Source organism: Lineus longissimus, chromosome 1 (genome assembly GCF_910592395.1).
Source record: "Lineus longissimus chromosome 1, tnLinLong1.2, whole genome shotgun sequence".
NCBI classification, from domain to species: Eukaryota; Metazoa; Nemertea; class Pilidiophora; order Heteronemertea; family Lineidae; genus Lineus; species Lineus longissimus.
Genome location: NC_088308.1, coordinates 27,010,321 through 27,132,216, shown reverse-complemented (window position 1 = coordinate 27,132,216; position 121,896 = coordinate 27,010,321). Strand labels below are relative to the sequence as shown.

General features: G+C 41.0%; 5 protein-coding genes across 6 annotated transcripts; 3 read left to right on the top strand and 2 right to left on the bottom strand.

The window, feature by feature from the left end:
- Window positions 1–22,018: 22,018 nt before the first annotated feature.
- Window positions 22,019–27,412, bottom strand: LOC135495125 (uncharacterized). 2 transcript variants are annotated; one of them, XM_064783566.1, is made up of 5 exons: window positions 26,959–27,412; window positions 26,172–26,704; window positions 23,596–23,721; window positions 23,253–23,390; window positions 22,019–22,907 (listed from the first exon to the last, which is right to left on the bottom strand). In XM_064783566.1, exons 2-5 carry the CDS (start codon window positions 26,485–26,487, stop codon window positions 22,660–22,662), a joined length of 828 nt encoding a protein of 275 aa, XP_064639636.1. In that variant the 5' UTR covers window positions 26,488–26,704; window positions 26,959–27,412; the 3' UTR covers window positions 22,019–22,659. The 2 variants fall into 2 exon arrangements, with proteins under 2 accessions (XP_064639636.1, XP_064639629.1); XM_064783559.1 differs by having other exon boundaries at window positions 26,172–27,412.
- Window positions 27,413–29,126: 1,714 nt separating this feature from the next.
- On the top strand, window positions 29,127–33,375 carry LOC135495112 (secretory phospholipase A2 receptor-like). The gene is made up of 6 exons (XM_064783537.1): window positions 29,127–29,311; window positions 30,744–30,906; window positions 31,301–31,632; window positions 31,804–31,966; window positions 32,429–32,661; window positions 32,982–33,375. Exons 1-6 carry the CDS (start codon window positions 29,182–29,184, stop codon window positions 33,038–33,040), a joined length of 1,080 nt encoding a protein of 359 aa, XP_064639607.1. The 5' UTR covers window positions 29,127–29,181; the 3' UTR covers window positions 33,041–33,375.
- A 369-nt stretch (window positions 33,376–33,744) lies between these two features.
- LOC135495097 (acyl-coenzyme A synthetase ACSM3, mitochondrial-like) lies at window positions 33,745–41,111 on the top strand. Its single transcript, XM_064783516.1, has 15 exons — window positions 33,745–34,370; window positions 34,711–34,811; window positions 35,065–35,177; window positions 35,416–35,534; window positions 36,114–36,178; window positions 36,278–36,332; window positions 36,553–36,671; window positions 36,819–36,978; window positions 37,288–37,416; window positions 37,831–37,905; window positions 38,167–38,247; window positions 38,467–38,568; window positions 38,942–39,169; window positions 39,418–39,537; window positions 39,711–41,111. The coding sequence occupies exons 1-15, from the start codon at window positions 34,020–34,022 to the stop codon at window positions 39,795–39,797; spliced, it is 1,905 nt and encodes a 634-aa protein (XP_064639586.1). The 5' UTR covers window positions 33,745–34,019; the 3' UTR covers window positions 39,798–41,111.
- Window positions 41,112–41,153: 42 nt separating this feature from the next.
- On the bottom strand, window positions 41,154–72,440 carry LOC135495103 (neuronal acetylcholine receptor subunit non-alpha-2-like). Its single transcript, XM_064783526.1, has 7 exons — window positions 72,076–72,440; window positions 54,691–54,830; window positions 47,390–47,434; window positions 43,464–43,573; window positions 42,693–43,246; window positions 41,778–42,320; window positions 41,154–41,231 (listed from the first exon to the last, which is right to left on the bottom strand). The coding sequence occupies exons 1-7, from the start codon at window positions 72,212–72,214 to the stop codon at window positions 41,212–41,214; spliced, it is 1,551 nt and encodes a 516-aa protein (XP_064639596.1). The 5' UTR covers window positions 72,215–72,440; the 3' UTR covers window positions 41,154–41,211.
- On the top strand, window positions 48,202–50,115 carry LOC135495120 (uncharacterized). Its single transcript, XM_064783546.1, has 3 exons — window positions 48,202–48,664; window positions 48,976–49,198; window positions 49,527–50,115. The coding sequence occupies exons 1-3, from the start codon at window positions 48,281–48,283 to the stop codon at window positions 49,775–49,777; spliced, it is 858 nt and encodes a 285-aa protein (XP_064639616.1). The 5' UTR covers window positions 48,202–48,280; the 3' UTR covers window positions 49,778–50,115.
- Window positions 72,441–121,896: the final 49,456 nt, after the last annotated feature.

The following is a 121,896-nucleotide window of genomic DNA, read 5'->3' as shown; positions in this document are numbered from 1 at the left end:
AATCTATTCCGCCACTCGATATGACGAAGGAGTATGAAAAGCCTGAATCGCAGGATGCCCTTTAACTAATTCTGATTGGAGAAGTCACGGCCAGACAGAAATACTTTTCCATCCCAATGTTGCCTCGAGAAATCTTGCTGCTGATACGAATTATCCTCGGAAGTACTCGAACGCCCGAAAAGTTTGGAAATGTTTGTTTCGGTGCTTTTCTTCAAGATATAATAGTGATAATGATGATAACGAAAATAATAACATGATTATGAATGAATAGATAACGAGATAATGAAGAAAAATGCAGAAAAAAAGTGGCAGATTCAACGGGAGTCGAACCCGTGACCAGCCGAACCACGGTCAAACACTCTAAGCGCTGTAGCGTCAAGGCTCTCATGTTCATGTCGGGATTTTATACCATACAACTTGTCGCCATATTGAAAACGCGCCGGAATTGTGACTAGGTCGCGCAGGTGGCAGAGTGATTGTCCGAAATAGATCCAAGTAATCTTATATTTCGATAGCTGTACAGATTTTTCTCAATATATCGCATTTATATACCACAGTGATATAAAAGATGATGCTTGCAGTTGATTTTACGTTTGAATGGCCTTTCGAAAAAGTTGTTAGAATCGAGGTCAACAGGGTCAAAAGAAATAGTTTTGGCGCCAATATGATGCGGGCAACGTGGCGGATTTGTTCTAAAGTTCGAGTCGATTCTCTTGGAATCCATTCTGCCGATGCTCACTGTGCCGGCTGTGATTTGAAGGGACAAATTAGGTTTGGGATCTAGGTAACCAAGATGACAATGTTCGTATTCCGTTCCGTGCACCTCCTCATCCTGCAACATACTTACTCTCGCTAATAATGATTTTGCAAGTTATCTGAGGTTTTTTGTATATGTCTTTCAAATCTAAGGCCAACGGTTACATTCTGTTTTGGTGAGATCTTTATTGCAGTTGGTGATTTTTTAAAGGCTCACAGCGTCTGCCCGTTTACAGTGGTCGTCGCTTGAATGAAAATTACACACGCCACCGCCGTAACGGTACTCCAGTAAATATATGTGAACGAACGGCGATCCCCTTTAAACATCCTGGCAGTAGTGGTTTTCAATCTACGCCGCCACTCGATATGACGAAGGAGTATGAAAAGCCTGAATCGCAGGATGCCCTTTAACTAATTCTGATTGGAGAAGTCACGGCCAGACAGAAATACTTTTCCATCCCAATGTTGCCTCGAGAAATCTTGCTGCTGATACAAATTATCCTCGGAAGTACTCGAACGCCCGAAAAGTTTGGAAATGTTTGTTTCGGTGCTTTTCTTCAAGATATAATAGTGATAATGATGATAACGAAAATAATAACATGATTATGAATGAATAGATAACGAGATAATGAAGAAAAATGCAGAAAAAAAGTGGCAGATTCAACGGGAGTCGAACCCGTGACCAGCCGAACCACGGTCAAACACTCTAGGCGCTGTAGCGTCAACGCTTTCACATTCACGTCGGGATTTTACACCATACAACTTGTCGCCATATTGAAAACGCGCCGGAATTGTGACTAGGTCGCGCAGGTGGCAGAGTGATTGTCCGAAATAGATCCAAGTAATCTTATATTTCGATAGCTGTACAGATTTTTCTCAATATATCGCATTTATATACCACAGTGATATAAAAGATGATGCTTGCAGTTGATTTTACGTTTGAATGGCCTTTCGAAAAAGTTGTTAGAATCGAGGTCAACAGGGTCAAAAGAAATAGTTTTGGCGCCAATATGATGCGGGCAACGTGGCGGATATGTTCTAAAGTTCGAGTCGATTCTCTTGGAATCCATTCTGCCGATGCTCACTGTGCCGGCTGTGATTTGAAGGGACAAATTAGGTTTGGGATCTAGGTAACCAAGATGACAATGTTCGTATTCCGTTCCGTGCACCTCCTCATCCTGCAACATACTTACTCTCGCTAATAATGATTTTGCAAGTTATCTGAGGTTTTTTGTATATGTCTTTCAAATCTAAGGCCAACGGTTACATTCTGTTTTGGTGAGATCTTTATTGGAGTTGGTGATTTTTTAAAGGCTCACAGCGTCTGCCCGTTTACAGTGGTCGTCGCTTGAATGAAAATTACACACGCCACCGCCGTAACGGTACTCCAGTAAATATATGTGAACGAACGGCGATCCCCTTTAAACATCCTGGCAGCAGTGGTTTTCAATCTATTCCGCCACTCGATATGACGAAGGAGTATGAAAAGCCTGAATCGCAGGATGCCCTTTAACTAATTCTGATTGGAGAAGTCACGGCCAGACAGAAATACTTTTCCATCCCAATGTTGCCTCGAGAAATCTTGCTGCTGATACGAATTATCCTCGGAAGTACTCGAACGCCCGAAAAGTTTGGAAATGTTTGTTTCGGTGCTTTTCTTCAAGATATAATAGTGATAATGATGATAACGAAAATAATAACATGATTATGAATGAATAGATAACGAGATAATGAAGAAAAATGCAGAAAAAAAGTGGCAGATTCAACGGGAGTCGAACCCGTGACCAGCCGAACCACGGTCAAACACTCTAAGCGCTGTAGCGTCAAGGCTCTCATGTTCATGTCGGGATTTTATACCATACAACTTGTCGCCATATTGAAAACGCGCCGGAATTGTGACTAGGTCGCGCAGGTGGCAGAGTGATTGTCCGAAATAGATCCAAGTAATCTTATATTTCGATAGCTGTACAGATTTTTCTCAATATAACGCATTTATATACCACAGTGATATAAAAGATGATGCTTGCAGTTGATTTTACGTTTGAATGGCCTTTCGAAAAAGTTGTTAGAATCGAGGTCAACAGGGTCAAAAGAAATAGTTTTGGCGCCAATATGATGCGGGCAACGTGGCGGATTTGTTCTAAAGTTCGAGTCGATTCTCTTGGAATCCATTCTGCCGATGCTCACTGTGCCGGCTGTGATTTGAAGGGACAAATTAGGTTTGGGATCTAGGTAACCAAGATGACAATGTTCGTATTCCGTTCCGTGCACCTCCTCATCCTGCAACATACTTACTCTCGCTAATAATGATTTTGCAAGTTATCTGAGGTTTTTTGTATATGTCTTTCAAATCTAAGGCCAACGGTTACATTCTGTTTTGGTGAGATCTTTATTGCAGTTGGTGATTTTTTAAAGGCTCACAGCGTCTGCCCGTTTACAGTGGTCGTCGCTTGAATGAAAATTACACACGCCACCGCCGTAACGGTACTCCAGTAAATATATGTGAACGAACGGCGATCCCCTTTAAACATCCTGGCAGCAGTGGTTTTCAATCTATTCCGCCACTCGATATGACGAAGGAGTATGAAAAGCCTGAATCGCAGGATGCCCTTTAACTAATTCTGATTGGAGAAGTCACGGTCAGACAGAAATACTTTTCCATCCCAATGTTGCCTCGAGAAATCTTGCTGCTGATACGAATTATCCTCGGAAGTATTCAAACGCCCGAAAAGTTTGGAAATGTTTGTTTCGGTGCTTTTCTTCAAGATATAATAGTGATAATGATGATAACGAAAATAATAACATGATTATGAATGAATAGATAACGAGATAATGAAGAAAAATGCAGAAAAAAAGTGGCAGATTCAACGGGAGTCGAACCCGTGACCAGCCGAACCACGGTCAAACACTCTAGGCGCTGTAGCGTCAACGCTTTCACATTCACGTCGGGATTTTACACCATACAACTTGTCGCCATATTGAAAACGCGCCGGAATTGTGACTAGGTCGCGCAGGTGGCAGAGTGATTGTCCGAAATAGATCCAAGTAATCTTATATTTCGATAGCTGTACAAATTTTTCTCAATATATCGCATTTATATACCACAGTGATATAAAAGATGATGCTTGCAGTTGATTTTACGTTTGACTGGCCTTTCGAAAAAGTTGTTAGAATCGAGGTCAACAGGGTCAAAAGAAATAGTTTTGGCGCCAATATGATGCGGGCAACGTGGCGGATATGTTCTAAAGTTCGTGTCGATTCTCTTGGAATCCATTCTGCCGATGCTCACTGTGCCGGCTGTGATTTGAAGGGACAAATTAGGTTTGGGATCTAGGTAACCAAGATGACAATGTTCGTATTCCGTTCCGTGCACCTCCTCATCCTGCAACATACTTACTCTCGCTAATAATGATTTTGCAAGTTATCTGAGGTTTTTTGTATATGTCTTTCAAATCTAAGGCCAACGGTTACATTCTGTTTTGGTGAGATCTTTATTGGAGTTGGTGATTTTTTAAAGGCTCACAGCGTCTGCCCGTTTACAGTGGTCGTCGCTTGAATGAAAATTACACACGCCACCGCCGTAACGGTACTCCAGTAAATATATGTGAACGAACGGCGATCCCCTTTAAACATCCTGGCAGCAGTGGTTTTCAATCTATTCCGCCACTCGATATGACGAAGGAGTATGAAAAGCCTGAATCGCAGGATGCCCTTTAACTAATTCTGATTGGAGAAGTCACGGCCAGACAGAAATACTTTTCCATCCCAATGTTGCCTCGAGAAATCTTGCTGCTGATACGAATTATCCTCGGAAGTACTCGAACGCCCGAAAAGTTTGGAAATGTTTGTTTCGGTGCTTTTCTTCAAGATATAATAGTGATAATGATGATAACGAAAATAATAACATGATTATGAATGAATAGATAACGAGATAATGAAGAAAAATGCAGAAAAAAAGTGGCAGATTCAACGGGAGTCGAACCCGTGACCAGCCGAACCACGGTCAAACACTCTAAGCGCTGTAGCGTCAAGGCTCTCATGTTCATGTCGGGATTTTATACCATACAACTTGTCGCCATATTGAAAACGCGCCGGAATTGTGACTAGGTCGCGCAGGTGGCAGAGTGATTGTCCGAAATAGATCCAAGTAATCTTATATTTCGATAGCTGTACAGATTTTTCTCAATATATCGCATTTATATACCACAGTGATATAAAAGATGATGCTTGCAGTTGATTTTACGTTTGAATGGCCTTTCGAAAAAGTTGTTAGAATCGAGGTCAACAGGGTCAAAAGAAATAGTTTTGGCGCCAATATGATGCGGGCAACGTGGCGGATTTGTTCTAAAGTTCGAGTCGATTCTCTTGGAATCCATTCTGCCGATGCTCACTGTGCCGGCTGTGATTTGAAGGGACAAATTAGGTTTGGGATCTAGGTAACCAAGATGACAATGTTCGTATTCCGTTCCGTGCACCTCCTCATCCTGCAACATACTTACTTACTCTCGCTAATAATGATTTTGCAAGTTATCTGAGGTTTTTTGTATATGTCTTTCAAATCTAAGGCCAACGGTTACATTCTGTTTTGGTGAGATCTTTATTGCAGTTGGTGATTTTTTAAAGGCTCACAGCGTCTGCCCGTTTACAGTGGTCGTCGCTTGAATGAAAATTACACACGCCACCGCCGTAACGGTACTCCAGTAAATATATGTGAACGAACGGCGATCCCCTTTAAACATCCTGGCAGCAGTGGTTTTCAATCTACGCCGCCACTCGATATGACGAAGGAGTATGAAAAGCCTGAATCGCAGGATGCCCTTTAACTAATTCTGATTGGAGAAGTCACGGCCAGACAGAAATACTTTTCCATCCCAATGTTGCCTCGAGAAATCTTGCTGCTGATACGAATTATCCTCGGAAGTACTCGAACGCCCGAAAAGTTTGGAAATGTTTGTTTCGGTGCTTTTCTTCAAGATATAATAGTGATAATGATGATAACGAAAATAATAACATGATTATGAATGAATAGATAACGAGATAATGAAGAAAAATGCAGAAAAAAAGTGGCAGATTCAACGGGAGTCGAACCCGTGACCAGCCGAACCACGGTCAAACACTCTAAGCGCTGTAGCGTCAAGGCTCTCATGTTCATGTCGGGATTTTATACCATACAACTTGTCGCCATATTGAAAACGCGCCGGAATTGTGACTAGGTCGCGCAGGTGGCAGAGTGATTGTCCGAAATAGATCCAAGTAATCTTATATTTCGATAGCTGTACAGATTTTTCTCAATATAACGCATTTATATACCACAGTGATATAAAAGATGATGCTTGCAGTTGATTTTACGTTTGAATGGCCTTTCGAAAAAGTTGTTAGAATCGAGGTCAACAGGGTCAAAAGAAATAGTTTTGGCGCCAATATGATGCGGGCAACGTGGCGGATTTGTTCTAAAGTTCGAGTCGATTCTCTTGGAATCCATTCTGCCGATGCTCACTGTGCCGGCTGTGATTTGAAGGGACAAATTAGGTTTGGGATCTAGGTAACCAAGATGACAATGTTCGTATTCCGTTCCGTGCACCTCCTCATCCTGCAACATACTTACTCTCGCTAATAATGATTTTGCAAGTTATCTGAGGTTTTTTGTATATGTCTTTCAAATCTAAGGCCAACGGTTACATTCTGTTTTGGTGAGATCTTTATTGCAGTTGGTGATTTTTTAAAGGCTCACAGCGTCTGCCCGTTTACAGTGGTCGTCGCTTGAATGAAAATTACACACGCCACCGCCGTAACGGTACTCCAGTAAATATATGTGAACGAACGGCGATCCCCTTTAAACATCCTGGCAGCAGTGGTTTTCAATCTATTCCGCCACTCGATATGACGAAGGAGTATGAAAAGCCTGAATCGCAGGATGCCCTTTAACTAATTCTGATTGGAGAAGTCACGGTCAGACAGAAATACTTTTCCATCCCAATGTTGCCTCGAGAAATCTTGCTGCTGATACGAATTATCCTCGGAAGTATTCGAACGCCCGAAAAGTTTGGAAATGTTTGTTTCGGTGCTTTTCTTCAAGATATAATAGTGATAATGATGATAACGAAAATAATAACATGATTATGAATGCATAGATAACGAGATAATGAAGAAAAATGCAGAAAAAAAGTGGCAGATTCAACGGGAGTCGAACCCGTGACCAGCCGAACCACGGTCAAACACTCTAGGCGCTGTAGCGTCAACGCTTTCACATTCACGTCGGGATTTTACACCATACAACTTGTCGCCATATTGAAAACGCGCCGGAATTGTGACTAGGTCGCGCAGGTGGCAGAGTGATTGTCCGAAATAGATCCAAGTAATCTTATATTTCGATAGCTGTACAGATTTTTCTCAATATATCGCATTTATATACCACAGTGATATAAAAGATGATGCTTGCAGTTGATTTTACGTTTGAATGGCCTTTCGAAAAAGTTGTTAGAATCGAGGTCAACAGGGTCAAAAGAAATAGTTTTGGCGCCAATATGATGCGGGCAACGTGGCGGATATGTTCTAAAGTTCGAGTCGATTCTCTTGGAATCCATTCTGCCGATGCTCACTGTGCCGGCTGTGATTTGAAGGGACAAATTAGGTTTGGGATCTAGGTAACCAAGATGACAATGTTCGTATTCCGTTCCGTGCACCTCCTCATCCTGCAACATACTTACTCTCGCTAATAATGATTTTGCAAGTTATCTGAGGTTTTTTGTATATGTCTTTCAAATCTAAGGCCAACGGTTACATTCTGTTTTGGTGAGATCTTTATTGCAGTTGGTGATTTTTTAAAGGCTCACAGCGTCTGCCCGTTTACAGTGGTCGTCGCTTGAATGAAAATTACACACGCCACCGCCGTAACGGTACTCCAGTAAATATATGTGAACGAACGGCGATCCCCTTTAAACATCCTGGCAGCAGTGGTTTTCAATCTATTCCGCCACTCGATATGACGAAGGAGTATGAAAAGCCTGAATCGCAGGATGCCCTTTAACTAATTCTGATTGGAGAAGTCACGGCCAGACAGAAATACTTTTCCATCCCAATGTTGCCTCGAGAAATCTTGCTGCTGATACGAATTATCCTCGGAAGTACTCGAACGCCCGAAAAGTTTGGAAATGTTTGTTTCGGTGCTTTTCTTCAAGATATAATAGTGATAATGATGATAACGAAAATAATAACATGATTATGAATGAATAGATAACGAGATAATGAAGAAAAATGCAGAAAAAAAGTGGCAGATTCAACGGGAGTCGAACCCGTGACCAGCCGAACCACGGTCAAACACTCTAGGCGCTGTAGCGTCAAGGCTCTCATGTTCATGTCGGGATTTTATACCATACAACTTGTCGCCATATTGAAAACGCGCCGGAATTGTGACTAGGTCGCGCAGGTGGCAGAGTGATTGTCCGAAATAGATCCAAGTAATCTTATATTTCGATAGCTGTACAGATTTTTCTCAATATATCGCATTTATATACCACAGTGATATAAAAGATGATGCTTGCAGTTGATTTTACGTTTGAATGGCCTTTCGAAAAAGTTGTTAGAATCGAGGTCAACAGGGTCAAAAGAAATAGTTTTGGCGCCAATATGATGCGGGCAACGTGGCGGATTTGTTCTAAAGTTCGAGTCGATTCTCTTGGAATCCATTCTGCCGATGCTCACTGTGCCGGCTGTGATTTGAAGGGACAAATTAGGTTTGGGATCTAGGTAACCAAGATGACAATGTTCGTATTCCGTTCCGTGCACCTCCTCATCCTGCAACATACTTACTCTCGCTAATAATGATTTTGCAAGTTATCTGAGATTTTTTGTATATGTCTTTCAAATCTAAGGCCAACGGTTACATTCTGTTTTGGTGAGATCTTTATTGCAGTTGGTGATTTTTTAAAGGCTCACAGCGTCTGCCCGTTTACAGTGGTCGTCGCTTGAATGAAAATTACACACGCCACCGCCGTAACGGTACTCCAGTAAATATATGTGAACGAACGGCGATCCCCTTTAAACATCCTGGCAGCAGTGGTTTGCAATCTATTCCGCCACTCGATATGACGAAGGAGTATGAAAAGCCTGAATCGCAGGATGCCCTTTAACTAATTCTGATTGGAGAAGTTACGGCCAGACAGAAATACTTTTCCATCCCAATGTTGCCTCGAGAAATCTTGCTGCTGATACGAATTATCCTCGGAAGTACTCGAACGCCCGAAAAGTTTGGAAATGTTTGTTTCGGTGCTTTTCTTCAAGATATAATAGTGATAATGATGATAACGAAAATAATAACATGATTATGAATGAATAGATAACGAGATAATGAAGAAAAATGCAGAAAAAAAGTGGCAGATTCAACGGGAGTCGAACCCGTGACCAGCCGAACCACGGTCAAACACTCTAAGCGCTGTAGCGTCAAGGCTCTCATGTTCATGTCGGATTTTATACCATACAACTTGTCGCCATATTGAAAACGCGCCGGAATTGTGACTAGGTCGCGCAGGTGGCAGAGTGATTGTCCGAAATAGATCCAAGTAATCTTATATTTCGATAGCTGTACAGATTTTTCTCAATATATCGCATTTATATACCACAGTGATATAAAAGATGATGCTTGCAGTTGATTTTACGTTTGAATGGCCTTTCGAAAAAGTTGTTAAAATCGAGGTCAACAGGGTCAAAAGAAATAGTTTTGGCGCCAATATGATGCGGGCAACGTGGCGGATTTGTTCTAAAGTTCGAGTCGATTCTCTTGGAATCCATTCTGCCGATGCTCACTGTGCCGGCTGTGATTTGAAGGGACAAATTAGGTTTGGGATCTAGGTAACCAAGATGACAATGTTCGTATTCCGTTCCGTGCACCTCCTCATCCTGCAACATACTTACTCTCGCTAATAATGATTTTGCAAGTTATCTGAGGTTTTTTGTATATGTCTTTCAAATCTAAGGCCAACGGTTACATTCTGTTTTGGTGAGATCTTTATTGCAGTTGGTGATTTTTTAAAGGCTCACAGCGTCTGCCCGTTTACAGTGGTCGTCGCTTGAATGAAAATTACACACGCCACCGCCGTAACGGTACTCCAGTAAATATATGTGAACGAACGGCGATCCCCTTTAAACATCCTGGCAGCAGTGGTTTTCAATCTATTCCGCCACTCGATATGACGAAGGAGTATGAAAAGCCTGAATCGCAGGATGCCCTTTAACTAATTCTGATTGGAGAAGTCACGGCCAGACAGAAATACTTTTCCATCCCAATGTTGCCTCGAGAAATCTTGCTGCTGATACGAATTATCCTCGGAAGTACTCGAACGCCCGAAAAGTTTGGAAATGTTTGTTTCGGTGCTTTTCTTCAAGATATAATAGTGATAATGATGATAACGAAAATAATAACATGATTATGAATGAATAGATAACGAGATAATGAAGAAAAATGCAGAAAAAAAGTGGCAGATTCAACGGGAGTCGAACCCGTGACCAGCCGAACCACGGTCAAACACTCTAGGCGCTGTAGCGTCAAGGCTCTCATGTTCATGTCGGGATTTTATACCATACAACTTGTCGCCATATTGAAAACGCGCCGGAATTGTGACTAGGTCGCGCAGGTGGCAGAGTGATTGTCCGAAATAGATCCAAGTAATCTTATATTTCGATAGCTGTACAGATTTTTCTCAATATATCGCATTTATATACCACAGTGATATAAAAGATGATGCTTGCAGTTGATTTTACGTTTGAATGGCCTTTCGAAAAAGTTGTTAGAATCGAGGTCAACAGGGCCAAAAGAAATAGTTTTGGCGCCAATATGATGCGGGCAACGTGGCGGATTTGTTCTAAAGTTCGAGTCGATTCTCTTGGAATCCATTCTGCCGATGCTCACTGTGCCGGCTGTGATTTGAAGGGACAAATTAGGTTTGGGATCTAGGTAACCAAGATGACAATGTTCGTATTCCGTTCCGTGCACCTCCTCATCCTGCAACATACTTACTCTCGCTAATAATGATTTTGCAAGTTATCTGAGGTTTTTTGTATATGTCTTTCAAATCTAAGGCCAACGGTTACATTCTGTTTTGGTGAGATCTTTATTGCAGTTGGTGATTTTTTAAAGGCTCACAGCGTCTGCCCGTTTACAGTGGTCGTCGCTTGAATGAAAATTACACACGCCACCGCCGTAACGGTACTCCAGTAAATATATGTGAACGAACGGCGATCCCCTTTAAACATCCTGGCAGCAGTGGTTTTCAATCTATTCCGCCACTCGATATGACGAAGGAGTATGAAAAGCCTGAATCGCAGGATGCCCTTTAACTAATTCTGATTGGAGAAGTCACGGCCAGACAGAAATACTTTTCCATCCCAATGTTGCCTCGAGAAATCTTGCTGCTGATACGAATTATCCTCGGAAGTACTCGAACGCCCGAAAAGTTTGGAAATGTTTGTTTCGGTGCTTTTCTTCAAGATATAATAGTGATAATGATGATAACGAAAATAATAACATGATTATGAATGAATAGATAACGAGATAATGAAGAAAAATGCAGAAAAAAAGTGGCAGATTCAACGGGAGTCGAACCCGTGACCAGCCGAACCACGGTCAAACACTCTAGGCGCTGTAGCGTCAAGGCTCTCATGTTCATGTCGGGATTTTATACCATACAACTTGTCGCCATATTGAAAACGCGCCGGAATTGTGACTAGGTCGCGCAGGTGGCAGAGTGATTGTCCGAAATAGATCCAAGTAATCTTATATTTCGATAGCTGTACAGATTTTTCTCAATATATCGCATTTATATACCACAGTGATATAAAAGATGATGCTTGCAGTTGATTTTACGTTTGAATGGCCTTTCGAAAAAGTTGTTAGAATCGAGGTCAACAGGGCCAAAAGAAATAGTTTTGGCGCCAATATGATGCGGGCAACGTGGCGGATTTGTTCTAAAGTTCGAGTCGATTCTCTTGGAATCCATTCTGCCGATGCTCACTGTGCCGGCTGTGATTTGAAGGGACAAATTAGGTTTGGGATCTAGGTAACCAAGATGACAATGTTCGTATTCCGTTCCGTGCACCTCCTCATCCTGCAACATACTTACTCTCGCTAATAATGATTTTGCAAGTTATCTGAGGTTTTTTGTATATGTCTTTCAAATCTAAGGCCAACGGTTACATTCTGTTTTGGTGAGATCTTTATTGCAGTTGGTGATTTTTTAAAGGCTCACAGCGTCTGCCCGTTTACAGTGGTCGTCGCTTGAATGAAAATTACACACGCCACCGCCGTAACGGTACTCCAGTAAATATATGTGAACGAACGGCGATCCCCTTTAAACATCCTGGCAGCAGTGGTTTTCAATCTATTCCGCCACTCGATATGACGAAGGAGTATGAAAAGCCTGAATCGCAGGATGCCCTTTAACTAATTCTGATTGGAGAAGTCACGGCCAGACAGAAATACTTTTCCATCCCAATGTTGCCTCGAGAAATCTTGCTGCTGATACGAATTATCCTCGGAAGTACTCGAACGCCCGAAAAGTTTGGAAATGTTTGTTTCGGTGCTTTTCTTCAAGATATAATAGTGATAATGATGATAACGAAAATAATAACATGATTATGAATGAATAGATAACGAGATAATGAAGAAAAATGCAGAAAAAAAGTGGCAGATTCAACGGGAGTCGAACCCGTGACCAGCCGAACCACGGTCAAACACTCTAGGCGCTGTAGCGTCAAGGCTCTCATGTTCATGTCGGGATTTTATACCATACAACTTGTTGCCATATTGAAAACGCGCCGGAATTGTGACTAGGTCGCGCAGGTGGCAGAGTGATTGTCCGAAATAGATCCAAGTAATCTTATATTTCGATAGCTGTACAGATTTTTCTCAATATATCGCATTTATATACCACAGTGATATAAAAGATGATGCTTGCAGTTGATTTTACGTTTGAATGGCCTTTCGAAAAAGTTGTTAGAATCGAGGTCAACAGGGTCAAAAGAAATAGTTTTGGCGCCAATATGATGCGGGCAACGTGGCGGATTTGTTCTAAAGTTCGAGTCGATTCTCTTGGAATCCATTCTGCCGATGCTCACTGTGCCGGCTGTGATTTGAAGGGACAAATTAGGTTTGGGATCTAGGTAACCAAGATGACAATGTTCGTATTCCGTTCCGTGCACCTCCTCATCCTGCAACATACTTACTCTCGCTAATAATGATTTTGCAAGTTATCTGAGGTTTTTTGTATATGTCTTTCAAATCTAAGGCCAACGGTTACATTCTGTTTTGGTGAGATCTTTATTGCAGTTGGTGATTTTTTAAAGGCTCACAGCGTCTGCCCGTTTACAGTGGTCGTCGCTTGAGTGAAAATTACACACGCCACCGCCGTACCGGTACTCCAGTAAATATATGTGAACGAACGGCGATCCCCTTTAAACATCCTGGCAGCAGTGGTTTTCAATCTATTCCGCCACTCGATATGACGAAGGAGTATGAAAAGCCTGAATCGCAGGATGCCCTTTAACTAATTCTGATTGGAGAAGTCACGGTCAGACAGAAATACTTTTCCATCCCAATGTTGCCTCGAGAAATCTTGCTGCTGATACGAATTATCCTCGGAAGTACTCGAACGCCCGAAAAGTTTGGAAATGTTTGTTTCGGTGCTTTTCTTCAAGATATAATAGTGATAATGATGATAACGAAAATAATAACATGATTATGAATGAATAGATAACGAGATAATGAAGAAAAATGCAGAAAAAAAGTGGCAGATTCAACGGGAGTCGAACCCGTGACCAGCCGAACCACGGTCAAACACTCTAGGCGCTGTAGCGTCAACGCTTTCACATTCACGTCGGGATTTTACACCATACAACTTGTCGCCATATTGAAAACGCACCGGAATTGTGACTAGGTCGCGCAGGTGGCAGAGTGATTGTCCGAAATAGATCCAAGTAATCTTATATTTCGATAGCTGTACAGATTTTTCTCAATATATCGCATTTATATACCACAGTGATATAAAAGATGATGCTTGCAGTTGATTTTACGTTTGAATGGCCTTTCAAAAAAGTTGTTAGAATCGAGGTCAACAGGGTCAAAAGAAATAGTTTTGGCGCCAATATGATGCGGGCAACGTGGCGGATATGTTCTAAAGTTCGAGTCGATTCTCTTGGAATCCATTCTGCCGATGCTCACTGTGCCGGCTGTGATTTGAAGGGACAAATTAGGTTTGGGATCTAGGTAACCAAGATGACAATGTTCGTATTCCGTTCCGTGCACCTCCTCATCCTGCAACATACTTACTCTCGCTAATAATGATTTTGCAAGTTATCTGAGGTTTTTTGTATATGTCTTTCAAATCTAAGGCCAACGGTTACATTCTGTTTTGGTGAGATCTTTATTGCAGTTGGTGATTTTTTAAAGGCTCACAGCGTCTGCCCGTTTACAGTGGTCGTCGCTTGAATGAAAATTACACACGCCACCGCCGTAACGGTACTCCAGTAAATATATGTGAACGAACGGCGATCCCCTTTAAACATCCTGGCAGCAGTGGTTTTCAATCTATTCCGCCACTCGATATGACGAAGGAGTATGAAAAGCCTGAATCGCAGGATGCCCTTTAACTAATTCTGATTGGAGAAGTCACGGCCAGACAGAAATACTTTTCCATCCCAATGTTGCCTCGAGAAATCTTGCTGCTGATACGAATTATCCTCGGAAGTACTCGAACGCCCGAAAAGTTTGGAAATGTTTGTTTCGGTGCTTTTCTTCAAGATATAATAGTGATAATGATGATAACGAAAATAATAACATGATGATGAATGAATAGATAACGAGATAATGAAGAAAAATGCAGAAAAAAAGTGGCAGATTCAACGGGAGTCGAACCCGTGACCAGCCGAACCACGGTCAAACACTCTAGGCGCTGTAGCGTCAACGTTTTCACATTCACGTCGGGATTTTACACCATACAACTTGTCGCCATATTGAAAACGCGCCGGAATTGTGACTAGGTCGCGCAGGTGGCAGAGTGATTGTCCGAAATAGATCCAAGTAATCTTATATTTCGATAGCTGTACAGATTTTTCTCAATATACATGTATCGCATTTATATACCACAGTGATATAAAAGATGATGCTTGCAGTTGATTTTACGTTTGAATGGCCTTTCGAAAAAGTTGTTAGAATCGAGGTCAACAGGGTCAAAAGAAATAGTTTTGGCGCCAATATGATGCGGGCAACGTGGCGGATATGTTCTAAAGTTCGAGTCGATTCTCTTGGAATCCATTCTGCCGATGCTCACTCTGCCGGCTGTGATTTGAAGGGACAAATTAGGTTTGGGATCTAGGTAACCAAGATGACAATGTTCGTATTCCGTTCCGTGCACCTCCTCATCCTGCAACATACTTACTCTCGCTAATAATGATTTTGCAAGTTATCTGAGGTTTTTTGTATATGTCTTTCAAATCTAAGGCCAACGGTTACATTCTGTTTTGGTGAGATCTTTATTGCAGTTGGTGATTTTTTAAAGGCTCACAGCGTCTGCCCGTTTACAGTGGTCGTCGCTTGAATGAAAATTACACACGCCACCGCCGTAACGGTACTCCAGTAAATATATGTGAACGAACGGCGATCCCCTTTAAACATCCTGGCAGCAGTGGTTTTCAATCTATTCCGCCACTCGATATGACGAAGGAGTATGAAAAGCCTGAATCGCAGGATGCCCTTTAACTAATTCTGATTGGAGAAGTCACGGCCAGACAGAAATACTTTTCCATCCCAATGTTGCCTCGAGAAATCTTGCTGCTGATACGAATTATCCTCGGAAGTACTCGAACGCCCGAAAAGTTTGGAAATGTTTGTTTCGGTGCTTTTCTTCAAGATATAATAGTGATAATGATGATAACGAAAATAATAACATGATTATGAATGAATAGATAACGAGATAATGAAGAAAAATGCAGAAAAAAAGTGGCAGATTCAACGGGAGTCGAACCCGTGACCAGCCGAACCACGGTCAAACACTCTAGGCGCTGTAGCATCAAGGCTCTCATGTCGGGATTTTATACCATACAACTTGTCGCCATATTGAAAACGCGCCGGAATTGTGACTAGGTCGCGCAGGTGGCAGAGTGATTGTCCGAAATAGATCCAAGTAATCTTATATTTCGATAGCTGTACAGATTTTTCTCAATATATCGCATTTATATACCACAGTGATATAAAAGATGATGCTTGCAGTTGATTTTACGTTTGACTGGCCTTTCGAAAAAGTTGTTAGAATCGAGGTCAACAGGGTCAAAAGAAATAGTTTTGGCGCCAATATGATGCGGGCAACGTGGCGGATTTGTTCTAAAGTTCGAGTCGATTCTCTTGGAATCCATTCTGCCGATGCTCACTGTGCCGGCTGTGATTTGAAGGGACAAATTAGGTTTGGGATCTAGGTAACCAAGATGACAATGTTCGTATTCCGTTCCGTGCACCTCCTCATCCTGCAACATACTTACTCTCGCTAATAATGATTTTGCAAGTTATCTGAGGTTTTTTGTATATGTCTTTCAAATCTAAGGCCAACGGTTACATTCTGTTTTGGTGAGATCTTTATTGCAGTTGGTGATTTTTTAAAGGCTCACAGCGTCTGCCCGTTTACAGTGGTCGTCGCTTGAATGAAAATTACACACGCCACCGCCGTAACGGTACTCCAGTAAATATATGTGAACGAACGGCGATCCCCTTTAAACATCCTGGCAGCAGTGGTTTTCAATCTATTCCGCCACTCGATATGACGAAGGAATATGAAAAGCCTGAATCGCAGGATGCCCTTTAACTAATTCTGATTGGAGAAGTCACGGCCAGACAGAAATACTTTTCCATCCCAATGTTGCCTCGAGAAATCTTGCTGCTGATACGAATTATCATCGGAAGTACTCGAACGCCCGAAAAGTTTGGAAATGTTTGTTTCGGTGCTTTTCTTCAAGATATAATAGTGATAATGATGATAACGAAAATAATAACATGATTATGAATGAATAGATAACGAGATAATGAAGAAAAATGCAGAAAAAAAGTGGCAGATTCAACGGGAGTCGAACCCGTGACCAGCCGAACCACGGTCAAACACTCTAGGCGCTGTAGCGTCAAGGCTCTCATGTTCATGTCGGGATTTTATACCATACAACTTGTCGCCATATTGAAAACGCGCCGGAATTGTGACTAGGTCGCGCAGGTGGCAGAGTGATTGTCCGAAATAGATCCAAGTAATCTTATATTTCGATAGCTGTACAGATTTTTCTCAATATATCGCATTTATATACCACAGTGATATAAAAGATGATGCTTGCAGTTGATTTTACGTTTGAATGGCCTTTCGAAAAAGTTGTTAGAATCGAGGTCAACAGGGTCAAAAGAAATAGTTTTGGCGCCAGTATGATGCGGGCAACGTGGCGGATTTGTTCTAAAGTTCAAGTCGATTCTTTTGGAATCCATTCTGCCGATGCTCACTGTGCCGGCTGTGATTTGAAGGGACAAATTAGGTTTGGGATCTAGGTAACCAAGATGACAATGTTCGTATTCCGTTCCGTGCACCTCCTCATCCTGCAACATACTTACTCTCGCTAATAATGATTTTGCAAGTTATCTGAGGTTTTTTGTATATGTCTTTCAAATCTAAGGCCAACGGTTACATTCTGTTTTGGTGAGATCTTTATTGCAGTTGGTGATTTTTTAAAGGCTCACAGCGTCTGCCCGTTTACAGTGGTCGTCGCTTGAGTGAAAATTACACACGCCACCGCCGTACCGGTACTCCAGTAAATATATGTGAACGAACGGCGATCCCCTTTAAACATCCTGGCAGCAGTGGTTTTCAATCTACTCCGCCACTCGATATGACGAAGGAGTATGAAAAGCCTGAATCGCAGGATGCCCTTTAACTAATTCTGATTGGAGAAGTCACGGTCAGACAGAAATACTTTTCCATCCCAATGTTGCCTCGAGAAATCTTGCTGCTGATACGAATCATCGTCGGAAGTACTCGAACGCCCGAAAAGTTTGGAAATGTTTGTTTCGGTGCTTTTCTTCAAGATATAATAGTGATAATGATGATAACGAAAATAATAACATGATTATGAATGAATAGATAACGAGATAATGAAGAAAAATGCAGAAAAAAAGTGGCAGATTCAACGGGAGTCGAACCCGTGACCAGCCGAACCACGGTCAAACACTCTAGGCGCTGTAGCGTCAACGCTTTCACATTCACGTCGGGATTTTACACCATACAACTTGTCGCCATATTGAAAACGCGCCGGAATTGTGACTAGGTCGCGCAGGTGGCAGAGTGATTGTCCGAAATAGATCCAAGTAATCTTATATTTCGATAGCTGTACAGATTTTTCTCAATATATCGCATTTATATACCACAGTGATATAAAAGATGATGCTTGCAGTTGATTTTACGTTTGAATGGCCTTTCGAAAAAGTTGTTAGAATCGAGGTCAACAGGGTCAAAAGAAATAGTTTTGGCACCAATATGATGCGGGCAACGTGGCGGATATGTTCTAAAGTTCGAGTCGATTCTCTTGGAATCCATTCTGCCGATGCTCACTGTGCCGGCTGTGATTTGAAGGGACAAATTAGGTTTGGGATCTAGGTAACCAAGATGACAATGTTCGTATTCCGTTCCGTGCACCTCCTCATCCTGCAACATACTTACTCTCGCTAATAATGATTTTGCAAGTTATCTGAGGTTTTTTGTATATGTCTTTCAAATCTAAGGCCAACGGTTACATTCTGTTTTGGTGAGATCTTTATTGCAGTTGGTGATTTTTTAAAGGCTCACAGCGTCTGCCCGTTTACAGTGGTCGTCGCTTGAATGAAAATTACACACGCCACCGCCGTAACGGTACTCCAGTAAATATATGTGAACGAACGGCGATCCCCTTTAAACATCCTGGCAGCAGTGGTTTTCAATCTATTCCGCCACTCGATATGACGAAGGAGTATGAAAAGCCTGAATCGCAGGATGCCCTTTAACTAATTCTGATTGGAGAAGTCACGGCCAGACAGAAATACTTTTCCATCCCAATGTTGCCTCGAGAAATCTTGCTGCTGATACGAATTATCCTCGGAAGTACTCGAACGCCCGAAAAGTTTGGAAATGTTTGTTTCGGTGCTTTTCTTCAAGATATAATAGTGATAATGATGATAACGAAAATAATAACATGATTATGAATGAATAGATAACGAGATAATGAAGAAAAATGCAGAAAAAAAGTGGCAGATTCAACGGGAGTCGAACCCGTGACCAGCCGAACCACGGTCAAACACTCTAGGCGCTGTAGCGTCAAGGCTCTCATGTTCATATCGGGATTTTATACCATACAACTTGTCGCCATATTGAAAACGCGCCGGAATTGTGACTAGGTCGCGCAGGTGGCAGAGTGATTGTCCGAAATAGATCCAAGTAATCTTATATTTCGATAGCTGTACAGATTTTTCTCAATATATCGCATTTATATACCACAGTGATATAAAAGATGATGCTTGCAGTTGATTTTACGTTTGACTGGCCTTTCGAAAAAGTTGTTAGAATCGAGGTCAACAGGGTCAAAAGAAATAGTTTTGGCGCCAATATGATGCGGGCAACGTGGCGGATTTGTTCTAAAGTTCGAGTCGATTCTCTTGGAATCCATTCTGCCGATGCTCACTGTGCCGGCTGTGATTTGAAGGGACAAATTAGGTTTGGGATCTAGGTAACCAAGATGACAATGTTCGTATTCCGTTCCGTGCACCTCCTCATCCTGCAACATACTTACTCTCGCTAATAATGATTTTGCAAGTTATCTGAGGTTTTTTGTATATGTCTTTCAAATCTAAGGCCAACGGTTACATTCTGTTTTGGTGAGATCTTTATTGCAGTTGGTGATTTTTTAAAGGCTCACAGCGTCTGCCCGTTTACAGTGGTCGTCGCTTGAATGAAAATTACACACGCCACCGCCGTAACGGTACTCCAGTAAATATATGTGAACGAACGGCGATCCCCTTTAAACATCCTGGCAGCAGTGGTTTTCAATCTATTCCGCCACTCGATATGACGAAGGAATATGAAAAGCCTGAATCGCAGGATGCCCTTTAACTAATTCTGATTGGAGAAGTCACGGCCAGACAGAAATACTTTTCCATCCCAATGTTGCCTCGAGAAATCTTGCTGCTGATACGAATTATCATCGGAAGTACTCGAACGCCCGAAAAGTTTGGAAATGTTTGTTTCGGTGCTTTTCTTCAAGATATAATAGTGATAATGATGATAACGAAAATAATAACATGATTATGAATGAATAGATAACGAGATAATGAAGAAAAATGCAGAAAAAAAGTGGCAGATTCAACGGGAGTCGAACCCGTGACCAGCCGAACCACGGTCAAACACTCTAAGCGCTGTAGCGTCAAGGCTCTCATGTTCATGTCGGGATTTTATACCATACAACTTGTCGCCATATTGAAAACGCGCCGGAATTGTGACTAGGTCGCGCAGGTGGCAGAGTGATTGTCCGAAATAGATCCAAGTAATCTTATATTTCGATAGCTGTACAGATTTTTCTCAATATATCGCATTTATATACCACAGTGATATAAAAGATGATGCTTGCAGTTGATTTTACGTTTGAATGGCCTTTCGAAAAAGTTGTTAGAATCGAGGTCAACAGGGTCAAAAGAAATAGTTTTGGCGCCAGTATGATGCGGGCAACGTGGCGGATTTGTTCTAAAGTTCGAGTCGATTCTTTTGGAATCCATTCTGCCGATGCTCACTGTGCCGGCTGTGATTTGAAGGGACAAATTAGGTTTGGGATCTAGGTAACCAAGATGACAATGTTCGTATTCCGTTCCGTGCACCTCCTCATCCTGCAACATACTTACTCTCGCTAATAATGATTTTGCAAGTTATCTGAGGTTTTTTGTATATGTCTTTCAAATCTAAGGCCAACGGTTACATTCTGTTTTGGTGAGATCTTTATTGCAGTTGGTGATTTTTTAAAGGCTCACAGCGTCTGCCCGTTTACAGTGGTCGTCGCTTGAATGAAAATTACACACGCCACCGCCGTAACGGTACTCCAGTAAATATATGTGAACGAACGGCGATCCCCTTTAAACATCCTGGCAGCAGTGGTTTTCAATCTACGCCGCCACTCGATATGACGAAGGAGTATAAAAAGCCTGAATCTCAGGATGCCCTTAAACTAATTCTGATTGGAGAAGTCCCGGTCTGACAGAAATACTTTTCCATCCCAATGTTGCCTCGAGAAATCTTGCTGCTGATACGAATTATCCTCGGAAGTACTCGAACGCCCGAAAAGTTTGGAAATGTTTGTTTCGGTGCTTTTCTTCAAGATATAATAGTGATAATGATGATAACGAAAATAATAACATGATTATGAATGAATAGATAACGAGATAATGAAGAAAAATGCAGAAAAAAAGTGGCAGATTCAACGGGAGTCGAACCCGTGACCAGCCGAACCACGGTCAAACACTCTAGGCGCTGTAGCGTCAAGGCTTTCACGTTTACGTCGGGATTTTATACCATACAACTTGTCGCCATATTGAAAACGCGCCGGAATTGTGACTAGGTCGCGCAGGTGGCAGAGTGATTGTCCGAAATAGATCCAAGTAATCTTATATTTCGATAGCTGTACAGATTTTTCTCAATATATCGCATTTATATACCACAGTGATATAAAAGATGATGCTTGCAGTTGATTTTTCGTTTGACTGGCCTTTCGAAAAAGTTGTTAGAATCGAGGTCAACAGGGTCAAAAGTAATAGTTTTGGCGCCAGTGTGGCGGATTTGTTCTAAAGTTCGAGTCGATTCTCTTGGAATCCATTCTGCCGATGCTCACTGTGCCGGCTGTGATTTGAAGGGACAAATTAGGTTTTGGACCCAGTTAACCAAGATGCCTTTACCTCCCAACCTTTTAGATAACGTGTTAGATTACTAGCGCCGCACAATGTTTTTGAGGGAATTGCCAATGTCAATGTCAATGCCAATGCCGAGTTAACCGACCCATCACAACATCCCCGAAGATGGCGCGACGATCGAAACATCAGCTCGTCAAAAACCCAGCGTAGAACAGCCGCCTCATATCTCGCTTCATGCAGTCTCCAGGACCGGAACAGTTTGTGGTGAGGGCGGCGCTCCAGTCAGGCACCAGTCAACACTATGAGTTCTAAGAAATACAATACAAGAATAAAAGCTCTAGGAGACTTATAATGATATATATTTTCAGACTGCGTCTGTATCGTCAGCTTCACTACGAAAAGTATAAGGACGGTGGACCAAAAATACCTATGTACAATATATACAGGGGCTCGCAAATTGTAATAAGTCGATAAGATCATTGGTTTATATCAACACGAATACAACTGTATATTTAGTGCTCTACACTGTACATGTATATAGGCCTATGATACTATACCTACAACTTACATGTCACAGAAGCATTTGAATCATAAACCATCAGCTGTTTCCAATTTCGACTGTCAATGTAGCTCAGCCGGTCGTCAAAAGCAACCCGTTCAGTGCTGAAGTATACTATAATACTATAAAAAAATACGAAATTGAAAGCAGCAAATTCCATTACAGCACTGAAATATATTAATGTCTGAAAGTGTCTGTAGTCTCTCCATTACAACACATCGCCACCGCGGTCTCATCAGTTGTAGTCTTGTTTCAGTCTTTTTTTCGAAGTGGAAATGCGTTCGTGAGCAATCCATACAAGGTGCCATCCTCCATACGCATGACCGGAACGCTAATTAACCACAGAATGACCAGTCAGATGAAGTGAGACGCCGTGTTCTGATATCACCTTCTGTCCTCGTGCTATCTTATGCTATCATGCCGCAAAATGTTTTGAATTTTCCTGTCTCATCCATCTGCACAAGAAGGACCAGAAAAAGAACGAAAGGAGGAAGAATGACATGGCGACCCAACCAATCACAATCGACCATCCTTGCCAGACGACTTTCGATGGACAGATGAGTTTCGTGATTGGATCATGATAGACCAATGAATAACAATCCGGTTCCATCATGTAGCTATTTTTGGCGTGGATTATGCTGAGTCCAAACATACAGAAGACAGCTGAAAACGAAAAAAGGCAGAAATAATGGTTGTGTTTAACTAATACTCCTCCTACGGGTACATATCAAGAGTAAGGGCTGGTGTTTGAAATACGACAGACTTGTTCTTTAGCATCAAAACTTACAGTATGGTCATTTGATACCGGCGCTGGCTTACCATCGGATAACATATCTTTCATACTATGACACAAAGTGACGCTATACTCCCGGTTGGCATGGGTCTGAATGGCCACAGGACGTCTCACTACAGAGACCAAGGAAAGCATTGGTCGCATCAACGACTTTGCTTTGGAGCAAAAAAGCCATTAAAAATTGTTGTCCGAAGGACCTGTGCTATGGAACTCACCCGCTATAACATACATGGCCGAGGTTACCATACACACTGCTACTTGCTTGTGCCAGAGGCCATAGATGGTTGTCATCACCGAGCAGGCTATCAACAGATTGACCACTATAATACACGAGACAGCTGAGTTTTGCATCCCTAAAAAGGAAAAAATGGCTATAAGAGCACATTAGAGGGCATGAGAGCTACACAGCATGGACACGACGGATAGACGTCATCATCAGGAAAGGGCTAAGTTGTTCAAAACAAGTTACTAGTAGTCACTCATTTGACGTTATGTCTAAAGGACCTAACTGAATCAGACAACGCCGGGTTAATGTTCAATAGAAAGAATGACACTTACGAACAAGCCATTTTGCCTCATTTTTCAGACTGTTCATGAGTTCTTGATACTCCGTCAGATAATGGAAGCATTCGCCTTTAGAATGCCAGGAAGTTCTATTCTCGCGGAGGACAAGTCTTTGAGAAGCTGAAATGATATACATGTATATTACTGATGCTGATTAGCAGCAGAAGGTCGAACTGCATGCCATAAGACAATGAAAGGACCTTTGAGCTACCATAGAATATGATGAGATCATTGTAGATCGGCCTATGGTTGATATTCCTTTCTCCAGATAGAGTTCTCATCGGAATGGCTCATCGGCGCAATAACAACGATTACCTCATCAAATGCCCGGGGTGCGCGGACTACAGTCACGGAAGATTAAAATCGCTTCCTTAAAGAGCATTTTCCTCTTTTATCGGACGGATATTGATGCATTTAATCTGAAATATTTCTCCATGGATGTCTATAAAGGTCAATTTAATGCCAAAGGTAGACTAAAAAAACGTGAAATGATATTTTAAATTAACATTACTGCCGGAGGTATGAAATGTTTATGGTATTCATTCCTACACTGTTCGGCATCTGAGCAACTTGAAAACAAAAAATATCTATAATTGGGTTCATTAATAAAACAATAGTGGGAAGACTACTCTGAGCCTAGTTCAAAATCTTCTACTAGAAATTGGATACGTTACAATCCAGCAGTTACGATATTAATACTTTTGGTTACTACATTGAGATTATTGTGGCTTAGCCGCTCAGCAACTAGATATATATATACGTTATGAGACAACCACTTAAACATAAGAAATGCATTAACCAGTCAGGTCAGTAACATTACTAAAAATACTAAGTGGTAACCATAGCAGTAAATGTATTTGCAATATTCTATCTATCGATTGCTTTTGAGAATGGGAAAATCTATGATGCCAATCACAGGACACTGAGCAACGGATCTCCAAAGCATTTAGTTTCATGATAATGACATGGCCTATGGTCGAAGCCGTTCCGACAGTGAGGTAATGGCGGCCAATTCAAGCAGGGATCTGGTTCGATGGCATGTTCACTGCCTGTCATCGTAGTCGTGGAGGGAACAATTGATCATGAAATATGAATATCGATATTTGCATGGCACTGAATAGTCAATGCCGTTGAAGTTGGTAATGTCACTTGCACCTGTCATCCAGCAATATGAGAACCGGACAAGTCTATGATTCTGGTATTCAAACCAAACTGATAGGAATCTCGATTGATAAGGTAAATTTGTAAAGATAAGTGGTGGCTCCGGTTACATGTCCGCCTGTCTCCAATCTGATTCGTTTCGGCTGGCTATGCGTGTAAAAAAAGTTTGAAAAAGCATTGTACAGTGGGTGTACACGTTTAGTTAACTGGAACATAGATAATTATTCCACTTCGTATGATGGAATCCACTCATCCATAAATCCACCATTTGATATGAATATTGCAGACCATTTCCACATGCACTGGCAATAATCATTAACGAACATGTAAAGCCATAAAGATGACGAGGCTCATTTCATTTTTAAATGCCTCCCTTGAGTCTCATTCTCTCTCGTTAAATAGAGAGTAGGTGGGCGAAATTGACGAGGCAATGGCAGTGTTCCTAAGGTGATAAAACATACCTGGCGGTAATCTATATCCATTATCCATTACCCATTATCCATTACCCATTATCCAAACGGTTGTCAATAATTCTCGGAGTGCATAACATAACTGAGAGAAAAATGCTAATCACGGAGTTGTGTTCGCACAGAAGGACAAATGATTGAGCACTCTTAGTTTAGAAATAAAGGCTTTTGAAACATGAAATAGACAAAGTGGCAAAGTGTAAATTATTATGGACCAAGAATCCATTACATTGCATTTGATGTGGTGATGATTTATGGAGATCTCGTCTACGATAGAGAATCACAGATGCATGGTCTAGCCTAACACCGAATGTTATTTTTTACCACGATAATACAATTCTGTCTGATTAGTTCCTTGTAATCATGGTGAGCTATAATCAAGCTTATTGATCACTTGCCCCTGCTGTCACATAGAAAACAAGCATCAACATCATGAACATGCGAGAATAATAATTAATTCGATTGATCACAATCTTCTTATTTGTCCCTAGTTACATGTAGCTTGATTGAATTGGAACGTCATGTAATTAAAAGACAGTGGCGAAATCTACATGCATAGGCAGGCGGTCTACACATTGCGCTGAGAACGTATCATGTTGACATAGGCTCCTCCGTCAACCCAAATATGACATTTGGGGACATTTACACGGGAACAAACCGATCCAGATCGATCCGACTAAGACTGGTCTGCCGTGTAAACGCACACGAACCTGGTCTGGTTCGATGTACATACTAGGGCCGTTTACACGGGACCGAACCGATCTAGATCGAATCAGATTGATACACATAGGTATGCCGTGTAAACACGCGCCAATGTGATCATGTCTGGTCGTTACGATATTCTAAGGCTCTTTTTACCCAGCAGATGAATTCAATACAATTGATATTTCTAAATGTGTATCCTGCGATAAAATACAGAAGACATTTGGTAAAGGTACTCACCAGTCAAGTAATCACATGTCTTCCACATACCCCCATACGAATCAAAGGCATATTTGTATTCTATGCTAGTCAGGTTCCCAGCAGAATTGTACCTCGTGGTCTTAATTTCTGAGTAGCCCCTGCCCTCTTCGCCATAGTGTGAGAGGACGAAGACTTGGGTGGACTTGTTGGCGGCTGTGAGACTGTTCTGGAGGACACTCCGCCGGTAGGTCACCATGTCCCACCCGTCAGTCGTGATGCAGATAATCCAGAGAAGACTTCCCACGAGAGAGAAGAAGATGGCGTTGACAAGCACGAGCAGGGTCGGTGCCATCATTTGGACTGGTTAAGACTGCATAGCCTCACTATCACAGGAATACAATTTGGCCGCAGTATCTCCCCATCACTTTTCAATCAATGTTAAGTTAAAGGTAATCCAACGTTACGAGAGTGTATGACTTTTACGTCGCATTTGAAATATATGTTATATAACAGTGTCTTTCTAAGGCTATCACAGACTAACAGGTACACAGTAGATTTCCTCAAGTGCTTTTCTGAAAATCAATAAAAAAAGCAAACTAACTGACTCTTTGACCTTTGAGAGAAATACGCTATGGTATACTCGATATTGTTTTGTTTATCCTTTTGGCATATCACTCTAGCAGGTATTTCGGATTTATTTACAGAACCAAATTGATATGTCTTAAACCTTTACACTTGTTTACGACACAATGAGCACAGAAGATAAATGACTAAAGGAATTTGAAACATGACGGAACTACATTACATAAAGTAGCTGATAACATACTATCGATAGCTGTCACAACCACGGGTATGATCCACGGTATCATGCAGGCAATTTTGTCGCTGACTCCAGTAGATTTCATTACCGTTCGTATCAAGTCACCATGATGCTCAGGTGTGCTGCGGGTTATCCTTTTCGAATGAAGACAGAATCCTATTGATCACAGAATGGCTATCAAGTCACCATGATAAGCGCACCGTGTCAGTATATGCCAATCTCGCTGTTAGCGCGTTACCATGTCCACGAGAATTCGATCTGCAGCCAATCAGCTGTGAGGCACGTCGTAATAAATGGACCTCCCGCTAATGAACACGTCTGACTATTCTTGGAATTAGTGCATTAATTCCACTAGGTTTGCCTATCGATTGGGTGGAAATACGTTTCATTATATCAATTTAAGGTGCGTGTCAAAGTTTGTGTAATACATACCGAGATTCAGTTTCACCTTTATTGTTTACGTCATGTGAAGGGCACGAAGAGCGGAAATATTTATATTCATATACATGTATTGAAACCCCTGGTATGCGATGATGGGATTTCATTGGCAAAAGAAGAGAATTTATGATATATCTCGTTCGCTTCAAGTTGACGATCACTAAAGTGATCAGCACTGCAGTCTTTTAACAAGCCATTGCTGGAGATGAGGTGGTTCCCCGTACGATGTCGATAGTGAGCAACCTGATGTTCGAACTCTTAAATATGGTGCTAAATGTTGTTGCAAAACTACGGATCTCAGAAGATGAAAGGGCAAGCCTGAAAGCCTGAAAGCCCGCAAGCCCGCAAGCCCGCAAGCCCGCAAGGCATTAATGATCAATCGATTTCATCGAAACACGCGGTAAACTTTCGTACGCGGCACCCAAAGTAAGTTTTCATCGCATGTCTTGACACGAATAAGAAGACGCGCATCTATATCATCATGTGATTCTTTCTCTTCTTCTTCGACTTCCTCTCATCGTTGTGGCAGATTTCATGTCGATTTTTAATATTCCAAGCACCCAATCGGGAGGTTACTTCCAAATGCGACAATAGTTCTTGACTGCTTAGCACACCATACATTGGAGAACGAACGTGTGTATAAAACCTAGAGTTGGTCAACAAATCGATACAGCTTGTTTGATGGTAACTTAGCAACCAGTCAATCAGTAAAAGCAACAGTATAATTTTATGATCAAGTTGTGCGGCGATGGAGTGTCAATCCAAATGTATGATATGTTACCTTTATAGAACATTAGAAACACGGCATTTATTCTTTTTGACATTTAAAGAACTATCGACATTGTAAATGTCGGAAATAAACCTCAATTTCTACTGGCACACTAATTAAAGGGGTTCCAAAGGTATAGGAACCACACGAAGTCGCCAATGGGGGGGGGGGGGGGGGGGTCTCTCCCATCTGACAGCTCCATGAAACTGTTCTCGCTTGTACGAGGAATACATTCAATGCTGATAATACGGACTTGAGGAACGGAAAACTAGCCAAGGCCATTTACTGGTACATGAAGTAGCGCCATCTACCCACCCACTTCGAGTTTAATGTTCTGTATGACACGTTTTCTATCATCGTTCTTTAATAGCCGGAGTTTGATTGGACTTCTAGTATAAACATAGTTCTTAGAGCACTTTTTGGTTTTCTGTTTTGGCCCCCTGGTGGCCAAGTCGAGAATCAGATTAAACTGAACTTCAGTATCAGAGGTCAGATGACCTAGGGGGGGGGGGGGGGGAGGTCAATAGCACTAGCTGTTCATAAACAGCCAATTGAGGTTGGTAGTCATTGTCGTTAAAGGATGTACCACACCCTAACGACCAATTCATGCCTTTTAAATCAGATCAGAACAATTTTGGTGTCCCGGTTAAGAAACGCGACAACAGTCACATCTGAGGACGCTTACAGACGACGGACAGTGCGCTATTGTTTAGACTCGCTGTACCGGTGAGCAAAAAGCACAGATGAATTCATTTATGATCCGCAATTGCTTTTAGTGTGAAATATTAGTGTGAAGATAAGCTGTTGGATATAATGGACAGATCATCTTGCCACAGGCGTTTGAGATGTCCATAATCATTCATTATACCATATCATAATTGCCAAAAGGCCCAGAGGGTCCACTTGACAATCACAAGAAACACCAATTGGATAATTCAAATGGTCAGTTTGTTGATCTATCGACATTTACAAGTTCATCTGTGAGGTGAGATACCCGATCTGGTCACATCGAAAATTTCACCATGAAGGCAACGTGGTTGTTGGCGGTGCTCCTCGTACTGGCCTTGGTAGTCCAAGAATCTGAGTCACGATGGTGGAGGAAGAAATCAAAGCCAAGGAAAGCAAAGAAGGCAGCAAAGAAGACGACATTGTGTAACTATCTCGTTTTACTAGTTTCAGGGTGTGCAGCGCGTGTATAATGGATCCACTTGACAATGTCTTCTGTAAGACTGTGTAAAATCTGGACACTATCATGACTTTACTGAAACATTTGTCACTCTTGTGTGCGAAGACTTCATTTACATGCTGATCGTGAAGCTCATGCTCTGACATGACGTAATATGCATGCTGACGCGAACAAAGCACATCCCCTAAACTTAAACTGTATGTTGCCCGCCGACCTCAAAGTCCGCGCTCTGACGTGACCTAATTTGCAAGCTGGCATCAAAGCCCTCACGACACGCTGACGTGATCTAATTTCACAGGTAGCATGCAACTTCGGCCCGATATCGGCTGAATTATGGCTTAGTACAGCCAAGACGGCCGATGTTGGGCGGATATCAGGCCAATTTGGAATATGTTTGTCTGCCAGACTCCAGCCAAGGTTCAGGGTATGTTCTGGGCCAACGTTGGGCCAAGATCGGGCCGTTTGGCTGCTCTAATCAGAAAATATTAGAAGCATTAAAAAATAAGTATTTCTGAAATTTCAGAAATATCACCCTTTACCGAAATATAACAGAATATTGCAAAACTTGTAGCCCACTTTAATGTACGGGTTGCTAGCAGAAATGACCCACTGCATTACAAAAACCAATCGGATGAAAAAAACCTTTTTGACTACAATTTCAACGCGGTGAAACCCAGTCAGAATTGGCGCCCTTTGAAGACTACCAGCCACTTCACAAAGGTAGTGTAGACGATTTTGGGCTTTTTGACTATCCTTCACCATGTCCCATCATCTCCCAGGGTCTCACAGATAGACTTGCGGAGAAAAAAGAAAGGGTAACCTAACCGGATCATCAAAATGAAATAATGTTAGACGAAATTCCAGAGCGGCCCTATAATCCTCAGGCCCATCATATTCTTCGCAAAACTTGGCCGATATCGCACCGATATAGCAAGACGACATTGGGCCGATATCGGCTGCCATCATCGGCCCGATGCCATGGCCAACATTGGGCCGATATTGGCCCGACATGTTCTTGCTAGCTGGGTCGCATGTTGACATCAAAGCCCACACGCTGACGTGACCTAATTTGCATACCGACCTCTAAGTCCGTCCGCTGACGTGAACTAATTTACGTGCTGACCTCAAAGCTCACACGCTGACGTGTTCTAATTTGCATGTTGGCATCAGAGCCCACCTTCTGACGTGACCTAATTTGTTTTGTCATTCATTCTGTTTTCGTTAAACTCATAAGGGAAAACGTTGAACTCTTGAGAAATAACAAAAGTTCAATTTTTGGATGGGGGATCTATTCGAATATTAAAATCTTTTTGAGGTAAAGCATGCAAAATAGGTGATTCAATGCCTGTTAAGCCCAATCATGGCACAGATCGTTCTATTTTTCTTCTCTTCCATTAGCTTGCAAGAGTAAAGAATGGACCATGCGCGGAGCATACTGCTACAGGGTGTTCACGAAGCGGATGAACTTCATGGATGCGGAGGAGGTATGTAAGGATGAAGGAGGGCACCTGGCCAGTATCACCAGCGAAGAAGAGTTCAGAAGCGTTGGAAAAACGATGATGTAAGTCAAGCCTAAACCGATTTCAGCGGCTGAGTCTGTTATAAGTTACTGCTGATATAACCTATACACCCTTTTATTTAATTTTTCATTTCAAATCGAATCGTTTCTGGAAGAGATTTGCAATTTTTTGTCGGACCTCGCAATATCGGCTCAACAAAACGGCATTTCACAGCTGAGATGGTAATTTGAATATTTTCTGAATGATGGCTTCAGAGCTAAGGCCGCTATCCATAGCCATGAAAGTAAGGTTTTTACTTTCAGCCTTTTTTTCTCGATTAAGAACTTAAGGTCACTTCCCAGGTAAAAACATGCAGGTACCATGCTAGACAATTAATAAGCAAAAAAAAAAACGCTACCCGCAAATAAAAAGATGGCCACATTTTGTTATTTGCAGGCGAACCAGGCGGAAGGGATATTTCCGCGGAGTTACAAGGGCCTGGGTCGGGCTACTTTTGGACGAATCAGTAGATCCCCCGAAATATATCTGGACCGATCGAACGGTGACGAAATATCGTCCAAAAATCGCAGGCGCACTCGGGAAAAGCTTTGTGAAAGAGCTGGCAAAACTCGGAAGACATCTCAGCGGACAGAAAGGCAAACCAGGGGGAAAGACAGCAGCATCTAAAGTCGAAGCGGCGATATTGGGAAGGGTATATTTGATAAATAGAGTATGCCCTAAGAAAGCAAGCAAGAGATTTCCCTTTATCTGTAAAGCGGAAGCTTCGAGTACGTACATTATAAGTTAGTCATACACAATATATAGGGCCTAAACTAGTTGACATGACTGAACTTAAATCCGGTAGACCAGTTTCTTCAGTATATCAGGATTGACATGCCTTAGGCCATCAAAAAATACTAGTACATGTACTAAACAATTTTGACATAAATTGATTTTAGCGTGCCCGGAAGGATGGCGCCAGTGGAAGAAGCGATGTTACCGGTATTTCTCCAAGCCTGATTTGACCTTTGATGATGCCGAGAAGTACTGTAAGAAGGAAAGTGGACATCTTGCAAGTCTTCATAATGATGCTGAATACGAGATGCTGCTACATATGATGAAGTAAGCAAAGTATCTTCGCTGGTGCTGTTACCCCGAATCCTGAGAAACATGTCACTGTTGCTTTCCAGCGTACACCTAAACAGTGAGAGAGACAACAGTCCGAATGCGTAGTAACACCAGGTCCAGCTACCGAAATATCAAACCAGTGTAACGCTTTTGGTTGTTCCCAATATTCCAGTGCTTCAATACAATGGACAGCCAGACTAAAGACCATGACTTTTCAATAGGGGGAAAGAGAGAAAGACGAGTCTTTCATCGTTCCCAAACAATAAGGAGAAACACTACGAAACCGAACACTTGAAAGCGTTACACCGGGTCCCAGCAGTGAAACTCTGATCAGGGGGTTACTTGATCATCAGCTCCACTCCAAAGCGGAGAACAGGTCGCGATTTCGATTCCCCTGTTCTTAAATCAGTTGATTGTCTTTTACTGTCTAATTTCATCCCACATCACCTTTTCCAGGATCAAATCTGGCACCACCTACGGCTGGATAGGCGTCATCATCGACCACAAACAACAATCGTGGAAATGGACGGACGGATCTAGTCCGGGCTACCTGCCATCCAAGTCCAAGCTTGACGAGAAGCCCAAGGGAGCAAATGTAGCCAGGCTGATCTACCACGATGGGAAACCCGTTGGACTGTATGATACCATCAGGACGAAGAAATATGGCTTCTTTTGCAAAATGGATAAAGGTAGGGTATTTAACTGTTGCCTAAGATACACGTATACATGTACGTGAAACGATGACAAAGATAAAAAGAAACACTCAGCTTTCGTGATCAGGCATGCAACATCACTAAGAGAGGTCATGCTTAGTTAAAACATAAAGCTTATTTTGATAAGTATGCACCATTATAACCATGTCAAAAACTTGTTGTCCTTTCGGAGGCAATGGCGGCTAATAAAGTCACATTGAAATAGAGATCACCGATTAACACGACACTTAATCAACATTCCATTATTTTTCTAAATCGGTTGATTTTACGGATATTCCGCCTCCGGTTTCTTTCAGCTAACACAACCACAACAGCCAAGCCTAAATCCACCACAGCGAAGACATTTACAAAGTAATGATTGGCAAACAACTTGGAGGAATTTGTCCCTGTTGAGAGAACGGAAAGTCTACAAAACATATGGAACTGAGGGAAGTTTTACACTGAAGGCGATTTTGCGCGTTTGTGTATGAAATTCACAGTGTGCATGGGTGCGATTTTTGCAATATTTTGTTGCAGTGCGACGCGACAAAAGGCACTGTCGCATGCATTGAAATCGCAAGCGGTCTAAGCCTACCCTATCTTATTGTGAATGGTTAAATTAGGTACACGATGAATTGGTGCATTATTAAAATAATGTCGGATCTGTTTGTAGGCGTTCTCGGACATATTAAAGATGATCTGGAATAAAAACACAGTTGTTTTGGGTTTTTTTAAACGCTCTTCGGGCGAGATTTTGTCAATTCCCTCGAAACCAACGCAATAGGTGCAACTCTCGCGCCCGAAACATCGAGACCTCTGGCGCGAAAACGAGCCCCTGTGTGCAAAACATGCAGCATTAAATCATTCTGGACACCGGATATATCTATCTGTCCTTAAGGACACGATGAAACACAAATATGAATGACGAGCATGTCCTGGCCCAGATGTCGACAGTGACCCAGATAAGGGTAATATATTATTATAGATAAGTTAGCAATCTTTCTTGATAATAGAATGAAATATCGTTCCATTACAATGCATTTCGTTTTTATATGATATGTACACGGAGGCCTATTTACCGCGTATACTAGGCCTACATGACAGATAGATACGGACGACCGTAGATAATTCCATGTATCTGGGTCGTTTTGCACAAGTTACCCAGCAAGGCAGGGTCTTTATATCTGTTCTGGATTTTGAAGAGCCAACCAGGATCAGTCGTCTTGCCATCGGCGTTGCTGTGATGAGTGCTGAGACAACTCTAGCGTGATCCGAAGCGGGACGACAGTTTCAAAACTCCGACAACACGATATTTCCAGGTATCCCTGCTCACTTCCGGGGCTCGCCTGAACAAAATGCGGGAGTTGATGAAGTCGGATGTTTTCAGAGTGGTCAAACAGTTGCTGCCGAGAAGTTCGCCAAGATATCCTAAACGACAGCACTACCTGAGCAACCAAAGTCGACTGACAAGTCTATCAAAATGCCGCCACATTCAGAAATTTGACACCTTCAAAACCCAACCGACGTCAGCTGTGTTATCAAGACGATTTTATAGTTCTCTTACACCAGAACTGTCCAAGGAACTTCAGACTTCGGCACTTGGAATCACAAGCTATGAAGAGGAGATGAGGTCTTGGGACCCAGAGATCCCTGAATACTATAATTTCGCAAGGGATGTGGTTGACCACTGGGCTGAGCTGGCAAAGGTAAGTAAAACACAAATTCAGATATGATCATGATGATGTGATGATCTGACGTATTGGACTCAATCTTAATGAGCAAAATAGTTCTTAACAAATGTCCTCTTGCTGGTAGTGAAAAGAGTGAAATGCACATACTATTCTTTTACTGTCAACGCACGCAGGAAATCATCGTCATTTCACAGCGTATTGCACCAAAAGAAATCGTTTGTCGTACGCGTCGACAAAATGCGCGGACAAGAAACTTGCACACCTTATTGTCGCTCTCCAAATAGGGATAGAGTAATTTGCTTTCTCTGAGTCAGTCTCAAACAGCAAGTTTGATATCTTCTTTCTCCCTTTACAGACGGATCCATCAAAAGTGAACAAATACGCCCTTTGGTTGATTGATGATGTTGGAAACGATGTCAAATGGAATTTTCCACAGGTTTCTGAATATTCCAAGAAGTAAGTACGGTAGGGAGAAAACACAATCGACATTATTGCAGGATGGAGCTACATGTAGCTACGGACAGTTCTGATTGCAGTGAAATATCAGGTGTACACTTACATGTATTTTGGTCATCAGGTCAGTAATGCAACTATGCATTTTGGATTGGAATAGACCACGAAAAGATGTACCTTTTTAAACGATACTGTACGTAACAAGTTCTTAATCGAATGTCATCCTAATTGCTGACGATCTCCCCTGTCTTTTCAGAGTAGCTAATGTCCTTCAAAAAGAGTGTGGTATCAAACGAGGAGATGTCGTCACCACCATCATGTCTAAACAACCGGAGTGGTGGTTGATAAACTTAGCTTGCAACAGAATTGGTAAAGGAACAATGAAATGCTAGCTTTCGACGTACATTGTACTTTCTAATTCAATTTAACTATAGCTGGTTTCATATCGAATATGCACCTTTAGCACCCGTTTTGTCAACAGTAAATCTTTTAGTACATAACTTCCATGTCTGCCAGCTCGTCTCTCCTACGACGTAGAGTTACAGTTAGTGTTACTGTAACTGATATGAGCGATGTTAAAGACTATTCCTTTCCTCTCTTATTGAAGGTGCTATTCTCACTCCGGCAACCGTGCTGCTGACGGCAAAGGACATGAAATACAGATTCAACGCGTGCCAAGCCAAATGTGTGATAGCTCCAGACTATGTGGCCAAAACGGTCGATGAGGTAGGGACAGGTGTACTGAGTAATTCTTTATATAACACCATAACACTAGTCAGAATTGGCTAAGGTTTGTGTTGTATCACACTCGAACATGTATAATCCTAATGCTTCAAAGTTGAAATATTCGTAACAATGTAATTAATGAAATTTAAAGAAATTTTCATTGGCATGTGTCTCTTATGATCAACGACCCCATGGCTTCTCGTAAAAACCATTTTTTTGAATAGGCTGATATTCCTAAAGGTACCAAAGCGAGGGGATGTTCACCGCTGTGGTGTAGTGGCTTGGACTCTCGACCAGCGGTCAAGAGGTCCCGGGTTCGATCCCCACTGTAGGCTGGTCTCTCTGTCTTACTTGCCTCTCTGCACCCAGGTGTATCAATGGGTACCGGTCAAAAATGCACAGATTGTAGCGCTGGTTGAGCAGCTCATCTGTGGTCTACTGAAAGGTTTCAGGACAGACTGGGGTTAAAGTGTAAAGTCGGATGATAACCTATATCATAGTTGATATCAGACTATAAACTCTAAACTTTAAACTTTTTTTAAAACTTTTTTTTATTTCATTTCCCATTTCTTACGGCAGGTGATGGCTGATTCTCCAACGGTCAAAACGAGATTGCTAGTCGATACGGATAAAACTCTTCAGAGGTAAAAGTATATACAACACTATTTCTAATGTTGAATGTCAGCATCAGCCCAAGTTGCTCTTTAATACTTCACACTCAATTTCAATCTCTAACTTTCCAGACCTGGATGGCTGCATTACACAAGTTTGTTCGATGCGGCAAGCAATGATCACGAGGTAAGCATCCTATCTGCTGATTTCGGCCCGATCCGAATTCATTCATTGCGAAAAGTGACTATAGGCTACGGACCTGTGACTGGCAAGTTATGCCAACTGTTGCTCGAAGAGGCTAAATTGGTCTATGAGGAAGCTCCACATTGCATGTATACGTACAGGTATTGGGTAAATGATGCCTCGCCAACATACTATCAAAGAATTCCCTTTCTCTTCATTCCAGTGCGTCAATACGAAATCCACGGACAGATTACTGTATTTCTTTACGAGCGGCACGACGGGGCAGCCGAAGATCACCGTACACTTACAGACATATGCCATCGGACACAGGACTACAGCGCGGTAAGATATGTTTTGTGTTTTCCGCAAAATCTGTGTATTCTGGAATTTGGATATTTCGGAGAACAGACGAAGAAAAAAAGAAATAGAAAACATGTACCATATCATCGTGTAATGACCTTAACGTAACTAGAGCCTGCTTGCTTGTAGGTATTTTTATGACCTAGTCCCACAAGATGTCATATGGAGTATTGCAGACCCAGGCTGGGCCAAGGCAGCATATGCCAACTTATACAGTCCTTGGTTGCATGGCTGTTGCGTATTTATCGAAAACTCGACTGGGGCATTTAATGCGAAGAGGACACTTCAGGTAAATTACTAGGACCAGTGTCGAAGATTAATAATGTGGCTGGGCACAAATTTTGACAGAAAGGAGACTTATTTTTTGACCTCAAACTACACGCATGACACCCTAAGCTTCAGGGCCATTCACTCAGCACTTAGTGCGAGGGAAGGACCATACAACCGAGCCTGTCCTTTGAGGATGCATTATGCCTTGCAAGTCTATACGTCAGGTTCGAGTGAAGGAAGGACTGCTTCTACTATGCACTTCCCTAGGCAAACTCAGCTACTCTACAATTCTATCATTACTTTGTCTCCGTCTACTTGACCTTTCCAGATCTTTTCTGATTACCCCATCACAACGTTCTGTGCTCCACCGACCGTGTTCCGTCTTTTTGTCCATGAACACCTCACTCCTTCTACGTTCAAGTCCCTTCGTCACATCGTGAGCGCTGGAGAGCCATTGGTAAATTCCTTCATTTCATGTTTCATTTATTGAATAATCAAACAAGCAAGTTTTTATTCTCCGTTTTGTCAACGCATGTGACGAAAGCTCTGTTTGAGTGCAATGTAAGCAAAAGCTTTTGCTGCGTGCGTTGTCAAAACGGCAATACGATAACGCATTTGTCATTTATGCATTTTCGACTACTGAGTAACATAAACTCTTTCAAGTCTCCCATTTATTGATGATTTTATCGTATAACTGATGGTTATCTTAAAGATTGTTAACCTTCGAGAGCACCGGGAGCCAAATACTGCCGTGCATAGCTCTTTGTTCTCAGAACTATCAGTACAAATGAAAATCAACCAACTCATCATCATTTACCACCTTATCTGCGTTGTGTAATATATGTTGCCCCTGTTCTCTCTGTTCATCTAGAATCCAGAGGTGTCTGACCATTTTCGAGAAACGACTGGCCTGATCATCAGAGAAGGATACGGCCAAACGGAAACGGTAGGTGTCTGCGAAACACAATCGATAACATTTGGAAATGGAAGACTGCCGTCCTCTCTTTTGCAGTCCTGTTTAATACCAAGGTGGCAAAATAGTTTCTTCAAGGTGGTTATTTGCTCATCCATACCATTTTTCTGGTATTGCTCTTTCATCACTTAACCGACTGTTTTCGTGCGGAATGTCAACATGCTTATAACAGAAAAAGATAATACCTCTATACATGTAGTCTACTGTTGTGATGACGAGTCTTCTTATTTATAGACGCTGCTCAGCTCTTCTTTCCGTTTTATTCCTAACCGGTCTGCCTCAATTGGAAAGGCAGCACCGGGCGTGGACCTAAGGGTAAGTTGTTAAACATTATGCTGTAATCAACAACGAACCGATGCTGAATCTGTCTTCGTAGGAATTAAACGACAGTTGGTTGCCTTATATATTTTGTATTACAACCCGTACTAAGTCAGAATGTGATGTTGTGAATTTCGTTTTCTGTCAAGCTTTAGTACTTGCCTTTACCCTATCAATCAACGGAAATTCTGGATCCCATATTTGTTATCCTTCCAGATCATAGATGGAAATGGCAAGGAATGCGAACGTCGTGTCGAAGGAGACATAGCGGTGAAAGTGAAACCGAAGAGACCAGTCGGCCTGTTTGTTGAATATTTGGTGAGTTGGTAACTGGACCTAAGTTTTGCAAAACAATATTGCTTCTGCCTGTGTATACAAACTATAATCTGGCAAGCTGAAGCCACACATATGCATGATTTTATGATTCTGTCAACGTATTCCACACAGCCTTTTTTGCGCAACGTATGATAACGAGTAAAGATTTTGGCGGGTGCGTTGACAAAATGGATAATAAAACGTGCGGGTGCATCCGCCTTTTGTTCGGTCTCTGGAACAGGGCGAAAGACCGCAGCAGTTTTTAGTTTGTCCCGGTGGTAGTACATTTTGACCACCAGCCTTGAACAAAGCACGGTATGATGTACATGTACATGGATTAACATGGGACGTAACTAAGCCCTTCCTTTCTGTTCAGAACGAGCCTGAGAGAACAGCTGCTGCCCATCGCGGTGATTACTATCTGACGGGAGATCGTGGATACCAAGATGAAGATGGTTACTTCTTCTTTGTCAGCCGGTCTGATGACATCATTATATCAGCAGGCTATAGGATTGGTCCGTTCGAAGTTGAGAGTGCGCTGATTGAGCATCCTGCGGTCCTGGAGTCAGCGGTGGTCAGCAGTCCGGACCCAACGAGAGGGGAGGTAGGGAATTTCGCGATACATCGAAACATTAAGAAGACCCTGGAGATGACGCCAGGCTATAAACCAATCAATAAAAGCGGGATTCATATAGGCACAATTCCCTCTGAACCGGTTTGTCAACGCATGCAGTAAACCTATGTTTGGGTGCCGTCAAGTCTGCCCAAAAACGAACTGCAAGTAAATAAGCCAAATAAAGTATGCTGGCGACTGATATGTTTGTTTCACGTTTTGTGTAACTTTCATTGCAGGTGGTGAAAGCCTTCATTGTGAGGACGGAAGAGTACGCCGATGCCGATGAGGAGGCTTTGATTAAGGAGATACAGGAGCATACCAAACAAACTACAGCACCCTACAAGTATCCACGAAAGGTTAGTTCATATGACTCACGTTGGAAGTTTGGCAGTGAGGGTATTTTCTGGCTGACTGGCGACATACCTTTGTGATTATCCTGTATCTTGCCGAACTTGTTGAAAAGACGCTGTTGGCCACACAACTGAATCGTATCATTCTACCATGTAATTCATGATAAGTTTTTTTTCAGGTTGAATTCGTGAAAGAACTACCCAAAACAATCAGTGGTAAAATTCGACGAGTTGAGTTACGAAATAAGGAATGGACAAAGAAATAGAGAATCTTCCGCAGGGACAACATAAGGATGAATCTTACCACTGAACATGATTCTATTCTTTGCTCTCCAAATAACTAAAATGACGACTATTTGTAAATAGACGGAAAGACGTTTTATTTATATAATCACATCAGAATGAATCTTGGTCAACTAAGAACTTGTAAAGGCACAATAACAGTTTTGTCTACTTAACCTAGTGACAGTGGGCAGTGGTAATTACTGGTCGAAAAACCGTGGAACCCTTTAAGAAAAACGGTGCTACTTTATCAAGCGATATCTAGCTTCTGATAGTGCAATAGCTACATTGTATATCACCATTTTACCCTATCCTGCTCTTAGTAAGAAGAGTGGTACTCTAGATATATATGGCGATATTGAGCTTCTGTTAGTGCAAGCAGGTAGTTATATCATGGCCGTTACATTGTTGCGAGCATCTTTTCTTCTCCTGGATTGTCAGGCCGTAACATACGTCAGGACAAAAGGTGCCTCTGCTCAGGCGGGGCACATGCATAACGCACACAATAGTAACTTTGATTTGGTTGATTGCACTGGTTAAACAAAGCTTATGATGCGTGCGTTGGCAAAACGGATAACAAAGTATGCATGAAGCATGTGTACTAGACATGTTTGATAATTGTCTTGGATTAGTTCAACCTGAATAGATCGTTACATGTATGTTCTCGTATGTTTGGACTGGACAATGGGGTTCATGCTTGTGTAAGAAATACAACTACATGTATAATCATTCACTGTGTTCTATTCAATTAGATGAAAGTAAAATGAACCTTGTTTAGATATTAACAATGGAATGAGAATCTTGTTGATGACATGAAAGATTGAGTAATCTTAGGATAATTGATTGTTAGTGAATATCTAATGTAAGCATACATAGTTCCGAGTGTTACCACCATATCACCGTTGAGAAGCCGTTAACACGTCATTTTCCCAAACAATGTTGCATAATGGAAGGTGCCCAAAGTGATAATGTAGTCACATCGATTTGAAAAATCCAGTGACATTATTTGTTTTACATAAAACTACAAATGTTAAAATTTGAACACAAACAATCTTTGAGATCCACAAAATTACATGTAAACCCTAACAAGTGCGACACATGGACCATAGCCAAAAGGAAGCCTAGATTACAGAATCCGAAACAATATCTTTTAAAGCTGACGGATTGGCTCAACCGACTTTTTCGCACTTGTATTGGCATGACCTGTCTTCGCTATCTAAACTATAGTGCCTTATTTGATATTTGATATTCTGGTCCTGACTGAACAGAATCTTGTCGAACGATGAATTTTGGCTCAATGTGTTCTCCACTTTTTTATTCTACAGTCCACGCATCAGTCCCCTCCTGATATCACTCGGTACACATGCCGTCATGCATTTTAAGAAGGTGACGGCGACCTCATCTGAGATTATGGTAGTCTGGGGATAGAGAAAGAGAAGACAGTGAACAATGTTGTTAAATGTATTCACATGCATTTCTACAGCAAGGGGGACAGGGCAGTTAAGAAGTATTAATCGCACGGAGGAAGAGCTTTGCAAAAGGGTTCTAAAGCATGCATAGAGACAACCTCCACCAACGTATACTTGGCCGAGCATCTTTCTTTTCGAAATCAATAACTTGATTGCTTTACAAAGCCGTTAAGGTAAGGCACTTGGACGATTGTAGCCAATTTTGAAGCTGATATACCCCCACAAAACGTATAGGATAACCTGACATTATTTAAGGACGAGGTGTTCATTTCTTCCAAATTGTTATTTTTTGTGGACAAAGGCACAATCTTGTTGTTGGAGGAAGAGCATAGCAAGAAGGACAGATCATACGAGGCAGGAGTTATAGCCCTTATAGTTTAAATCTAAAAAAGCTTCAAGCATCTTAGCAGACACCAATGCTGGCTAATAGTGGAGAAAATCAAGGATTGTTTTAGAATAAATAAATGACACCCAGTCACAAAGGGTTGTTCTTACCAATTTCCGGTATAGGAGTATGTGCATTAATGGTGGGGGCAATAAGTAAACAGCATACAGTAAATGCTGTACTTCCAACGAGGAAGATCACAATAAAGAATCTGTCAATGACCCTTGCCGCCGCTCGCCATTCCCTCTTCACTCTCTCCATATGATCCCGCTCCTCCAACCGCCGGTAAAATTTACACATATCCCTGTACATGTTTTCAATTATATTTAATATTGCATCTAATGAAGTTGGCCGCGTCTCCTCCTGTTGTTGAGGAATATCAAATAGTCCACCGTTTTCTCCCCGGGTTTTAAGGGTATTTGTAAACCTGAAGACATGATGAGTCCGTTCATCATCGTGCTGCACGACCCTCTCCTCAGCAAACTCGGCGTACTCCGTCCGCCCGCAGAATATCCTGGCCAGGCCTTTGAAGACGAGTGTCCTGACCCAGGGCGGCAGTTGGACGTCACCGTCGGTGTGGTGAATGTTTAGGACTAACACTGCAAGGATTGTCGAGATGGTGGCGAGGGCCATTAGTGTACTGAGGTAGATGACTGAAATAAGATTGAAGCAGATTGATTAGGTAATTTGATTGCTTGGGCAGTTCCGCTCAACAAAAGTACCTGCATGATTCCGCCTCCGGACTAACCTTTTTACACAGAATCTGCTAAGAATCCTTGGTAAGATCGTATACGATTTTGGTCATGACAGTTCTGTTCGAAATCTTATAGAGGACCTCATGGATATCTGAATAGTATGATGATGATAATGATTGGACGCTCCTAGTACGGAGAACGAGTTACGAAAACCGATCGGATTCATGCGAGTCTTGGGAAAGCGGTTAATCCGCACGTGTTATTGCCATGAACAATGCGTTTGACTTAATTGGATAGTCTGAGCCTGAGAGTGGCCAACTGAATACTTACGAATGACTGGAGTAGTATTGAATGCTTTAGGCATAGTATCAGCCACGGCCAGCTGGAAGACGGAGAAGGCCAACAGTACCGTGATACCCAGGGATACCTTCTCACCAGAATCACAGGGAAGGTAAAACAGAGTCAGCACAAGAAAGGAGATGGAGATACATGGTAGGATCACGTTCATGATGTAAAACCCTGGCTTTCTTTTCATCTCCACATGCACGAAGAGATGTGAGAAGTAATAGTTTGGGTCCGATTCGTTCCCGTTGGTTGATATGATACTGCCATGGGCAGTCGTCCTTTCTAACTCCCACTGTCCGTTGGGCACGTATAAGGCGGTGACGGCCTCGTCAACCATGGATTTGAGCACTATTAACTTGGCGCTATGAAGCCAGAAAGAGAATGTCAGTTTGCAGCGGTGCCGGTCGAAAGGAAAATAAGTCATGTCCAATGAGCATCCGACCCTGTATATTCCTCCTGGTGACCATAACGTGTCGCCTGTACTCGTGATCTGTACGCGGCGAGAGTTGTCCCGAGAGAAGTCGAAGTCCCCGTCCACACTGGAAGAATCAATAGAGAGACACACACGAGGTGATGACCATACACAACTTAATCTGAAGACATTGCTTAATTTGTCTTCAGTCGAGATTGTCTCTTACTTCAGCCACTCTTTGGTCAAAGCCTGATTGGCGTATGTGATAAATTCGTTTCCTGGCGACTGATGATTCCAGCTTCACTGATGTCTTCAGTGAATTGAGCAAATTGATTTGTCCTTACCTGTTAATGAGGCCGAGGTCAGGCACCCAGACATCGATGGAAGGCACCACTAGTGTTGTGATGTCATCATATTCCTTGGGGTTCCACTGAATGTTCTCATCTCGCCAGAACTGCAAGTACAGAAGGGTCATTCAACAATAAATTTTAATGTGCTTTGCACGGATATGCATTCAAGTCATAGCCCTAATCATTGACCTCTTAGAAAGGATTTCAAGGTACCAATAGTCATGTGGGAGCTGCTGTTTGTCTCTCTGCATGGGCCTAGACTTCCTGTCGGGGAGATTGTGAGTGTAAATTTCAAAGATGTTTCAGCATGAGGGATTGTCGCGGCCAATTTCAACGATCACCATGTTTTCATCTGGCCAGGCTACACTATGGGGCTGATTAGCTCAGACACAGTAACTATTGTGGAGCTACATAGCTGAGAGCAACCTCAAACAACAGCCTTCACGAAAATACCGCCTTACTAAGGGGTCCGATATCAACCCCTAATTGGTAGACCTGTAGAGAAAGGATTTCCTGTACTGCAATTACTGATATCAATATCAAAACAACGACAGTCTGAAGTAGATGAAATGGGACCTATTAGAGCTCTCAGACCATTATCAGTAGGTCAGCTTTCCTACATTAGAGACCCGACGGGAAAAGCAAGTCAGCTTTGATCTTTTGTGCAGTGAGGTCAGAGAAGAGCCAGAAAAAATTATATATCTCTATCTTCCTAAGAAAAAAATGCTATACCTTTTCTTCAATTGATTTTTCTGTTGCTAGTGTCTCTCTGGTTTTCATTGTAGAGTGGTTATTAGACATCCTTATCGATCAAGGGTTATAATTTTCCATTAACGCTGACCTTTTTCAGAGGAGAGTAATCCGGCTGACAAACTGACTAAAAGCCTTGGTCCACAGGTATACATTTACATAAGGCAACACCGGCTCAGATGAACCGAGATGTTAATGTAACTCCTAGATGGGGCGCTATCATACGAAGAAGCTACCACAAGACTGGTCTATGCATCCCAAATATTATAAAATTAAGTGGTTGTAACTTGTTGGTAAAACTTACAGTGAGTAGTTCATGTAACCCAATTAGGGATTGTACTCATTGATGGAGCCAAACTCGCGTGCCGAACCCGAAATCGATATGTTCATCTCGCTTACTTAATAAGAAGTGCAAATTATTAATGGAGCCAAACCAAAATTGACCAGGTTCAGTGATACTGGGCACTGAGTCTCCCATGATGGAATGATATCTAGATCGTCTTGATATTGGCCATACGTAACTCAATTAGTTATTGTAATTTCTTAATGGAATCGGCACTGGAAATATGTTGCTCGTGTAGCCTGTTTCAACTCCGTGGAGAGAACCCCGGATCGAATCAAACTGGTCCATTAAGTGCATGTACTTAGTATTAGATGGAAACTGATAGTTACAAACAGTTCTTGTTTTGCAAGGTTAATGTTATATGATTAGTTTTCTTAGAGTTAATGTGACTGGAGTTCTTTTGCTATACGATAGAGACAGACTTTGAAAAAAGTATGCATATTCGTAGAGTTCTGGTAGAGAAAATAGCGGCATAGCGTTACAGCTGTTAACGCATTTCCTGTCAGAGTAAGCAGGAAGAAAGGAGATACGTCTCCCTCGAGATGGTGAATGGGTACACTTAATTGATTCCGTTTGCATAGCCCTATAAACTGGCTATGATCATACCCTGTCATGCAGAGTCTAGTTTGGCATGGAACACACGAAGCGATTTAAATCAAAAGACCATAACGATCACTATCTTCCTTAAGTGTCGTTACCATATTTTAGGATGTGACGCGTTTAACCGCCTTTTTACGCAGCACAACCGTGTCCAGAGCGTCAAATTGTCAATTAGACATAGTGTATATGACGGTCTTGGGGATAATAAACTTAATCGAACGTAAGATGGGTTGCTGATGTGGAATCACCGCCGAGATTGCGTTCGACTGCGTAAGGCACCGATTTCTCAGGCTGTTACGTAAAAACAAAGTTATACGTCGTTGTAGCTTACATTGGATTTTAACGTCATCAATGAAATCAATGCTTTTTCCATGGATTTGAAACGTATTTGGCAGCCGTGACAAATTTTCTCAGACAAAATTTGGGATAATACCATCTTTTTGCATCCATTTCAACAAACTTTTAGTAAGGTTGTAACGACGACCAATCTTTCATTCTCTTAAGGAATGCCCTTAGTAAGATATTTTTAAACTTAAGCTTTGCCCAACTACACTTAAGAGATGAAAACCTTGCTTCGCTCAGGCCACAAAAGCTGTCAAAAATGTGCTTTCTTTTCGTAAAGACGTTAGGAGCAAACAGCCCGCCAAACAATCACACTGATTTGGATTATGGTGCATGTGATTTGCTAGACGCTGGTGACAGGTGACCATGAGCGAATATTGATGATGGACTTTCCGCCGTAGGTAATTAACAATCGAGTCTTTCGGGAGCCTGTTCGGAAGCCATTTCCGCTAGGCTAAACACGGTAACAGCAATATGTAACCGGTCTGATGATTGTACCTTGACCAGGTTGTGTTATCACCTCGCTCTCGACCTGGGGCTAGAGCTCGAACTGATAGCAATGAGGCTGGACAGTAGCAATGGCGCGATCAGGTGTAAACGGCCAATAAATCAAATTTTACCTGGGAAGTAACGGCTTGGGCAAGAATCACTGGAGCGCACGAGACAATGACGTATCTTTGCTCTACGTCACTTCCAAAACCCAGTGACTTTCCGACAAACGTCTGCTGTGCAGGTCAGCTCATGTTTGTGTAATTCCCCCGATGCTTCGTTCGACCCAGTCGTCATAAAGACCCTGCGGGCCAAGATACCCCTATGATATTAAAGATGATAGTGTCAGACACTGTCTGAATCGGACTCATCAACTAAAATTTGTGGATGTTATGCCGCTAACTTTTAATTCTCTATGAAAGGTATATGGCTGCAGTGTTTTGCTATATTGCTGCTTGCAACTCTTCTGCTGTACCGATAACAAGCACACTCTTCGTCAGCTGAAAAAGCTGGCACACGATTCTGTTCCATTAGCCCTCTTAAAATGCTTTGGATTCAAGTAGCCTCCTCATGTTAGCAAAAGCTTTCCTATCTTAAGCCGGAGTGCTCGTCATAATAATATGCCCATTGATCGATGTCGACGATGACAACATCGCGATCTTGTCGTCACCACTATGGCCAAGATCCAGGTCCGAGAGAAAGCTGAGATCATAATCCCATCACAGTAGTAATTTAAAGGAGTACACTGGGACCGACGCATTTGTATTCATGAGAGGAATTCGATCTTGCAATAAATTGTTAAGTTTGTTTATCTGTAGCTGAACCGGTGCCCCGGTTCCAAGGTTGGATCAAATGGTATTTTGGAAATCTCTCTGACTGGAGCCTTGTCAACGTCTTGGAGTTAAGATGTTTCGTGACCTATTTATATCAACAACATACTCTTGTTCATGGCTACATACTCTCAAAGCTAGTAACGCTAGTTTCAAGGAGCTAGCATTCACCGCAGCTGTTGTTGATCCCTCGCGTGTTATCCCCTGACCTTCGTATAATTCAGTTATATAAATTGAATATAAACCTAACCTGATTCTGGATTCAGAAATTTCGTTGAGTCGACTTAAGAAATTAATGCAAGGAATCAGTATTCGGTAAAGCAATCCATCCTAGCAATTTGACAAACACTAAGGCCCCGGAGACCGCGGTTTCCTGCCATACAAGTGGTTTAGGAATTTACGACAGGAACTACGTAAACCTTAACATACCATGCCACGAGGATTTGATCTAGAGGCCATAGATTGTCAAGCTATCGAAGAGATATTAGGGATCAGGGGCTCGCCCGCTGTGACAGCAATTCCTGGTGACTCCGGGTAGCAAACAACTGATATTATTTTCAACCTACCACGTCCAAGTAACCAGCGACTGTGACTGTTTGACCGCGATCATCCTAAAAAACAAAATCATGAAACAATAAAAATACGAACATGTATACAGGCCAGAAGCGGGGATTGGGCTTCTACAAGCTCAGAATCGTGATGTCATTAAAGAGGTTTCAAAACTGAAACTGGATATTTTCACTTAGAGATCGTTGACTTTTCAGGTAGCCAGTTATCAATGAAGTCAAAATCGTCTCTGCCCAGTCACAGGCTTGATTCTCAAGCTAGAGGCATATTCCCGGCTCATGGTGTGATGCACCAGATTAGAGACAATGCTCGATAGAACGTGGAGGAAATTTGAGAATTATGAAGAAAGTCGGGTTTATAGAGGATTTGCTTGTGACATCAATTATATACAGAGATGCCAATGAAAGTTCTAGCATGTAGATATATTGCTAAAATACAAGTTGCTATTGATAGCAAAGTACATGACGATCGATTTCATACTTGATTTCCATAATGTTTAATAGCAATCTTGAATCAGTTGCCGTTAATGCACCGTACGTTTTCTCTAATGGACCCTTGGCCAAAACGCGTAATGAGGTAAGATCGTTTTCGTAACACTATCACTAATGAATGGCATCTTTTAATGAATCGAACACTTCGTTTAGCGCTTGACCGTACCGGTCGCGAAAAAGTAAAACTACCGAGAAAGTAAAATGGTTTGCACAGCAAGACAAGAGGTGGCCATAGTAACACTAATTGTCAATGAAAGTACAAATACGATTCGGCTGACCAAGATACTTTTCATGGGCATTAGATACGTGACCATCATCACCTCCAATCAGTTGGAGTGCAAGCATATGTGAGCAAACATTTTCTCCGGACTATCGCTGAGGAAGAAAATTTGTTAAGAGATGGAAACCCATAACAAGAAAATTATCATATATTTTGCCATTTTTTCAATCATTGTCGGACAAGTTGAACCAAATTTATGCAAGTACCGCAGATTTTTTGGCCAGACAAATGCGGAAATCGTGGAACTCGGAGATACAAATATTCACGGGCTTGACTCGTTGGTCGTATTGTGGGGCAGTGCCTTCACAATTGACAGCAGCGGATATCTGATCGGTTGGTATTACCACCAAACAAAGATTTCAAGTTTGTTCTTGGATGTTTGGGAAGTTACACCTGCGGCATCCAAATCTGGACTACCAGATACATTCATTCTCAAGCGAAAGCAAGGTTTCAATACGACTGTGCCTGGCGATAACACGCAGTATATCAGCTACAAAGTCAAGGTAACATACCTATTGAGAGTAGAGGTAACATGGTTATTTGACCAATTAACAGTTCCTTATAGATTGGCTCCTTCTAAAAACGCTACAACACATCTAACACTTTGTTCAGTTAGTTGTCAGGCTCAACGAATCCTCAACGATCAGTGAAAGGTAGGGCCTAGTAACAAAGGTTTTTATTGCACTTTCCTCTTGTACATGTACTTAATCGACCAATACCTTCTCGACATCATTTGTAGAAATGTGTTGCAAGAAGTATATCAGCTTTCAAACACAATACAACACTGATGCAGAACCACTTTCTTCTTTTTTAGGTTCATCCTGGGTATGTGCTTGGAGTCCACAATGCACCTGGCAAAAAGTTGTTCATTCCTGTAAGACATTTCATTCCCGATACAGATGTAGAATGCACGATCGTTGACGGTATAAACGACGCGAGTTTAGCTAGTCTAGGCAACAGCATCGCGAAGGTCCGGTGGGCTGAAGAAGGTCGAATTGAGGCCTTCGGAGCGCATGTTCTCGTTCACGACTTCTCAGGTACAGTTGATCTCTCTCCCTCGTGGCATGGACTGGTAGAAACAAACCGTGATCATTTTTGTCTTTTAACCTTTGTTCCATAAGTAGTTGGCAGTATCTTCACGATTTGCAGTCTTCGTCATGTACATATGTGATCAAAGTGAATATAAGTTTTATTGTGGCACCATAAAGTAGAAAATATATTGAAAAACCCCTCAGCTGTTCAGTAAATTGGGTAACACGTCACTATTATACGTCACAACAGGCTCTTCTCACGAATAGCAGCATGGCACTACTGGCCTGTTAAACTTAAGTGTGTAAAACTAATATGCTGACTTTATCTTTGCAGATGCATGCGTTCAGGCATTCGTCTTGTCCCCCATCACGACCTTCAATGCGTTTGAATACTCGAGATACTACGATGTGGATTCAGAGGACTGCAGTCTTTATTGTCTGCAGAAAAGCACTCGATGTATGAACTTTAGCTACAAGGAGCTGGGCGGCGAGTGTCGGCTCTTTTCCGTAATGCTGCCTGCTAATCATGGTCATTTAAAGATCACGATGGATGCATCTGAAGAGCTTTACATTGCCGAAGAGTGATCCAGCATCATGAAGAAAACGTCTTGGGGCGACATACCCGTCGGACAAAGTATCTGATCACTGTCAATGCGACGGAGGAACAAAAATCCCATCTGGTCATCGCAGCTGCCGAAGACAAGATTTAGCATCGCGCGCAACTAGCGATGATCGGCTTTGTTGCAGCTTTGCCCGCAGACAAGTGATCTTTTTATCGCCCACCGCCGTGGTAATATCGTCACACGTCGCTGCGATAAAAATCACCTGTCTGCGGTGCGTTAATAGTTAGTATCTCGGCGTGAAAGGTTAGTTACTGACTGTGTACCGTCCTAATGTCATGATATTGGCAACACTAAAAGCCTTCATTGGGTGATATGAATAAAGACTAGCAAATGCTTTTATCTAAAACTCCATGTACATTTACACTGGGCCTTTCTGTACAAAACTGAAGTAAAAGCAATTGCTAGACTTTATTCATATCACCCATTGTCTCAAGCTCCTTAGGGCTTCAGCTTATATCTCCCCAAAGATGGAAAACTGGACAGCATCTCACACTTATAAAGATCCCAGCTCTAAGAAATCCCGCATGAAACCTCCGAAGTTGAACAGTAGATGCTGCCATACAGAAAGGAGTTTAAAGAGAACGTCGAATGGACTTTGCAATTTCGTCATTTCGTCTTTTATACAATGTAGTAACCTGAAAGGGTTAATACTTTTTCGGACCTGTAGCCTCCCTTTCCCCGGATAAATGATATGTTAAAGTCTAATGAATACCATCAGTGAATTTGGTGGCAAGCCATTATTACTCTTCCTTATCATGATTTTGTAGATTTTCATGTTCCGCGTATTATTTCTCGAAGTTCCTTTCTGAAACGTTTACTCACCAAGATGTAAATGTAGGAATTGAGAGAGAAATTAAAATTCTCAAGAATGGTGCATAGGTCTAGGAAAAAGCGATCAATGGCCTTCCAAAAGGCAATGTCATAAACTGGCCTCCAAGTGGTGAATATTACAGCCTGGGCTCTTTGCGGGACAAGGCAGAATAAGTATGTGAATGAGACAATAAGCAAGGTTTGTGTGATGGATAACTCTTGTTCTTTGTCCCCCTTTTCAAGTTTGGCTCCGAACATCTTCGCCCTTTTTCTACCAGTTCGCTTAACTGTAATGATAATAGCCACATTAACAAGAAAAAGAAGACATGCTTGAATGTAGATATTGACGATTGAATGTATTGTTTGGTATAGGACATCATTGGAGAAATGATATGGACACAGCCATGTGGCATATTTCGGATGCCTGATCCTCCAGAAATTCGACAGATTGAAGATAAGGGCAACACCGTAAAGACACAACAGACTAAGCCTTGCCCGGAACATGGTGCACCATAGCTTTGCTTTGAGTGGAAACATTAGCGCAATGAGCCGATTTATTGACATTACCACCAACAGATAGGACGATGATGTGATACAGAAATTCGCCATAAATAGATACTGCCGACAGAATATACCCTGCACACCGGGGGCAGTCAGAATTTCAGGAATAATGACTAAAAGCCATCGTTGAAGAACCCGAGTAAGAATGTACAGGCTGTCAGATAGAGCAAGAAATCTCATGTAAAGACAATTGGTGGAGTTACGATACTGGGGTTGTGACATTAGTATCCATGAGAGCACATTGCCTAGCAAGCCTAACAGAATAATAAAGGGTGGCAGATAAGCGGTGAGAAAATGTTGGATGGCCTTTAACACGATGATTCTCTGATCCGTTGTGAGTGAAACCGGCTGGAAAGTTGGGAGGCGAGTTGGTGGTTCCGACATTGATATGTCTTTGAATCATTAGCACGTTGTGTGCGAAGTCGATTTGTCCGTCGGGAGATCCTCATTGAATATTCACGAATTTGTTAAACCCACCAATGGATGAGGATTTGAAGTCAGCTCTGAAAAATCTCACATGGTTGCAAATATTTTCATTGGATGTAATCAGCATTATTCCCACACCACTGCAAATTGTGAAGTTAATGCAGGAGCCGTTGAGCAGAATAATGACACAAGTTCCGTACATTTGATGCTTATAATACGGAGTAAGCTGTGACCCTTCCATTAGAAATTTCATCAGTATGACAAGACTTATAATTCGATACTCTTTTTATCATAGCCCGGTTCATAATACTTGGTTTGCTTTGAAATCGTTTATCATATACACATCATACGAGTGAGGTTGCACTAAGAGTTCATAATTCGTAATCGTATTTCTTGATCGATGTGGAACCTCACTATTATATATCACTTACAATAAAGTCCTTTGTTCTAATCAACAAATGATTCAAATGTAACACTAGTACATATATCATATATGATCCCTCCCTAAGACCGTGTAACTAATACCTTTTCATTTAGACTTTTTTGCCGTATGATATTACGGACACTAGAGATTCGGTAACTCCCTTTTTTATTATGGCGGGGTTCGAGAGACTCTGTTGACATTCGAGGAGTCATGTTACCACGTATTAGCAAATTATACATAGTGTTAATCAACAATAGGATAATAGAAGATTTCAATAGAATTTTAATTAGAAATCGTTTTCAAAAATTGGTAGATACATAAGTTGCTTTGCTCGAAACATGCTGCACCATTGTTGCTTTGAGATAGGGAAAAATCCTTACAAATAGCCAATATACATGAGATAGCTCCTCATCTATGCGAAATGTACGTTGTTGTAAATGTTATATCATGGCCCAATACTATTGGCCATTACACTGTGTACGACATTGTATGGTTAACATCATGCAAACCTTTTTGCTGCAATTAAAGTTATCTCTCCCGACATTCTGGTTGTGACTTTGTCTTCTACAGACCAATCAATATTTGGTCCACAGAGTACTCTTCCTGCAAAGGTCATTAGGATGATTTTATGTGCTTCCATTACAATAGAGGGTCACTTTGGGGTCACCTAGGTCAGATACTGAAGGAACAAGAAGGGTGGGGGTAAGTCAACCTACCAAAGGCAATATTATACACAGAAGTCATTGACTACACGGAGGCACATTTTCGAATGCATATCTTATTACTAACCGCTTTCAGGATTTCGAAATTGTTCACAAAATATAGATGAACATTTGGTAAGATGAGCTTAAAATTGGCCAATTATTTCAGGAGGTATTCTGAGGTTTTTAGGTTTCCGACTGTGATAAATAGCGTGATTAAGATTATTATCATATGTAAAAAAAGAGTCAAAGCAGAAGGCTATTAGTTTACCCTACGGTATATTTTGAGGATCGAATAACTGGAGTTCCAGTTGGTGATATCAAGCTCTTGCTAATGCAGGTTGTCCACCGTTCCTGTATTTATTCCCAACACATTCAAAAAAGAAAAAGATGCTAGAGGGTTAGCTACTTCCACTTAAGGTCACGTAGGGTTCCCGAACGTTCCCTGGCAGGTTTTTTCCTTTCCGTACATTTCCGATTACTGCTTTGTCGGGAACGAATCAGGAGAAGCACTGTCATCAACATCAGGTCATTTCCCAACACGTTCCAGTATCGTAGCCGTTAGTTAAACCGGGGCAATACAGGAAGTTGTTGCGAGGCCGGAGAAGCGCCCGCCTAGCAGGTGGAATGTGGATAATACGGTACCATCTTCTTTTTCACATGGTCAGCGGCCAGCATTGTACGTGATATTTTCGATGCGTTATTTCTTACATGAGTGTTTGATTTTACAAAGCCGAATACAAGTCCACGAGAAAGATTCGATGATAATACATGTATACAGATGACAAAAATGTCGACCGTACTCCCCACCATTGAGTTGAATCCGCCGACATCGGACCAAATAATCGTCGTTTTGAACTTCATAAGTCAGGTTCTTATAACTTATCTCCCACCGGTTATCATTCTGTTAGGCTTGCTAGGCAACGTGCTCTCATGGATACTAATGTCTCAACCCCAGTATCGTAACTCCACCAATTGTCTTTACATGAGATTTCTTGCTCTATCTGACAGCCTTTACCTTCTTACTCGCGTTGTTCAACGATGGCTTTTGGTCATTATTCCAGAGGTTCTGACCGCCCCTGGTGTGCAAGGACCATTCTGTCGTCAGTATCTATTCTTTGCAGATTTCAGTATCACGGTATCATCCTATCTGTTGGTGGTAATGTCAATAAATCGGCTCATTGCGCTAATATTTCCACTCAAAGCAAAGCTATGGTGCACCATGTTTCGGGCAAAGCTCAGTTTGTTTGTACTTGGGACTCTCGCTTTGATGTTTTATCTACCAGCATTCTGGAGGATCAGGCATCCAAAATATGCCACCTGGCTGTGCCCATATCATTTTCCCAACGATGTCCTCTACCAAGCAATACATTCTATCATCAACGTCTACACTCAAGCATGCGTTATATTTCTTGTCAATGTGGCTATCATCATTTCAGTTAAACGGAGTGGAAGAAAAAGGGCAATTATGTTGGGGGACAAACATGAGAAGGAAAAAGAACAAGACAGATTTATTACCAAAACTTTGCTTATTGTCTCATTCACATACCTGTTTTGCCTTGTCCCACAAAAAGCCCAAGTTCTTTTATTCGCAGCATGGAAGCCAGTTGAAGATGATTACCTTTGGAAGGCCATCGAACGCTTTGCTCTGGACCTTAGCATTATTCTAGAGAATTTCAATTTCTCTCTAAATTCTTATATTTATGTATTGGTGAGTACACGTTTCAGAAAAGAGCTTAGAGAAATTATATGCGCCAGACAAATCTAATATAAGCACGCAGCGATACGCAAATTCAGAAGAGCACTGGAGATACAACATTAAACCTCATAGCTCTTCCTTCCAATTCAACCATGTAGAAGGCCCTGAAACTCTCTAGGGTTTCGTTCTGGATCAAGAATATCCAGATGGTCGTTTGTATTGGGACATCCTATATATAACATTATTGTACCTACCACGTCGATGATCTGGAAGAGGCTGAATGTAACATTTAATTTCAATGGATGGGAAGCGTTGCGGACCGGTCTTGATCTGTTCTCATAGTGATTTTTACTCAGCAGTTTTTTGATGAGGCGACCCTCTGTGGACAGTCTCTCTGAAAATGAAACATCGTAGGACGGTGTCAAAAGTATTTAAGGCATTGCTAACTGCGTAGAACAAAGAAATAAAGTAAAGACAAATTGTTGGTGGGACCAGCAGTGTATTACTCTAAATCGACTTTGGTCACATTTCTCAGGGAAAGAATTGATAAAACTGCTTTGTTCCTCAGTTGTGAAGATGAGAGTTTACTTTTCTCCATGTGCAGGAGAAGGATTTACAAGCTTCGCGATTGGTTATTTGCGCTAAGGGAGCTGATTATTTGCTTCGTAAAGTCAACTTTTATCTCCGATATGAATAGCTTGGTAAAACATGCTTGGTGAAAATTTCGGTTTTGGACAGTACATCAGTTGGTCAATTTCAACCAATAGCCTTTCATAAAACATACTTGATATTTCTAATCGCCAACGTGGCAAATTCCTGATCGACCTCACTCAAGGCATGCATGTTGAAGCCACTTCAAAGTTATTATGTTGGAATGATAGGTCCAGCAGTCGAAAGGTCAAGCGCTAATTCAAAATATCCTACGGATCTGTGATGACTCAATATAAGAACGCCCACCTGTAGCACAACAGAGCCAGCATCAATAGATTATTAATCAACGGCATGTTCTGGTTCACAATACAGCAATTATAGCAATCATTGGATTACAATCAAATCTATAATTGATACAAGTTGCTTAAGAATCCTCTTTGGAAATGGAAATCTTCGATGCTTCGTCACAACAGGATTCTGTGGCTCCAGATGTCCTCCGTCATCGAGAGGCGACGACATGATAAGTGATAAAATAATGAGTTTGAAGGGGTCAACAACTCTTCCCCGTTTGTATAATTTTTGGAATGTGGCTTTGAAAGGAGCGCGTACCTTTTAACTGAGCAAAATATGACAACTAAGCTACGACAATCACGAGACAGTTCCTTGTCCAATTCTTCAACAAACATGGCTGTAATAGAATACCCATCTGCCAGAGGCATTGATAATAATATAACAAGCAATTTTCTTTTCCGACCATAACTTCACTCTTGCTGATATTTCGTGTTGTAACCGCAAAAGCACAATGAAATATAGAGCTTAGCCTTTGGCTATGGTTTTGCTCTAGGAATCTGACTAAGTTAGTTAGAAACCCGCCAATCAAAATTGTACACACTTCTAGTATTTGCGTTTGATTAGATATCTGATGGATGGGGTGTATGACCCTTGTATATGAGCATGTAAGGTCACTATACGAAAAATGTGTTGAACTACAGCTGAACATCAATTAGCAATAAATGAAATGTTGTCTATAACCAATCCTCGTGGTTAAGGATTTTTGCCATGTGAATGGAAGGTCGAAGGTTCGAGCCTTGTTGGTCGACATTTCTGATGCAGCCGGTAGATAGAAGATTGCTTGCTATGATGTTTCATGCAGATGCATAAGACGAACTAACTGACTTGTCTATTGGAATTGACCCAGCGCGGTAGTTCGCCCGAGACAACTCCCGAAGCTAACCACACCCGATGCAGCATGTCAGGATCATTTTCATCGCCAAGTCTGGGTATGTAATTCAACATATCAAGACGACAGAAAAGGTAACCCACAGTAATCAATGGTGGAAAATTGTATACGAGAGAGCAAGATTAGGTGTATCCCGAGCCGACTCGATGGCATGAGAATTTGTCATGTAGTATTTTACCGTCTGGATCATCGCAGAGCTACTCTTTCCTGAGGAGCTCCTTATTCCAGCGGTTGACACTATGCTAGATTACTACATGCAGAATAACGCCTCCAAGTGCAGGCTCCCAGTACACATGACAAGTAAGACTGGCGTACCAAACTGCCTGTCTATGAGATTGATCTCAAGAAATCTCCATGATTTTGAAAAGACAAAACATCATGACAGAAACATATTTATGACTTTTTGCCTGCCCTCACCTTTTCGTTTGAATGATATTGTAGAAATCACAAGCAACACCCACGTTCCCCATTACCAAGACACATCACACGCATTGTTTGAACCGCTGATTGCTTATTATCTTCAGTGTGAAATAATGCATCAAAATCCCGGCGACATCAAGCAAGAAAACAAGCAAGGTGCTGGATTCAATTAACGACTTGTATCACATGGAGGTTGAAAGTTTCAGATAATGCAGTCAAATGGGGGTGCAGAACAAAAGAAGAAAATCAATGGGAAAACACATGGCGCAGATTGCCGTTCTGATGGAAAAAGTGACGAGACTGTTTTATTCTGCAGGTTACCGCTGCCGAACGTCTGGTCCGTATACTGATTGTCTAACATCGCATGGGATGGTCCTCCGTGGTGAGGCAGAATCATTCTTAGTACATTTGAGTAGAGTAGAACCCTGTCATTATGGCGAATTGATTGAGCAGCACAAGACCGTCGACGGTTGATGGAGACCGTTGACATCACCGCAGAACATGTAACGAACCAATCATAGGTCAAGTATTAAAGTCAAAGCACGTCATATTGTCATTGCTGGCTTGGTGGCTGCTTTTTTCTCGAAATACGGCGGGCAACTATTTCATCATTCCATCACGTAAATCAACTAATACTAAGCTACTTAAAAATTCGATCAACTAATCAAGTTTAGGCATGTGAGGTGATTCAGATATTCAGGTATCTATCTAATACCTATTCACGAATAAGAATCTTACGGCTTTGCCTATATCTTTTAATCAAATTTAATTTACACTTTTTCATTACAGAGTACGAAGCGCCCACACTGACTTAGTGAATAGACCTATTAGAGAACTCGACTACGTATATGTACATAAAATCCGCCCCCAAAGGGTAGGGCGTACATAACCTGGGGGCAGTTTGATCCGACACCAAAGTGACAAGATCAAATTAGCTATCTGACAGCCCGCATCTAGAGTGGAGGTTCCTCTCTCACTGGCTGTAGACAGTGGATGTGTACAAGATACAAGATGACTGGGTGGTCCTTTGAATACAAACACGTATTGATTGTGCGTCTTGAGAGATGATGAAATGTTGGGGTTGATGACTTGTTTTTTCCAGACTGATGTATAAATTAAGCTGTTCTATCAGTCACTATTATGATAGTTAACCGTCTTCCAGTCAACAAGGCCTAGCGCAGTCATAACCACAGTAATAACGCTTTTATAAGCCTCCTTTTAACACACTTGTCCATTAAAGTTGTAAAGGAATGCTTAGTGATAGGCCAGACCCGGCTTGATATCGTCTTACCAAATTCAGATCACGCTATATTATCGAAAAACGCTAGCCGGTCGATAAAGCATTGCGTGCCTTTTGGTCTCTATTGAGATGTGGTGAGTTACAAAGCCCGCCAAGATCAAATCATGCTTTCACGGCAACGGATTTCGCACCTTTGGATGTCGTCAACTACACTCGGCAGTCTCGGAGGTGGGGCTAACCTGGCGTGATACCATCTCATTTAAGGCAACATGGAAACAGCGACGACGGGGATTTAAAACGGAATCATCAGATCAGTAAAACCTAGAAGTGATTTGGGTAGGGTAAGCATATAATTTTGTTGATTGGTCTGACCCTCGCAAACCAATTTTCATCGTGATTTGCGAGGGTAGACATCAATACAACACCCGAGGAAAGATATTGAACATTGAGAGCATTTAAAACTCTCATCTAGGACAGAAACAATGCAACGGGCATAATTGATGGGTGATTGGTTTTAGATTGGTTTCGATTTCCGAAACCTTTTCGACTTCTGACCTGTAATGCGGTCATGTTCCACAGACAAGCTATGTCATCCACGCACCGGACATGGTCATCGATCATCATGAAGAAGCCAGGTAGTTAGACTTCCCCAACTTAGCCAAGAAGCTGAGGGAGACTAGTGATTATACTCGACTATAAATATTTCTTCCCCTTCTCATTCCTCTTCTAGTTATCATTATGATAATTATCACGTCTGGCTATCAATAACTAGATATCTTTGTGTTTTTTATTCTGACCTTCAGTCTATGATGTCACAGGATTTCAGCACGTTCAATACATCATCAAGTTTTGTCCCTTTTGTTAAGATGAGAAGATCCTCGGCCACTTTTGTTGAGATGGAAAGGTCCTCTTTCTGTCTGGTATGAATAGATTAATGGTGGGTTCAGTGATTGACTATCACAAGATAACAACAGCGTGTTGTCTGCTTAACATTACCAATATAAGTTGCATTATTGATATTCCCTTGGCATGGCCAACTACCTAGGGAGAGGAGAACGTCTGTCAGCAAAGGCGATTGTGAGGCAGATATATTGATGTCATTGTCACCAAATATGAAGCAGCCTTAGATCTTGAAAGGGCAACGACGAAAATAGAATCGTGCACAGAAATGAACGAATGAAGCAAAAATAGAGTAACGTTTTAACGGACTTATATAAGTCCGTGGTTTTGCAATTTGTGTGTGCCGCTAATTCCCTTTTTCAATGATCGGTCACTTCTCGGCCTTCCCATCGTTATCTCAACACACACCCGCCCCTGGTGTGAGTCGGTGATTAGAGTGTCATCTACCCCTATTAATTCACAGTGGCTTCAATTCCGGAGGAATGTTGTCCGAGTATGAATCCATCGGGCGTTTCAGGAGCACGTCAAGTAAAATCTTCGTCAATCAAAGGCAACTGGTGTTACTGAGCGCCAGGTTGGTTCCAGCAAGTGGCAGATAACGAATTGGTGATCTGAAGCATGTGTGAAATAAAAATGTCGCTCTATTTCACACAAGGTTCATATTGCCATAGGCTGGTTATTACAGGCGAAGAAAATCACCACTCTAACATGAAAGCCTCTGTGGTTCAACGGTTAGAATGCTGGACTTTCGGTCTGGTGGTCACGGATTCGAATCCCCGTGTATCCACAACATTCTTTTTCTCTTCATTTACTTTTTTATTCATTCATGTACATATGGTATTATTACAGGCATTATGACAGGAAAGGACCGCCACTCTCGCTTCACAAACCTAAAAACAGAACCATTCCTTTTAAATCACAAGCGTAACCATCTCTGATGCCGGAAATTGAAAAAAAGTTTTTTGCCGCATCGCACTATCCCACAGGAAAAGAAATTAATAGAGCCACCGCATCAGTCATTAACTAAATTAGAATTAATAATAGTCTCGAGGGTATGATATCCTGTCAATCGCGAAATGATAACTATGCAAGCGTGAAGTTGAGACTTCGTATGAAAGCATTTTGTCGGCTAACATTTGTAGTAGATGCTGTGTCTGTTTTTATGTTCGCACTGGTCAGGTTTAGAAAACATATACATATATCTTGTCCTTGCTCTAACATCTCTCATCAAGTTGACAGTAGCATGAGAATTGATATTCTTGAAAAATCAGTTTAGTCTCTTAAGATGTTCCCAACATCCAATTGCAATTCAATCCGAGGCACCCAGATCAAAAAGCAATCCGGCAGATTGTAGAGGATAATTCAACGAGTGTTTCCATCAGTTTTACCATTGCTCAGACATAGTATCAATACAACAAGGCAATATCGGGATAACTAAATATATTTCTTGTTGATGGCATGTCACGTTGGGTCCTAAACAGTGTGTCCGACAGACAAGAAGCGGATGCATCAGACGCGGTGTGAAATTTCATTGATACAGGCAACTGCCTTATATCTGACAGCAAAAGAAGCAGAGAAGAAGAAATAAAGCAGAGGAAACCACTCAGAACTGATTGCTTGGAGTTGACATCCACTCCGGCCACCAACATTGAAAAAGGTAACCGCCGGTGAAACAAATTAACATGGTATTGTCATATTGTCAACGACGTACCTCATAACTTTTGGCTGTGATGATGGTAAGCAATAAAGGCTATATTACGCGATGGTCGTGACATCAGATGAGGACTTTGCATACACAATAAATAGCAGAAGCCTTCAACATATGTTAGTTTGATGGCCAACAGGCTTTACAGGCTTGACATTACAGGCTGATAGCACGTTTGCTCACAGCATTAAGAACGAAGGCACTTGATATCAAATGAAAGATTATTGGAAATGTTTGACAGGGAAGTTTGACACTTGAAATTGTATTGTAATGATGGATTGGATCGAAATAGATAACCTTTTACAGCTTATCCTTTGGTGATTTTTGACTGTTTTTTGTTTATCGCAGTATAGGTGTCGGCTTCTAGCGCTGCTGTCGTAGTCTGTTAAAGCTAATGCTAATTACTCCACATGTAAGAGTAAGTGTACAAGTGTTAGCATTGTTTGAAGTCTACAAAGAATATCACTTTGAAAATTACAATCTTTCTTTAGATTCCGAACATCAACAATGAAGAGAGTGGTATTCTTAAACCATCGTTTGCACTAAGTTTTAGAAGATTAAAAAAACAAAATTGACACTAAAATATTCATAGTTCGTCGTAGGCTTTCATTCTTAAAAGCTTGACGACGAAGAGTTGAATGAAACATAACTTCATTCGACAAATATGTCAAGGAGCCTATGAGGCTGAGCCCTTCCGCTGTTCTCATGCCCCGAGTTGTACCCAACTACCAATGACTTGCTGAATATATGACGAGACATATCGACAAGCTTGGTCTGCGTTCTCTGATCTTCCCTGACCTGGAATTAACTAACCGATCAGCAAGGTTAATGATAATCTCATCGCAGCCGAACCACCAGGCAGGTGAAGCCCTGAGGGGGTCTAAATGACAAGCTATTATCATCATCCTTCAAATCGTAGATCAGTCGATTTTCTCATTTGTATGTCAATTCAATTAGAAGATGAAATGAGTCTGCAAATCCGGTCAGGATGCGGTGAGGAATATCATTCCAGAATGGTTTCGGCGTATCGACCACAAATATCTGTATGATACGGGCGTATCCTTCGGCGCAATGCATCTAAGGATTCCTAAGTTTTCTTTCTTAGCAAAGCGCGTACCATGGTCCAACCATCCTCTTACAGAAATTAGTAATCCACACTCAGCAGTATTAGAACATTGACCAACCATGAATGGTAAATGGAGCAAAATAGGAAGTCACTCTACATCTGATTTACTGGAAATCGGATTGTGGCGTCTTATTTGCCCTACAACTTCTGTTTGGTGCTGAGGATACAGATACGATGAAAGGTGTGTACACGTAAAGCATGGGCAGTTCCCGTGTGTACGTTTTACACACAGTTCTTAAACACGCTGCGATTTACATCCGTGGTGTATTCAACAACGCATTGGTCTTGTTGTATGTATTAACCCATAAACGACTATGTATTGGTCTTCAGCCTCAGTTTCATCGTCAGCCTCAGTATCATCTGGCCATTGGCTTGTTTATTAGTTAGGCAACCGTCTCAAACGACGTTTGTCAATTCAAGTGTGATATCAAATGAGACGAAACGGTTTGCTGTGGGGAGGCAAGGTTATTATGTTCTAAAAGCCAACAGCTGGCATTTGCAACCAGTCGGTTAGACTCTGTAGAGAGGAGAATTATTTCTCCTGCTGCACGCAAAATACCCATCCATCCAACTTTCATGAATCCATTTAGTTAGAATTGTCAGCAATTTAACGAAGATTGCTGGGAAAAGTCGTGCTTTAGGTTATCATTTGAAAAATAAAAGCGTTACTTGTTCCTCAAATTAAGTGCTTGTCATATTTGATATCACTATAGAGAAATTAAGTTTGATGTACATGTAACTCAGTCCTTGTGATTTAAACTGATACTACTTCTTCAAGGGTAAGCTAAGCTAGCACCTTTGAAGAAGGTGATTTCGATAATTCTTCACGTTTTACAGACACGATTCTGTTTTCATCAGCTGCCAACATTCTTTTAAGGTTCGGATAACTTGTAATTGGTTGTAACGAACAGTTTAGTGCTCTGAGATACGAACGCTTCACAGCCTACTAAAATGAGATGTAAGGGATACGTCGCTCGCAAGGAACCTAGCCCTATCTGGTTTCTTAAATAATTTTCAGATATAATACTGTTTCGCCTTCTCCAATAACTCAGCAGGAACTCTGCAAAAAGAAATGTATATTTTAGTGTCCCCAGGCAGAAAGTCCCAGGACTCACCCTTTATCTAATTCAGTACAGGCTGGTTCGTTTCGTGCATAATGTATGCCACGTAAAAGGTAGATTCCTTTGGGATGGACTAATCTAATAAGCAATCAAACAGTAGTTGTACTCATAACAGTATTACTCTGATAATTCTTATTGTCATCAAGTATACATAAGAAAAGAATGAGTCAATCGTTCCATAGTATTGCACAGTCCTCAGTTGCAATTGACCTCTTACACGTAGCAATTCGCAAAGGTTTCTATTGAAGGTAGGGTGAATATGCTGCCTATTATAACCCAGCCACATAGCACTTTGTAAAAGGGAAAAAGATGCAAATACATGTACATACATTGTATACCATTATTGACCGTGAGGCTCAAAAACTTTTATTTCTAAGAGTGCGCTGTCATCGGCGCCGTAGAGGTGATGCAATAAACCATTCACTCGGCTAAAGAGGGAACCTTTTTCGATATATGCTCTTTGAAGTGCGTTTTTCATTTCACCTGTCAGCAAGTCACCAACCTAAGATTAACGTACCTTTCGTCTTGTCATATGTCAAGATACATCATTAGTGAAATCAATTCCTCTTATATTTATTTGGTGCCTCGAGCAACACCGAGTCTGGGTCGCCAATTAATCTACGCTAGTTAGATAAGATTGCAACTGAGAATCACCTGGGTCGTATTTGGTGAGGAGAAATGATTTACGGTGGCTGGGAAAGGACATCACATGAATTTTTTTTCGACATGACCAAAATTTTTCATGTTGAAAAAAAAATCATGTGATGTCCTTTCCCAGCCACCGCACTGATTAGCACCAGAGGATATCCTTTTAAATATCTATACGAATTGAGAAAGAAAAGCAGATATTTTGTAAAGTGTTTTCCCTCCATCGTAAAGCCTGGACGATATTTCATAAAAACAAAAATGCACCATTATGTTTTCGTTTTTTGGTTATTTGTGAAAATCAGTATGCAAGATGCAAGATGACATTAACTGACTGTGAAAGAATCTCCCTTCCTTTTCGTGACAAGAAATTGCCGAAAATCTTTCTCCATTCACGACCTTCTTTTAGACACGTTTGCATCTAAACGTTAGTTGAGAATTCAAAAGGCAATCAGCCGCTTATCTGAACTCTGACCAATTCGCGTCTTTCGAAATTCTAAGAGCTGCAGCTTATTCAATGGCGTCAATTAAGAATGATGATTGAGAACTGTGATGGGATTCTCAGCAAATAATGGAAACATGATTATTACCAATCCAAATGTTTTTTCCTCCGCTCCAGTGCAACAAGGAACCCAGTGTAACATCTGTGGTAGTTCCCCGTGTTACAGTTTTTCAATTTGATAGTAAGCTAGAGAAACCATGACTTTTCAGGGGGAAGCACCGAAAAACGTGTCAACACCGGAGCTCAGGTAATCACTCCTACAGACTGGAGCCCGAGGGCAAGGCGTGGCCGTGAAAGGAGGAGATTTTAGGATTGACATCCACTGCCGGTAAGTCGGCATGGGTGTGGCAATGTGCAGAGATCAGCTCATTCCAGCATTTAATAGAGCTACTACCTTACCCATCACACCGTATTCCTACATGACAAAGGTGATGAGTTCACTGAAGGATTCTGCAGAGAGAGGCAATAACACGGTTCAATATCAGCAGCATCGTTTATAGTATCTATGACCCACAGGAATGCCCGTGGGCTCGATAACGACCCGTGACTGCCTGATTTAAGATAAGTGTTTATCGCCTGCAAATCACCTTGTTGCAATCAAGACCATTTGATTGGTAATTTAGCCATCAAATAGCAACAGATCAATTCCTAGCAATATCTCTGCTGCTGCATGACTTCACCCTTAATAGCTTCAGGGCCACCAGCAATAGACTTCATGCGATCTTTCCCTATCAATCAGAGGAATTGATGGTCAATTTGTGTCGTCGATATAGCTTGGCAGAGACCATTCGAATCCTTTCCAAGCTCTTAAAATCTGCAGCTAAGCAGTTACCCACTGAACTTAACCAATTGCGTGATACGCACCATTTCCACAATATTAATAGGACTAATAAATATGGAAATGACTTGCTGCCCCCGCACGTTTTCGAATCCATAGTAAAGACCACGGGCTGCAACGGCGTGCTTAGGTGACATCACATACAAACTGAAGGTTCCGGAAATTGCGTTCAGATGAATCGTGCAATAGAGTAATAGCTAGTATCTTTATATCTGGTAGATACGAGTAACATCTTCTTTATATACTCTTGATCCAACAAGGCTTCTTATAATATCATCATCCTTGGAGCAGAGTTTGTTTGGCGGAAGCGTCTAGGTGAAATATGCACCAATAATCTCCCCGCAGCGTGTACCAACAATGCATCGACCAATGTCCAGATAGGACTGCATCCGAGTCATTTATAAGTTAACGATCCGACCGATTATTTGGCAGATTTGCCTTTAGGGGGTTGGTCGGGGTGACATGTTGACAGAGTTTCACCGATATCGGAATGATTAGAAAATAAAATTAACTGCATGGTATATCTTGAAGTGGTTTCGTCTGGTGTATTTGTCTTTCTCTACCGTCAACATCCCTGAGCCGTACATACTACCGGCAGCTCGGAGAGTAAACAATCCAAATTTTCCCCAAACAGCAATCATGTTTATGTTCGCGATCATTTGTAACAAAATTAAGCCTCACAGTCAAATCTCTGTTGTGCCTCCTCTTCGTTATATGTCAGCTCAGTATTTGAAGAGCCATTAAAATCTTGAATCAATGCTCAATATCAGACTCAAAGGTCATAAAGTGCCGCGTAATTTAACGATTTATCCGGCAATAACATTAGGATCAATTTTAGATAAAAATAATGAAGAAACTCTGCATACCGCCGAGAGATAGCGGCTTTGCGAATTTTATTTATTTTCACAAAGTACATGTACGTTTTGAGAAGACAGCAGTACAGGCTAATGGATCTATCCTACCCGTGACTGGCCCGATACCACACACAACATCATTGACTTTTTGCTAGAGTCAATGGCTGTGCATAGTCCCTTGTCTCCGCCACTTTTCATAACATGTTTCAAACACATCATCACCGCCAACTGATGTCACCGCCAAAGGTAGCGTTATCAAGCAAATCATCACCCTAGTAAAATAAATGTCTAAATCATTGGTAAATTGCCAAATTGATATTTTCGCCTAAGTCATCTCTTTCCCATTGTCTCATCTCCTGGTATGTAGAAAGGTCAATGGAATAGCTGCCTAATAACAGGATGCTGTTCAAAAAGTAATTTTTCTCGAACTGCTAACTGTTGCCACAATAAGAGCAATGAATAACAATGAAACGTATAAGGTGCTCTCGACCAATATGATCTCCTTCATGCATCTAAAAATCTCTTCCGATACCGAGAAAATATTTTTTCTCGATTAATGGATTACTTGTGTAGCTGGGATCATTATAAACTCCGTTCGAGGCTGGCAGGATGTAGTTGTGGGTTTATTACCATTTTGTCGACCACTGACACGGAGATCAGTTCCGGCACTTGACGGAAAAGCGCGAAAAAAACGCGGAGTAATCTATTGCTTCAAATCGCTTGCCAGCTGAGCTGAACCTCTGTGTTTCAAGCATAAATAACTTCTTCCGTTAAACTCAAATCCTGGGCTGCAGTAATTCTACTTCAAAGGGTGCAGTGATACCAATTATACTCGTAGTGAGTTTATGATCCTGAGTTTATGATATCCAGTCGATATCCTGTCGCTTTCACCGACTGCATCAAAAGCGCCATGCCATCATATTTCATTGGCGGCCAAGCCTGCCGAGGTATCGGAGGATAGGCGAGGGTATCAATGTAATCGTTTTTCTACTTGGCTCCCATAAAACTGGCCATCGGCTCTGCTAGATGAGCTATAAGAATTCAAAGCAGATTCTCCTCAGCATCTTGATTGACGTAACAGACATGGTGGATCCTTTGGTCGACGGGAAAAGCTCGCGTAGTAGTAGACCAACCCTGCAGACCACTGCAGATATTTAATTTCTCTACTCTCTCCCAGGCTGCATGCACACACCGTCTCGTCCATTAATCGGCCCCAAGCATGGGAAAAGAAGATTCCTTCGGATTATCTCACGGATCTACACCAAGCCGCTGGCCTATTCAGAGCATGGTGATTGATTTCACCTGTCTTAGATCGGCCTACGGCGGGGATTTTCTCCTCCGCCTGAAATCCCATCGGAAACATTTACCCAGGCTCCTCGTGCGTGGTGCACAAGATATTCAGGCTCCAGCAAGCTAAAAGAATGAATAACCACTTTTTTCTTGATAGGGAGATTTAAGCGAGAAATGCTCTGGCTACCGATGAAACGGGTCAGTTTGTATTGCAGAGACCAAAAATCCCTGCGACATGAAAAAATATGATACCGTAGTCAACTGCATTTATTTGCTTTGAAAAGGTATTGACAATCAACTTGATGATCTTGCCTGGACCATTGATGGATCCTTTATTGGAGTCGAGATTAGGAGCACATATTACCGGTATTCAGTGTATTAAGTGATGTCATGGAGATGATTATTGTGCCATATTAACAACCAAACTTTTGACTGGAATACATTTTGGTCCTATCCACGATATGAAAAACTATGGCACTCAGAGTTTAAAGCTACAGTTAAGGACAAGAATCAAAATCAATTTTGCACTTTTACATCCGGATATCACGACTATGAAGCAAGCTTCTGCTATACACTCGTCTCGGTGATATGAAGGTTTCAGTGCATCAGAATGTCTTCATTGTGTCGCCAAACATTGAACTAGTGTTACCAACGCCAACGATGCCATTCTTGCCTTGAAGAAATATACTTTATTATATCATAGCCACAAGATCCATGTCCGGCGCTTTCATAACGGCTATTACACTGCGGCCGCAACAAAGAGTAATCGGCCGAAAGTATTCACGTCAACGATAATGTCTTCGGTCGGTTGGTGCACAAGCCAGGAAAGGTTACTGGGCAGTCCTGACAGATCTGAGTTTGATCGAATGCAATTGTGGACCAATATCGATCTCTTCTCGGCTATGATCGACCCCCATTTGGAATTCTGATTGACTTTCTGTGTAATGAAATATAAAGGTGACGGTGGTAAGATTAGACCTTTTGAGCTGATGAACGTGTAATAAGGCTGCAGTAGTCCGGAAACTGAGAATGCCGTGAATATTTTTAGAAAAGGTTGCAGAGAGATTTTACCTCATATTCATATAAGGTTATCGATCTCACTGCGAGTAAATTCTCAACTATTGCCATTAAATTATATGCTAGACTGGCGACTGGTTTGCGACTGAATACTCATACTTCGATGATTCTTTTCTTTTCGAGCTCTTCTCGGGTCTGTGCCAGGGCCACTCGCTAGATCGGAGCGGGCGGACAGCCGCCGAGGAATCCCATTACCCAAGTTCAACAAGACACCCTAGCGGCCTGATAACCATACCCAACCACAACGACTACCCATCATAAAAACTTCCTTCTAATTGATCATTCAGTTGGTCAGGTTTCAGCCATTGGGAGTTCGATGGCATTGCAATTGTAGACCCTGACACTGAGGTGTATAAGTAATCGGCCTTCGGAGCCGATGCTAAATAATGTTCCGCTTCGTCAATTGATGCGTTGTGACCACACGTCCATTGTCTCGGTCTGCTTCAACGAAGATGGGGCTAAATACATCACTATTCAATGATTTCCTAAAGCAGAATTCCGAATGTCACAACATCTCAAATGAAGCATGCCGCGAAATGACTGGCTATCTTTTTTAACTTGTAATCACGACTGCAGCAGCTGATCCTAAGGCGGCAGATGCCCCAATAAAACTCCATCGAAGGCGCTGATGAAATGAAGCAGTTTCCCAATTATGGCTGACTGATCGAATCCTTTGAAGAGCTGATTATGAAATTGACGAGCACAAAGGAATACCGACGAACCATTACATTATTACCATGCTTAACTTTTCATAGGATATTCGAAAAAAAGCAACGAATGCTGACTTTAGCTTAGAAACGGCGACATGTCCTTCCACAGTCTTCGACGCAACAACTGTTCGGAGAGCCGATGCAGCGCAATTCGTATGAATCAAAAAGGAGAAAAGTTTAGAAAAGAAAACAATTTTAGTTAGCTGATGTGGCAGTAGGCCGAACAGTGACCAAACTTTGCTATTCATGTCAATTTTAGGGGATAGCCAAAGACTTGGGAAAGCCCGGTCGGTAAAAAATCCCGGCAGTCCTTGCAGCATGTTTGTAAAAACACGAAACCTAAAAAAAACAACATAATCTTTGGATTCTTATATTATCGTCAAGCAAATTCGAAATGATGTAATAGATATCTGTGTGGGGATAAAAATATTCTTCTATTTGCTTTTTGCTTGGAGAATGGGTCAACTCAAGTGGAGTCGAGACGTTCTGCAAACTCTCCAGTCCTCAACGATGGATCACTATGTCAACCAATGTATTTTGTAATGCATCTTTGATCCTCCAATCGATCATAATCTACCTTCGATAACAAACTTTCTCGGCCAGTTTAGTGACAGCCATTTCATCAAACACGGCTTAGATGGTAAGAATCTAATCAGAATCTTCATTGAGCGTTTGCCCACTCATCATGTTAAAAGTTGATCACACTAAATAAGAAAGGGTTTTATCACCATTTTCTACTTCTACAAACTCGATAATTAAAAAAACCTGGTCTAATCAGCAATTCCATTCTAAAGCCATCCATGATTTTTGGCTCATCTTCGGTAACTAATACTAGTCTAATAGCCTAAGACCTTGTGATTAGGAGGATGGTTTTCCCCCAGACCAGACGAGGAACTTTTCAGTTACACCAAGAAATGATTCCTAAATGTCAAACTATTAAAGATATAGGACTTGAAATATCAATGAGTATATGCTTTGCAAAACTTTTGCATTCACCCACGCCGTATTTTCTCTGCTTTCCTCAGCGCTTTTCAACAGGCACGGAACCAGCGATCGCCAAAAATAGAATGTTACATGTGATGTTTTTTACTCGCAAATCCTGCCAATTAGTGTTTTAAGCGTCAGTAAACACAATATGTTCTACTGTACCATCTACAAAACCAGCCTTTGTTGACAGCTTCAGAAATGTAGTTTCCCGTCAAAAATGTTTGTGACATATCTTACGTGGGAAGAAAGATGGTTGCATTTTTGAAGAATATGTCTCCACGAAAATGATATGTCCTCCGGCTAAGAATAACACCAGCTGAATCTTAAAGGACGCCCATAATTCAACTATCTGGCTTTGGGAGAATACCAGTATACCAAACACAAAAGCTTGGTATAAAGCTTCATCCAAAGCTCACATGACCTATTGGAATAACTATCATGACTATAAGGTATAAGTATGTTGAACTTTTCCGCTCACAATCAGCGCCTGTCCGATTATCAAGCATCCCGCGTGCTTGTCTTCTCGTCCCCGTCAACTCGTCATCTTGAACTTTTTTTCACATATCGTATTTCAAGACGTTTATATCTTTTATTCTTTTTTGGCTATTGGTGAATGATTTGGTCCCGACCACCGGTGGTTGATTACATGTCCGTCCGATGTCTTGACAGACGTATGGCACGGATTGAATATATCCTTGCGTGAAATTGCACCAAAAAAACAGATCCATTAATGCGCTTATAAGCAAGTCCGTTGCAGTTTATTGAATCTTTATCAAATATCATTATCAAAATATAGGATATTGGAGTTTATGCCGACAAAGTTATGGTAGTATTCCTGTGATTTTACCAGCACGTTTTTTAAGATTCCTAGCGTGAAAGGCGCCACTTCTTACAGTTCTGTGCGCAATTGTCGGTTTTTACTATATCAGCGAGGATAACTGTTGATTTTTTCATGCTATGATAAAGTGTTAATCGGATCAACTGCTGTGAAGCTGAACATCATAGTTGGTAAAACATGTTCCAGTCATATCTGAATAGTTCTCAAATTATTTCTCAAGTTTCACTCTTTAAAACCCCAAGCGTACAATCTGCACCACCCGATATGTTCTCATTGATAGTGCTAAATGGTAGGTAAGTAGCCTTGAGGATTCTATGAAGAAGAAGCTTTTGACCGCAGTTTAACATACCATTTCATCTTGAGTTTATTTTGATTGAGGCATAGGTACAGACAGATCAGCTAATTGCTTGGAGTACTTTGCGGTCTGGTTGCATTTCTGACAAGAGAAGCCCAAGCTATAGTTAGTAGTTATCAGAATAAGCTTTTGGCTCTCGGGGTTTTAAAGAGTTGAATACACCAAAGTGCATGGTGAGTTACCCCAATATGATTCCAGTATGGTATGCCTACGGCGAAATGGCTTCAGACAGCCGATATTGAGAGTAATCAGCTAATAGAGGGATTTCATCTGGCGCAATGTAGTGAACCCTGCTGCAAACGTTTGCAACGCTAACTCACCTATAAAAAAATATTTTGGTAGTCAATGTAGATAACTAGCATTTTGGTTACGAAAAATATACCGATATGTGCGCTTTAAGCGCGCTGCTTTGAGCAAAAGCAACTTTTCACTCAACTATCGGAATATGGAATTATACGGCGAAGATGGAATCGTTCGTTGCCGGTTCATCGTAAAAAACATGCTTTTACCGAAAGTTAGCGAACATTTCTACACTAATGTAATCGAATGTAAATGAATTCGTTCCTAACTTTGACGCAATATTTAATTAAATTTCTTGTTAAGATTTGATTATTGAATGGATTATACAGATGTAAGACCCCCGAAGGGCACTAATAGTTCCAAACAACACGATTTTCAATTTAGTTTGAATCACCTCGTTCAAATAATCTTTATGTTTTCACTAAGAGTAATTTTCAATTTTTGATCAGTTTGACTACTTTTCTAAAGCCGTTTGATATCTGCAGTGTTGATTCTGACCTTTTACTATATCTGAAAAAAGTTACCCAACTGTTTGTACCTTATTTAATTGTTGGTGAAAAGGTACTATTTTCTGATTAATGTCACTTTGCAATATACTATATTTCAACTTATGAGGATTTCCGCGCTGCACTGATTTCAATAAAAAAGTCGCCACGCGCAATCGCACTCAATTGAAACCTAGGCTACCCTTGGCATGATAGCCGATTAACAAGCACTACTGTATGTATCTATTTCAAGCCATCTATTTCTTGTCACCACCCATCAATCTATCTCAAAATTCGAATATCTTGCAGAAAAGCCCGATTTAAAAAAATATATAAAAAAGAAATTAGTACTCACCACTTGAGCCACGTTCGTTACAATCCGCCAAATATATAATCCGAAAAAGAACAAAACTCAACAAGTAAATATATTCCAGCACATAGTTTCTATAAAGCATCGTGAATAAACGAGTGGGGTGATCATCCACCATAAACATTGACAACTCGAACTTGCATTATCGATTCCGAGATGACCACACGGAGACAATTAGCTCCACTGAAGTGAGTCGATCTGAGATTCGCAAACACTACCCCTCCCCGTATAGTTTTAACCTGATTTTAACTTTCATAAACTCCTATTAAATCCAACTTATCTAAGTATAGAAGCGAATGCATAAACGTGCAAAATGTCGATTTAGAATCCTGCTCTCATATTCAGTAACACCTACATGTATTTCATGTTTGATTTCTGCTATCAGACGCGTCGCTTTTCTTTTGGTCCGCGATGTAGTTCTAGAAGTTGCCGTGTGGGGAGCTGCAGTGACGGACTTCTCCGACCGACTGAAAGAAGGCATTGATAGAGCTATTGTAAAGTGACTGCGTAATTAATCGATGACGCATTGTATCGTTGTCGTGTCGTTTTGAACGCATTGTGTGTTGTTCCCAACTTGGGTGATGATGTAATAACGTAATGCATGCATTCAATGTCAGTTCTTGGCGAGAGGGGAAGGTGTACACATGTTGGTGGTAGGCCAACACGTTACAGTTGTACATTGATGTCCGAATTTTGGTCAGATCTATGACCGATGATTACTGTGATAGTCTCAAAGCATGTTTGCTTCGCTCGTAAATCTTAGTGATATATTGAACATCTTGTATTGTCCTGGTGAATCATAGCAATACTATATAAAACATGTTGGATTAATCAGGTTGATTTCAGTGATATATTGGGCATGTTGTAATGCTCTTTGGTAGGTATGATTTATGATGTTAAAGGGCAAGTGAAGGTGTATACCCAACATCATTTTTGACAGTGCTATTGGGTAGATTTGTAGGATTTAAGTTATTCTGAGGTGATCCTTTGCCAAGCTTGGGTCTTTTCATATGGCATGGTTGGGCAAAGTGCATGCAGTGTACCCTAGTATGACAACTGAAGGTTCAGGGGATCGCTTACGGTTGGCACTGGGCGTTATTCAAGCACTGATTTCAGTTGTTGTAATGATGTATTATGGTGTGAATTGGTTGTTCTCTATATTGTGAGTTGAAGATTTTCTGGTTCGTGCTGAATAGCGCATTTAGGATACCTGGTCTGAAATAAGGTGCAACACACGCGAAATACGGGACAAGAATGATAAAGGTCGTTCAAACAGCATGGTCTTACATTCGGAATTCTTCACTTCGTTACTTAGTAACATCACCAACACGCGCCATGCTATCTATCGGTTTTACAACGCGTCACTGGACTCGCTTGTCTTTCTTCAGTAGGTTTTCAGCTCCGTTCAAACAAATTGATTGACGGCATGGGGTGAGGAGGTTGTAGAAGCGTTGAACCTTAGGCAGGTGGAGAGGTGTATGCGAGAATATCTATGGGTTTGCCAACAGCCAGGGTAGGGTGAGAGAGTGGCTCTTCACTGGCTTTTATATCATAACATTGCATAGCTGATTTGGTGGGGAGGACTTAAATTGAGAGGCCATTGCTAGGTTGGGAAATACCTTTGGATATCGAAATCTAAACCTTTCTCTGCCATCTATCTTTCAGAAAAATCGTTTGGTAGAGCGAACCATCTCTTTCCCACGACGGTGGTTTAAAATGACACATTGGTTGTCGCCACAATGTGTCAAAATACTTTTAAAGGGTCAAAGTCACATTCTCAGTTCCTTTCGCCCGCCAATTCCACCAGCAAAGGACTCTTACAAGCCTGTAGCCCGCAAATTCAAATCATCACGGTCGTGTTACCAATCAGTTGTGACGAACTGCTTCTGATTGCCACTGCTTTGCCATAGATGGAGCATCGCTATCGCGAAGCCAAAGAAAGATAGAAAGGAAGATTCTCTATTTTCTTTGACTCGATATGCCGTTATATACACGTGTAGTAATCAACACGTTACGGTATAGCATAACAGGGAGGGTTTTGGAGGTAACAAACCCTTGAAGACTTTGCATGTCATGACAATCACGGAACCATCATGCAATCACGCCAGATAATCAACAAAGCTTCAAAGATTAGAAGCAATAGATGCTTCCTTCGTTAAACGGTAAAGTAAAAGGCAGAACTAATGAGATTTCCCATTCAGTCGAAATTGACGTCTGATTTATTCTAGTCGTGTCGAGTGTGCAGCAAAATTAATTGGGACAATCAAGTCCTTCTTTATACTTCGTCGGTGCAATTCGGTTGTCATCTCGAAACTGTTCTAATTGCATTGGAATCTTTTTGGTCGGCCCCCACTGCCTTATTAAGTCCGTTCGAAACACAATAAACGTCAACGTTCAGAACAATTGGCGTATATTGTTTTCTGTTAGATCCGGTTAAATTCTTTGATCGGCTCCCACGAGCGGTTTGGCTCTGAAACAGCCAACAAAGCTGAATCGGAAGTTATAGAACCAGAAGACCGCCTTTTTGTGAAATAACTATCAGCCTTCACCAGAAAATTACTTCTTTTGCCTGTCAGGTTCCAATCTAGCAGATTCGATAAATCTGGTGATGATGGTCTGTTTTCTACCTATGCCGTTGCACCAGACGTCAGTGCGGGCACACCCAATGACCATCCGCGTTTCTTGAATATCACAGGGACTGCTTATGTCTAAATCAGCCTTTTTAAGCGTTTCCTTCCATTCCCTTCAATTCCGGCCAATCATGTGCTAGTCGCCAGCGCCACAACTAGCCCAATGCTACGTGGAATCGACGGTTGAATGATGGACGGACAGCTCACCTCAGTCGACTTTGAGGAAAGCCAACACCGAGACCACAGCCTCATTTTCCAGCTCAGATAATTACTCATGCACTAACCAATCACAGCCTCATTTGGTCATTGACAACTCGCTCGAAAATAGGGAAAATTTGAAAAATTGCGCCATAGCGAGAAGACGGTGGTGTTACCTGATATGAAATTACTAAACAACTCGAGCTGCACGTCAGTGTATTTTTTCGTTATCTCGACAGCAGGAAAGGTAGCTAGAAAGAAAGAAAAAACACCCAATAAGACAATTTTCTGCTCGGCATGGTACGGAAGGGATGATGACGAATAATTTGTTTCGGACTTGCAGGTACGGTACATCGGTGGATGGCATACTGTGAGATGAGGTGCTAAAGAATTCTATACTGAATATATTTATCAAAAATTGTCTCAGATTGTTTCGTTTGCACACATTTTGCACACAGTTTGCCATTGCTTGTTTCCGAAGACAGTTGAGCAGTGAGTTGGTGCGCAAGATAAGCAGGTCCCATTGAAGAGCGGGTAAACGGACAAACAATGCTCCTCGTAGCAAAAAATCATCGACTTTAAAGATTATAACGGAAAAGATCCCTCAAGAACACAATGACGTATATTCTGCTTTCCTTTTTTTAGTTTTTTTAGTCGAAGAATATCAAGAAGGCGATAGTGGACATAGTCTATCGTGTATTCATTTTTTTCTTCTTATCGCATTGAATAGTCTTCAATAAAGTATGACAATCCTGTCCACTTCATCATCACAACCCGATATATAAAAGTACACATTGAAACAAATTCGGCATGAACATTTATCATCACTGTCCACATCAATTTATCTTCTTAATGAATTGAGAGAGGGATATATCTGACAGTTCAGGCAAATCAATTACATTATATGTGATACCGCCTAATAAGTGGCCTGCCAAAATGATGCAAGTGGGCTAAGACAAATATGACATATATGACATATAAATCATACTCCGCGCAGGAATAGTGCAAAAAAATTTTTTTTGTTTAATCTGGCAGGAAAAAAAGTTTCCTGCAGCCATTTATGATTGGATATGAATGTAACGTTAGTCATGAAGAAGATGCCTATAATCAAATGACTAGATGCCGTTGTTCAATAAAAACCCAGACACATCATCCGATGAGATATTGATAACAACATTTTATCCTATAGACATGCCTTCTGAAACCGATAATAAAACGAAACTTGGAAGAAAATACTAAAAAAAACTCTTACCAACTTCATCATGGTCCTGATACGATCGCCCTCTCTTTGGTGACCCAACGACGAAGGTATTAGACAGATTTCGCAACCCCGACGAAGAGCTACAAACGACAAAGTACGTTATGTATGTTTACCTTATCAACAACGGTTTTAAACAGTTTTCTGATCCCTTGTGCTACATATGAATAAAGCGGATTTCTGGCAAGACTTCATTGCCAGACCTTCCTACTTCGTATATGTGCTTCAACGGGTGCGAAACATGACTATTGTAAGGTTAGATACGTTCGTGCGTAATCCACCAACCAAAAAACAGTTTTTTTCATTCGATTTTTTTCTTACTTGCTTCTTGTTTTTATAAGGAGGCAGCAGATATGACGAAGTAGACAACCGTCGCCATCTGAAGTACATCCATGGTGCCGTATCATGATGAAATGGGAAGACATAATTAATATATTCTTGCTATTATTTGATCACGCCATTAACAAATTTGATAGTGTCGAATCAAGGACATTTTGCTTCGCACCAGGCGGTGTTGATAATGGTTAAATTTCTTTGTTATAAGGGATATTGGCTTCCGTTTTCCATGTTCAATTTCCAAAAGATTAAACACGACCTTCTACAAAAAAATAGAAAAAATTACCAAAATATATTACTGCTTTTGTGCAGATGAACGATCATAAGGTACATTAGCTTCATGAAATAGACATGTAAAATCGATCCCACGAACTACATGGCGTAATGTACATGACAGGTACATGTGCGCACATTGTTATTTATATAGAGATGATATCAATTCACGCCATCCAAATCACACAAAGTTGATTAATTCCATACCTTATCTCTTAATTGGAAACCTTTAAAGCGGACATTCTGATGCTTCTTATGTCTAGTACAGCACACATAACATGAGTTATGGATTATTCTGTTTGTCATCCTAGCCAGAGAGGCGTGACATATAGCTCATTCCTCAGCACGTATGCAGTAGCAGGGGGATCATATGCGACTTAAAACAACCATTGCCATAAGAGTAACGCATAGTCTGCGACTACCAATATTCCAGTCTGAAGTGGAAAGATGAGTGTTTAAGAGGCTAGGCTGAGAGTCGTTGATGGTTTAACCCTTACTTGACAAAAAGAGGTTATATCTATGTGCTCAATCCACGCCAAATGCTCTACACCTCGTAAAGCCTTGGGAGACATGCCACATGGCATCCCGGCGGGGCGACATTCGGCATGTTACCCGACGTCTAGGGCAATATTTATATAAATGCCAGTCTTCGATCATTTTGTTTGCCTGAGCGGAATGTCTCGTACATCTCAATTGTTCATGCTCAGCTTGTCTGGTACGTCCATTTCAAAATTGCAATGCTATAAAAGTCAAAGCTAAAATGCCTCTTGTTTGGTATCCCATATCATCAAGTATGGATTAATCTATACTTGATATCATTCATAGTCATCATACGTTTGTGTGATCTATCTGCTAATCTGACAGAACATTCTCCTTTCCTTGTCTAATACTAAACACCAGTGGCACGACATGTCTAAAGAAGCATGCCGATCATTCTGATTAGGACTTTCCGATACATTCTAGATGGTGACACCAGCTGATGACAGCACTGGCCTTCGAACTTAGCACAGATTTCCAAATAGCTTTGATGTAGCATTTATATGAATAGGATTCTCTGCTTTGTCGGCGAGTCCTTCTCAACATTCTCATCATGTCTGCCAATAATTTGCCATTCTCTGTTCCTGACTACGATATTTCTTGAACAAACACATACGTTAGCCCTTTTGACGAACTATTCTGTTTGTGTGGACGACTTACGAGACGGTAAGAACAGTGTCAGGATGTTAGTGATGAGAATACCTATCAGTGAGAGTTTAGAGTCAGAGGTTCGAGAAAGTCGTGGACGCGGAGGTAGACCTTGCTTCGTGTAGAACGAATCTACAACAGTCATCTATCACAATTAGTGAATTACACCGAGGAAGCTTGCCAGCCTTGATCACAAGTTGTACATCCTGTTGGTTCCGATCCCAATCAGCATCATCAGAAAAAGGAGAAAACATCATTAATCATATATCATAGAAATCTACAGAGTACCTTATAAAGTGTAGATATTTGACGAAATTTTTCATCGGAGTCACAAGGTTGTTCGACTATACTTGCTGTTCAGTACTAACAATTCCAATTTAAGTCAACATGAAATAAAGTCTGACATATTTTCTTCAGGCGATTCTTGTACATCTTGTTGAATATTTCATGGCAAAATCCTTCGTTCAGCATGCAAAGACGACGTCTCAGAGGATCAAAGGCATCGACAATTTATTCACCAATGTAAGCGAAAAAGGCGAATGGGAGAATGTGCCAAATTTGCATTTCGATTGCAGTTAAGATTGGTGAGGTGTTTTACGTTTTACCTATCAGACATTGAGGCAGTAGTGTAATCAAACTAAAATCGAGATTCAAATTGACGGATAGAGTGCATTACAGCCATCGTATAAGGCTGTACGGGAATCGTTCACTGTATTAACAATGCATTGATTTGAGTAGATTCGGTTACTATTTGGTGAAAAGAGATGAACATGAATGGTAGTTGTCAGTTTACCTTTTGAGATTTCGAACTGATTAGCACGACCTGCTTTTCAGATTACTTTGGGAAGTTGAGAGATTTATAAATCGTGATTGTAACTGTATGTGGATTGTTCTTACAATGCAAAAGCCAATTGTCATGAAAACACGCATCATTAAAAAAACATAAATTGCAAAATCATACCCACGTCTATGGCTGCGGATGAGCGAGAAAAAAGGGACCGTGCAGTACAGTTTCATTCTGAGACGTTTTTATAGTAGGCGGTACATTATGGGCCACCATTGTATATCTAATGAACAAGGGATACTTATTGAACGAGCAATGAATAGGCTACAGACGGCGGCTAAGTAACATGATTGATAGGTTCTTTTGGAGCTGTGACTTGCCAGCCAGGAGGAACTCAGCACAACAAAAGGCTAGCTACTCGTATTCTGTCAACGAACCAAGAATATCTTCTGTGCTCTGTAAATGTTTTGTCAGACAAGACAGACAATCTGTAATGTTTACGGCGGCGCCGGCGTCCATTACGTGTTTGCTGCCCAGGGGCTGACACCGCAAGCAATCCATATTCTGGCATAAACCCTTGTTCAAGATAATGCCACGACGTGTCTGACATTTTCTGATGGGCTCAATTTGTATTGGCACTTATTCAATATTGCCAGCCGGATTTATAGATCTAATGAAGTCTATTCGTTGAGTTGCGAGTCGCATCCTGTCAAAATGTGTCGCAAGAGACGAAGACACATATCTCTGTTTGTCCAAACTAGTGCCAAAACCTATTATAAACGTAACTCTTGTATTTTGCCCTTGGGATTCCTATACGGGCTCCTATGTTGCTCCCAAATTCGTTTTTAATGGGCGTGTCGAAGCGGCGATTTGGATTTACTCGACTATCACATCAAGATGTTTTTTTGATGTGATAGTCGAGTAAAGTCTTCAATCCTTGGTATACGTAGTTTGGATAGTGCGAGATTTGTTGTATAACTCCAGAGGCTTGTGGCTAAACCGGATATCTTTCTTCAACGCCTCGCTTGAACCACCTACTAATCAATGACATCTTATTCCAGCTGACTTAGGAGCTGGACTGATTTGGAAATGTTGTGATCAAAGGTTTAAATCTCTTTGGAGCCGAATACATGCAAGCAGATTCACTGGTGACCCTGACTTGTCACTAACCTTTCTAAGCTATATTCCAATAAGACACCATTGGCATGCGACCCTACAAGTGAAATTCATTTAAATCACGTTTGATTTTAAGACGCCCTGCGATTTTCTGATGAAACTAGATTAAATCGGACTTTGATACTTGATTAACGCACATTGAATCAGATTTGAATAATTGAGGGAAACTGAGTCTACCTGTGGCTATCCCCTTTCATCAGTATATACACGTATGTATAATTCAAGCGAAATCAAATGTAATCATAGGCCGGAATAAATTATGATCAAACTGTCAAACTTCCGCCAAGGACACGAAACGCGAGGGCGTCCTCCCAATTCGTCAAAGCATTTAACGATATCCAACATATCGCCATTCCCTTTATCGTGTCGGCTATCATATTACATGTACTTACAATACAAAATCTAGATGGACTACAATAGCAACTTTCTTTTCGCCGAGCGAGGCTATTGGACCCTTATCTGCCACGTCATGGTGTACATCCTCAACAAATAGAAATATGATCCGGATCAACCCGCCAGTGGGGGGTTTTATTCCGTCAACACGTTGAATTGCCACTAAGATGGAACGTCGGCCTGGAGATTGAATTGTATTGTCTTTCACAGACGTTGACCAGCCCTATCGACAATCAGACATCAAAGAAATATATACTTTTCAGAAACCGTTGAATGCTTTGGTCCTCATCGAATTGTTACTCTAAGATCTGATATAGGCCTACCAACTCATTGTGCCAACTTATGGATTCACTGTGTCGACGATTTAGGCTGTTTTGCATGGGCCTTAACTACAATTTACACGTAAAGATAGGATAGGATTTTATACAGGTGTCATTCGCCGGGTAAATAGCGTCTAAACAGTGTATCTCCGGCGCCATAACATTATCCCTCGAACTTGAAAATAAAACGTTGTGACTGTTTCAGGCATTATTTTATCATTCCATCATATTCCGGGTCATTCCGGGTCATTCCGTTTCGTTCCGTCAATTCCGAGAGGCCCTCTTTCTTCAGTAGCACTGTACATGACGATTGACCTAGATAGTAGCAGGTGGGTTCTCGCGTTGTCTCTCCAAAAGTCGATTATTTCGGATACTTAGTACACTTGTCAAAAACCATCATAGAATGGGTAAACACGTTCTGATCGGTTAGAACCTGGTTTGATAAGTAGACCTTTTTTCAAAGAAGAAGCAGGGGAACTCATTATTCCAGCTACGGCGGGCAATACTTGGACATGATGGTTGATTAGAGGATGGTTTCCTTCCGATCCCTTTACTTCAAAGGTAGGCATTTCATGATGGCTCAATTTCAACTTGATTAAGTGTCAACTCCCAGATTTTACCTCAAATGTGGAGCTTAGCTGTAGGCCCAAATGGAACTTTGTATGTAGAGTGAACTGGCAGAAACTCTCATTCTGAGCACAGCTAGCAAAGGATAATTACCTAGTTCAATTACGTACTGGTAGATGTCAACCGGTGTTGAGTGATAAGCTATCATTTCACAAACCAATCGGGATCAAATACCACCATAGCACATAGCCGCCGCCTCCATCCTCGAATCCAAACAGTTGGCCCTAAATCAATGAACAAACAAAATAATGAGGTCAAGTGATTATTGGCCTTACTGCTGGTCCCATTAACAGCATACTCGCGGGACTTGCCTCCCTCCCTTATTGCTTGAGCCCCAAATCGAGCAAACATACATCACGGCTGCCAATTATTTATTGAGGTTCAGCCTGGCCATCCATGTAATAACAATAAGGCTGATCCTTCCCTCTTCGTTCCCTAGTCTGATGTTGTCTGTGTGATTATGGTTGCGGTGTAGGACCATCACAGGACAGGTTTCAAAATAGTAATTTTACCTTAGATGTGCTCTATTTTTTTACTTGGACACTAAGTACAATGCTATAGAAGCCACACCAGCGTCATTTTGAGATGTCTGGAACGCCCCTGTTATCAATTATCCTATCCCCAAGGGTTAACAAGCTACTGAGTATGACATGGTGGCCTTCGCTTGTGATGAAAATCATATTGATCGTGTGATTGCGTTGCGCAATGAAAGCTTGTGTTTGGTTTTCTCAGTTTGGTTTTCTCACAAACAGAGAGACGAAATCGAGCTTGTTAATACTTAATAAATAAAGCAGGGATAATGACAGTTTGTCAAATTACTGAGCTTTTCTTGTGAAACAAGCCGTACCTGATATTGTACTCAATTTCAATTTAAAAGCTCCATTGAAAACGTCTTCTTGGTAATCCATGTCGCCTGGTATTTCTCCCCGAGACTTGAATTAAATGTTAAATTCTATTCAAACTTTAAAACTCCTTATCTAACTTTATATTAGGTGAATATGGTGTTGCAGTTGTATAATTGTTGTGGTAGGGCGATGAAAACACCGTCCAATATGGGTGTGGGACATTTTGGTTTTTTGACATTTTGGCATACAGTGTGCCGGGTCAGAATTGGTAAGTTCGAATCCATACGAATTTCTGTTCATTATTTCACTGTGATTTTTGCGTCGAAATTCTGCTTGCTTCGTTGAAGGTTTTTAGGTCACCTGTGGGGAGCTTATACTGCATGTACAGTGCCTTGGCATCCGTGGTCCGTCATCTTCGCCGGCTGGATGACCGAAAATTGTTTTTTTTTAGTTTTTCGTTTACAGATTTAACTACGTTCCGGTCTTCGAGTGTTCAAGATGAAATCAATGTAAGCTATCACAATAACATAAGATTCATTTTAAAAACAATCGTTTCGCCCCTGATCTTTGTTTGTGGTTACCTGATTGTCTTCAAAGGCTGGGTTCTCGAGATGGCGGGGAATCGTTCAATCAGGGAGTTTTCGCCAAGCCCCCCATATACGCGTACGCAATTTTTTGCTTGTGATTTTGTCCTGCTTTTTGAGTGGCTCTTGAAAACGGACGTTAATCATAAAAAAAGTATCGTATGTCATGTAATAACTCGTTATTCGTAATTCGTTATTCATGAAAATTGCAAAACCTTTGCTTCATTCTATTCCAGCGAAAAACGGTTTCGAAGTATATGACAATCTTAAGAACAATGACGTGGGACAAACGGATTCTTTTGCAAAAAGGTTCTGTGAGCACCAAAGGCAAATGTTGGATTGTGTATAAAAAAGCTCAAATTCGATATATACACACTGTGGAGTACTACAACGCCAGGAGACGAACAAGTTATGCTGCAAGAACTTCTGTGTATCAAATTCTGTTCAGGACGACAACGACACGATATGAACACTGTTCAGGACTACGAGGAACGATATAGCAAGAACTAGGATGCTGTCATGCTGATATTCAAGCTATCAAGCCATCAAGCAATCAAGGGTAAAGGTAGGGGCAATTTTGACCTATCGTCTTTTCAGGGATACTTTTGTCATATCATCAAGCTAAAGTCATATAAATCAATCAAAAAGATCCTGAGATCAATTATCCAAATAAGCGATAAATTTGAAGTAAATTATTTTTCATTTCATTTGCTGTGACCTTTTTGGCTCACCGTTAGGGGAGTCTATACAATAGCCCTGTGTCTGTCGTCCGTCGTCGTCCGTCGTCGTCATCGTCGTCCGGCGTATCCTGTGGCACGTTTCTTAACCGCTAGTGCTATGAACTTGAAACTTTGTACACATGACCCCCTAGGTCAGAGGTACTCTGACACTGAATTTCGGTCCGGTCTGGTTCGTAACTTGGCCACCAGGGGGCCAAAACTGAAAACATAAAAAGTGTGATATGTCTCTTATTAATGATCCGTTTTCAATGAAAAATTTATGGTAGGTACTCCTAGCAAGGATACATCACATATCATACGGGTTTTTGATTTGACTTACTTTTCAAGGTCACAGAGGTCAAATGGCATAAATTGGCCGTCAGGCCGTAACTATGGCATGTTTCTTAACCGCAATGACTATTGATCACAAATTAAGTACACATGTACCCCTTGGTCAGGTGATCTCAGGTACCGAAGTTTGGTCCGATCTGATTTGCCGTTTGGCCTCCAGGGAGGGGGCCAAATCCAAAATTCTTCAAAATGCTATTATTCCTTAATTACTTGCCCGATTGGCACCAATTTTATATCATAGGTACATCTAATTCTAACAACCATTCAATGTGTCACCCGGGTCTTTTTTGATTTGACTTACTTTTCAAGGTTACAGAGGTCAAATGTACATGTACTGTAAATTGGCCATTTTGGGGAAATTGTAATTGGTTGGACCTACATCAAACCTAACACTACATGACACAATACCATGCTCTTCATCCATCTTTCCTCCACATGAGGTGGGCACAATGGCCCTGGCCATTTCATCGAAGCTAATGGTTGTACGTAGAGTGACGAAATTTTTATGGTGGGTGTATCTAATAAGGTTTAATGACATAACACCCGGTTTTTGAACAAAGTTCACTAAATCACCGATAGGTGGTACGTTTCGATGGTCACATAGGCCCTGGACCCAAGGCCTCTTTTTGGCTCACCGTTAGGGGAGTCTATACGATAGCCCTGTGTCCGTCGTCGCCGTCCGTATCCTTTGTGGCACGTTTCTTAACCGCTTGTGCTATGAACTTAAAACTTTGTACACATGACCTCCGAGGTCAGAGGTACTCTGACACTGAATTTCGGTCCGCTCTGGTTCATGACTTGGCAACCAGGGGGCCAAAACTGAAAACATAAAAAGTGTGATATGTCTCCTATTAATGATCCGTTTTCAATAAAACTTTTATGGTAGGTACTCCTAGCAAAGATACATCACATATCGTACGGGTTTTTGATTTGACTTACTTTTCAAGGTCACAGAGGTCAAATGGCGTAAATTGGCCGTTAGGATTTAACTATGGCACGTTTCTTAAGTGCAGTGACTATTGATCCCGAATTCGGTACACATGTACACAGGCAAAAGTTTCCGTCCACGGATAGCTGATGGAGATTCTCCATCAGCTATCCGTGGACGGCCCATGGACGGAACGTTCATGATTAATCACCATCAGCTATCCGTGGACGGAGACTTTTGCCTGTCTACCCCTTAGTCAGGTGATCTTAGGGACCGAAGTTCGGTCCAATATGATTCACCACTTGACCACCAGGGGGCAAAATACAAAAACCTTAAAAATGTGATTATTCCTTAACTTCTTGCCCGATTTCCACCAATTTGATATCATGGGTACATCTAACCACCATACAGTATATGTAACACAGGTTTTTAATTTGACCTACTTTTCAAGGTCACAGAGGTCAAATGGCGTAAATTGGCCGTCAGGCCGTAACTATGGCATGTTTCTTAACCGCAATGACTATTGATCACAAATTAAGTACACATGTACCCCTTGGTCAGGTGATCTCAGGTACCGAAGTTTGGTCCGATCTGATTTGCCGTTTGGCCTCCAGGGAGGGGGCCAAATCCAAAATTCTTCAAAATGCTATTATTCCTTAATTACTTGCCCGATTGGCACCAATTTTATATCATAGGTACATCTAATTCTAACAACCATTCAATGTGTCTTTTTTGATTTGACCTACTTTTCAAGGTCACAGAGGTCAAATGTACTGTAAATTGGCCATTTTGGGGAAATTGTAATTGGTTGGACCTACATCACACCTAACACTACATGACACAATACCATGCTCTTCATCCATCTTTCCTCCACATGAGGTGAGCACAGTGGCCCTGGCCATTTCATTAAGTTTGATGGCCGAATTTTGCAAAAATTATCCAAATTTTGGAAAAACCATGAAGCGGTTGGAATTTTGAGCTGATTTTTACATGCAGCATCTGCATGTAAAACTCGCATTCATTTAAAGACGCAAAATAAAAAAACGTCCAATATTTGTTTTAAAAATAATGCAAAAGTTATTCGCACTACCCAAAGTTTTTTTGTAGAAAAAAAATTGTCTGAACTCGCATTCATTGTCCAATGAACTGAGCATAAAGACGCAAAATGAAAAATGTTCCAATATTTCTTTTTAAAATTAAGCGATTTTAACCCCCCCCCCCCCTCGCATTCATTGTCCAATCAACTAAGCATAAAGACGCAAAATGAAAAATGTTCCAATATTTGTTTTTAAAATAAAGCGATTTTAACCCCCCAACGCCCCACCCCCCACCCCCACCCCCACCCCCCATAAAAAGGCAAAATAAAATGTCCCAATACCTCCATTCAAAGTATTGAGAAAAATATTTTCCCCGCAAAATCCCTTTCCAGTCATTGACCTGGCAGTAGAGTCAACTAATTGCATAAAACAAAAAACCTGTGAAATAAATTTATAAAATACTAAAATAACTTACATTGAAAAAGAGTTTTAAGGCTAAAATCGAATGCCTCGGCCAGATAAAGTAAAATTATTGGATAAAGTAAAACGCAAAATGAAGTTTTCAATATTTTGTTGAATAAAATATAAAAACTTTTTTTTTCTGCTGTAATCGCATAGTACATTGGCCTGGTCGAGTCATTGCATCAAATCGCAAAACATTTAAAAAAACTGAATGTAATGTTTTTGTGTAAGAAATAAAGGTTTTTGTGTCCCAAAAGTCCTAATCTGGAGCCTAAAAACTATTACACCAAGCATTGTTGTTTTCTGGTTAAGCACCTGGGTCACGAAGTGGGGAAATCGAATGGGTCTAATGGTCCTTCTTCTGCCATCATGAACTTCAATCCATCGGATATTTTTGCAAGAGCTATATACGATTTTTTTCGTAACTTAACCAGAAGACATCAAACAAAATAAAAAAACTAAATATAACTGAGTGCTAATTGAAGATTCCCTGCCCTTTTTCTACACGAGGCATTGAATACCATAAAAAATTCCCGACTATTAAAGTACATCCAAACGACTTAAAGTTTATAACGTATTTTCTTTTCGTAACTACAACAGACTTCAGATTTCATCGAAACAAAATGAATAAAAAAACCCTCGTTACTGAGAAATAACACTTTTTATTTTAAAGATAAATGTTTGCAATCATTTTGGGCTAACACGGTAGTGCACCTGCTCTTCTTCCGCGGCATCGTTTACTCCGACTGGGCGCGCCGACAGGTAGTTAACCGTCCCGAAGACTACATCGCAGTTTGCCCGAAGGTCGCGATATGCGCATCGTGGAGAATTTCATTGTCAGCCAGAATTGTATCACCGCGCTGTCTGATCAATTGATGAATTGGAAGATTGGGGCAATAAGGTAAGGATAAGGTTCGAGAGGTAGGTACATATTTTTATTTTGTTTCCTCAGCTTTGATCTTTCCATTCGTATTTGAAGTAGCGGTGATTTCCTCAGGTCGGTCTGCGACCTCGGGTCACGCATTGGCCATCGTCCTCTTTTCAACTCCCGACCGAATATGTAGCCAACTTTTTACATAGCACAGACAAGAAGCTAGTTAACCACTACCAATTCTTTGCCAGATATGTAACTGACACGACACACTCTCGATTTGTCATTGTGTCTTGCCTGTTATTACATGTAATTGATTTGCATCTGCTGTACCCATCTACAACCACTTTGGCCAATTATCCCGACTTCGGATCGAAATCTCCAGTGTATTTGTGCATGACTGTACCTGTGACTATTATTTCATGACAGAGTTGGGTCTACGTAGTAGGTTGTACCACTTTGTATAAAAGTAATCTACGATCAGTGCTTAGCATACGTCCCCGATAGGCCCCGCAGTTATCCACTCAAAGCATATTGATATATCTACAAGCCACCAAATAACTAGTGCGGCAATTTTGTCAAAGCATCCATTTGGCGTATCAACAGTTCTTGACGGTATTTTTTCCTGTTCCTGTGCGGCCTTCATCCTGTTTTGTCTAATAATAGCCTTGAGGGTACCCCAAAGCATGCCTTCCCCAATCGCCTTATTGGCTTCATTTTTTTCTTCCCGTGTTGATACTAATAGCCATACGCTGATGACAAATTGAAATCATGAATATGCAATCTGACGGATACAAAAACATTCTATCCCATTTGTTTGGGAAAGCTATTATCTTCTTACATGGCTGTATGAATAAGCTCCAATATTGGATGAACAGTCCGCAAGGAAATCTCTCGTATCACACTTCTCTGATAAGGATGTTATGGATGGAATGTTGCCAACAGGAGCGTCCACAGCTCCAGCCAGTCATCGGTAAGTACCAGGCGCAACAGGTGGAACTCTTTGTGTCTAAAATCAAGTCAGAAAGTAAGCAGGGTATTACTATATTCATATCAAACTGAGGGGTTGAAATGACTGATAATTGTAACAACAACAACAGGTCATATTTGTAAGATACGAGGATCTATTATATCATCAAACATAGATAAGGAAACAGCTAAAAAGAACTGTTATAAACCTCACGCTTCGATGTAGGTCTTCTTCATGAAAGCATGGAGACTTAGCAAGACTCCAGTGAAACAATTGATCTTGAAGCATGTCCTTCCTCCAAGAAACCTCAAAGGTGATAAACGAAGTCAGTTTCTTGCACGATCTCTAGCGGTTGTTCGAGCTTGGGAGATACCCAGCTGGGAGGAACTAGCCTAAGAGGTATCTTGCAGAGCTGTTCCTTTACGTATACTTACAATACCTTTGATAAAAGGTTAACAAAATTGACCTTCTTGGAAAGTACCAAGACAAATTACTCTCCGCAAGGAGAAAAAAATGATAAAAACCACCTGTTCCCGTATCCATTATTCTCGTCCTTATCGTGTTGCTGACGGAAAAATAATGAACTTTCGGTGAAAGTTGCGTACTTTCTGACTTGTTTTTAGAGGAACACAAAGAGTAGTTGTATAGGTCAATGTTGATTTTTCCACCTGTTTCGACTGGTACTTGCCGATGACTAGCTGGAGCTGTGGACGGTTCTGTTGGCAAAAACTGATTTTTAGGAAGACGAGTCATGTCTGGAATTGCCACAGGAGAAATGACGTATTCGCGATTAATAATTTTGGCAAAAATATGGACGTTAACACTTTGATATTCTTGCTATGATCTTATAGTACTTGCCGAAAAGTATTTTTTTGACAATACCTTTAAAAACTGATTTCCATTAGAATCTTAAACGGATCATAAGCTAGTAAAATAAGGCTCGTTCACGTACACGTAATTAAAGGTAAGGCGTGAGGAACCTGACCTGACAGACGTATCCAAGATGGCACCAGCGCCAAGTTGCTTAACAACTGCACCCTCAGCAAATAAAATCATAACACAACATCGTTACGTGGGGAAACAGTTATCTGTAAATTTCTTTTCCCAAAAGGCATGAGTTTTACTGATACTGTGTTCGCCACAAGCAATTTGTTCTTGTCGCTGAGAACATAACGAATCGGCAGAGACAGACCAGGTTAAAACTATGATATGTGATATTCCCTCGTGAATTGAAATAATGGCGCATTGTTGGTTGTACTTACAAGCCCAAGGAAAACAACCTTGCAAGGATGACTATGTAATGGCCTGTTACTGAGGATGAAGTACATCTTCATATGATTTATTCCCGGTAGAAATGGCATTGGTTTGTCAGCAACATCCTACCAGAAATGTAAACATGACTCGACCAGTCATGATTTAGATTTTTCTTGAATATACAGTAAGCGCAGGAAATTTATGAAAGTTACATTCAGGGTGATGCTATGAAATAAGTAATGCCATGAGGTGAGCTAAGAACGACCCTATGATAGGATTTGGTATGGAATGGCATAACATGTCTTTGAAGTTCATATTGAAAACCGTCATGTTAAATTCTTGTATTCTTGTAATGTTTCCTGACCAATTGTTTCTAGGCCCAGAAACCATTGTTGATTGCTTCGGCGTCTTGTTATTATGGCCACTGATAAACGGTGTATGTTACTGAGGGTACGCTCAATTTTAAACCGCCTTGTTTTTCTCTGACGATATGGATCGTTTTAACTATAAGTGCGCTAAAAATCTTCGTTGTTTCCGAAACATGATACGATAACAGGTGTTTTGTTGTTCTAATGCTGCTGGCGCTGATTACCACAAAAATCGCTTAGATTCGACAGGTGGTTCAAGTTGTATGTACTTGTAAGTTCTATTTTCATTTTTGTGAAAATCGGAAACATGGAAAATTACCCATGATAACATATCTCGAAAGATAAGATACCATGGATCAAAATCAACGAAGTACCACATGGCATAATTGGAATACTATCCCTTTCTCTGTAGTATGCATGCTTCCCGAAATTGGTGGCTTGCATTGGAACTAACTTTTTCCCCCTTGTTCGTCATTAAAGGCATTCAAGTGTGTTGGTCAACCATGACGATCTCCTTTGTCCCTCCACCATAAGGCCTAGATTCGACAGGTGGTTCAAAGTACATGAGTACTTGTAAGTTCTATTTTCATTTTTGTGAAAATCGGAAACATGGAAAATTACCCATGATAACATTTCTCGAAAGATAAGATACCATGGATCAAAATCAACGAAATACCACATGGCATACTTGGAATACTATCCCTTTCTCTGTAGTATGCATGCTTCCCGAAATTGGTGGCTTGCATTGGAACTTAATTTTTCCCCCTTGTCCGTCATTAAAGGCATTCAAGTATGTTGGTCAACCATGACTATCTCCTTTGTCCCTCCACCATAAGGCCTAGTAGAATACACTGCATACATTTCATTTTCAAGGAGACATTCAGAAATTCTGCAGTCATTTTCAAAATTTGCCTGTAAAAAAAGAACTTGTCAATTTGTGTAACAAATGTTTTTCATATGCTTGAAAAACAAAAGAAAAACTCCTAACACAACGTTCATACGAGCTATCAAGCTGTTAGGACTCGACACGGTATAGCCTATTCACATCATCTCCCACATTATTCTCGTGGCTAAAATATGAACTGGCGAGCAAATCCCTTCCTAATGAGTACCAGAAGTCACAGATCATCACCAGTACATTTCCCCCTGGAATGTCCTTGCCTATACCAACATCACCAAGGCTTCTGAGTCGCTACCAATACCCGATCAGAGAAATATCATAAGGTGTTTGAACGACGAGCACTAATCTAGAGAGACAGTGATGTCGCCTGCTGTCATATAGCGCCTTTTGTAGTAGTAACGTCATGAGTGAATGCATTTGTTAAGGACGCTTTCCTCTTAATTAACCTTTCATAGGCAGGGTATCTATGATAATCACATTATGTCCAAGAGGCTGGGATGACCTCTGGTCACCAACCGTAGCATTGGTGTGAGATCTAATTATCCTGCCCAGGAGCGGCGCCAAAGAACTGCCTGAACGATACTATTGTGATGCTGGAATCGTCAAATACATGTACTTAAATCCCATTGGTGTTATTTGATGTGTCTACCGAGGCCATGGCGGCGTGGCGTGATATCCGAATAGGAAAGAAACATTCGATCCTGTTCGCGGAAAGTTTCCGTTCGTTTTTTTCAGAAATGCGATGAAGATGATGACGAATAAAAACAATAAAGAAACAAAAAGATGGTGAATGTTGTTAGGAATGGGGTCCTAGCCGTGATTTTTGTAGAGTTTATCGTATCAGGTTGCATTGGTAGAAGGTTTTACAGTCGTTGGCAGTAAGAACGAAGATATACGAATATACCATACATCGTTCTGAAAGACCAACATTATGGTTGATGACCACTGTATGTTCTCGTGAAAGCTGCTTAAAGTATAGTCCGAAGTTCAAGACTTGGGTGTTTGCGGTAGTGAAATGGGTCCCTATTATATATGCACCAATACGCATTTGTATCATCAATGTTGAATACAAGTTATCGAACTCCCGGACTCGCTCCTTGAGCTGACTACCACAGAAGGTTAGATTGTGTCATTCGTATTCCCAAAAGCTTTAGTCTTTAACCTTGGTCTCTTCATCGAGATAATTTGCAGCTTTTAGTCACTTCAAACTATCTTGTCAGATCCAGATTTTGAATTCGTAAGATAAACTTAATCCACCAAAACGAGAGCACCTTTGTTCATTCAGCTCCAGCTGTATTTGCTGCTTGTCGATGTCGGTTTAGCCGGAGCACGTCTTCGATATTGCGAAGTTACAATCGTTTCTTGGGAAAGACGACACAGACTGAGGTTGTTCACAGGCGGATGAATACGCTGGTCTTAACAACTATTGGCCTATAAGCAAGACATATATTTACTTTACTATAGAGTTACTTCGATGATCTTATCAATTCATTCCGGCAACATATAAATAATGTGAGAAGGGGATCATTGACCTCGCTCTAACTAAAGTCTATCTCACCTCGAACTTGTATCTCAGTACACTCTCGCGAATCAAAGTACATGTACTACTCACGACTTATCTGTATATTCTAGCTGAGTTTATCTGACGGATGGCACTACTTTTTTCTACTAGGCTTCACAAGACATATTATGTTCTTTTGATCTGAATAACTTCCATAATATCATTCATCATAGAATTATCAAACTTCGCCCACATGTATCTGACATCAATAGTTTTTGTTTGATTTTTGTTTCCAGACTGTTTGTCTGATTACAGCTATTTGTTTTTGTGCAATAGGCATTCTGCAATCGAGCAGGTTTATTTGGGTATCGTTGGTCAGCTCTCGGCTCATAGTGATAGTCAACCCATGTTTGTTCCACAATTTGGAAACGCAAAGTATTTATCTCAGCTACGTGAGTCTGGATTTTGGTAAATTTCTAATACATGCTATGAGAGTTATACAAAATCAAAAGTATACAATATTGTATGTGTCACCTTGTATTTAGAAACCATCAATAGCTCATGACACTTTGATAAAAAAGAGGACGGAATAGCAGAGTCGTCGTGTGAAAAACAGGTACCTAAACGCTTTGGCAAAGCCAACGATGCCTATGAAGTAACTACCTAATCATACGAGGTTCCTGTCGCCAAAAGTTAGACGGATGTCGAAAGATGAAGTGCCGAACTCCCTTCTATGTTCTCAACAGGCGGAAATCCTTCAGAACTACCATCAAAGTTACCACTTCATACAGTCTTTTTTCGACGCATCTTGGACAAAGTAAAGATTACGTCTCTTCGAGTCAAGACTCCAAGACTCCCAAGAGAAAAACATTTGGATTTCTTTGCTCCGGCGAGCCCCAATTAATCATTTCATCGCTGATGTATACTGGCGAATAGTTTTTATACCTACGGGTTTACTTTCACTGCTTTCCTTAGTAAAAAAGCTGCGTTGGGCTCAAGGAACAAAATTCTTTTGAATAATAACCATCAGATACTTTTTTATCCGATGGATCGGCAACGCAAGATTTACGGCCAGGAAAACATAACAGTAAGCTTTTCCCGAAGCATTTCTTGACATTCTTGCTGTTTAAAAGGCGAACGGATGAGCGTTTAAACGATTTCAAATCTGAAAATGCGGCTCATTTAACAACTGTCTCATATATCATAACTTCGGTTTGGTGGAACACTAGCAGAAGTTTTTACCCTAGTCTGACCTGCAACGAGTCTGGCTAATGGACTTTCTATTATGAAGAACGGTACTTCAGATGGAGAGTTAGATTCGGCAACAAACAAATTCATTTATTAACAGGCCTGATCAACAGCCATGTAAAACTTTAAACTTGTCACTTTGTGGGTAAGCCAATACATTAGTTGCGTTAAGGCTGGCTAGTGAAATATACAGCTGCGGTCATTCCTGCAACAAGTCACGTTAATGGGTTGCGTGATGCCTTGCCATAATTGTCCATCAGGATGTTGGTCAACATTGGGGCTTCTGAGATAGCATGGTACCATGTACGCCTAGTTTGAAACCATGTCCATTAAATTCGGCAAACGGACATCGGGCGAACTACATTGTAACGACACGATAATATTCTTGTTTCCTAATTCAAGTTCAGCGCTCAGCCTTATAACCTTGAATGCTTTCGCAATTCGAACTTATTATTGTATCTCTCGTAATGTTTTATCCTTTCATTTCCCCATGCACTTTCCAAGGTGATCCGAAGACGTAGCAATGGTTAATAAATAAACAGCTCTTCTTGTTTTTCGAGCTGCAGCCGGTTCAAGGCGAAAGGAATTGAGTACAGAAGACTTACAATGAATGAAGCGAACAATGGTGCCAACACTTGCAAAATATCACAACTTATTAGCTTGAGAATAAAACCTACACTGCAATATCCGATTAATTATTGATGGGTTCCAGAAAAAAACAGCAAATACTTGATGAAAAATGAATTTCATAGGATGAGAGTCATCTTCGCTTATGAGCACGAAGCCCACTATGAATGTGATCGGCTTTATCATACACAGAATAGACACCTCATTGGCACGACCAAGAGCAATTCAATGCCCGTGTATCAGCCACAAAGTGATCAACGTGTCGCCTTTCAAAATAGGTCTGGAAAGAGTCCTGGTAATTTGTCAATGGTCTTTGATGCAAGGCTTGGCTGGTCGCCGTCGACCGCTTGGACTGTGTGGAATGCAGTAATATGGAGCATGGTTTAAACACTCCATCATACAGAAGATACTTGCAAAGCCTTTTCATTGTATCAAATCTGCCGGATTGGTTCACTCTGGGTTCACCATTTTTCGTTCCCGATGTTTTGCGTCAAAAGGCCTTATTCAGCAAATATTGGACCATTAACAGTTGTTTTCTTATTGTCAACATTCTTTACACATACATATAGCCATCGGTCCTTTATGCCAAATCAAACTTTGAAGAATGCTGTAACCTGTTTGTCCCGCATCGTTTTACTGGATTATCCTTTGCCGCGTGAACTGGTAAGGCTGAACTCGCTAAGATTATACTGCCCGGGGGCAGAGGCATAGTATAGCCGCTATGCCCAAAACTGACATTACGTGATTATAGGATAAATTATGAAGCCAGAATAAACGTCATTATCTCCTGACATTCTGGTTGTGTCTTTGTCCTCGAAAGACTAATTTGCGATGAATTGAAATTGTACAGAGACACCAGACAATGTCTCTCAGTGCACTACGGTTATAAGGTTAAACTTAGTGAAAAATCGGAATGGGGGAGGGAAGATAAAGGTCTTTAACATCCTTTAAGTCTCTTGATGACACAAATCACGATGTTTTCAGTTGCGAGAACAAAACGGACTCCTCGTCAATTATCGCTGTGCAGGTTAGATTACTAGCTTCCAAAGGCGGAGATTTATCACTGCAAAAAAATCGGCTCTAGCGAACTGATTGCATTCAATGAATTACCAAACAGAGTAACTCAGGGCAACATCAGTGCCATACCTCAAGCAATATCCTTTTTAACGCACTTAGCTGGAGATATTTACGCATGGCTACGAAAATCATCTCCATCAGATATGTGTGAATGGAACAATAACAGTGGCTCATCTTTTTAAAGGCAGTTATGGCACGGCGGTTCAGTTAACTTTTTTCTAGCCAAAATGAATACTGAATACTGTAGTTTAGGCGTTTCAAGTAAAATAGGTTTGGTGTAGGTACCTGGCGTCAGGGTAATAGATGTGTCAATGCCATACTTACGCATTCTCAACTTTGAAAACAGAAATAAGACAATTCAAAATGAAATGGCGACGTTGCTCACTCATCACAAACATCATCAGTTCCAAAAATCCAATTGGTCTTAAATTGTTTACATTGTATCTATCTATTATGGTCACTCCATTGCCGGGGACCTGAAGGAGCCAACTGTAGTTATAATTTACACGTTCATACCTCCGTTATACAGCCTTCAATGTCGAGATACGGCCTTCCATCAATTATCGAATACGCGCATTTCCAATTGTCATTTCCTTCTGTAGTTCCGTTTTGTTGGCAGAATGTTGTCTTCACCTGACACGTATTATGTTCATGCCATTGTCAGAGTGCTAAATGAGCCGACAGCAGTATCGTGATTTACGCATTAAAGCCTCTATCTGACAGCAGTACAACCTGCAACATTAAACGACCTTGATCAATCATTGCCGATACGCTCAGTTATAGATTTCATCTCTTTCTTACAAGATTTCACCAATTTAGCATGGAATTGTCACTTAGAACGAAAGGACGAAAGCAGGCGTGGGCTGCAATTTCGGCTTCATTGTGATCAGTTCGATGGGGATATCGCGTTAAAATTTATATTAATGACTTCATCAGAATATGAGGTTCTGCTTTGAAAAAAGGAAATCATCGTGGCTTCGACAATCGGATGATTATTAATTCTTTGTTTCGGTAAATGTGCTGCTAAAATGATATTCGTTTTGATCCAATCTTCCTTAGGTTTGTCAAGAACTGTACTTGAAGGCTCAACCTACTCCTTGTTTGAGTCGTCCTGGAAATGATTTGGTTAAATATTCATACATAGCTTGCAGTGGAGCTGCATCTTAGACCAAAATATGAAATATTAAGGCGTACATGCAGATGGTTGTTTGATATCGCCAGTTTGTCTATATCTGCGAGACCTACATTCTTTTTCTTCTGATGCACTTTTGTTTCTCTATTGGCTAGCCTATTCCACCTGCTGATCTGACAAGCTTAAGTCCTAGGTTTTATCTGCCCATCTCCGCTTCATAATGAGGAATATTTTCTTAGCTTTTTCAATACTGTAGTATTGCGTATCGTTCATCGCACTCGCGCTTATCATTTCTTTCAATTCGTTTTATGATTTTTGTTTTGTTGCAACATTATTTCCCAAGAGACAGGTCGTTGATGAACGGTGATTGTTTTATGTTGACCGTGCATTGCCTTTAGCTCGATACTATTGGACTCAGAATGTACTGTCAGAAGAAGATGAGGGACAGCTGAATGAATGTTCGAGGGAAATTTAACACATCAAGTTTAAGCCTTAACTATTAGTTATTCTTGATTTGATGAATTGCTTCACCGATAAAAATGTTTCAAAATTGCAGTTGCACGTTGCAGTGTTACATAAAGACGAATCTTTGTCAACTTCAGAATGAAATGAACAAAAATGGTGCAGATATCACTTCATTCCTTTACGGCATTCGCCAAAGTGACAATGGATTCTCCTGGCCCGATGTTTGAAGGATAATGCCTGCTTCAGGGTGTTTGTCGAGTGGATTTAGCCATTAATGTTGTCAGCTAGAATGATTGATGAAGAATACCGCACATCCTGTTGAAGGATGATGCGATTTTGAGGTTTTGCCTAAACGACTTGTGGAAAGCTTTCAATAAGAAATGAAACATGTGGAGAAGCAGCTGTATTGTCTAAGCGATTCACACCGATGGGTTTAAGCTGACAATCTCGAGCGATAGCGTATTTGGTCGTCACGTATAACCAAAGTGCAAATGTGTACACTGTAAGGTGTCTACTGTCAAGTATTTGCCGTCACTTGGTCCTCATCCTTAATGAAATCAGTTTCTGTGTGGCGAATGACCATTGATGTGGTGTGGCGATTCAGTAGGGAACACCACGCGTTAGTTCCTTATCGAAATATCCAAGTTGAATGGACTCGTCTTTCCTGTGATATAACAAGTACCCCACTAGGCACAATGGTACTGTTGCCACTGATGATACTAATCTGGTGAATGAACCCACCGCCTCTGGCGTGGTAGCACCTAAACTGACTTTGATATAAAAAAAGGGCCGGATTTGTTGGTGTCTCTTGCTCATGACCTTTGACGTGCAGATGGGTTTTTTTCTCGGTGGGATATTCTGCATGTTCTATGCTCCGAATCCACACCTCAGTAATTGCGTTATCATGTTAATTTCCTCACACCATCTTTCTGTTTTTTTTCTACACTTCTCTCCCGATTAATATTTGTCAATAATGGCATGTTCTTTAAGTAGTTTGCACCACGCTCGTGTTCTGGTAAGAACGGAGCGGTAGATGAGAAACGAGATAGGCGATCATTAGATGTGATTTTATCCCACTATCATGGTTAGAAGTCTGTCCTCAGAAGACCGATATTGAAACCTAGAATCGAACCCGACGTAATCGTTGTTCGTGAAACATAGGAACGGATACCATCAGCTGAACTAGGCTTCTGAATCAAAAAATATCTTTATGAATTTAAGGACAGACAGTTGACACAAGTACCTCCCTAATCGGTTGCTTTGAAACACCCATTCAGATGCCATCAGCTGAAATAGGCACTCTTTTCAATACAACAATATCTTTATTCATTTAGGAACAGAAACTGGACATAAATACCTCCCTTATCGGTTGCTTTAGCATACCCATTCTCAAAACAGACTCATAGTATGATTAAACTACACGTTAGTTCATTATTCTTATGCTATCAGCTGCAGAGGCTGTAGTGCCAGCGTAATTGAGTTCCCCGCTTAGGATAGGAGGTGATTTTCAATCTTCTCCTGCCATCGCCAAGAATCTCATTTAAGAGAGGACCAAGGTGATCACTTATGATTATATTCACATCAGTAAAACCGAAAAAACCCGAATGTCTGGTGTTAGATATCTATAAAAAAGACTCGCTGTCTTCCAAGTTTCGATCACCCAATGTCAGACTCAGTGGATGAGTGCATGTCAATCTCTTTGCTGAACGTCTGATGAAGTTACTGTGATGGGGTAATGCTGTTTTGGGTTTAAATGCGATTTTCTCAAATCTGAAACCTTGTTATGATTCCTTTGTAGCAAGCATCATTATTCTTTAGCACATAAAACCGTTAGAGAGAACAAAAAGGTCGTGTAAGGTGTTTCAAGGGTGACATACCGCTGTTCTCTTTGATAGGAGGGAGGGGTTGACGAAAATAGCATCATTTGTTGGACTATGTTTAACTTTTTTTTTGCACCAAATAATAAAGGAACTGCTGACGTCGGACGACGGTTGCCACAGTGTTATTTGAACATAATCCCTGGCGTATTTTTCTTGTCGTGAAGTTACGTATGTGCATTTGCTTCCCCTACGTATCAAATATAATGGCCTCTCATTTCCTGTGAAGTAACAACTGCACCGTTTGCAACATAAAGTGGCTGTGGAGGACATGCTCTTGACATGTGTAGCGTAATAGAAGATGCAGGGGATAGCCCGAAGCAGCGACAACTCCTTTCTAGCATCCTTGACTGAAATCGTGGTTTCAAGGGAGTTTGGAACATAATACACTAATTTGTCTTGGCAGACTTCACATCACTTGAGTCGTAATCTTTGTGGAAGCCCACACGGGAAGTGATGACGGATATTCAACGGTGTGAGGTATTCACATCACACGGTAAAGCGTTGCATTTGAATCTTAACAATTAATATGCATCGCACGTGATGTGCTGACAGGATATCTTTCACAAAAAAATATTCCGTCTAGTTTATTCTATTCCATTTATCCCACATCGCCGATGTGATTACGAAATTAAGTTTCATTTCCTAAGTGTTTTCTTTCGGAAAGAATTGATAAATTTTTAATATCGGTTTCTACTTCTGCATAGCTAGTAGGAAAATATTAGATTAATTCAAGAGTGTAATTAATCAACTTCTTGAAAAAATACTGACACCGATAAGAGCACTGACATAAGTGGTTGGATATTTTGGCGGTTGTAACTGAAAAAATGCTACAACCTTTGTTTGCACAAAAGTCTTGGGTTCCCGGTGTGATTATCAGTGTGGAGAATAGTATCGTCGTTGAATCTAACAAAATATGTGCTTTGGAAAGGCATCACATTAGAAACAGACAGCAGACTCATATTTTGAGAGGCGTGCTGCCAGGTAGAACCTATTCGCCACCTCTCAGTGACCAATCCTCCCCTGGTCAGCGAGAGTCAAAACCTCGTTTGACACGAGATACCCTGGTTTCTATTGTGAAAAGGCAAACCTCTCAAGTACGTTCAATCATCAAGTATATCATATTCCTGGATTAAAATGCAGTTTACTGCTCTTTACTTAAATTATTCTTATTTACCTTTATATTCCCTGAACAGTATTCGGCCTTTCACAATGCATTTCCTGTGATTGACTCGGTCCACCTATAACACCACTTCTATGTAAATATAAGAAATTGCTGCCCTATCTGTTGCTCGTTCCATTAGATTGGAATGGTCAGAGAGGGATGAGCTGCTCTATTAAGCGCACGGTCAATAATCATTTAAGTATGCGCCTGTCTGGTCAGAAACTGACCAACAAGTAACGATCTATCCATTGTGCAGGTGTTTAATCGATAGCTTATTTGATCAATTTGTCTGCGAAGGGATTTGCTTAAACTATTTTAATTGGAATCTTCCCAGGCGCCTTTTCAGAATAAAAGGTGAAATCGACTTGGCCCCTGATACAGCCTGGCCTTGATGATGACAGAGGGTAAATCCAACAAGGTGTGTGCGCTAATCCTAGACTGATTTCACCTGTTCCCGCTAATGTCCCTTGGGTCTCTCTCCTATTACCTTTCCATTGATTCAGAGATTTGAATGGCGTTGCTGAGAGGCTGAGCTTGACTTGGAGACAATAGCCCAGCGGTATGGAACAGTCTTGAGGATAAAATGTTGGGTGGGAAGTACTTTTAGCAGCTGATTTAGCTTGGAGTTGGATGAATGCGCGGTGGGCGGCATATGCATCGTGAAATATAACATATTCATTGCGATTTTAGTGGGCAATCGACACTAAGTATTTTGCAAATGATAAATGAAAAACAATTCAGACGCAGGACTTTGGCTAACGAACGTTAAATCACTAATAACCCAAGTTTTGTAATGCAAAACTAGTTACTACGCCATTGTACAGCTTCACCTCCGCGTCATATCGAAGGCATTTCGGTCGACAGGTGTCTGTCATTGCGCCCCGGGCTGCCTTCACATCAGACATAAGTATACACGCAAGTGATGACCACCAATCTACCATCACCAACGAATAATGATGGATCAGAAATAATAGAGTAATTTCCCCTGAACAGCCTTTCGCTCTGATTATTACTCTGACATATCCCTTGTGCTTAACAACATGTAAACTCTTCGACAACTAGCTTAGATTAGATGACAAGGGCCACGGTTGGTGAAAATTGCTTTTGTTGACAAAGGAACTGTGAGGTGACACCGTTAGCGGCGAAGGGCTATCAGTCCCCATCACCGTAATTACCTTTTTCTCACCCGGCGAAACAGAGTTCAAAAGAGGAAGATCGCAGTCTGCGGAGGAGGCGTTTTGTTGAGGACTGCAACAGCCCCAACAACTCCTGTACACCTGCGCATAGCCTTGAACCTGATAATGTACAGCGTAGCGATATATCAAAATAGATCCTCAAGAGCAGGATACAGTGACTTTTTGATAGAAATTTTAGAATCACAACAATCTTGATTCATGAGTTTTATTCACCGACATCTGCTTCTAATGGCCAGTGGAGGTTGTGTGAAATTCACCAGAGGTCAAGATCAGGTGGACAAGTGTACTGCTTGAGGGCCGTTCGCCCAGACAATGGAACATCATGGCCTTAATCTATATACATATCAAACTTCTGATAATTTCCGGAACGCTCATCATATCAAACCTCTGATAATTTCAGGGAAGCAGGGCAAGACCTGAATGAATAATTGCCTGTTAAATGTTCAATAATGGGATGTAATGCTGTTTTGGTGTGATTAAGTTGCTTCCACACGACGTCATACACATTGACTGATGAGGTATGATGTCCTTTTATCGTCTGAGCGTTGACGTCATTAGTGGTAATGAGGACACCGACGTGTTGTGTGTAATAATCTAGGTGTTACTGTCAGTCATTAGCTGCAACGGTGATAAAACATTTGTGGCGCTTTCTGAACACGAGATAGCAATACATCGGGTACACAACTTAAGAGGTATGATTACCCCGCTTGATGCAAGAATATACAGCCTGTGATGCATTGGTCAAACCATCGATAAATGAAGTCACAGTAAGAGAGGGTGTAAGATGGTATAAGATGGCCTTAACCTATTCTATTGTCTGCCCTGTGCTGAATTCCTTGCCAACGAATTGCGAATGATAACAGGATAGCCGCCAGTTGCTAGCAGACTACCACGGATGAAAGTTTCTGTCGTGTGATCCAACTCGAGTTCCATCGCAAAACACGATATATGCTGTGTCGAACTTGAGTTAACCAAAAAACGGCATTGCCCATATCAGATATGTTCTTCCAAATTCAGAGCATATGGGTCAAAAGTAAACAGTTATAGCGATAAAATGTTCAGTTCGTCGAATAGCTCGAATGTGATTTATTCAGCCATTGTCTAGGCGCAATGAGAGCCTCCACCCCTTCATTATTGCCAGTCTGACATAGATGTTCAGTGTATCAACACTTCATAAATTTTGTATTGGGAAAATGTCTGGCCTGTCTGAAAGACATAAACTCAATATGCCTGCGTAATTTAATAAGGTTGGACACGTCATAGTCTGTATCTTGCGCTGGTATGGACTATTTACCCAGCTGCCTTCGCAGTTCTATTCCTTGACAGCCAGCACTCAGTAATGTGTATTTTAGTTCAAAGTTATCTTTGAACCTAATGAGCTTGTATTGAAGTTAGAGTATAAACTAAAACTTTCTTTGATTGCGATACCGATGCCTTGTGGTACAAAAAGCATATTTGAAGAATCAATCCTGAGGCCCGGCAAGTGATTCATTTGTCTACTTAAAAATCGACTTGATTTATCTGGAGTTGCATTAAGAATCATCCTCAACTACTAAGTTAAGAAAAAAAAACGCAGGAATTTGAATCTGACGTTATCTTAGGACATTAACGGTGACTAACAGTTGCGATTTAAAGACAGTTATCATGTTCCCATTAGTCTGTAAAATATCGCCAAGGTTCGTATGCACTATTGGAGGCTGTTAAACTCACGTCGATGAATTCGTGGGTTTTCGACTCAGATTGATAATGAAGATTGTTGGTTAAGCTGTGAAACCTCGTATCCAGGAGATTCTTGTTGAATACAGGTATTCTCTATTTTATTCTCATAAGGTCAGCGACAATGAATATTCGTTTCTTAATTCACTTTAATATGACGTTCTGTCATCAACAGGCACTCCCGGTATAAAGGCCAAAATCGCACTCTAAGTTTAAAAAAAAAAAAAAAAAAAATTATAAAAAAACTGCCAAAATAACCGGCAAACCATGCAGCCTACCAACAAATGGACTTCAATTTGCCAGTTTTAATTTCTTTCTTCGTGAATTGATTAACCAGAAGAGCCACAGCTTACTAGCTTGACGCTTCTTACGTTTGAACCAATCCGAGTTTGTGCCTAAAAACCAATTGACTTTCAAAAACTGAACGATAAGTGAATATCCGTAGAAAAGAGGATATGCTGAAGATGATGTACTTCCGAGTGTCATCCTTGATAAGGCTTGTTGTGTACTTTCGTGGTCACTTCCGCGAGACAAAATTGATTTTAGCCAACAAAGATAGGATTTACATGCCTAAAAGCATTCCGCGAGTTGACTGCGGAGACGTATTAATAGATAACTTTGAGAATTGTTTTGACATTTTGCCATGGGCAAGAAGAATCATTGGCAGACGACAGTAATTCGCCTTAAAAATATCAACTTAAGTGAAAATTTATTTTTTATTCATCACAGCTTTGGGGAAAATACAATTTAAAGGAGAGGGCGGATTTGCTTGCTCTTCCCCTGTTTTATGAGTACACTTTCTTTGTAATAATGCCCTTAATAACTCTGTTGATCCTTTAATCAAGATTTTGTTCTGGGAAAACAGAATTTTAATGGAATTCGCCTATTAGCAAGAAGTTATACCGATAAGTGCTCTATTACAGGTATCGGTTTTATTAGGGCAATTCGATAAAAATATCTTAGTTAATGACCTGTCTGAGAGCTAGGGAACTTTATCATGCGCCACTGGGATACAAGCAGTATAGAAACACCACCCACATCGAGATAAGATTCTTTGATAAGATTTTGTTCAGTTCCGTGTTAATACATTCGTGACAAGACTGTCGTTAGATTCTAAGTTAAGATCTTATTTAAGAATCTGACGAGAATCCTACAATGATTGTACAATATGTATACAAAAGTGAATACCACTTTAATCAAGAATCGTGGGCATCTTATCAGAACTTTCGACCTTGGCATATGATTGTCAGTTGCATCGGTGAGCAGGATGCCGAGGTGATCAGCAAAGATTGTCAGTACCATCATCTTAATGTTGCTGAATTGCTTTAATGGCATCTTCGGAATGTGTAACATAATGTATCCTGCTTGAAATCGGTCAGGGAACGACTGGTTGCAGACTACAAACTATAGAAAGAGAACTAAAAATACTCAATTAATATTTGCCGGCATCTTGTAAACCGGTTTATTTATTTCTGATTCAACGCATTTGTATTCTAAAGCCAAGTCTCCTAAGTATTCCCAATAATCCTAATACATTAGCTTTCTTCTCACGAATTGATCGATGGCCTTCATAATTGACTTTGATGAACTGGGATATCACTGGAGTTGATCGCATTTGAAACAAAAGGGGTCTAAATATCGACTTCGATCAATTTAGGATGATTCTTTTTTAGCTCAGCTGACAAAGTCAGCGGAGCTAGTAGAATAGCTGTTCAAATGGTGTCCGTCCTGCAATCCATCCATCCATCTAGGGACCCATCTGTGGACAAAATTGGACATTTCTGACCGGGAAGACCCAGCCACTTCGTTGACGGTGGTAAATTAGGAGTTGCCCAAGGTGAACTCAAAAAACGAAAAATCAGCGCGATCCGACCTATATTAAGAGAATGAGGTCATTTCGCGTTTAGATTTCTTTCCCTTTTTACCTCGGTCCACAGAGCAAATATTGATTTCAAATATGGCTGAATATTTTTTAATATTTTTTCATTTTTTACTTTTAATGGAATTAATATAGTTTTCACCGCCAGTTGGCGCTGCAGGCACATTGACTGAATTTTGGCGATTTCAAATTTGGCGGTGGCTCAACTTTTTGCAAGCAGTGCTGCTGATTGGCCGATCGATAGAAGAGATGCCACCATTTAAAAATGGCGGTAGTCGCTGCTTCAATGAAGGTGAGTGAACTTTCTCATGTTCAATCGGTTGATACTCTTTTAATCAACATGACCATGTACCTGAAATTTGTGAAGGTACTGCAAAGAGTCTATATAATTCAGATTTATCAATAGTTTTTTATAATATTGCGGAAATTTTGTGCACAAATTAGCGAAAGTTGGTGCTCGTCTCATGTCATTTTAGAGCGAGAAATTTGTTTCTGTCGATCTCTACCACTGAAAAATCGCTTGCATAGCTTCGAATTTTTGTGAAAATAAGTATCTGAACTTGGTTTCAAATAGTCTAGAGAGTTACCTTTGTGGTGATACATATAGTATGTGATAAATATTTGTGGAATTTGTGAAATTCGGCTTTCAAACGTGCCGATGATGCAAGCGATCTCACGTGAATTTTGCAAGTCCTGATTTGTCGACCGGGTGTCAAGAATCACTCGCCTTAATTCAGTTCAAAGATCGAAAATAATATCTGAACTTAGTTTCAAATAGCCTACGCAATTATCATTTCGGTGATATATAATGCATGCATGTAATAATTGATTGATCTGCCTAAAACGCGCAATTAAAACGGCGAAAGATCTTGATAAACACTCTGGTGGCGGTCGCACTAAATAACGGCCGGTAGGGCCCGAAGTCTGGCGGAGAAAAAAAGGTAGCGCCCGGAGGTTGAAACGGGATTTTTATGCACTTTTAACTGTATATTTATGTTGTTTAGATGTATTTCTAACAGTTCTGTAACTTTGATGACCAAGCTTGCACCCAAAGTTGGTAAAATTGATGCTTGTTTATGGACTGCGCGAGCGACCGGAGAATTCGCCGTCGGCCATTTTGGCTACGGTCCCTGAGTTGTTGTGGTTGGCAATTTTGCAACAAATCTCGCTATTTACGTTTGTTTTCTCCCTGTCTGGTCATTGGCCATGAAAAAAATTATTTTGAAAGTCACATTATGACATCGTAGTATGAATTCCACTGCAGTTTCGTTAGGCAGCAATGCTCATGTTTTTGGTTTGCAATCCTGTACGGCCTGTACTCTCTGTACACTGCGCTGTGCATGGTTGTACTGTTGGCTGTAAAAAAAGACAAAAACGATAGCCTAAGACTAAGAGGATAACTCAACAGGCCCTCATGATTCAATTGATGGACACCTTATTTGATAGTACCTCATCATTAAGTCCACTAGATCCTGTTCTGTCACATGTCGTAGACGACAGACAATTTTCAAAATGTAGTACACCACTCGCTCATCTTTAAGCCCAGCTCTCGGCTCACATCATGTGGGCACGGTTGGCTGTTGAGTGTTATGGTTCAGTCTGTGAGACTAATTTAAAGAGGTTACACTTTTATTTTGAATTGGAAAACAGCCCACAGGACTGACTTTTCACTGAGTAATAAGTGTGCCCTTCAAAGGTTAAGTCTCTTTCTGGATTTGCTTCCATAGATGCCTTGTTCAGGATATCATCTGACCGATGCCTGGTCAAGCACAGACTGTATCCGGTGGTGTACATTTCCCCGTCTATGTCACCCTTTTTTATTCAGTCAGTGTTAATTTCTCTTCTCTTTTTTTACAGATTTACTGTTGTTGGTTATTGCAAGAGGAGTCGTTGGCACATTTCAAGTCCAGGAAAGCACTTGCTGTTCCCACATTCAGAGTAAGGTGTGCTTACTCGTTTTACTGCTTTCCATTCCCGGAGAGCGTTATCAAATATCTGCCGCAAGGCAACAAATATCTGCCGCAAGGCGCTTCAAATATCTGCCGAAAGGCATCAAATATCTGTCACACCAATAAAGTTCATTTTGTTAACCAACTCTTTATCTTCTTTTCTTCACATACAAAAAAGACCGTCCCAAACATTTGGCTGCATCCACTTCATCAATGTCCAGACAACAGTCGGTTCATTTGACCATTGTAAAGCACCAGGCCCCACCTCACAAAATACACTGTAATAATTATGTACCTTGTGTCCATGTGCATGTTATTAGTTCCACCTACGCTGCATGAAGACAAGGACTCCACTCTTTGACGTCACCACACAACTCCTTGACGTCATCACACACCCCACTACTGCAACGGCAATAGAAATGACTACGTCATATAGCAGGGTGACGTCAACTCAGTACTTCAGCATGCACTGATATAGCAAGAAGGTCTTCGCACCAGCACTTCTGCGTGCTAGACGTTATAGCTTCACGTTGCCTCATAATAACGGTACCGACACACACTTGGCCCTTGCCTTCACCTAGCCATTTCAGCTGAGCGCCAGGCCCTTGGGCCTCTTGTTATAAACTTGATGCGATGGTATCCATGATTGATATGGTAGTTCAATTAGTTAAATGACCGTTAAACCTAGAAAGAATCAAAGGCTTACTCATACTAGATATAACTTTCTTATCCTGCATTATTATCCCAATACACTCTTTGACTCTGCAACAATTTGAACTGGTCTTGTCCTATTTAAACCGAGTCAAGGCCACGGTGCAAGTGGATTGACTTGAGGGTCAGGAATAACCAACATCATATACTTACACCAACGGAAAAACCTAGGCAATTTACGCGGTTTAAACTTCCGTCTTTGATATTTTACCCGATCCTGCCTAGATGGCACGTGCTATTACATCGAATTATACTGGTTTATGATAGCTACACGATGCATTAGAATTACCGGAAGATCAGAACGTGACTTTCAAAACCGGAACGTACTCACTTCAATTTTCCTTCCCAAAAGAAAAAGAAAGATTATTTTCCTTTGGTGTCAGGTAACTTCCTCACCCCTACAAGCAAGTAGACGTGAACCTAAAAACCCTATATCAACTTTTCTTTTTACTATAAATCCGTGTGTCCTGTTTACATATTGGTGTGATGAAAAATACTTATAAATACTAGATGACAACAGAATTAAGTTTTTTTGGCTAGTATTCGTTGTCGGCTCTGCTTCTCGGTCAAAGCACTGTCCTTTGACTGTATCACTCGTTCTAAGTGTTTGTTCTGTGGTGATCAAGGAAACACTTCGAAGTGAAAGAGAAAAAACAACATAAACAATCTCCCTCAAAAAACCCGGACAAAGTGACAATCCTGATTATATATAACCCAAAGAAATAATAAATTCAAAATAAGGCGGGTTTACTTCAACGGAAAGTCGTCGCTCTTGGCTTGTCTGGCTAATATGTAACTTTGTCAGTGAGCTGTTGAGTCAGAAAAATGATACACATTTGCCGTCCAGCTATGTAGATCAATTGGTTTTTGCGAGTTTCCCGCTTATCTCGTAGACGATCTGGGTGACATTGGTCCTTCGTATCTTTCAACCAAGCCCTGGCTGTTCAACGGGGTCTTTGTGTCGCGGAGCTGGACAATCCGACCGTCAGGAGATAACAAATTGATTTTGAGGTTTTCCGCGGATAGTTGGATTTAGACCAGTGTCTGATTGGTATGGATGGTTTCGGAGATAGGCAAATTGTTGCAATATTATCGAATTGGTGCCCGTAACCAAGTTGTCCATTCAACCCCTGTTACTGGGACTGACCCAACGGTTAATCCATCATCCTCGGTCATTGGCGTAATAGATGTATCAGATATTTTGTGATTTTTTTCCTTTCAAAGGTATTGCCTCAAACGCCAGTCGTTTAGAAGGATTAGCTGGTCGAATACCTGCCTACTGACATGTTGTATCGAAGAGGTAACAGTAACGGAACCATACGTTTAGTCTGATGGATGAAAGACGACATTTTGATGTCGAGCCTGAATCGCTCTGTCTATTACCATCCCATTCGATATCGAATTTGAACCTATCACATTATTCGGGACGGTTAAAGGAATAAACTCACCGGTGGGTCTCTGTACTAAAATTAAAAATGGGGAGGGTGGAGCTAAAATGAATTGCCAAACCTGAGGAGTTTTGCCCGAAGGTTTAGGGTAGAATTTGAGCTCCACCCGACAGTCTCGATTTTTGTAAAGAGACTCATTAGTGCAGTGTTAGATCAGCGTCTTAGGTCAATTATAGTCCACAAGCCATTCCATTCCAATAACCCAAAGAATTGCTTGGACATCTGCGAAAAGGCTGTGGCATTATTAATGGCTACCATATTGAGGTTCCCTACAATATAATTTACCGGCTTGTTGCCGGTCCTCAGACAAGGCAATCAGTGTCTCTGTAGCCAACAAGGTCAGGATCAGCCTATTAGTACGTTTCGGTGGATGGATTTTACCTAGGTTAGGGGCTCGTATGGCGTATCGTTATGAATTTATTCTCCCTCCACTAAAGTATGATGGATTAACCCGACACACAATGGCTCCTAATGATGTCTTTCGCAGGAACATCAATTTCCCTCTTCGACTTGGGCTACATTAAGTGCATACACCAGGAAATGATTTCAGGAAGTTGCTTTCTGTTGGATTTAAAAAGCATTAACAGAAGGAAACATCGTGATCAGATGTTCTTAGATCTAGTTATAAACAGCATAAGATTTTGTTTTGCCCTCAGATTGCCCTCAGACAGGATCAATGACTTCCCGCTACGATTATGTCGTAGCACCACTTAACATGATGTATTTGATTTGCCAGTCGCGTTGGTTTTTTTGTGATCGTCTGTCGTTGCTGCGGCGCCACCGCAATATCTGGGAGAAAATATCTGGAAGCAATAGCTTAACTCTATGGGGAAACGCGGTGGCACAGCGGAAGTCTCCGACTTGAGATCGGCTGGTCGTGGGTCCAAGGCTCGGCCAATTCCCTTGGGTATTTCAAGCTGAAAAAGCGCTACAAAGGCGCTTTCATCTCATTTATCTTCATTTACCAACCAAAAATCACGATAGAGAATATGAGTGAAGGCTGATATCTGTTGAAGGGATATGGGGACTCTAGCACATGACGTATTGACAGGGCAAACATGTCGGTGTATTGAATGTCATACTATATTTAATTGCCCACGAAATAGCCCAATGGCGCCCAAATCAGCCTTGAATAGTCAGTGCGCATTACGTTTTGCGCTGTAACCAAAATTGCTATGAAGTGACCCAAAAAATTAACAACACATGTCCAAGGGGTGCGTGTGTGTATGAATTTCAGCTTCCGGCATCCATCTTGTCCTATGATTGCTGACCACCTTCCTAAATTAATGCTGCAGCTCTTGTTCTTTTTGCTTGAGGGAATCGAGTAGCAGTTACGGTCCATAAGTTCTATAACAAATATGACAGTTCGCGCCTAGCTATTCATTTGCCATTATCAAATTATCAAAGAGCAAATACGATATATTGGAGCAGACAGACGTGACCAAAATTTGAAAATTTGAATGTAGATGAGGTAAATATTGAATATCTGTCAGTTATTTATGACAGCCAAATCTCGACATCCACGTATTTTCGACTTGGCTATAAACCTTTCGAATTAAACGGAAATATGCCAATGCATTTATTGAATTTATGTGTGAGAATGGTGATGAATGGATTGGAGAAGTTGACAGTTTGTCCCACATGCAGGTGGCCATAGGAGATGCATGCTGTATAAAGAAACGTATCTACTTAGGTCATGTATTAAGATTTACAGAACGCCCCTTTTCTTCTTCTTCAACGCTCGCTTTGCACTTGGAGGTGATTTTCTCCAGGGAGTATTCCTCCTCCAAGGCGGGATCCCGCGCAAAGAACGCTCCGATTAGATTAATAGACGTCGCCTAAAATAGTCCGGAGATACGTCGTTTCGTACATATTCAGCCCGGTTGTTCAAACAAGTTGGTCACTGAATTGAAAATAATTCTTACTTGGAGTTAATTCTTAACGTTATCGGAAGGACTTAAAACTGTTCTGGTACCTTCCTTTCTGGCACAGTGTGAATACGGCTACGTCATTTATGTTGCCTCAAGCAGTGTGATCTGATCTGGTCGGATTTGATTTGGTCACAAGTGAACGGCCCTATTATGGTCATGACGACATGTTTTGCCTTGGCCTGTTTCGATTTTTGTAGTACCGGCAATTTATCAACCTGTCTCAGATCGTTAAAACTAGCGTTTTTCTCGCCCATTGTACGTTTTATCACCACTCCATCTTACCTACGATATCATTAAAACTGAACAAAATCGTTATGCCTCGCACCATTGCATTAGTCCTGCCACTTAAGTCACTAAATATGCCCGGTCTCAAGCTGGTATCGGAAATCCTATCATGACAGCTTATCGCATTTTACAAAAATATTTCTACCCTGTACAATATTTGACATCTATGTAATATCTTTTTTTTGAAAGCCTTTGTGAATTTTATTGGTATCCGTTAGACGTGACTGTTTACTGAGGCTGATTAGAGGTTTAATGAATAACAACATGGTATTCATTGGTACGGGGTATAGACGTTTGCATAATGCATGAGCAAACATGACATTTTTCATTTCGTTCGGTTTTGTCGATACTCTGATGAGCTGTATTGGCCTAATGAGAATGCAATATCGAGGGTGTACTATAAAAACCTCGTGTATGGCGATTTATTGAAATTGAGGTTTTGCGTCCACTTTACTTGGATGGCAGATTATGATTTAGCTTTGATTTGTCTCAACCTATTGGCAGGTCAAATCACCCCCCCCCCCCTTTCCTTGAACCTCGTAGGTTGCAAACACCATGATCTTCTTTTTGATTAGGCAGAACCACTATATTGTTAAAGATATTCGAGTGCAGTTCACATTCTTTTTCCCAGTTATATAAGCTTTTGACGGCTGTTCCAAACAATTATGATAAGCTGTTTATTTAGTTTTTTGGCTATCCTCTGTAGCGATTTTTCCGACCTAGCGAGGTGGTGACAGTAAATCCTCGATATGTCACTTCGAACTTCCCGTGATATTAACATTGTGATTTCTTATCATTGCCATGATACTGTCTTTAAGTTCCTAATGTTATGTTTCATTTGGTGAATACACAAATATTTCACATGTCGTGTCATCAGTAAGTCCAATATGCATTGGACAAAGAGTTTTAGATTCATGAACATTCCTTATTGCTGGGAATTAATCCAGCGTGATGAGAAGTTTTAAACCATTGTGAAAATTATTATCTACATGTCACGATCACCCAAATAATCATTTTCACCAAACTAAATCACAGTTGTCAATTTTTTTTAACAGTTCAAAGACTGAAAAGAGTGTTTCACCATTTACAGTTTGAAATATGACAAGTGTCAGATTGCACTTGCCATTAGCTATTACACTGCTCATCAGTGCATACCGATTACTGCCATCACCACAAAACTCCATATAACATTTTTTCTGTTGCTTTATCGTTGAGCACTGATAACCACTGTGTGTTTTTAAAGCATGGACTTATCTAGGCTGTCATATCGATTAAATTTCCATGTAATTAAGTTAAACATAAAAAGGCACATTTCAATAATACGCGAGAGGCATTCAGAAAAAAGAAACTACAAAAAAGGAGAAATATGGTATACCACTTGTATGATGTAAAGCGCTTAGTTTGAGCACGTTTTCGAATTAATCAAATATATCGCCAAGTGCTTTGAGTTGTTTGTGGAGTCGTGCGTGAAATATTTGCCGGCTGTGTATTCCTTAGTGTCGATTAGAATCTTCCTGATCATCCATATTATAAACACGAGCCGAGGTTCAATTATTCATATTTGTAAAATAATTTTATTTTCTCCGTTTTGCATTTTGAATTAAAGAAGTCTTCTCTTCAAAATTTATTAAAAAGTTGTGATATCTTTGGAATGGTCTGTATTTTAAAAGTATTGGATTGTAATCGAAGTAAGGAAAGATCAATCTGAGTGTTGTATCAACTTGACGACATATATTCTTACTGTAGTGCTCCTGCCCTGCTCCCACTACCCCATCCCCGTCCGCTACAGACATAACTGAAAAATGCATATTTCTTGCAGATCGGAAATTGGTGTACTCACTTCGATCACCAAAACTCCTTGATATGACCCCGATATTCATAACCGCTGATAGCAAATCAGGGTCAATGTAAATTCCAGGTGCAAAAGAGGCTCATTTATCATTTATCATTTATCATGATCGTGACTAATGACAATTGGAATAATTAGTCTGCAATTAGTCTTGCAATCTTGGCGAAAACAGGTGTCATTTGCGAAACCTGCCGGCAAATATCGAGCAAATGATAAACACGCCCAGAAAAGATGATAAATGAGATTTTGTTTCACAGCAAACTGCTTGGTTGTACCCTTACCCAGAAACAGAAAATCATGAGTTAAAGACAATTTCTCAAGAATTGTTTATTCGTAATCCGTTTTATTGAAAAATCGATTGGAATGTTTGAGAATATCTCAGTTCTGGCAATCCAAGGCCTCCTGTGATCTATAACTCCCCTCCTAGGCAATCGATTCAGGAATATCTGGTAGCAGATATTAATCATATTTCACTATAATTGGGTTTCTCTGCGCTGTAGCCTGGTGAGAACAATAGCAGGGACGCTTATTGGTTTAGTAATACTCGCGGAGGTCGTGTTTACAGGCAGTGGCAATCGCCGCTGCGTTATAGCCAACAGGGCGCCGAATATGTCGATATTATCAGCAGTGTCTTAAAATCCTGTCGACATTTTGAAATTAGATGAAGATGAAGCAGAACCCATTCTCGGACATAGTCATCTAGGCATAATGTAGTCACATGGCAATAATACACGCCCTGGAACAGGCCTACACATTACCATGTTAATTTCATCTATTGCCATATTTATCAAATGAATGCAAAACAATCACACACACATTTTTTTGATCAAATTTTAATTTAATGACAATTTAATGACTAGCTCGTTCAGGATTGAGATGCAGATCGATGCGAGAGTCATTTAATTTTTTGCAGACTGATGTCCAGTGAAACTCATTTTTTGGATGTAGTCCATTAATCAGTACCCTGAGCGTACCATCATGATCATCTGATGTTGGTCCTTCCGTTATCCGCTGGCAGTTACTTTGTTAGTCGTTATGGTAGTACGATCATGTGGCGAAAACCCATTAGCAATAACGGCCAGTATTATAACGCAATATGTCACTAGAGGTGGTCAAGTATGGCTCGGTATAAGAGAGTTAGTTCAAATTGATGGTGGAATTTATTAATTTTATAGTTATTGAGCAAATGGTGCCGTGTGCCAAGGTACATTTTGGCCGCCAAGCAAAGTGCAGGTGCATATACATTGTAGTTTGACAATCCAAATTGCAATGAAAACAATAACTTATAACGTATCTTTGCAGTGTGGTCAGGAAAGCTACGGGGTCAATCCTGTGGAGTTTTTGAACCTCGACGGATGTAAACTATGTTATAAGTTATAATATGCAAGATCAACGAAAAAAGATAAATGTCGGAGGGTTATTAGATCAAGAGAAATATTGTTGAGAGAAAAACCACACTCATCAAAAATACGTCTCGTCCGACTATAAAATCTACTTTCGTATACAGCTTGATAACGCACGCTCATACGAGACAACACACTACTGAGTACTTTATTAGAAGTGCATTTGCCCATGTCAAGAGGATCGTCCTGATATAAATAGATGCGTATGTCTGCCCAGTTGACCTATATTTACGTGAACCTAGCCTAATACAATCAAGTCTGCGACCGATCCATCTCATTCAATCACATCAGCATGATTAATAGATTCTAAACGGCACATTGACACGCGTGCGCCGTTCGATCAGATGCATCAATCAAAATAAAAAAGTAAAACAGGGAATCACATCCGTTGTATCAGTAAGAAGGGATGTCCATTTTGCCCCACCCAATTTGATATGTCACGGACGCTCACTATCTCCCATACTAAATTGTGCTTAGGCGACACCATTTGCCACCTGTCATTGCTGATTCACAGACATGAGGAATAGATGGCGGAATCACTCAATCTTTTTAAGTCACTTGTCTCAGAATTATGATTGATCATTTTCTCCTGACGTGAAGAGATGAAAACGTGCCTATGTGTGATAACAGGTTTCGTAGAGAAAAGCTTACCAGATGTCGGCCACATCGAAACAGAAGATTCGAAAGATTCAATGAATTCAACGGACTCGGATAAACCATGTCATTAAGCGATCTCGACTCCGTTGAATACTTCTAAATCCGTTAAATATTCTTTTTCAATGCGTTTCCAGATGTCACAAAATATGAGCGTTATCGGCGGGACACAATCTCCTAGTAAGGAACAGGCAATTAATCTAATTATGAATAAGTGATAAGTGCTCTGAAGATATACCATGTCTGAATAGATGAGTAAACAATGTGTTTTTTCCCCGACATTTTAATCAACCCCAACTCATTTACTTCGCTGGAATAAATGCTTTGAATGACACAGTGCTTTTGCAATGATGTATGGGGTACAGAAGGAATAATGCATTTTGACTATTCTTCGTGAGTGTAAATAAGCCACGTCTGGTCCTTTTACGCAAGCACAATATAAAAAAATCATCTGACTAGGACATGTTCTGCAAAAACAGTCAAAGCTACAAAGTGTTTATCCATTCCCTTTGCATTAAGATACTTTTCATTTTTTTGTAATCATGAAAGCGACATACCAAATAAAAAGCCTGATAGATGCTCAGGATAAGCTTTACGAGGCTCAGCTATTCGTTGGCAATTCGGATAAGTTTCATGGAGTAACGAGAAGAGAAAAGCCTGAGAGTTTCTGATCAACAGGCAAAGACACTATATGGGATAAGACGGGATCAGACGGTCTCACTGACAGATGACCTATTCATAGGTATTTTCATATCTGCCCATTAGCTACATACTTACTCTTTCCGATCACAAAGGAGGCCCATCGAGAGAGGGTTTATGACAGCAAAAACTGTGCATTATCCTAAAACCAATAAGGATGATCTAGCCCTGGCTAGTCCATCTAGAACTAGAATATCTCAATTTGTATCCATGTTAAGACGCATATAAGTAATAATACATGTACTCTTATATAGTGATTTGATAGATATTCCCTACTTGGTTATGGATATGCGCAGTCTTATAGTATATGCGCAGTATAGTATTCAGAAGTATGACCTATAAGCAAGCTTCGTTCCTTTGGATACGTATCATTTCTAGATAAAATACACTGGACTAAGATGCTTACACAGGTAGCAACGCCTTCACATACTTTTCACTCATAATCTATAGCATAAGCAACATATTTAAGTCCATTGGCCAAGTCATTTCAACTCAGGTATTTGACAAGCCTTAACATTATTATCGCAAATAAATGATTTAGTAAAAGGTTAAACGGATTTATTTGTCAACCTTGATTAACGCTCAGTGCTGGTGAACTGTGGCTAGACCGGGGGCTAGACCTGCATACTCAAATGAAACGTGCCTACATCGCGCTTTGAAATCCTTGTGTCATAAAAAAACAGGGTCTCAATGGGCCGTGACGAATGAAGTAACAGTTACACGGAAAGTCCCATGCCAGTGGTGCGCCGTGCCTAAGGTATCAATGACATATTATGAAAACAGCTCAGCGATTCCTCCGCCTCCTATCATTTCGCACGTGTCCAATGTATCAATAAAATAGCGTCAGATCAACCTTTTCCTCACAGTTCTCACAATCTCTATCCTTTCCCACAATCTGCCAACGGTCTAACCAAATCAGCAATCAAATCAATGGTCCTAATTGAAGGACACGAAACCCTAGCCTCCATGTTGTACTCCGATTATCTGGCGGCAGTTTCTCTTCACACAAGGCAATCAACTCCAAATTATACCCCGCCTTATTAAAGGCACTTAACCGCCGCCAGGGACGGTACCTCAATGTACAGTTGTCTTGGGTGTCTAGCGTACGGTTACAGATTTAGCTGAGGAGATTATAAGGGTATTTAAAATGGGAACAGACGTAATGAAATAGGAGTTGCCCACTTTCGTACACATTACTTGATTTTCCTGTTTTCATTCCTTGGCAATGAGGAATATCGTATTCACGAGACCATATGTCGACCGCGGATTTTCAGGGGTCATTCTTCTATGCCTTGAAACATGATCTTATCGACTAAAATGTCAAAGCGATCGAGATAATAAGTCCATCGATTGAGATATCTCCTAAAAAAATGTTTCATAATCATGATATGTCCTTTCCTGTTAACGACGTTGGACGCAGGAAGTGGAAAAGAGATGTCGTCGGTCGTATATTCGATTAATGTCAGACTGTTATTCATCCCATGAATGAAATATTTGACCTACAATTTAATTGAGATTTAGAGCGATAGCTAGAAGGAGCTATGACATCAAAATGATGTATGTTTAAAAAATGACGTCAACATGTTTTAGTGCAACAATTTGTGTCTTCCGAACTGACGGCAATCCATGATTTTAATGTGATACCGGATGCAAATGCAGACGTTCTCTCCCCGGACTATCAATCATTTCGTTTGAAAAGACGTATTAATTCATCACGTTAATTCTCTTTATAAACATTGGGTAAACATACTATGCCAAAAAAGCATGTTCTGCGATTTACATTTTTTTGTTCGATATTTCATCTAATGACAACCTAGAATGAATTACTATCCGGTCTCTATACAGTTAAAATGAAAACCTGAACCGACTAGGTTTCCTTGCCAGAAGGGAGTGCCGTGTTAGTCATTTTACCTGAGCGTTGATTTTATCTTACCCCTTTGAGATAAGACCCGTCGTGTAGATGTGAGATGTGCATGGTATAATGTTGCCAATTTATCATGTTTACTTGCTCACAATCAAATTTCAAATAAATGTCAGACTAGTACTTACTTATCAGTCGAACCACCTCGAGGCACCTAATGTAGAGTTTTGGATACGAGACCATCTCTCGTATTGATCCCAAAGAACTGTGAATTGCCCCCCAAAAAACGTTTAATAGACATGGTCAAGTGGCGACATTCCCAAGTCGGTCACCTCAATTGTAGATCTTCTATTTCTATGTTTGATAGCCACTGTATCGACTACAGCGGCCTTCCAAAATTAAATCCTTAAGAGGCCGTATCAAATCATACGGGTACGCCCAATATGACTAGTATATAACTGCTCAGAGCAACCATCGGTTTTAGCTTATGTTACCACTTCGTATTCTGTCACACAGTGGTATCATAACACAGAAGAATCCATGAGCTACATAGAAAAAAGAAGAAAATGAAATGCGAGTAAATAAACCAGATTTATGCTAATATGTGTCTTATCTTTCGTTCATCTCGATTTGCTAAACAGTACCAACTTGTGGTTGAGCCCTAGCTGCAGTAATATATCATCCTTAATGGTATGATATGACAGGATTTTGCAAAACATGTCACGATGATTACATTACTCTCTGATGGTTGGTATCCAGGCCTCAAGATTGTTCAGTTTTTTAAAATCGATTTTGGCTCAGCTATCTCCATTCTTCATCTATATGCAAGCAAACAAATAATAGACCAAGTGGATTGTTTATTACTAGGACCCCATTAACATTTACGAAGGGTAAGCGACTATTTGGTTGCGTAATTCCCATCTGTTTTCTGTTTTTTGTTGATTCCCTGACCGTCACGCATATTTCATATAGACTACGTGTCTCATGTCCATGTGTTTCGCCGCTCAAATCAGTATTCTCTACACAACCGTGAATGCGCAAAGTGCCTTGATCTTTCTGTCATCCAGATTTACATTTAAGCTGTACCAATCATATTAACCCTTCCCCAACCGCTTCCTAATCAGAAAACATGAAGAGTCGCCCCGCTGTAACATCTAAAGTTTTTCCCGATATTTCAGTGCTTCCATACAGTAGACAACTGCGAGAGACCATGACCTTCCAACAGGGGTATCATGGATAAACGTGTAAATCTATATTTCCGCGATCCCAAACATAGAGGGAAACACTCTGAAACGAAAAGACCGCCCTAACTGTCAGTGTCCTTGACAAGTCCAATTGGTAAAAAATGTCTTGTTTTGACGCAACAGGATGATTAGGCACTTCGCTTTCTCGGAAGATAAGTCTAAATTATGGGGTATAAAAACCTTGTTTATCCTTCTTTGAACTAAATGGTTCCAAATTTCTTTCATCTGTAGCTAAAAAGTGTGAAGTTTTTATTTAAGCTCAACACGTAAGCTGGTGTGTGTATGGCCAAGCATGGACCCCTATCAATGTTCCTGTAAGTCCCCACTGAGACGACCACCCGAGAAAACGTGATGCCAGGAGGAGTGAGAGAAGCTATTCCATACATGTATCTTTGATTAAAGTAAGTGGTAGGAATTACCACAGCCTGGAGGATCTCTTTTACTGCTGTGGCGTGGCTTGCGGTGTCATTACGAGAAGTAGCTAGCCACCAATCTCAGACCATCTTATGCACTCGCTCTTTCTTTGAACTCCACACACAAGCCTTTTAAACCGCCACATGACGGTTTTGGAGCTTTGAAATAACTTTAACAAGTGCAGTTTCTCTGATGGAGTTTAAAGTTTGATTCTTATACAGTGACCCTAAGTGGGTTGTCTCAATTATACAGAACGATCAACACGGTCTTACCGTTGCCAAGGGAAAGATGAAAGTGTATGTTAGAATCGAATCGGAATCTCAATTGAGTTAAAAGTCATCAGGCTGTCAATCCACATCAATGTAATGTAATTTGCGTTGAACACACAAGCTGTAGAGCTATGAATATGGTGAACCATCACACTATAAAGCCGTAGCAGTATGCCATCACCCAATATGGTGAAGTTCAACCATACTTTACAAACAACGTACGAGGCAATTCTAGTTGATGCGAGTAATGTCATGATGTCAACTCCGGAAAAATAGCTATATGGTCTTTCTAGTATTTCTTAACAGGCCAAAACCTAATAGGTTACATATTAGATTATCTGTCATGAGTTGAAATTCACCCTAAGACCAATCTATCTGGTGACAGCATGATGACATATTATGTAATGACGAGCGCAATATCTAAAAACCTATAATAGCACAATCTTAAAAAAACGGTTTCGCCAACACAAAACCAATCACACTGGTTGTCTGATATCGTTTTCAACACTGATTGTGCACGGTGGATTGTGATCAGATCTTGTTAGTTTTATAGTAATCCTCGATATCTTAACCCTGTTGTGCAATAATGTTGTCATTTACACGATATATGTGTTGTCAAGCTCTAGTTATGTTGATTAATATTGCTATTCATAGCAAGCACTTTTAGTAAAGGCGAATTTCGCTTCTGCTTTAATACTACATTTACGGATCATCCGCAGGTACACGGTAAGACATATCACCTCTCCTTGTATCTATCATTATAATATCTCCGTGGAAAGCGGGGTGTTGGTTCAACAGGTGCTTGTGTGGTCGAGTGCATTTCCATATCAAATATCGTGGCAATGTGACTACCATTACATGATACGTTGTGTGCATTGGCTCAAGATGTTCAAACAGTCTTATTTGTTCTTAAACACCCATGTTTGCAGACTGTACTTTTATTGGTAAAGCTCATGCGACATTAGACTCAGTTTTTAAACGCGTGAAAGTGCACGTTGCAGGCATTTTAAATCTGAATAAGATATCAAATCATTAACTATCTAATCTTTTTCAAACACATTCTTCATAGTATTTAGCTACAGCCGTGATGCTTGGCATTGATGAAACGCTTTCTCATGCAGATCTCGTTGCTCATCATGGTGGTGCCTTTCTTCCATATGACATGTCTTGTCCTGCTTATCGGTCACCAAAGAGCGGAGGCAGTTACGACACCAAAAATTCCACCGCGGATGGAATCTGACTCTGTCGAAGTCTTGCCGACAGGGCGCCCAGAGCAGTGCCCTGATGGAAGTGAAAGGTCAATCTCAAGTGTAAGATGGTTTACGATTGAACACGATGTTAACTTGAAAGAATACGACGCCTACGCGAACCATTCTGCATCCCTCGATGACACTGGCCGCTACCGAGCGATCGTCAGCCATCAGGGAAAGAATTACAGTGTCATCAGAGTAGAGAGAACAAGAGGAACACCGTGTTTTACGAAACGGTTAGAAGTGGAACTAGTGGTAGGAGACCATATCACAAAGGGCTGGGAATACGCGCCAGTCACTGGTGACGCCTACAGATGCTACGGTGGCAGATTCAGCGAGGTTGAAGTCTCCATTCCCCCTATGGACACGCTAGATTATTATGTCGACGCATTCGTATGTTCGACACATCCTAATGACATATTCAAAATGCATCATGTTCAAAAATCATATGACCGTGTGCTGTTCCAAGTAAAAAAGACCAATGGGGATTGCTTTGCGGTGGCACCGCATATTAATTACAAGATTGAACGTATTCTACACAAAACCAAATTAGCTGTTGAGCCGTCTAGGAATTGTCACCGATCCGACCCCTCAGGACTCTATCAGTGGGTAGTGGTGCAACACAAGCAGAATCGAATTGATTTCAATGTTTTTGCTTATGTCACAACCTTGACCCTTGAAGAACATTTTCGCGTCGTGCAATATGTTAAAGGTATAAATACCATTTCATTCTTGGTGAAGAAGGAGAAGACAACGAGAAATTGCTTCTCAGAGAGGCCAACATTGTACTATTGTATCTACGAGGATATTGATGAATGTAGCTTTGTTTAGATACATCGCTGCGGAAATAGAACTCGCTATGTTTGCCGTGACAAACATCAGTGCACAAACGCTCGACTCGGTCACAAATAATTCGGAAACATACACGATGGTGTATATATATGCCTAACTATGACATTGCTGTCACGAACTCTAAGGACACCTACGAAATCAAATACTATCATATAGTCCATTCGTAAATATTATGCCCGTATCGTTCGGGCTCTGAAGCGCGAATTACTGGTCGGAGTTCTTTGAAGTGTTGTTTTTATTGATCTGGGTTTCGAAACCAGAGCCAAGTACAATGAGGACATAACATTTACGAATGGACCATAATTGCAGATATACGTTTGTATCAATCAGGACAGATTTGCAGTTGTTCAGTTGGTATAAAATTAAAAATAACTTTGTGTGTTTTCGTCTTGCTTTTCTGATGATTATTCCGAGCAAATACATTCCAAACCAATGATGTCGTGATGATCAGAATAACTGTGAGTTGCGTTTTGAAGATGCGCACACATTGCGAGGACTTTTAATTTCCTGAATGGAGAATCTAGAAAACATTGGAGTAGATGAAAATAGTTGGGCGCGATTATAGTATAAGAAGTGAGCAACTTGCAATAAGCTGTTTGGCGAGTGCAAAAAGAGGATAGGTCAGTTGAGGGAT

Coding starts and splice junctions, on each gene's coding strand:
- LOC135495097 (XM_064783516.1), top strand. CDS start 34,020: ATGCGGGAGTTGATGAAGTCGGATGTTTTCAGAGTGGTCAAACAGTTG. Junction 34,371..34,710: donor ACTGGGCTGAGCTGGCAAAG/GTAAGTAAAACA, acceptor CTCCCTTTACAG/ACGGATCCATCAAAAGTGAA. Junction 39,170..39,417: donor CGGACCCAACGAGAGGGGAG/GTAGGGAATTTC, acceptor CTTTCATTGCAG/GTGGTGAAAGCCTTCATTGT.
- LOC135495120 (XM_064783546.1), top strand. CDS start 48,281: ATGGAAACCCATAACAAGAAAATTATCATATATTTTGCCATTTTTTCA. Junction 48,665..48,975: donor ATATCAGCTACAAAGTCAAG/GTAACATACCTA, acceptor CTTCTTTTTTAG/GTTCATCCTGGGTATGTGCT. Junction 49,199..49,526: donor TCTCGTTCACGACTTCTCAG/GTACAGTTGATC, acceptor TTATCTTTGCAG/ATGCATGCGTTCAGGCATTC.
- LOC135495112 (XM_064783537.1), top strand. CDS start 29,182: ATGAAGGCAACGTGGTTGTTGGCGGTGCTCCTCGTACTGGCCTTGGTA. Junction 31,633..31,803: donor CTGTAAAGCGGAAGCTTCGA/GTACGTACATTA, acceptor AATTGATTTTAG/CGTGCCCGGAAGGATGGCGC. Junction 32,662..32,981: donor CTTTTGCAAAATGGATAAAG/GTAGGGTATTTA, acceptor GGTTTCTTTCAG/CTAACACAACCACAACAGCC.
- LOC135495103 (XM_064783526.1), bottom strand. CDS start 72,214: ATGTTTATGGTGGATGATCACCCCACTCGTTTATTCACGATGCTTTAT. Junction 43,574..47,389: donor TCGCTGGTTACTTGGACGTG/GTAGGTTGAAAA, acceptor CTGTACTTGCAG/TTCTGGCGAGATGAGAACAT. Junction 43,247..43,463: donor GACCTCGGCCTCATTAACAG/GTAAGGACAAAT, acceptor TGATTCTTCCAG/TGTGGACGGGGACTTCGACT.
- LOC135495125 (XM_064783559.1), bottom strand. CDS start 26,487: ATGATGGCACCGACCCTGCTCGTGCTTGTCAACGCCATCTTCTTCTCT. Junction 23,722..26,171: donor GACATGTGATTACTTGACTG/GTGAGTACCTTT, acceptor ATATCATTTCAG/CTTCTCAAAGACTTGTCCTC. Junction 22,908..23,252: donor GGCCATGTATGTTATAGCGG/GTGAGTTCCATA, acceptor TTTCGTTTTCAG/CTGTCTTCTGTATGTTTGGA.